The sequence below is a fragment of the Ruditapes philippinarum genome, unplaced genomic scaffold, assembly GCF_026571515.1.
Source record: "Ruditapes philippinarum isolate M1 unplaced genomic scaffold, ASM2657151v2 ctg513_1_1_1_1, whole genome shotgun sequence".
Lineage (NCBI taxonomy): Eukaryota > Metazoa > Mollusca > Bivalvia > Venerida > Veneridae > Ruditapes > Ruditapes philippinarum.
The window spans coordinates 32,671-176,849 of record NW_026859247.1 but is presented as its reverse complement, the minus strand read 5'-3'; the positions used below and the strand labels follow the sequence as shown (position 1 = coordinate 176,849).

Sequence of the window (144,179 nt, the reverse complement as noted above, 5' to 3'; positions counted from 1 at the left end):
AGCATAATACATGTATTGTTTTATTCATAGAGTTAAAAAGATTTAATTTTTTGAGTGGCGGAGTGGCTAAGTGGTTAATGTGTCTGACTAGTAATTATACGCCCGTTTGAAAAACGGGACGTATTATGTCCGGAGCATATATGGAGGGATTTTAATGAAACTTCATAGAAATGTTCACCACTATGAGGAGCAGTGTCGCGCACATGAACCAGGTCTCTAGGTCAAAGGTCAAGGTCACACTTAGAGCTCATTGAAAAATGCTTGTCCGGAGCAAAACTTCCACATGGATTGAGGGATTTCAATATTACTTGGCACAAATGTTCACCATTGTGAGGCGGAGTGTCGCGCGCAAGATTCAGGTCCTTGCGGCCAAGGTCAAGGTCACACATAGAGGTCAAAGTTCAGGTAAAAATATGAAGATGTGTATATGGACCATTTAGTCATCATTTATTGAGGGATTGTAACACAAATGGTCATTATCAAGACTTTGGCTGTGATACATATAATTTAGGTCAATATATACAAGGTCAAGGTCACTAAAGATGATGAAATCGCCCCATTAAAGCAAAAAGGTACCAAGTGACATTTTCATGTTTTCGAGAAAATCGCGTTTAAAGATTTGAAGTTCCATATCAAATCAGGTTTTTACAACATGGCAAAGAAACCTCACATATATTTAGATAATATTTGAATGTACATGCTCAAAAAGTTGGAAAACTTATATATTACTAATTAGTGATAATTAATCAATTAAAGGAAATGGTTCCTTTTTGCACTAATAAATATTTTGACTGACAAATGCAAGAAGGTACACTGGAGCCGCGATATAGCGCTCATGTTGGGGTCCATGATCTCAAGACAGCGCTGTAACGAGTAACTTTTTATAACGCTCATTTTGTAATTATAGCGAAAATATCGCATTACCCCACCCACCGCCGAAACATATAACGCTTGTTAGTGGAATTGATTGTTTACTTACCTTCCAATGGATATCAGTCCAAGCTTTTTTATATATTATTATTAATTATTTTGTAAAGCATTACTGAATATCTTTAATATAAACATGAAATTTACGAATTAAAAATATAAACCACGAATGAATGTTTATAAATTTCCAGTAAAACAGCGGTGTTAACGTGAGTTATGTGTGGTCATGAAAATTGATACCTAGTGGATGGGACTAAATTAATCGTCTTTCCTGCTGTCTCTTGTGAAAAAATCAGTCATCCTCAACAACTTTTTTGCAGATAGATCGAAAGTGCATGCTTTTTAAAATTAATTGTATGCTTGGGTGATTTACTTAAATCGTCGGTGTTTGCATGTCTTAGCTAACAGTTTGATACCTGACTGATCAACAGTTCAAAAAGAACAAAAGAGCGGATTAACGCTTACCTGTGTATGACTTCACACCTTCTTATCATGAGTGACGTAATTATGACTGTTTATTGCACTCGACTGACACATTGAACAAGCGTTATAGTGGATAAGGTGCGGTATTGATATACATGAAAAAAAATTATAATGGGCGAAAAATACGATTTTTTTTTTTGGGAGCCAAGGCATATGAGCGTTCTACTGAGATAAGCGCTATACTGATGAGCGCTATATCGCGGCTCCAGTGTACCATATGAACGCTTGGCCCCTTTTTGCATTATATGATTTTTAACATTTGCTGTCGAATATATCAAAAAAAGGTACCATATGGCAGTTGGCACCTTTTTGTCCCAACAATATTAACAAAAAGCATCATTTGGTAACAATTTTATTCTACAATGATACAAATAAAAATATGAAATTCTTGTGTTTTCAGTTAATGTCTGATACAACTATCACACTGCATGTTTTGAAAGTCTTCCTCTGTGATCAATCTCAATGCCTATGTCAAAATCTCTTACATTGTTAGTAAAAATCAGAATCATTCTCACCCGATTCCATTGTGACATAATCCTTTTCTTTCCTTTATGTTGGTTAAGTGGCATTATAATTATGGAACTCTTTTTGGATAATTTTCTTTGCACACAAAGTAACCAAGTTATTTTTCTTTTGAATAGAAACTGGAGGTTTGGTATCATAATTTCATATATTGTTCACCATTTGTCCACTAATACTTTAGATTCTGTATTCTGAACTTCTATTTCCATAAAATTTCAGCATTAAAGCTCTAATTTACAAATACTGACTTTGGGCTTCCCTTTGGTACCTGTATCCATTCCACTTGTAGCCAGATTACTCCTTGTCCGTCAATGGATGTTTTGAGTCTCGGACACTGTTTTTTAATGAAGTATTTGAAATCAAAAACCTGGTTATATTTCATTGGCACAGCAATGTATGGCCGTGATTTTCTGGCCAGTGATATAAGAGAACACAACTGAATGATATATAATTATACAGGAATTATTTTCTTTGCCCCTTCAAGAGTCAAGTTGTCACTCCATCTGTGAGTGACCCGATACAAGAAATTTGTGATCAATCTTAAACTTGGAACTTGTGATAATATAAAAGAAGAGACGCAGCTATGAATCAATTTCTGTTTTGTCTCCCGTATGAATCTGAAAAATAAATGACTTATTTGACAAAACCAGTTTGGCAAGTAGAAAAGGGCAATTTATTTAAGGGTGTTTTTATTAAGCAGGAAGCTATTTCACATGCCTCTCTTTGCAGTTGGTTTTATCCCATACATGACATACAACATTTTTGTCTCATAAGAAATATACTGTCAAGTTGTGTAGCAACAGAGTTTTCTTGAATAGTAAAGCTCACTCACTTATGAGCAAGGGGTTGTTACAACAGCTTTGAGATCAAAACATGCAACATAAACGCGTGCGTCACCTTTTGCTCCAACTTCATTTTAAATCTTTTCTTCTTGTGAATTTTCTTTCTGTTTTTTGATGTTCAATATATTGTTCCTTGATCGTGCCATCTAGTGTGTCTACTGCCTTCCTATATGTATGTTGCTTAACAGGTTTTATTTCCTTCTATTTACTTTCAATAGTTTACAGTTTCCACATCTTTTTAATGTTTAAGTCATAGTCATGAGATAGGTATTGTTTCTTTCAGTTTTTTTTTCTTGTATAATGAGATTTCATTTTAGGAAATTACTCTTTATGCTGTTTCACCAATTTAACTATATCATAATCTAGTTTATTTGCAGATGTACGCTTCCCTATCATGCTTCTCCTTCCATATAGTTGGCAAGAGTACAGTCAATTACTTTTCTTTTTACGTCCACATTTTTGTGAAGAAGTCATTTATACACTATCATTATCTTCGCACTGTTATCATTCCTCAATTTAAAACAGAAACAATACTCTGGGATTTATTGTTATATTTGATGTCCTTAGCAACATCTAGATTGTATTTTCATTAAAAAGCTAAAAGGTACCAAGCAAACAATTTAATATATAAAATAATCTTAAGGGTCGTAAATTCTTTGTGTGCAGAAAGGGACCATGTGACACATGGTTCCTTTTTGCATTAAAATAAATGCTCAAAACATATATAGTCATACAATGCAAAAAGGTACTATGTGACACTTGGTACCTTTTTGCTCAAACTGATATGCATATGGTACCTTTTTGCATTACTAAATGGGAAAATATTGACATAGTACCTTTTTACATAACCTTATATGTCTGTAAATAAACATGATACTACAGAGATATTTCTACAGATTAAAGATAACATTAAAACATAATGAAAAATGTTAAAAAGTCATTTTTGGCCAAAATGTCGCTTGGTACCTTTTTGCTTTAATGGGGCGAAATATCCAGATTTTGTCCGGAGCATATCTCCTACATGTATGGAGGGATTTTAATGAAACTTCATAGAAATGTTCACCACTATGAAGAGCAGTGTCGCGCACATGAAACAGGTCTGTAGGTCAAAGGTCAAGGTCACACTTAGAGCTCATTGAAAAATGCTTGTCCGGAGCAAAACTTCCACATGTATAGAGGGATTTCAATATTACTTGGCACAAATGTTCACCATTGTGAGGCGGAGTGTCGCGCGCAAGATTCAGGTCCTTGCGGCCAAGGTCAAGGTCACACAAAGAGGTAAAAATTCAGATAAAAATATGAAGATGTGTATATGGACCATTTAGTCATCATTTATTGAGGGATTGTAACACAAATGGTCATTATCAAGACTATGGCTGTGATACATATAATTAATGTCAATATATACAAGGTCAAGGTCACTAAAGATGATGAAATATCAAGATTTTGTCCGGAGCATATCTCCTACACGCATGGAGGGATTTTGATGAAATTTCATAGAAATGTTCACCATTATGAGAAACCATGTCACGCACATTAACTAGGTATCTAGGTCAAAGGTCAAGGTCACACTAAGATAAGCTCGTTGAATAACGATTGTCCGGAGCAAAACTACTACATGCATTAAGGAATTTTAATATAACTTGGCACAAAATTTCAACATTGTGAGGCTGAGTGTCGCGCATAAATTCAGGTCCCTGCAGCCAAGGTCAAGGCCACACATAGAGGTCAAAGTTTAGATAAAAATATGAAGATGTGTATAGGGACGATTTAATCATCATTTATTGAGGGATTGTAACACAAATGGTCATTATCATGACTACGGCTATGACACATGTACTTTAGGTCAATATATGCAAGGTCAAGGTCACTAAAGATGGTGAAATATCCAGATTTTGTCTGGAGCATATCTCCTACATGTATGGAAGGATTTTTATAATACTTTATGGAAATGTTTCACCACCATGATGTGTATTGCTCCATGCATGATCCAGGTCTCCAGGTCAAAGGTCAAGGTCACACTTAGAGCTCATTGAAAAACGCTTGTCCGGAGCAAAACTTCTACATTCATAGGGGGATTTCAATATAACTTGGCACAAATGTTCACCATTGTGAGGCTGAGTGTCGCACGCAAAATTCAGATCCCTGCGACCAAAGTCAAGGTTACACATAGAAGTCCAAGTTCAAATAAAAATTTGAAGATGTGTATAGGGACCATTTAGTCATCATTTATGGATGGATTGTAGCACAAATGGTAACTATCATGACTACAGGTGTGACACATTTAATTTAGGTTAATATTTGCAAGGTCAAGGTCACTGGAGATGATTAAATATCCAGATGTTGTCCGGAGCATATTTTCTACATGCATGGAGGAATTTTAATGTTACTTTATAGAATTGTTCACCACCATGAGACGTAGTGCCCTGCACATGAACCAAGTCTCTAGGTCAAAGGTGAAGGTCACAGTTAGAGCTCATAGCAAAACACTTGTCTGGAGCAAAACTTCTACATGCATAGAGGGATTTCAATATAATTTGGCACAAATGTTCATCATTGTGAGGCTGAGTGCCGTGCATAAAAATTCAGGTCCCTGCGACCAAGGTCAAGGTCACACATCCTGTGCATATCTTCCCTACTGATTTGTTTTAAGGTTCATTTAACAACACAGTGCCAAGGATAAAAACTTGCTTGCTAGATAACACTTATCCATAATGCCCCCATCTCCATCTAAAGCTTTCGTAAACGGGCGTATTTTGTGACTATGGCACCCTTGTTTAAGGATTGCTAACTGCTTGGGTTCAAACCCTGTCAGGGGCAAGCTGTTGTTTCCTTGAGCAAGAAACTTTACTTTCATTCCTTAGTACTGGTTGGTTCCAAGAACAGTTTCAAGAGTGTTTCAATCAGCTTATAGCTTCCAATACAATCAAACTAAAATAAATTAGTATAAACTATTTTTTTTTTCATCATTTATCTCATAGTTTAACGCAAACTCTTGTTTGACTTCACACTATAAAATGCAAATGACTGGGCAATAACATTTTTATAGAGTTTCAAAGTGGCTGGGATATGTGAGGGAGTATTGTTTGATAGCTTGATTTCATGACTGTTCAATGGTGTTGCATTTACACTTGGGTAAGTTTTTTGTGAGCAAGTTGGCATCTCAAAAACTACTGAAGGGAATGGGTGAAAAAAACTTCACATACTTGTTTTCTGACTTTTTAACATGATAGGCACAGGTCCCATAACTCTTACTTACCCTTTTAAAGAGTAATGTCCCTTTTTTAGCTCGACTTTTCTATGAAAAGGGGAGCTATCCTACTCGCCCCGGCGTCGGCGTCGGCGTTGGCGTCACACCTTGGTTAAGTTTTTCGTACCACCCCACTTTATTTCAGAAGTATTACAAGTATGGCTTTGAAACTTACCATACTTGTTCACCATCATAACCTCCATCTACAGACAAGAGTACATAACTCTGTCAAGGTTTTTGACAGAATTATGGCCCTTTTTTGACTTAGAAAGTGTATTGAGCTTGGTTAAGTTTTTTGTACCACCTCACTTTATTTCAAAACCATTGGAGGTATTGCTTTGAAACTGACCATACTTGTTTACCATCACGACCTTCATCAACAGACAAGAGGACATAACTCTGTCAAGGTTTTTGACAGAATTATGCCCCTTTTTGACTTAGAAAATACATTGAATATGGGTAAAATCCACTTATTGCCTTAACCCTTTGAGATATTGCTTTGAAACTTTTAATGCTATTTCACATCATTACCCCCATCTGTACGCAAGAGAAGGTAACTCTGTCAAGGATTTGTTTTAAAAATTAAGGCCTTTTATCGACTTAGAATCTTGGTTAAGTTTTTAGTACCAGTCCACTTTTTGACTGAACTGTTTGAGATATTAATTTGAAAGTTGGAATACTTGTTTACAATCATGATTCCCAAACATGTCCAGGAGAAGGTAATTCTGTCAAAGATTTTATTTGAATTATGGCCCTTAACTGTCAATGTTTTGTATTATAGGCAAGCACTAAAAAACTTAAAAAATCTAAAAAAATTCATTCCTATCCACTTGTTCACTTTACCATAAATTATGTCATATAAACATTGCTGTAATATTCAAGGGTATCAAACAACTAGTTCACTTTAAAAATACAGAGATTCTTGTATTGCCTTTTACTGCAAAAACTTTTTTTATTGGCAAGCAATAAAAAAGTCGAGCGCGCTGTCTTACGGACAGCTCTTGTTACTGTCAAGCACTGAGAATAGTCAAGTGCACTGCCTTTCAGACAGTTCTTGTTAGTCACAGTATTTGCTAAGATTTTCTCATAATTTGCATAATTTTCATGTTTGTTGTTTTTCAGTGTTTCCTTAGTGATAGATTTTAAAAGGAGCGGTGATATGGATGATGAAACAAAAGAATTTGTTTTCCAGCTGTGTAAGAAGAATATGCAGACATTGTATGTATTTAAGAAAGATATTTCATCCTTTATCTTTAAAATAATCTTCACAGTGTCACTATGTGTGAAGTTTTTAAAATCCATAAAAAATTTTTTTTACCATATATACAGGTACAAAAATTTGCTTATTTATAAAATAATAGTGCTCTTAAAGTCATATGCTAAAGTTTTGATTACACAGTAGATTGGTATAGTGTGGTAAGTAGTTGTCAGCATTCTCAGATATGAACTTTAAGCATACTGTATCTGATGATATAAGTCAAGGAGAAGTTAATGACCAGTTTGCCGATTTCTATGGAATTGGTAAATGACAAGATTTATATGTCAGAAAGAACTGGTTTTATAAGGTTGACCAATGAAGGTTTGATAAATTTTTGTATATAAGTATAACGCAGTCTTCATTGGTAAGGCATCAGTGAGTCATTACAGACTTTTTCCAATTGTTCAGAAAAAGTATTCAGTGACATATATAATTAGATGGCCAGAATTATATTATAAAAGCAAGATATGCTGCAAATTAAGCTAAAAAGAAGTGTTTCAATGCTTTAATCTCAAATTGAGCTGCTAATTGAACAATATGTTTATTTTCAAGTCAATTCTGAGTATATTCTTAAATCTTTATCAACTTCTGCAATTTTTATGCCATCCCCACAAACCCTAGCGAGTATGTCCATCCCTCCAAAGTACCGAAAATAGATAAGAGGCCATCTAACTGTGAACAAAAAAAAAAAGAAAAGAACAATAAGGTTCATTCTGTAACAATAGAATACAGGGCTATTGGCCTAAACAATAGAAAATAACAATAAAAATGGCCCCTGGTTGGATGTCTTATTCTTCTTCTGAGGTTTACCTAAACTGGCAACTTTGATAAATCTTATCTTCTGACTATACCAATGGCTTTGTAATTTACACACTTCAATATTGTTGATATGTACATGATCTTGGCAGGTTACATAACTGTGGCTTTCATGGTTTTCCAAGCTAACTAAGAATATGGATATGATTTACCTAATCTGGCAAGTTTGATATATCTATAGCTAGCTATGTCTGTACTAATGGCTTCATAATTTACACGCTTTCTTAGCAGTAAAAAGTTCATAATATTGCAAAGTAACATAACTGTGCTAACCATTTTTCCCAGTTATTTCCTTGTTTATCACTTTGAAAACAAGGGTATGGTTGACCAATTCCAGTAAGTTGGATTTATCTTGAATTTTTCCTAATAGATTCAATTATTCAATGGTATCTTCTATATTTGATAGGTTAATACCCTTGTTGGAGTTAGGGTCATTGATTTGGCTTGTTTTTTTTTCACCTTTGCTCATACAGCCTTTATTTATAAACTGATGTCTTTCATTTTTAATAGGGACATGCCAGGGATGTCCCATTCCTTTGGGTATAGTTAGGGATCATTTTGGTTAAGGTCAATGTCACCGATGTCAAAAGTAGACGATACATGTTTTGTAGGTACAACCTTTATTTATTGACAAATGTATATTATTTATATTTGTACAACTTTTCATGTTAATAATGTCTTAATTATTAGGTAAACTTTGTTAACATGCTATATCATATGCCTTTAATTTCAGATATGAGAAATGTGGTGTACATGGTTGGAAAGACAGAGAAAAGAGGGAAGAAATGTCTGAAGAGAGGGCGTTATACTTGATTGTCAGAAACAAGGATGGGGAACCAGTGGCCTTCGTACATTTTAGATTTGATATGGAATATGATGAAGAAGTTTTATATTGGTATGTTGAATTAGTAATATTCTGCTTATTTAATGGATTTATTTGGTTGTGCTTTATCATGAAATAATTTTTTTTGTTTTGCCTTGAAGTTTGACAATAAATTAATTCGAGGTTATTTAAATCCATGTTGCAAATTTTCAAAAAACTCGCTTTTCACAAATATGACTGGTGGATGTATTTGTGTTCCCCCCCCCCCCCCCCCCCCCCCCCCCCCCCCCCCCCCCCCCCCCCCCCCCCACCCATCATTATCATCGTAAACGTAAAGACAAATTTCTGTTGTAAATGTATAAATTTTACGGATGACAACTAGTAACTGGTTGACATGTGAATATCAAAAGAATGACCGAGTACTGAAGTACTGAAATCGGTACGTATTGCCATCCCTAATAAATTTTGAGAGAAGAAATAGTTTTTGATTCATGTATGCTACTTATTTTAGAATAATACAGAACTGTAAGATTTGAAGTGTTGTATATGTATGAAATAGAAACTTCATAGTCATTGTTTATAGTTGACATTATCGATAAGGTACATTTTACATGCAACGGAATTCTTGCAGAAGGTACCTTACCACATGAAGTTTGTATAAGAGTTCTTTTAGTTTATTGAGTGTATATGGTAGTGTATATATGGTATAAAACTATATTTCAGCTATGAAATTCAGCTCACAGAACCTCTAAGAAGAAAAGGCCTAGGGAAGTTTCTTATGCAGATTCTTGAACTGTTGGCATATAAGTAAGTTTTCTTAACTGGAATACATTTTATACGTTCTTTTTTTACCATGGAAGTCAAATGATTATGGTCTATGACTTCAAAACACTTGTTACTCACTGCTGTGTATTTGAATCCTGATATGGACTTGGGATTCTTTCAAGTGAGGAAGCCATCTTAATCCATCTAGCTTACGGAATGTCAGTGGTTCTACTCGGGTGTCTACACATGTCTTTAATAAAGCACAGATTGTCACCTGAGGTCCTTCACCTGTGAAGCTGGTAAGTCGCTAGGAAAGTCACCATATGACTTTACTGGCAGATGTGCCATAAATTGTTTTATTTTGTAATTAGAGGAGCTTCTTATAAAATTAAAAAAAGAAAACGGATTGGATTTATTTGCAAACATTCTTTGAACAAGAAAGATGAAATGTTTTAAACTTTAAGCCGGTCTAATATTTTTATGAAAGAAAAAAACAAAAATAAACAAACAACAGAACTAATCACAGCATACTGTTGAAGAAAAACTGTTTTTTTATTTGAAGTTCATACATTTACATAAGGTAACTTAATAAAGGAAAGAAATAAAAGTATAATGTCTACAGAACAACTAAATAAAAGTATTTTTAATGTCTATGGAACAACTATATATTTAATTAATGAACTAACTGTATAAATTGAAAATGTTACCATTTTTTATATCTGAACCCAGACTTCCTGAAATAATGTCGGTGCGACGGTGTCATCCAATAAATTTTGATTAGGTCCGACGATTTTTTATTCCATATCGGTCTGACTGTCCGGTTTTTATCCAAGTCACATTTTTACAAAATGGCGTCGCTAAAGGTGCCAAACCTGGGAAAAAAACGAAAATCTACGTCAGAGGAGCGCGCAGAACAGCAGTAAAAGGATGAAAAGAATAGACCGGAGATAACATTTAATGAAAAATGGAAGCAGGACAGTGAATTGTTGGTATACGACACGGAGGAGATGAAAATGCGCTGTATGGACTGTGCCCATTTTTACAGCGAAAAAATTAAAACCAAAAAGTGTCTTAGAAATACAAACACAAGTTTTTCTTTGATTTTGTTTGATTTCATTGGGTCTGACAGATTTCGTTTCGTGTTTTTCAACTTTTGGGAAGTCTGTGATGAATTGGGTATGGATTATGGAAAATCTGTTAATGTTGACAACAAATCACTGCACAAATATGAAGCAAGTTCTATGTAGAGCCCTCAAACAGAGTGACTGGTACTAGCAATGTAAAATGTGATTCTGAAACCATTATTAATGCTGTTACTGAAATCATTCCTGAGGTATTGATTGAAACCATTCGTGAATTCATTAACTGAAACCATTTCTGAAAAATTTTATGAATCCATTCTTGAAGTATTTAGATACCATTTCTGAAGTATTTGATGAAACCATTTGTGCCATGACACGGTTAATGAAACCATTACTGAAATATTTTCTCAATCACATTCTGAATTATTTGCTGAAACCATTCCCAGTGTTAACTAAAACCATTCCTAAAGTATTTAATGAACCATTCCTGAATTGTTTACTGAAGCAAAGAGTGATTATTGAAATCATTTCAGAAATTTTTCTCAGCACCATTTTAAAATTATTTACTAAAGCCTTTAATTTAAAAAAATTTATTTAAAAACTGACATGAAACTTCATCTTTTCCTGAAACTGTTAGCTTTAAAAGAAACTATTATCAAAGACTTTATTGACAGCATTACAAAAGTTTTAATGGAAACCATTTTTGTAGATTTTTATCAAAACAGATGATGCAGCTTTTACTGAAACTATCTGGCTTTAGTTTTTCGTTTTCTTCATGTATAATTGTTTATAAATTGAAGTGTAGTTTTTATGATACATTGATGTAAAGGTTTTAAAAGAAATATAGTTTATCTCTTTTTATTGGCACTCAATTTATTAAGTGATGTCTAGCTTATGGAAGTCTGGTTGTTCTACTCAGGTGCCTGAAATAATGCAAGAAGTGGCAACCACGGTCTGCCACCACCAGACACCCAAGGTCTCCCTCCACCAGAAAAGCCGGAAAGTCCCCTTATGACCTTATGCAGTGTGTATGTGACTTAAAATCCAACAAAAAATCAAAGTGATGTATTTTCAGTTCATGAATAGTTGTAAAGCTGTGTTGATTTTTCCAATTTAACTGTTTTTGTTTTCCTCAGGACAGAGATGACGAAAGTAATGTTGACAGTGTTTAAAGCTAATGATTCTGCTGTAACATTCTTTATGGAGGCACTAAAGTAAGTTAAAACATTTATACGAACATTATATATGCAATGTACGTCTGTAATAAATGAAATGATAATATTATGCCATATGGAAATGTTTAAGAAAATTGTTTTGTCTGAGCTTCCAGTCCAGTATAGGAGAGGGAATGCTTCTGTTCCTTCTGTTGTATGGGGGTTAACAATGATTTTCTATGAAATGACAGCTTGATTAACCTCCAGTTGGTTTTGTAACAATTTAGTGACCATCTGCATTTTGCTGATTTTTGAATGGTTGTAAACAGAGATAAAAAACAAAGAATCCTCCTGTCATGTAATACAAAGGTCATAACTGGTCCTCACTCCTTCATACAGTCCCATTTCTTAGCCCCAGCAGGTGGTTTTAAGCTCTAATATTGCTTTAAGTTTTTAACACCCGAGGTTACTCAAAATTATCTTCCCTGGTTTGGCCCTATATGACATATATTCTGTTGGTGCGCCGTAAACCCAAACAAAACAAACAGTAAATGAACACATGACTAAGATGTTTATGTAATATTAGATATGTATTATTTCAAAGAGACAAATTCTCTTCACAGGTATGAAATTGATGACATCTCACCTGATGATGGAATGTATGAGGAAGAAGCGAGATACTGGATCCTTAGTAAGCCAATCAAGCGTAAAACACCAGCCCAAAACCCGGGAGCCAATGGTCACGGAGTAGACGCTAAACTAAATGGACACGCCCACTCTCATATACATACAGGCAGTTGTTGTCATTGAATCATATATATATAAGTTTACAGGTCATTGAAATGAATTCTTCATGTCTTTACCAGACATGTTTTACTCTTATATAAATTCTGTGTTCACTAAAATTTTGATATGAAAGATTATTACAAAGCCTGTGGTGATTTTCATAGATTGATCCATGGACTGTTGTCATCAAAATGAAAGGAAAAATGAAATTGATGAATTAAATTGAGAGAAAATTCAATTAAGGGACAAAAAATTGCATGATTGAAAAGGACTTTTACAGGAAGAACGCTATTTTTTACATACTTGGTTACAAGAAATTAGTAGGCGTATAGAATTTGAAATTACATTTATGCATAATTGATTGGAAGATTGAAAGAGAACAAAATTCTGAAAGTGAAATTATTTTTGAAAAGCAGGTTAGTGAAAATTTAAGTCAATAGTTAAGAACATAAATGTGCAGAACATTAATGGTATGTTGTGTACCATTCCTATAGAACATGTGAACAAAATGGCATTTATTTATAAAGAATTTTGACATTTATGGAAGTCTTGTAACTTTATTTATTTAAATACTGAACAATTGAAGAAAACTGATTTTGCTCTAGGATAATTCAAATGCTTTGGAATTGAAAACAGTCATTACTCGATAATTTATATATTTTACTTTGTGCATGTTCAGACTGTCATGAAAAAGATAAGAATTTGTTTATTAGTTATTAAAATTATGTATTTATGACTTAATATTTCTTTTGTAATTCATGTAAACTAAGTTTTGTGAAGATATTAGTAAGTGTATGTATTATTTTTGTAAACAAAACAACCTGTGATAATGCACAGATCAGTTGTTATGGAAATATCTCCACCTTTTTTTAAGACAACAACAAACAAACAAAAACATATATATACATATATAAGGTATTTTAAGTGCTTAGGAGAAAAATTATTGGGATAAGATATTCTGTATATTAGATGATAGAAAATGATGCATGACTAACAGTTATTAAGGTGTTTTTGATAGGCAGGAAGTGCATTTAGCTGGATCTCATTTAATCATACAAAAACAAAATTTCAAAAAATGTACTATCTGAATTGTGAACAGAGCATGCTTTGATTAGGCTGCACAAATGTGATGACTGGTTTTGGTCAACACGAATGTGAGGTCTGGTTTTGGTTGGCACAAATGTGACAGCGGTTTTTGGTCTGCCTAAATGTGACGACAGATCTTGGTCTGTATAATGTGACGTCTGATTTTGGTCTGCAGGAATGTGACGTCTGATCTTGGTTTGCACAAATGTGACATCTGGTTTGGTCTACACAAATGCCATAGCTGGTTTTAGTCTGCACAAATGTGACATCTGGTTTTGGTCTACACAAATGTGACGTCTGGTATTTGTCTGCACAAATGTGACGACTGGTTTTGGTCTGCACAAATGTGACGACTGGTTTTGGTCTACACAAATGTGACGTCTGGTTTTTGTCTGCACAAATGTGACGACTGGTTTTTTGGTGTGTACAAATGTGACGTCTGATTTTGGTCTGCAGGAATGTGACGTCTGATCTTGGTTTGCACAAATGTGACGTCTGGTTTGGTCTACACAAATGCCATAGCTGGTTTTAGTCTGCACAAATGTGACATCTGGTTTTGGTCTACACAAATGTGACATCTGGTATTTGTCTGCACAAATGTGACGACTGGTTTTGGTCTGCACAAATGTGACGACTGGTTTTGGTCTACACAAATGTGACGTCTGGTTTTTGTCTGCACAAATGTGACGGCTGATCTTGGTCTGCACAAATGTGACGTCTGATTTGGTCTGCAGGAATGTGACGTCTGATCTTGGTTTGCACAAATGTGACGTCTAGTTTGGTCTACACATATGCCATAGCTGGTTTTAGCCTGCACAAATGTGACATCTGGTTTTTGTCTGCACAAATGTGACGACTGGTTTTGGTCTGCACAAATGTGACGACTGGTTTTGGTCTGCACAAATGTGACGACTGTTTTTGGTCTGCACTAATGTGACGACTGGTTTTGGTCTACACAAATGTGACGTCTGGTTTTTGTCTGCACAAATGTGACGACTGGTTTTGTTCTGCACAAATGTGACGACTGGTTTTTGTCTGCACAAATGTGACGGCTGATCTTGGTCTGCACAAATGTGACGACTGGTTTTGGTCTGCACAAATGTGACGTCCTGGTTTTGGTCTGCACAAATGTGATGACTGGTTTTGGTCTGCACAAATGTGACGTCTGGTTTTGGTCTGCACAAATGTGACGTCTGGTTTTGGCCTGCACAAATGTGACAACTGTTTTTGGTCTGCACAAATGTGGCGACTGGTTTTGGTCTGCACAAATGTGACGGCTGGCCTTGGTCTGCACGAATGACCTGGCTGATCTTGGTGTACCCTGGTGGCATGGATATTTCCATTCGCCACCAGCTGGCTTAGAGTTAAAGTTACACTTGCAAATATCAGAAATGTGCCAAAACTTAAAAAGATTGCTATGTTCCATTTTCTTGGTTAGATGTATGTTATTATGAAACGCAAACAAAAATTTATATATATTACTTAGAATCTCCAGTAGAGTGGCTAAAATATACTTGCTTATGTGTGTAATTATGTTGCTTTATTTAAGGATTATCGATCCTAATGGACAGGTATGCAAGCAGTCAATATTTTCTCAAAACACTCTTTCATTTAATAGATATCATATGTACTGGTATACAAAAACTGACAAAGAGAGTGGTTGTTACAATATTACCTAACATTAGTTAATATTTTTGTTACTGATAAGGTGACTTTTACCAGTTCATTAGGATTTGCAATCCTTAAATATCAGCAGAAAGCAATGTCATTTTGATGATCTCATTGAATGATAATTGTATCTTACAAATAAGTAGGGCTATACTGATAATTTTTTTTATCTTTGTGAATTTTCAATTACTTACAACTTACAAAAATAGTGCAATGCAAGAATGAAATAAAGAAAAAAAACAACTTACTTTGCCTTTGTTTTATTTTAGGTGGCAAGTTTTCAGAAATTGTCACAAGTGACATTGCTAACAAAAAGCTTATCAAAATAATACTCAAGAGAACTCCTAAAGTAACAGTCCTTTTTATTGGGTGATCACAAAGAGTGTTTCTGGTTGGTGATAATTATAATTATACTCAGATGGAGCAAATTTATCACTGCACGTGTGACATGTGATTAGATATGTTCCAACACACCATCAAAATCTTGGCACTTGCTGTGATGTAAGTGTTCGTATTTAGAACATTCATAATTCTGTCACTTGAAGACAATAGCAGCAACAAATAATAAGTCAAAATGAAACTGGATCAAATGTAAAATAATGATTACCTCCCTTCAGCTAATCAAGATTGGTAGTTTCATATTTTTTCCATCGTAGCAAGTGGTTTTTAAAACTGGTTCAAATTGCTGCAATTATCTTTAACCTGTCAAACTAAAAATGTATGCAAATAAAAAAGATCATTTTCATGAAAACAAAAATCGTTCATGTGTGAGAAATAAATTATAACATTACACGAGACATGAACATTAGGTGTTTTTGCATAAACATAGTTATTTGAGCTCGATTGCGAAACAATGTCTTTAAACTTATATTAATCACTTTCGAGTCTGCTTCATGGAGATAATCAGAACTGGTGTCATGAGGAATCATGATCGTGACCAAGTGAGACTCGAACTCACAATCTCTTGGTTTGAGAGGCATACACTTAAAAATGTTGGTCACGGGGATAAACTGAAAAAACATAAACCAATTGTAAAAATAAGGTTTGTCAGAATTGTGTAAAAGTAATCTGCCCTCTAAATGACGTGAATGTGACTAAAAAGCCTACGTTAGCAGCAATGTATCTGAGGTGAGCAAAATAGGGCCATTAGTGATATTTTGTTACTATGCCTCCTTGTGGGCTTGTTGGGTGAAAAAACTGTTGGTAAAATTTTGCCGGAGTTTTCTATCACAACAGCTGAACGTATTCACTTAAAGCTTGAAAGTTCATCATGTAATTTTAAGTAATTAGTGCTAAAATTATTGATTACAGACCAACTTACTGATTTCACCTCTTTCACTTAAAGAAATTCTGCACGACTCTTTGCTTTTCTAAAAAGTACTTTTAGTCATGACTAAAATGCTGATAAATGTTTGACACTGTTAAAAATTGCCATTGTGAACATCATTCTTCAGTCAAAGTATAGTTGAAATCTGAATGTTTGTTAGCCAAGTTTTCAGAAGATAAGATCTAGAAACTAGATTGAAGACAGGTCGTGGATTGGAATATGTCGACTAGCGACCGTAAACAATCTCTTATGTGCGCAACTCTAGCATTCCTCTAGCAATTTTGATCAAATTTTTTCACTAAGTGCCGAAGGGCATATTCTCGGGCGTTTTGCGATTCAAACACTTGGCGGAATAATGGACCTGTGTTTATAAAAAAAAACCCCAGAGAAGTGCACTTCTGTGCGCAACTCCTACATTTCTCAAGGGATTTTTGACCAAACTTTCATGGAAGCTTTGTCATTAAGTGCACTGGCGCATATTATCGGGCGTTTTACGGTTCAAACACTTTCTTTTGACGGTATTATGACCCTTTGTTTATTTAAAAAAAGAAATAGGCCTACAATTCTATTTTAAGGGATTTTTTACCAAACTTTCACAGAAGTTCTATCATCAAGTGACCTAGGGCATATTCTCAGTGTTTTTGATGTACATACATGTACTTTCGGTTGAATTATGGCCTTTAATTAAAAAAAAAAACCACACACACAAAAAAAACAACATGAACAACAAAAAACAACAACCACTCCCCTCCCCCCAGAGAAATACACTGTTGTTCTCAACTCGTACTACATTTCAAGCGATTTTGACAAAACTTTTACCGAAGCTTGCCAAGAAGAGAAGTGCTCTTCTGTGTACAGTGTGCAACCTTTCTTTGATTTGAGAAACTATTGAAGTTACTTGATTGAAATTTTGTTATACAAAATCATTAAAACTGACTAGTATTTGGACAGAATATTTGATTTTTTTTCTGCCAAGCAAGGACTTAAAGTTACGGTCAAAGACCTGTTATAGAGGGAAATCACCTGTCACTGAAAACTGTGGTTTGATTCTGCCCTGTTATTAAAACATAATAAATGATGCACGTATATAGTAAATAATAAACACGTAAATGTTCAAAGCAAACATACTGACCAAGTAACATAATATGCTACTATGAATAGATAATTAAATTTGTTCCTAAGTTTGTTATAATATGCATCTACTTAGATAAATAGCAATACAGATATGTAGTAACATAAAAGACACAAATTAATATTCATGAAATATATTTTTAAAAATTCAAAAGTCCGTAATTCCTCCAAAAATGTTTGAATTGTAAAATGCTGACATTATGTTTAACCAGGGCATTTGACGTCAAAGCTTCTGTGGAACATGAACGTTGAAAACCTGATTTCGTCGCATTGCTTCATGGCTGCTAAGCTTAGTAATTTATGAATGAATTGTCCTTATACATGGACACAACCAGGCGCGTAGCTAGCCTATAAAGAATGTGGATTCAAAATAATCTAGGGGGGTTAGGGGGCATGCCCCCCCACTGAAAATTTTGAAATAAATGGTGCGATTTGGTGCGTTTTGGGGCCTCCGGAGAGCTTTCTTGACCAACGAAAATCCATTTATTTTAGCATAAAAATGGAGATGAATAGCTTTACTTTCGTTTATTTCAACTAGTCTACATTTCACAGCAAGTCTAACTTGCGGCCTTTGCTGGCCGCAAACTCGTTAATGATAATATCAATATCTATTTCCATGTGTCTGTAGACATCCGTTCTGTGAGCATCGTTGATCTCATGTAGTTTTTCAGGCGTCACATGATACTAAACTGCCTCTCTTCTTTAAGAACTCGATGTAAACATTTGTTTACATTTCGAAAATACGGCGCGTGCAAACTTCCGACTTTGAAGAGCTGCAAAGGCCGACAACTTTTCAAAAAAAAAATACTACGGTATGGTGTACGATTTAGGCTATATGATTTATAAAGTATTCAGTGTGGTAATTATCAGATCTGGCGAACGCGGCTGAATTTCAAACCACATTTTTTTTTACTAAATTTTTTTTTTGGTCAAAATAATGTGGATTCAGCTGCGTACTCGCGTATAGGCAGCTACGCGCCTGACAACAATCCCAGAGGAGAGACCGTCAAGCTGATTAGACTTACATTGATCTTGATTCTTAAATAACCTTTACTTTCCAGGTCCAGTTATTAATTAAAAAAAAATGATGTAACTGGCAACATCTTTTATTATTTTACGCATCCCATCCCATCTCAGGAACCAGTAGATTTTGAAATATCAATGCAATATCACAATGCACTGTGTGCTTTAAATTTGATAACTTTGATAGGTAGTTTGACATATTTTAGTCCTTTTTTATTCAATTTGGCTTCAGAAAACCCAATTTTTCTTTTACTTATTTATCTCCCTTCTTTTTTTACCAAACTAATGGTTAGCAGATGATAATTTTCTATTAGCAAGGCAATTATTTGTAATTATTATACATTATCATCTGGTACACAGATGAAACATATTGAAATATAGTCCAGTTCAAATTTTACTTCAGACAACTTAATTTTGAAATTGTTAATAAATTATAATATAAATCACCTTCAGTGATATTCTATTTTCGTTTTTGGAAATTTTTTTAGGGATATTTTTTTTTCTCTTGTTTTTCAACCCCAAAACTTCATTAGGGGTTAAATTGGGGTCATAAAATGCCCGCCGCGTACATTTGTTTAAAGAGGTAGAAGCTCTTTCCCCGCACGCCCTTTTTTAATGTTTGTAAAAATTTTTTTAGTTTTTTCCCCCTTACTTGAATTATTTTACTTTAAAATTTCAACCTAAGGAAAACCCAATGTTTCCCCCCCTTTAAAAATTTGTCTTTTTGCCACTGTTCTGTGAAAAAATCCCCCTTCATAATATCTGATCCCCTTTCAAAATTCCATCTTATTTAGTTTTGCCCATTGTTTTCTCGTTTAGGGCAATGCTTTAGTTGGAGATCATAAACCGCTTTAACGTGTCTCATTTTTTGCAGATTCCATGATAACAGCCATATAAACATATCATTTCACTTTAAATGTTGAATTTTCTCTACTTTATGTGCTTTGTTCACCAAAACAAGTGCAAGGGAAAACATGTTCCCCAAGTCTTCTGTATCTGTAAAGTTAAAAACAAACAGTTCATTACTCGCGGTATGGGCAATGCAATCTTAACTATGATTTTAACAACACAGTAAAATTTACAATGTCTTTCATAAGTGTCCTCAACACTCAATATGGACTCCTGTTGATGTTGAAGCAGGATTTGGTAAAGGTTTATCTTCATCATTGTTAAAAAAAGATATAGAAAGTAGTATTCTTTTAACATATTTATTCCCAGTAAGCACTATGAAAAGTAACAATAAAGTACCAGAATAAAGTCACCAATTTTTTTTCTATGAAGGAATAAAAACCAATTCTTAATCCACCTGGTTGGTAACCTTAGCGAAACAGAACAAAACAGTTTCCACGAAAACGGATAGCAATTAAAGAGTACAATGTATTCTGAAAGGAGCACCTCGTTCTATAAACTCATTACACTATTTCTCTAAAATGACTTATGTAACGAGCTAAAACGTTTGATTTTCCTCTCAAAACGTGATAAGATTCGTGTATAATGATCGGAAACGATACATTACTGATTCGTTTTTAGCTCGACTTTTCTATGAAAAGGGGAGCTATCCTACTCGCCCCGGCGTCGGCGTCGGCGTTGGCGTCGGCGTTGGCGTCACACCTTGGTTAAGTTTTTCGTACCACCCCACTTTATTTCAGAAGTATTACAAGTATGGCTTTGAAACTTACCATACTTGTTCACCATCATAACCTCCATCTACAGACAAGAGTACATAACTCTGTCAAGGTTTTTGACAGAATTATGGCCCTTTTTTGACTTAGAAAGTGTATTGAGCTTGGTTAAGTTTTTTGTACCACCTCACTTTATTTCAAAACCATTGGAGGTATTGCTTTGAAACTGACCATACTTGTTTACCATCACGACCTTCATCAACAGACAAGAGGACATAACTCTGTCAAGGTTTTTGACAGAATTATGCCCCTTTTTGACTTAGAAAATACATTGAATATGGGTAAAATCCACTTATTGCCTTAACCCTTTGAGATATTGCTTTGAAACTTTTAATGCTATTTCACATCATTACCCCCATCTGTACGCAAGAGAAGGTAACTCTGTCAAGGATTTGTTTTAAAAATTAAGGCCTTTTATCGACTTAGAATCTTGGTTAAGTTTTTAGAACCAGTCCACTTTTTGACTGAACTGTTTGAGATATTAATTTGAAAGTTGGAATACTTGTTTACAATCATGATTCCCAAACATGTCCAGGAGAAGGTAATTCTGTCAAAGATTTTATTTGAATTATGGCCCTTAACTGTCAATGTTTTGTATTATAGGCAAGCACTAAAAAACTTAAAAAATCTAAAAAAATTCATTCCTATCCACTTGTTCACTTTACCATAAATTATGTCATATAAACATTGCTGTAATATTCAAGGGTATCAAACAACTAGTTCACTTTAAAAATACAGAGATTCTTGTATTGCCTTTTACTGCAAAAACTTTTTTTATTGGCAAGCAATAAAAAAGTCGAGCGCGCTGTCTTACGGATATTTATTGAGTATTGTACTTATAAACAATTCTTCCATTACATTTGAATCTTCAAAAAGTTATAAAGTTATTTGGGATGGTTCTCTTTATTGTCTGACATTCACATGCTGAGAAAACTGCTAATTACTCAACATTTATTGTTCTATAACTAGAGTATTAAAACAGCGTTTCTTCAGTCGTATGACTGTCGTCGAAAGGAAAGGTTGTTGATTCCAAATAAAGCAGTTCAAGAACGTCGGAAATGGAAAGCTTTCTACGAAGGGTTAACTCGTTCCGCAAATACCAGAAAGATGAAAACAAAAGTTTAAAGGTTCTGACCTCTCCTAGGAGGAAGTCTTTTGAAGTGTCCTTTCTTTTTCCGAGTAAAGGATCATATAAAGATGATAAATCGAAAAGTTGCAGTGAAACAGGCATTTGTACAAATCATGAAGACAAGAGCAGTCGGAAAACATCTGCAAAAGATGGAGATACCATCGAAGATCTTCTAAGGGTACAAAGATTCAGACCTCAGTTGGACTTTATGAGAAAGTTCCTTCGGGAATATTCCAGACGTCAACTTAGTTTACCTTGTGAAATTCCTGCACATTTGACGGAAAGAAATGAAAACGCAGTACAAAATAATTCTAAAATATCCGATGCACCACGTCCATTTGGTAAAGCGTTTTCATGTCCACAGATCGGATTTGACCGGGTCAGCTGTTCTAAGGGAGTGTATCCACCATCGTACTGGCTTACATGTACATACAGGTTTGTGGCAGACAGCAAAATTCTATATATCGTCGTACGACAAACAGGCACTCTTCCAGAAATTAAATTTTCCAAGCTCAGTGCCTCAATAGAGATTGATGAGCAAGGAGGAAAACAAAGCATGGTTCTGGCAAAGTCACAACGAGACAAATCATTTAAATCCCATGAGATCGTTTTCAATGAGCAGGAGTTGGATGATCTGAAAGAGAAAAAGCTATCACTGAAGATGTTTATACACAACACACCGTATAGAAAGAAATGCGTCAGCCTATGGGAAATTGAAATGACTGATGTTTCTGAGAAGGAAAAAATAGGATGCAAAAGATTTGTGTTTGAAATATGAAAATGGACGAACCTAACTGAACAGTGACTTCATGAAATGCAATGACTCATTAGGTTTTATCTTCGATTGACATACATTGCTTCACACTTTCTCCATATCTAACACTAAAGGTTCAGGCAAAGGCATTACGGAAAACAAATCAAGTATATCTTCATACTATTTTATTCTAAAGTGATGTAAGTTACTAGTAAATGTGTTGTAATCGTTTGTGTGATAAATAAATACAGCTTTATATTTACTATTTCTTCTGTTAAGAAGATATGACTTATATTTAGCATAATTTGCCAATTCCCCTTCATTATTTTTAAGAAATCAATAAAATGTGTTTCCCACTTTAAAAAAGCTTTAGATTCGATTTTGTTGAAGCTATATAAAGGAGAAATGCTTACAATCATATTAAGGATACATTTGTAGTTGCCATGTTTTCTTCTACATTTTTTTGTTAGATAAAAGATAAATTTGATAAAAAAAACCAGGTGTGAATGAATTAATTTTTGCTGTTTGTATAGAATGAAAAGAAAATAAAATAAATTATTTTTCTAAAAGTATCTAATGTAATGTTAACAAGACAAATGTGGTTTGTATCCAAATTATATATAACGTTTGTCAGAATAAGTTCTTTATCTGTACATAATAATTACTGCCAGCCAATTAGACATTTAAATCAAAATTAAGAGAAAAAAAAACGAATGAAGCATATAAACTGGTCTTAAATCTATCTATTGTTTGTGTTCTGTAATTAAATATTTCATACTTGACTGTTTTTGAGCGCATGGCAGTATACACTTAATTACTTGCAATTCTGATACTTTCAATTCTGATAAACATACAATCAAATCGTGCAAAGCCAACATGCACTATTCCAGAAGTAAAATTGTCCAAGCTCAGTGCTTCAATCGCATTTTCTGGGTAATTGGTTAAAACCAACCACAAGTAATGACACATATAGTATAACTACAATGTTGTTTTATTGTTAATATACTGGTATAAGTATCAGCTTTACTTCACTTTATATTTCAGCTGGCTTTTCATGTAAATATTTAAATAAATGAAGTTAACTTGAACTTGTTTTTTATCCTTTATTTTGTAACCCTGTTCCTTGTACCAATTCTGTTATAATATCTCCGATTTTCCATTATTGTTCTTGCCAATTCAGTCGATATCATTTTTATCAAGACAATGATGGAAAAACGCAGAGCCCCAAAAAGGAGATATTGCCATCCTGTATCATGTAAATGAATATAGTGGAATGGACAAAACTTGTTTACACCTTCTTTTTAACTACCCCAGATAATTTTGTTGCCATAATTGAATAAGATTAAAGAATATTTACTTTTACATATTGTTTCCGTACTGACGTATATCATCCGTTTTGATATGGAAATGCGAATAGGTTTTCCTGCAAAAAATACTTAACAGAGATGTTACTATGGTCGTCCAGGGCGTACATCGTACATTGACGATACTTTCTCCTTCCGACTACTGATTGAACAATGTCCGAGATCCATTGTTACGGAGAAATCTGGCTAAGGGGCGGACAAGTCGTTCTTGCTAATACCAATACCTTAGCAGAATGAACATTTTCTTGTCCAGATAGAAGAACATTTAGTTGCTCTTTTCCAATACATATGCACAAGAAGAATTAAAAGTTCACTCCGAAACTATAGAAGAATAAGCTGTCATTGACCATACTGGAAAATTAAAATGTACAGAATAAAAAGTACATGTCCACACTAGAAGAATAAATTTACAGACAGAAAAATGAAAGGAATAAATTGTTGAAAATAGCTATTATGCCCAAACAAGAACGCATGGAATATTTTTCTTGCGGTTTTTTATTTCAAACACCATTTATTTGTTTTATTCATCACCCCCAATAGCATATATAACTCCAGAATCCATATTTTGCCAACTATAATCTTTGAACTATAAATATCTTCTGTCAAATATTTATAAGACTTTCAATGAACTTGTTATTTTTTTACTCTAACTTCAATTTTCTAGAAGGTTTTACATTTAATGTTAAATTTATGTTCTCTTGTTCCATATTTCTAGAGTCATCTGCCATGTATACATATTAAAACTGTATACTGTACTGAAACTTCTTTATTTCCAAAGGGTGTACATCAAATACCCCTTATCATTACCTATATCATATGTATTTGACAAGGTTCATAAATCTTGCGTACATGTTTGGTCTGAATAATCTTTCGTTTCGTATCGTTAATTAACAATCCATTAAGCCTCACAAATGCAGCTCTTTAGCTCCACTTTTCGGAGAAAAAATTAGAGGAATTGCCATGGCTCATTCGTCTGCGTCGGCGTCAGCTTCGGCGTTGGTTCAGTGCTTGTTTATGTTCATTAACTTCAATACAAATAAAGCTATAACATTGAAGCTTCGAATTTGGATACACTCTGACGAGTTCTACTTTTTGAGGTCAAAATTGGAATGCGTTTCGAAAGAAAGGATGACACTAAAGTGCGTATTTTGCTAAATTATCTCCCTTTTTATTTTTATACGACTATTTTCATATTTTTCTCAAAATCCATCACAAATATTCACTTTAAACTTGTTGAATATCAATGCAAAATGTTCTGCCATGTACTTTGCTCTCATCTTTCAAGTACTGCAAAAATTGGAACGCGCTGCTCCACGGACAGCTCTTGTTTTTTTTCTTCAAAATTCCAGCTTTTTATTATTTGAGTCTTAAAACATTTCCGAAAAAGTTTCTCATTGATCATTTGCAATGGTAAGATACTACGTCGTCGCGCTCCTGTGTATGCTCCCACTCGTATGGGATACTCCCCCTTTAAAATGTATTTAAATAATAATGCCTCTTATACATGTATGTTTTTTCCTGCTCAATGGGAAATTTTGCTGTCTGTGACTGCTTCATGTATACTTTGATTTAATAACCAGATCATGGTAAGGTCTGTGGAAAAGAAATAACTGTGATTATTGTTTTCTGATTTATTTCATTTTGTTGATATAGATAATAAGACATTTTTAAATTGTCAAAGTTGTCAATAATTGTGATACATGTTTTATGTGCCATCGACTGGGAATATTTTTCTTTTTTTCTTTCTTCTTTTTTATAAAACAAAAACTGACTCTTGAATAGAAATATTTGAAACCAACCTAGAAAAAGTTGTCAATATTTCCCGGTTTATGCTCTGAAAATATGATTTTCAAGAAGGTTTTCAACCTAATTTCTTATAGGTTGTGGGAAAGGTCCGAGTGGGAGCATTGAGAGAAAACTTACTTAAACCGGACAGGCAAAAAATATTACTTTTTGGGAGCATTCAACAGGTGCGCGATGACGAACGTAGTATCCTATTACAGTAATTTGATGTTTTGTGTCACTCTCCTTTGATGAGACAAAAAGTTACTCATATATATTAATAAATGCAAATGTACTTACTTAACGTATCTGTGCGTAAAAATTGATCGATTAGGAGTTGTTGTTTTTTTGTACCGAGTCACTGTCAATTGTTAATTTTTAGACCCCTAGGTAACTGTTTACGGTTCATACAGTGCCACTTGCCGGGTATTATACCGATAAGGAAGATACTGGGAAGTGGTTATCTTTTTTTCTACTTTGGAATGTTCGGAGTATATAAATTCCAAACTAAATGATTGTGTTTTTGTTAATTCTGTATATTTCGATTTATTAATGTTTATTGAATGTTGAAACGCTCGTTCGTCTACTGCAATTACGGAAAAATAGGACTGTTTTGAATTTAAAATACTGAAAATAAACAGGAGGGCAAAGCACAACAGTGACTGGGTTATTGCCTACTTCAAAGATATATACGTATATATCGTTATCAGATTAATCTCTTGAATTGCGCATATCATCTAATGTAAATGTTGTTGTTTTTGAAAATGGTCAGTTTCTCTGTATTACAATATTCTAAGGATTCTGCTGTTTAGAGACATTTTAAATCCCCATATTGAATTTTTACATCTCTCAACAAAAGGACTGTAGGGATATACACTTAATTACTTGCTGATCTTAATTCAAGCAGTGGTGACGAACAAGATTCATTTAGACTGTTATATGCTACCATGCTGGCGGCGTATACGGGTCAAAAAGCAAATCAACCTGTGGTGTAAATTATGATAATCTGTCCGTTAATGCTATTGTTGCGAATAGAGACTGATTAACATCTAAAGCAATTTATCTATGTACCTGATCATTTTTGCTTTACTTCTGATAAGGCAAGTCTGCAGGTAAAAACAGAAAATGTTTATCAATACTCATTAAGGTAGGATTAAAAAGTAAAATTAAGGTAAAATAAATATAAATATGTATTTTTAAAATGAGAAGAAATATAATTATGATTTTTTATCAATGGAGAAAATACCCGGTATTGAAATTGTTGATAACATATCTTAGTGGTAGATTTTCATATATTGGCTTCCCATAATCTGATGTTTCTTTTTGATGGGCAAACCTTGATGTTAAAAGATCAAAGTTCACATGTTTATTTTAGGTGATATAGTTATTATAACTTTTTGGTTCTATGTTTGTTCCTTGTTTAGATATAGGGGTATCTGTAAATTCAAAGAGGTAGATAAACTATGTATAAGATTTTTAAGATATTTGTTTCGATTCCGTTAACACCAAATATGCTTATGGAGAATAAGGGAATACTGATGCATTCCTAAGACGTGGGCACTATTATATTGGTTAAAGGCACATTATGCCTCAGAAACGAATAAATGTTTACTTCTTCAGCAAGGGCAAACATGAATTTCATAATGTTAAAATAATGGTTTAATAGCATGTCATGTGCTTTTTACCTGAAAAAAGTAGCGCTAAATGTGAAATAATCAGTCCAAAAAAGTAGTGAAATATAAACAAAGGCCATACAATATGCTTCATCACTGTAACTGTGTTAAATGCAAAAACGATGGTTCGGGTAATTGGCCAATGAGTAAAATTTTGGAAATAACTTTAATTATAAGTACAGCAAAAATAAAATGCTTTTGAGGAATAAAAACAAAAGCTTTTCTGGAACATAATGTGCCTTTAAAACACTAAAACATGTTTATATTCGATGATTATATAGACCATTGTAATAATGTTAATATCTCTTGTTGGGAAAGTCGAGTTCAATGTTGGATTTTTAGATTTAAGACTTACTAATAACTATATCATGAATTTGTAACTTTTATATTCAAAAGAATGCTATGTGATGAATTTATTCAATTATAAAAGAATGTAGCTTAAAATGCTTTATCAAATTAGATAATCATAGAAATTTAAAATCAACATTAACATATGAAATATAATTAGAAGAAAATACTAATGAAATCATTTGACGCGTTTAAGACTTTGTTCTCACAATCTAAAGGTAGAATTAGATAGAAAATAAAGAGTATCGAAAATGTAAAATGTTTAAGTATTTAAAATGTCACAGAAATCGAATATCATTTCCTTTTATGACGTGTAAAATATTCGTAAGAAATATCTTGACCTTTCTTGATTTAGTTTTATAAAGATATTGATTCTTTATCAAAATTCATCCAAAAAGTTTTTGAAGTTATTCATAATACTCTTGTTACTGTAACTTTTTCATAGGATGCCGATGTTTGTATTTGTATCGTTTGCGCATGTCCTTGTCTTACTTCACGTATTACCTTGTAAACGGTCAAGGGCATGTATGTTTGCTGATTTTGCTAAAAAAAAACAACAGAAAATAACATTAACACTTACAAGTAACTTGTTGTTAAAGAGTGTACGTGCGTTTTCGAGCATTTTAGATATTGCAACCTATAAAGTTAATCCCACAAACTTATGTGAGGAAACTTGCAAAATAAAAACAGTTGAAGTACAAGAAAGTAAAAGAAAAAGCTCCTTACAAGTCTTCAAGTGAGACACAGGTAAAATTTTCATATCTTTGGCCAATATTCTATAAAAGTCTTCGAAAAGAAGACACTAAGCAGTCTAGGGAACAAAAGTTTTCTCCATATAAAGAAATGTTGGTTTCCTAACCTGTCCCGCTTGGGTCAGGTTAGAGCATTTAGATTTCACGCCTTTTTTCACAGTGAATTGTGGATACGTAAAAGAACCTGTCAAATAAGCGACTTAGACATGTTTAAATCTTACAATATCCACAATATCTGTTGTTTTTTTATCTTTTAGGATTTGTCATTGTCAAATGACTTGTTTTAAAACTATTCGTTGATTCTGTCCGCATCTTCATTTTCTTCAACATATGTTGATCTATTTACATTTCAAACTCACATTATGTAGTATTTATACAGACTAATACATGCTATAGCGTAATTTTAGTAAAAATGATAAATTTGATATTGTGTCATTCAATTGCCTGAGTATCTCTTTAACAAATCCAGATAAAATTTGACATTTTGTCATTCATTTGCCTGAGTATCCCTTTAAACAAATCCAGATATTTACTAGACGTGTGTGACCTTTGCATTAACATGTTATAGCTGATGTAAATTTTATTTGTCACATTTTCCGTAAGTATTTCAAATATTCTAAATATTCATAAATACAACAGAAATGTATCATTTGGATATTCTTAAGATTAAATGCTTAAAAAAACTGTTGATAAAGTGATTTAAGTGATTTAGTTAGTATGAAATTTATATAATGAATTATAATATTTTGTTGTAGATAATTTAATTATCTGCTATATAAAATATGTAATATCGGACCATATTTCACACAATTGCCAACAACATCCATTATATAATTAGTTCATGGTATGTTGTTATATCTGATACTAAATACTATCAAAGTAATCATTCATTGTATTATAGACCAGTTATATTAAAATATGAAATGCCCGTAATAATCTACACCCTGTGCAGTATCCTTTAAATAAACGGACATATAAGGCTTATGCAAAACATTCTAATTATAAATATAATATAAAGGCACAATTTCAGACGTACATTAAATGAATAAACTTTTTATATGAACTCTGTTTTTCCCAATTTGGCATTATTGTAAATGTAACTGACTCAAACCCAAAACATTCATTCGATCCTTCAAAAGAAATGCCAACATAAGTCGTGAGCAGGGTGAAAAATAAAGTCAATTTTAAGCGTGGCGTATAAACTTTTATTTTTTTCAATGAATATGGACATAAGGATATATAACTATAACCAGGCTAAAGAAGAAAGCAAAAGAACACGTTAACTTGACAAAAACAAAATTAGAAACATTTACGACATATTCCAAACAACGGCACTGCAGATGAAATATTGAAACATGTGGAAAATAATCACATGATAGAGGGTCAAACGAATTAATAGATAACCTAATGATTATTTTTTATCGATATATCAAATGTTTGTTTTAAAGAAGCAAATCTAATCCAAATAATATTTTCTTTACTGAAACTACATCTCTAGTCAAAGATAAAAGTGTAAGTAAATTGTGCATGAATAAAGTGATATATCATTAAATTAATATAATAATAATAACGGAAAAAAGAAAAAGGTATAGTTGCTATATTCATGTAACTATGTAAGTATTTAGAAACATAAAAATCAATAAATGACGACCATCAATACATAGAAATAACCAAAAATGGCTTAATCGGTACATGTATGGACCATTATTCGCATGCAAAAGTAAAACATAGCAGTTTCTTTGCTTTTTGTCTGAACTTTGAACTCATGATGATGTAAAATAAAGGATTGGTCATACAATTGATCATAAATATTTTTTGTGTAAGAAAAACGGCAGACGATGATCTTGAATCCGTTAAAAGACCATAGATGGAGGCAGTCCAGTTTAAAACCCATGTACTTACATAGACGAGGGTTATAAAGAACATCATTAAGGTTGTACGATTTACCATTTTCCTGCTTCTCTTTTCCTTTGCGTCATCAACAGACGCTAAAATCTGTTTCTGTGGCATTTTGGAGTCATACCGACTCTGCTCACACGCCTCAGCAATGTTCACCATGTTTTTCGAGTAGCTTGGTATCCTGTCATCATTCGTTATCTTAACGTCATTTACACTTCTCTCAGTTGAGTGTACAACCTCAGACGACTGGAAATCAATGGGAAATTCTCTTGAAGATTCCACATCAAATACATTTCCATCTGAGTGGTTACTCAGCCTCCTGTTGCTGGTCGTGGTATTTTTCTTGGTTTTATTTTCCTCTGTGGGATATTTTTCCGCTTTAGTCATAGTTTTGTGATGGCGGTGTAAAATAATTGCAACTTTTGTGTAGCATACTATAACAACCATAAACATTGATATAAAAACCAGACCCATGATCACCGAAAAAACGCTTGCAATTAGCATATAGTTTCCCTCGCGACCACAGGTTTGTGTTGCTGATTCGTAGGACGTGGTAAATATAAAGAACGTACTGTACGATAACCCCGAAACAAGTATTCCAATAGAAAAACGTTTTGCAGTAGTGGATGCTGTCCGAGAGTCTTTGATAGTGTTGCTACTAGTTCTCCGGTACCGATCGTAGGCGGTGGCGCCCAGCAGCAATGTTGTTGTGATGTTCGGAAAACCAATAGAGAAAACATGCAGACGACAAAAAGTTATTGATGACAATAACTTCCAAATGCTCGGTTCGTAATGTAAAACGTAAGATACGGTATTCACAGTGGCTGAATATAAGTCGATGATCGACATGGAGAAGACGAAATAATCAGTACTACTTTTTTCACGAAGTTTTTGAAGCACTGCTAAAACAATGGCATTCCCTGGAATTCCAATAAGTGCTATTAATATCATGCAACTTATAAATGTATAAGAAGTCCATCTTGGTAGTCCATGTACTTTCAGCAAAAACAATGAAGTAATGTTAGCTGCTGTAACATTATCCATTCTCTATTTTATATCAGATCTTTATCAAGCAGCTGCAAAACCACGATAAACGACCGTAACACTCCAACAATTTAGATATAAAGCACTTTCTTGTAGCTAGCTTAATTTGGCCTTTATCGCTCACCTTGTTCAAAGTTATACATCCGCAAAAACCTTTGGCACATTTCGCCCCTTTCCCATGTAGAAAAAATACAATAAATAGTATTCGTAATCCAAATGGACTATGCTACTGAACGAAATTTAATTATTTCTATAACCCTTGAAATAAAATGGACTGTACGAAAAATCCATGTTTTAAGTTATTACTTATAGACATAATGGATACGTAAAACAGAGGACTCGTTCAGGTGAACGTAAAATGCAAATGTTTCTCAGAGAAGATTTACATGAAAATGTAATACATTAATCCGTGTTTTACGTTTAGACAAACTGTCTGAACTAAAGGTCGAATGTTTTATCTACTTAAAGAAGCTTTTATTCAAATTACCTTAATGATGAAATAAGGATTGGATTTCGAAATACGATTAGATGAAACGATAAAAATGCTAAAACTTGGAATAGGAAAGTATCAGCAATTACTTTATTCTGATAATTCAAACATAATCCCATTTGAAAAATTATATATTAAAGCATCAAATAGAGAGACAGAGATAACTTTAAAGACACATTATGCCTCAGAAGTCATTACTTTGTTAAATACTTATATATGTTAGATATCTGTTAATTTGTAGAAATGTTAGATATTTGTTAATTATTTAGAAATGTTAGATATGTGTTAATTATTTAGAAATGTTAGATACAAATGCATGTGTTTGATAATATTTAGTAATGGATTATGAGCATTTTAGATTTTAAACAATTGAAGAAAGTGCTGGTGAATTTGCAGTAATGTGTCGTAAAGGATGCAAAATGCAATATTCCATACAAAATACTACTGTGCTTTTAGTTTTATTTTTTAGCTCGGCGCCGGAAATATCATACATGTATGTCCGAGATCTAAGCGTTCATGCCGGTCCACTCTAGAAGTCACATCGGGGACATTATTTATTTTAATATTAAAATATTAAATCGTTAAGTATGTACGAGTTTCATTATGCCCGTGTGACTGTAAATGGTGAAATCTATATTTATCTCAGGATGGATGATCACGTGACATTTGTTTACGGTAACATTGGGACCCGTTAATGGCCGCACACATGACTTAAAAGGTTTTGTTATTTTTTCATTTTATCTCAACAAAGGCAAATATTGCCGATTTCAATAATACATATTTTCCAAATGTAGCCTTTGTACTTTTCCCGATATGATTACATAAATTTGTGACAGAATATATTACGCATATTTTCATCAAAATATTGCTGCACAGAAAATTTCTGCAAGTATAACGGGAAAAGTAAAAGAGCTATAACAGAAAAATATGCAGCATATTTGCCTGGAACATTGTATGTGTTAATTATTCAAATATTGAAAGGAAAAAATATGGCACGACCAAGTGAAAACGTAAACAAGTAACATTTGTTTCATTATAAGAGTTGACGTATTAGATATAACCGTACACATCCAGTAACGCAGGAATGCAGAAATAATTAAGAAATTAAGCAATAATAACACCGAAATTGAGCAATAATGACACCGAAATTGAGCAATATTAGGCACAATAACTATTAGTCAGCAGTGCGCAAGGTGAAGGTCATATTAAGTTTGTCATTTTTACCCCAGCAGGATAGTTTTTAAAATATGTTTAGATGTCTGCTAGGAAATGCTTCATGACAAATTTCTATAGTTTATGCATTTTATTTTCACTAAAGAAGACTTAATGTGTTTTACTATGTAAATCTATATAAACTAAGTGACTCTATGGGCAAGAACCAATTTTTACCCCAGGGATTTTGTAGAGGTCCACTTTGCAATGATACATGCCAATGTGAAGGCAGTAGGCATTTCTGTTCCAAAAAAGTAGACTTAAATTTCATTTCAAATAAAAGCCCATGTAAACCAAGAGACTTAATAACTTTTGTTAAGGACAACAATGTGATGCTATATGCCAAATATCTAACCTCTGGACTTTTAGAGAAGTATGTTTTAAAGATTTCATTTTTAAAGTCTATTTCACTCCTGTGACCTACTTATGCATCAGAGTTGAACCATTTGTATAACTCTTGTACCGAACCACCTTAGGATTGTTCCTGTGAAGTTTGTCTAAAATCCGTCTTGTGGTGAAGGAGATGTTGTTTAAAGAAATTGTGGACAAGGATGAAAGCACACTGTCATCACAAAAGTTCATCTCTGAGCAATCTATGCCCAGGTGAGCTAGAAAAACAAAACAAAACTTTTCAGTTTGTTAAATGTTGAAATTTTACTGATTTTATTGTATAAATAACTGAAATACCATAGCTCTGCGTGCGGTTTTTAACACTTGTCTATTAATAACCATTTTTATACAATATTCCAAGTTAAAAAGGGGAATAACTCCTAAAATATTGCTTTCAGAATGCCCCTTGCCTAACAATTTTTCCATGTCATGGTAATGAAGTATTCATAGTTTCATCTTGATAATTTTAATAATTTTGAAATTATCCTACTTATCTGGCGATTTTGACAAAATTCTAATCAATCATAATAGCAAAACAGACAAGCTAATAATGTACTAGTATTTCAATCAACTTCAATATATAGATACATAATTCTCAACAACAATTAATTTATCACAGATTACCCCTTCATTTCAATATAAAAACCAAACTTCAGTGATTTGAAAACTATCTAAGAAAGTGATAAACTGAAGCAGTTAGCTAACAAATGAAAGAAGTAACCAACACCATAATTCAGCAGCTTACTAACACATTCAAGAAGTGATTAACTTTAGTAGCTTGCACATGCATTACTGAAGTGATAACCTTCAGGAGGAGTGGTAAACTTTGCATATCTTTCTAACCCAACATAGAAGTGATAAACTTTAGTAGCTTGCTAAAACATTAAGGAAGTGATAAACTTCAGAAGCTCTTTAACTAATTAAAGTGATAAACTTAAGCAGCTTGCTAGCACATTAAGGAAGTGATAAACTTCAGTAGCTTTTTTACATTTTCAAGAAGTCTGATAAACTTCAGTTGCTTGCTTGCACATTAATATGATAAAGTTCAGTAGTAAAGAGTGATAAACATCAGTACCTCGCTAACACGTTAAAGAATTGAAAAACTTCAGTATCTCTCTAACCGATTATAAAAGTGATTAACTTTAGAAGCTCCCTTAAACATTAAGGAAGAGATATACTGTAGTAACTTGCTTGTATGTTAAATAAGTGATAAATTTTAGTAGCTCACTAACACATTAAAGAAGTGATAAACTTCAGTAGCTCACTTACACATTAAAGAAGTGATAAACTTCAGTACCTTGCCAACACATTATAAAAGTGATAAACATGAGTAGCTCGAGAACACATTAAAGAGTGATAAACTTCAGTAACTTGCTAACACATTAAAGAAGTGATAAACTTCCTCTTCATCATACACAGCAACTACAGTGTTACATTCAGTACATTTCACAGGGTGGAATTTATCCTCACTAGTGTCTGTTTCACAATTCTCCTTGTTTTTCTTCCGTTTTCGAGATCTGTTGGAGGCCTTGGGATATTTGAGGAATTCAGTAGTGTCAATTTCACAATTTCTCACAAACATTGCTCGATACTGGTTTTCATAAACATCATGTCTGAAATTTGTTGAAAAATAAGTAAACTTTAAAACAAGCTGAAATGAAAATTACAACATATATGTTGTTTCCGCAAAAGAAAGTTTCAGTTCAAGTTTTTATTACATTTACTTCAGTGATTATTAAAGACACTTTTTAATTACAATGCTTAAGTGTTATAACTTAATTACATTCTGAGTTAGTGTCAGTAATTTGTGCAAAACTATGCAACACAGCAAACACAATTTACCATCAACAATATAAGCAATATTCTCATTGATAACTATTTGCAACTTATGCATAATTTTTCACCATTGACCATTTGCCATTTACAATTGACAAACTAGTCACATATTTCTGATGAAAATCAAGTTAAAACATACAATTCACAATTTGACAGTTTCAAAACCAGCTTTTCTTATCAGTAATTTTGCGAGTAAAAATTACTGGTTGCTTATCTCTCTTTTGAATCATATGTTATATTACCTGTCATGTGGTAGGTTTAACAATTGAGCCGTGTCATGACAAAACCAACATAATGAGTTTGCGACCAGCATGGATCCAGACCAGCCTGCGCATCTGCGCAGTCTGATCAGGATCAATGCTGTTCGCTATCAGTTTCTCTACTTGTTATAGAGTTTGTAAGCAAACAGCATGGATCCTGATCAGACTGCGCTGCTTCGCAGGCTGGTCTGGATCCATGCTGGTTGCAAACCCATTATACTGGTTTTGTCATGACTCGGCTCAATTAATTTTAATACTTTTGGTGTCTAAAGAGATGTTGAATTATAAACTGAGATGAAGCTAAAATCACAAGCTTTTCATTGATGTTATAATAAGTAAAATTGGACAATAAATCGCAATGAACTAACAGTTTAAAAGGGGTAATATTTGTATTGTTTTAGCACTAGAGATATCGATTTTACTCGAAAATAATGGAAACAACTCATGTTTTCACACTCGATATACCTTGGTTATTTACGCAGTTTGTATAGAAACTGTCAACCGGTGTATTTACAATCACAGAGCAAAAAAAATTACCTCCCCTGGCCATCATTTTGAGGGTCATTCCCAATATATTATATCCCTATGGTGAGATAAAAATCTCTCATAATTCTATCATCTTCATGAAAAATTATAAAAATCTTTATCATATTACTGCTATAATAATATTTTCCTTCATACATGTATGCATAAAGAATTCGACAATACACGTATATCAGTTATTTATATTAGTTTTTTTTCCCTTCATTTTTTGTCAATTATATTATATAGAATATTGAGCCCTGAAAATGTCTGCCAATTCTGGCAATGGAGGTAAATATTGTAAGAAGTATCTTACCTTTGACAATCAAAGCATAATGTGGTCATACAGGCTGGACAGTCCAATACTGCATCACTATGTGGCAGAGGTTTCTGTTTCTGTTTAGAGGTAGTATTGTTTTTTGGGAGGTATGACCTCCTCCTTTCTTCAATCCACTTTTCATTGTCATCGTCAATATTTGGGTCATAGAGGAGATCATCATTGCTGAGCTGTTTTTGTTGCTTCTTTTTGTCACCTACAGATAAAACACAGTCAATTCATAATAAAATATCAGATTTTATAAATAAATCATTTGATTGGTACAAGGAATGTTATTTGTTTGAATGATAATAAAACTTCTTGTCTATAATGTGGGTCTCTGCTCATCTGTATTATCATCATTTGTGGATATCAAGATATATCTAATAAATTTTTTATGAAATTAAAAATTCAAATCAGTGTGCGGAGTTTCCACTCATACCAAATTTCAAGCAAAAACTTAACCAAAGTGTGGCAGCCATGCCAATGCGCCATCATGCCCGAACAGTACAGTAGCTCTCCCTTTCCTTTGAATAGTGGAGCTTAACTTGGTGCAATAAGCATCTATTATATAAAATATTAAGTGGGCATATGTTGTATTTTACCTTGCGTGATCATATCCTCTTCATCTGAATCAAAATAAACATCATCGTGAAATCTTGGCTGATCTTTACTCTCACTGTTAGATGTACCTGAGCAACCAGCCTCTGTAACAACAACAGATATAAACTTAAAACATTGATATAGTTTTTAGTACATGTATAATGATTGTACTCTGCTGCAAAAAAATAATTAAATCATTGTAGATTTAAGAGACTCATCACACTGAGTTTAGAAGTAATGGCTGCTGGTTCCTTTTTGTAGATTTGAAATGCTGTAAAACATTCTTTTTCCTATCTATAACTTTATCTATGCAAAAACTTATCCAAAGTGTGGCAGTCATGCATCCACAATATCAATCATTTAAACTTCTGAAGGTATTCTCTTGAAAACATAATACATCTCCAACAGGACTAATATCTATAAACTGACATTATTATCCAAGGTCCATAACTCTAGCATGGATTTTGACAAAATTAATTTCAGTCTATGTGAAAGACCTTTAGTTTGGTTTACTTTTGTCATTCAACATCATTTTTGTTGTTGTTGTATCAAACAATTAAAATTATAAATCAAAGAGCATCAACTTATTTCAAAGAAATGAATCAGCAAATGATTTATAATGCCACACATTGTATTCACCAAGACAAGAATGCAAGAACAGCAGTTGAGAAATAATTTAAGTTCACAGCAGCAGTGACAGTGCTTTCCTCACTTTGTACATGTTATCAACATGGTATTTCTTCTAGCATATCAAACTAGAAATGTGTCATCATGCCACGGATGCCCCCGCATGCAGCCAAAATTTCAGATGGTGCATTAATTATTTTTTTCATTTTAAGTTCAAAGCCCTTAAAACTTTAAAATGTTAACACAAACCATTTTCATACAATGTTCAAGACACTGAAATTATTCAGTCTTAACCTTTTAAAAATAACATATTTCATATTTGTAGCCAAAATAATGGCTAAAAGTACGAGTGCTGAAACTGAAAGTACAAAATTTTTCCAACATTCAGGAAAGATAAGTTTGTCTAAAATCATTGAACCACAACCAAATTCATACTTAAACTGTTTATTCCTAAGATGTATCTATATTATTTTCAAAGTGAAAGGGACATAACTCTGCAAAAAAAAATCATCAAACCATGACCAAATTTCAACTTGACCTGCCCATTCCTTTGACATATCAATATGTCAAATTTAAGTTGAATATGTAACACTGTTGGGTAGATAATGAACAGAAACTGTAAATTTCATATTATTTTCAAAGTGAAAGGGGCATAACTCTGCCAAAAATCATTGAACCATGACCAAATTCCAACTTGGCCTGGGCATTCCAAAAACATATCCATATGTCAAATTTGAGTTGAATGTGTTGTACTGTTGGGGAGATAATAAACGGAAACTGAAAATTTCATATTACTTTCAAAGTGAAAGGGGCATAACTCTGCCAAAAATCATTGAACCATGACCAAATTTGAACATGACCTGCGCATTCTTTTGACGCATCCATATGTCAAGTTTGAGTTGAATGTGTTGTACCGTTGGGGAGATAATGAACGGAAACTGAAAATTTCACATTATTTTCAAAGTAAAAGGGGCAAAACTCTGCCAAAAATCATCGAACCATGACCAAATTCGAACTTGGCCTGTATTTTCTAATGACATATCCATATGTCAAGTTTGAGTTGAATGTGTTGTACCGTTGGGGAGATAATGAACGGAAACTGAAAATTTCATATTATTTTCAAAGTAAAAGGGGCATAACTCTGCCAAAAATCATGGAACCATGACCAAATTCGAACTTGACCTGTATTTTGTCATGGCATATCCATATGTCAAGTTTGAGTTGAATTTGTTGTACCGTTGGGGAGATAATGAACGGAAACTGAAATTTCATATTATTTTCAAAGTAAAAGGGGCATAACTCTGTCAAAAATCATCGAACCATGACCAAATTCGAACTTGACCTGTATTTTGTCATGACATATTCATATGTCAAATTTGAGTTGAATGTGTGCAACCGTTCTTAAGATAATGAACGGAAACTGATGATGACGGAATGACAGAATGACGGAAGGACGGAAGGATGGAAGGACGGAAGGACGGAATGACGGAACAGGGTAACACTATATGCCCCGGCCGTTACATGGCGGGGGCATAAAAAAGTATTAAAGCAGCATGCCTTCAGATTCATGCTAATTTTTAAAAAATTTTGAAAATGTATTTAAAAGTTTAATAAATACTGTATAGTGAACAAAATAAGTAATTTACACATTGCAAACAGCACTTACAATCCACATAAATTACCAAAAAGAGGTCAAAATATAGATAAATACCTTACTGCGTTAGTAACGCAGTAGAATTATAGTGATTGATACTGCAAAATTAGTCATTAAATGCACATAACATGTAAATAATTAATTAAATATTGAATCTTTCTACATTTTATAAGATCTTAAGACATTTTTCTAAAGATTGAATTTCTTGAAATATTTTGGCTCATCTGGAGGACTGCAGCTTTAAGAGATATCAAGTATATTGTATTTTATCAATCTGTCAACTTTGAAAAGTGCCATGCTCAGCAGTTAAACTCAACATACTTGCCAATCCTAAACATTTTTTTTCCCTCATAAGATAGTTCCGATACATGTAGCTTTAACATTTGAATCTTTACAATCAATAACTCTTACATGTGGTATTTTTTCCAGCATACCAAACAAGTATCAATTAAGGGATGTTTTTCCAAAAAGTGCCATGCTCAAAGCTTACCAATCCTTACTTTATTTTTTCTCCATACATTGCACCTATACATGTAGTTTTAACATTTGAATCTTTACAATCAATAACACTTTCATACATGTATTTATAAATGTTTGTAAAATTTATTCATCAGTTTTTATTCATATATTTTTTATAAAAACTGCACCCAAAATAAAAAAAATTGAGAAATAAGGATGATAGCATTTCTGAGGCAAATGTTGCACTGAGTGGCATCTGAGGAACTGCTAATTTTTATTAAATTCCGATTCGATTGAAAAGCCTTCTTCATGTTTAAAAAATAAATATTAAACAATAAACAGGAAGTCTTCAGATGTCACTCAGTGCATCAGACAAAAGCCTGAATCTAAATAAGAACCACCAAAATACTAGTTCAGAATAAGTTTATCAACATGAAAGAATTCAATGATGCTACATATGTACATGTACAAGGGTAACAGTAAACCTTAAACACTTGAGAGTTGAATTATCCACTTACTCTTTAGGATGTCTATACCTGATTATTAGTAAACATCAACAAATTTTTCATACTAAACTTGCCCTACTCTAAATAAAGATCAGTCCATTAACATTTTTGTAAATATCAGAATAAAAAAGAACAAATAATTAAACTGTATGGACATGCAGTCAGCACCATCACAAAAAACAATAGATTTTTAATTTAATTCTGAGTATACATTTGTATTTCTTTATTTTAATATTTTCACGTCATGTTTTCTTGTAAAATGACCCAGAAAATCTAAGACTATGTAAGATGTTTAGTAAGCTTTAGGATCTCAGTGGTGTTCATTTAAGCCTATTAAAGCTACATGTACAATAAAAACAAACTTTTGATCTACCTGAAACTGATCCTCTCCGTCGTTCTATTTCTTTAATTTGTCCATTCAATTCTGCGTTCATCTCTTTTTCAAAATCATCTTCACTGGATGAGTCTCTGGTGACATTTGAATTACGGCGACACATCTTTCTCTTCTGTTCCGGAGTTCCATAAAGAAGGATGTCAATTTCATCATCGGAACTGTTGAAAGTATTTAAGTTTTTTTAATGTGTGTTAGGTTTGGTTATTTATCAAGCTGCTGGAATGAATAGAAACAATATTGGGGCCAACTTTTCGGTGGTCTTCGACGGATTCCAGTTTCAAAGACCGTCAATTTAAGGTGAGGGTCTATTAGGTAGATTATTACACAAATCTGCTGTATTTTGATTCACATAAATGAAATTAACTGAAAAGACTAAATGATAAATTTTCACTGCATAGCAGAGGCCATGCATAACTTTTTCTTATTCCTATAATCAAATTTAAAAAGTTTTTTTTTATCATATCAGCTGAGTGAAATATGTATTGATAAATTGTATTGGTTTAAGAATCTTTTGATCCTAAAGTCATATACATCAGAGGAATTACATTAGAGTGTACTCCCGGGAAACATATTTTTCTTGTAAATAGTGATATTCACATTTCATACTTTGACCTTAATGAAAGTCCTGGGTTCCAGCCCCGGTCAGGCTGCACATTTTTCTCACCGCCCAATGTGGGGCCATGACTGAATTTTATATTATAGCTCAGAGTTTAATTAACATCAATTGCTCTGTAACTCTGTGAAATTCGATGACACATTTAAATATATAGCAGGGGAGTATCATCAGTCATGGTTCAGAACTGTTCACTGTTTAGCATTTTAGGGAAGATGATGTGTAAACGGCGGAATAGCTGTTGGTAGAGCCACGGTACAGTATTCACAGGTTTTTTCTTCCAGGATTTTGGGAACGAACATGACCATTACCCATGGACTTGGGAATTTCAGTGATATTTTGTTAAAATTGGGAAAAAATGCATGACTTAAATTTTGCAGTGATAATTTAAAATGAAAACAAAGAAAAACTGTCTAGGATGGCATCTGCAAACATTTAAACACTATAACAGTGCAGAAGCCCCGATTTTCAAAGTTTTTTAATTTGGTATTCAATATCTTTATTTTATAACTTTTTAATTGGGAATTTTTTCCTGTGTATCGGGAAAATAATACACTATTTTCAATCGGGAATATGACCTAATATTGGCTATAAAATAAGCCAAAAAGAATCCCTGATTCAGAGAGTCCTGGGCGGCAGCACGAAATACCCAAATATACCCAAATATAGCAATATTCATAGTGTCTATTCTAGGATTCGAAAAACTGGGATATATTTATTGAAAAGTGAGAATTTATTTCATTTGTTGATCTTTTCCCTTCTTTCTCTTAGTAAAATTTCCACCATGCCTCAGAAAACATAGGGGGGAATTCTCAAAAATAGGTGTGAATCCCCACATCCCCTTACCTAGAATAGACACTGATATTCATTTTGGTTTGTACAGTGTAAGAAATTAGGATTTGAATCGGCTAGGCAGATTGGAATGTTCACTAGCCCAAAAGAAATTTCACTAGCACGATTCATTTGTTCAAAACAGTTGTCTATATTGCCTCTAAAATACAGTAACCTGGTCGGGTTTGTTACTGTGAAAAGTTGGTAGCCCAAGGAGAATTTAAGTAGTCAGGGACTATGCTAATTTCGAACACTGTTTGTATACAATATTTATTATAATTAGAAAATGAATTAATATTCACAAAATAATATGACTTTGCCGGCTATAACTTTCATTTATTCATTTGGTTGAAATTGGAGGGTCAGATGTTGAAAGAAAAAAAACTTACAAAGTGACATGTGCTTATCTAGGTTCATTAATGAATTGTACAAGTTTGCAATTTAAGATTAAGATATGTTAATATTTGTTGTTTACATTAAAATTTGTAGGGTATAATTTTGTTGAAATTTCATACAAGTTAATTCTTATTATTTTTTTATTTAATAGCTTTAATGGAGTAAACTGTATTTAGGTACATTTAGGTTCAAAACACAATGATAGGAAAGTGTACCCGTCCTGGGCTCAAGTCCCGGTCAGGCGTCACATTTTTCTCACCATGTGACATATAATACATAAAAGAGTTTAACTGTTTCAACAAAGTCAAATATAATGTCAGCTAAAGATACTTCAGCGCACAGGTTTTATAGCACTGCAAGACAACATCAAAATAAAAGCAACATATAAAGATATGGATAATAGAAGCCAGAATTAAATATAATGCAGACATACTGTTTTGTATCCTTAAAAACAATAATTATATGGACGAAAATCATTCTTCCTTCTCATGAGAAACTTGTAATATTCGAAGGTAAATAAATGACAAAAGGTAGTGGTTCGTCTTTTATTATGATTATAGTACGAAAATATCAAGTGCGAATCAATATATATTAAGAATTTGTTTCAAAATCAATTTATATACCTGTCTATCGCTTCTTGGTCGCTTTCATCTTCTAGGTCAAGATAATCAAGATCCCTGTCTGTAATCATTATACTTGTTTATTGCCAATTATATATTTGGAGATTAACGTTATAAAATCGTCATTTTCGTACTCATTGTTGTATATAAATACCGTTCTTACGGAATCTGGAAAAGGTCTAAATACCGTCACTACGGGTCACACAGTTTCGTTACCTATCTCCACAAAAAATAATAGACTCTTCCCGGATCATAGGAATTTTGTATCAGTTATGATGCTATTTTTTTAAAAGAAAATATACACCTTAATTAATAAACCACGACTTTAATTAATTTAATTCAATTTAAGCCATGAATAAACCATGACAAAATACTATCCAGCAAATGCTTATGTAAATCAAAGCACAGAAGGCGTTGAATTTGTTTGGGTCTCAGAATGTCAGAAAGGTGAAGGTTGTGAGATTATAAACCAATTTGTTTTTGTATAGTGCCACCAATGCTTTCCAATGTTTTAACTGTAGTAAATTGGCTATAAGACAAATTGCAACACTGATATTCAATTCAATGTTTATTTGACTTAATCAATTAAAAAAGTTGCCTTAACTAGAATTTGAACTCCAGACCCCTCGATTCCTAAGCGACCGTGCAACCCCCTCGGCCACGGTGGAGTTATATGTTAACAGCCTGAAGAAAACCATATTATTTTGAATTAGGGTTTGTAACTTATTATTTCGTTTAACACAGATGTAAATAATCATGGAGCTTACTATAAGCATGTATATCTATAAGAATAAAACAATATTAGAAATCTTCGACCATTCGGGAACTATTTTTCTTGAAAATTAATTCGCCTGTCATTTGACAATCTTTACGCAGTGATCTCCCCTGAATTTTTCGGCGTTAGTGTACATATAAAGGTAAGTAACCGCTTCAAAAAAGCGGACTACTTTCGGCATTTGCAATTAACAGCATCAGGGTCTGAAATTTCGCTACTATTATTTGTTTGGTCTGACGACCCAAACAAATGTAACCATGCCTGTCTTTAATGTACAACCATGCCTACTTTTCCAGAATTAAAATGAAATAGCATCTACGAAATACATGCCATTTAGACAACGACCACAGAATCCATTTTAGTTTTTAAAGTACATATACGTATAGGTTTTGTTGATGTAGTATCTTAATTAAGTACTACATGTAGGAAAAGACAGTGAAATGATAAAAAAAATAAGAAATTATACCATCAAACTATGTTTTTGTTTAAAATTCATTATATATTATCTTTCCCTCAAATTTAACATTTAACTCAATTAAATGGTGGGCGAGTTATGGTAATTTCCACCTTCAAACTATTTAGATGTGCGGTTGGTTGTGTGTGTGTGTGGGGGGGGGGGGGGGGGGGGGACAGGGTAAAATAAAAGAAATGAGTTTAAGCAAAAAATACCGTTTGAAGTCAAGCTATACACGAACACTTCTATCTTTAATAGAATTTTAGGTGTTTATTAAAAGTTTATTGGTAAGATATATTGCGATATCTGAAAACATATTGGGATATAATATTGCCAGATAAAATATTGCAATTTTGCACACCCATATGCACCGTCATGAAGATGGCCCAAACTAGTATATTTCAGGCGTGGTTTATAATTTGGATGGGTAGGAGTAAATATAAATTGTGTCAGATCACGGATTTATATTACATATATATAAATCCGTGGTCAGATTTAAGGAGCAATGAATGCAAAAAAAAAAATCTTCAACATATCTTTATTTCCCGCCACCATATAATATGACAACGCTTACAGAAATAACTCATTTTCCGAGTTAATAACATACACGAGCTCATACCTTTAAGCTCATGATTTACGAGTACATTTATATCTTTGAATGATGCTGGGAAACTTGTTAACTGCTTGTGTATAAAAAATGAAATATTTGGAATTGTAGTTTTGGCTACACTGAACTTCAATTTGCTGATTTTAAAGTCAACTGTCCCATAATGTGGATAGCGTTTGGGAACTCTCGCATAAGTTTTTTGCATACGAAAAACTTACCTTGAATTCATTTTTCAGATATAAAACGAGTATTGGAAATAAAAAAATATGTCCATCGAGCCCATTCTGTATCAGTTTAGTCCCCTACTTATTTATCAATGTTTTGTTCTGAAAAAGTAACGTTAAGTTATTTCTGTAATGAAAACTTTAAATGTTTTCGAGAATAAATGGGATTTTAAATCCACTCTTGTAAGAATCATATTTCATATATCTTGCGAACAAAAAAAAATAACAACAAAAAAAAACAAGAAAAAACAAACAAAAAATAAAAAAAACAACAACATTTTTCAGATGAATTAGAGTCTTTTAAATAGAATGAACCATTCTATATATTTGAAAGACCCTGGTTGGAACTCACCAATAGATCGTGTAAATTAGATCAACTTCGACACTTTCCGTATCTACTCGATGAGTTTACATCAGTCATATTGAAGCTTACGGGATGGAAAGTGTCGATATATTCCGAATATTTCACGAGTTTACAATGCATATGTATATGTTACATCAATACAAACAAAACTATCTATCTATCTTTAACAATATAAATAATGTAACTAAATTAAGGAGAGGTTAAATAAGATATGATTCTATAATTATCCCTTAATGTCATCAGTTTAAATATATCATTATATTGTACTGAAACTGTGCAAATATCTAAAATATCACTACATCAAGTATATATAATGTAACAAGGATAAACAATGGTTGTCTTAGACGTGTTAACCAATAATAAATTAATTATTTCAACTTTTCTAATCACATAGCTTTAGACAAACTTAGCTAAATTGTATTTTTTTTAATTGTTCGAAAATTCATATAGATATAATTAAAAAATATTTATGTAAGAAGATAAACTGAAGAATGAAAATATAATCAATCATTCGTGTTTATAAGACAGGAACAAGGGACATTTATTATGGACGTTTTAAATAATTTCTGTGGAGATATCAAATTATGGGTAAATATTAAGAACTATTTGATACCGAACCTTTACTCTGTTTTAGTATTTAAAAAATACAATGATCTTAAACTACAATATGTTGCTGTTAACATTTGTTTTTTTTAATTCTTCACATTTGATTCCTTTTATGAAATGTTCGAATATATATTTAATACATATTTATATTTGTAAAGATTTAAAAACAATATCGGGACGTGTACGATAGAATACCGTATAATGAACAAGTATGCCGCAAATCTATCAGTTTTTTTCTCGGCACATTAAACTTTTATCTACCAACGCATAATATCTGAAAGGAGCAAATATATTCTATATTAACCCAGGACAAAGATTCTATCTTACAAGACAGACCAAATGTTAGTCCATGTTTTGAAGACACAGTTCTGGTATGGATTCCGTACGGCTTTCTCTGGATCGTATCGCTCCCTTTCACCGCCTATCTGTTCAGGAAAGAACGGGACCCACCTTTACCATTCCACAAACTGCAAATTATGAAGAAGGTATCTAAATATTATATCGGACAATTACATTTCTTGCAGCTTTTAGATTACTAGAAACATATTACTACTTGGCTGTCACGATTCAGAACTATTTAGGGGAGAAGATGTGTAAGTCGGTAGAGCCGCCGAACGATATTCCGAGGATCCCGGGTTCGAGTCCCGGTCAGGCTGCACATATGCGTCATCCTGTGACAAGGCCATTTATTTCCAGCTAATTAAGCATTTTAGCAAGCTAAGTCTTTATACTTTAAAAGCCCCATTTAATCTTTTTCTTCTGAGAATCCACACTGAGCTGTGTTACATTGTAAGATGTCATCCTATGCATGTCCATGAATGTTTTACAAGTTGTGCTTCATAATAGCTCTGAGCCCGTAGGAAACCGCTGTTTCAGGACGATTGGGCAGGAATGTATTTCACATCCTCTACCCATAAGATGAATTTCTTACGCGTTGCATATCATGTAAAAATATGTATAAATATATGACAATTATATTAAAAAGGTCAAAAACTGTACACCTTAGTTTATCAGATTACAATGATATAAAGGTATGCATATGTATATATAAACCATTGTTATCAGTGTTAAGGGTACGAGTTCGGACTACACATGCACATACCTTTACTTTATGATAGCAGTTGTAGATTTGACAATAAAATCTATCATTGAAACAAAAATAAATAAATAAATAAATGAGTGAGTGAGTGAGTGAGTGAGTGAGTGAGTGAGTGAGATAAAATAAAATAAATGAACGGTCACCACATTTTGAGTTTTAAATGCTAAAATTGACGCCATTATTAACGTGATGTCATACCATTTTTGCACGTTAGTGTGAATATTTAAATGAACATGCGAGTAAAATTCTGTTATGATTTTTTTCAGATGATGACCCTAGCTTTAATCATGCTAGTGATATCTGAGATTCTGTTAAAGAAAGAAACAGGATACAGATGTAATGATGACGTGAACGTTCCGACAGCCGCTTATGTGGCGGTCGTAATTAAAGCAGCCTCGTTTGTATGTATTTTTAGGTCAACTCATTTTTATCATTTTAATTAAAGTAACGCAGATATGTCTCTTTGATTATTGTTATAATTAAGGTTATGTCTGAATATTTGATATGGAAGTACACATGTAGAGTTTTTTACGTTGTGATGTAAAATCAATGACTTATTTCTTAAACTTGAACTTGAGTCAGTATAGAATGAAATACGGAATATTGGGTTGTGTAGATATATTGCGAGACCGACAGTAAATATCATTTTTTACCAAGCTGCGAGTAGCAAAATTCATGACCCCAGAAAGCTTCTACAACATAATTATCATTTTATTATATACCTATACATTTGAAGACAAAAATATATTTTATTTTATAATATGAATATTTCTATAGTTATCTAACAAAAAGAAACGAATAAGCAACAATCACTAAAAACGATCGATTAAGATTAAGTGAAAAACGCATATTTAATTTCTGACGCTGTGTTCTTATTTATATACATGTATGTCCATCTTACTTTCAGCTGTTAATACTGATTGTGGAGGAAGGTATGCGTTTTGTTGGAGTCAAATCTTGTATTATTACATTTACATTCTGGCTTCTTATAGCTGTGTCGGAAGTTATACCAGTTTACTCGTTGATTATTGCCGATGTGAGTTGGTTGTTTTTAAAAAAACAAAATTTCGAATAAAATCAAATTATCTTTTTGTGAAGGGTATTAAATCGTATGTTCTGCTATGTTTTATTTGTTATAGTGAATGCTAATTTAACAATATTTCAATTATTAACATGAATTATCCCCAGAATTCTACACATTAATTATCTAAAAGATTGGCGGAGAAAGGTTTCCACTTAGCACTGATTCGTCGACAAAACTGTAACAGGAAATAAATAAAAAACATATAGATCTACCGAAACAAAAGCAATGAAATGATATTAATCAGTTACAAATAAAATGTTACTCAATTACATTGAGTATAAACATATTGCAAATGCTATACATTTTTTTCTATTAATACGTTGTTTGAAAACTTTCTATGTTTTTTTTTCTCCTGAAAATGATGCACCGAGTTAGACACCAAAACCCATTAAATCTATCATCTCCATATAACGTCGCATGATTGTCGCTTATAATTATGTATTTCTGTTTGGTTGTTATGTTAGACAATTTCTATTATTATTCGAATAAAGGTCATACGGTGACTTGTCTACTTTGCCGCTGCAGACATTAACACATCACATGCATTTCTGGCACAACTGAACACCTTTGTTGAAACACCAGCTTTCTGAAAATTTGAAAATTACTTATGTTTGATCTAGAAAAGAAATGAATTAATATCGCATGGGAATTCGACCTTAAGGTGATACATGATGTCAACTTACTATACCACAAAGTCACTTCAAGTCCAATAATTCGCGTCATCACGTAAAATATGCATATTTATATAAAAACAACAATAGCAAAGGCGGCGACAACAACAAAAACAACAAAGAAATAACCCCAAACCCCCAACCCCACCCCAAAACACCAATAAAAAACCCCAAAACAAACAAAAAACAACAACAACAATAAAAACAATGTTCGTATAAAAGCACAATGATTATTGGTTAACTTACAATAACAACGTTTTATTTCAGAAATGGTGTCCAGCAAGCACGTTAACTTGTGTAAAATTATCTGTTATTTGGGTTCAGTTGGTTCTGCGTTGTTTTGCCGATCAGTATGACAAGGTGGAATTCGATGCGCAGCAAGAGGTAAATAAGTTTAACATGATTTTGAATTGGTTCATTTATCGTTGATATAAATCGAGTATAAAAAGAAAGGTCTATTTAACATGGATACGAGTATTGTAGTCCCTACCGTGGTTTTAAAGCAGCATGCCGTCATATTAATGCTTATTTTCATAAAAAAATTGAAATTATATTTGAAAGTATAATACATGTATTGTGAAGTAACCAAAAGGAAGCATTTTACCAACGTAGATTTCCAAAACAATGTCAAAATATGAAAAAATAGCCCTAACTGTGTTAGTAACGCAGTAGAAATATAGTTATAAATAATGAAAAATCTGTCATTAATCGCATATACCATGAAAATTATAACCTGAATCTTTGCCTAAAATCTTGGTACATTTTTATCAAGTTTGACTTCTTAAGAATATTTTGACTCATCTGGAGGCATGCAGTTTTATCAAGACAGCCAATTACAGTTCAACCTCCTCAGAGTAACGGCCTTTGGGAAACATGGATTTTTGTTTTTGACAGGTGTTTATTTATTGTAAAGTCTCAATAGGGCAAGAATTGACACTGTTGATGTAAAGAGATTATTGCTATATAGTGGGTCAGTCTGCAGAGATTGCATTGTATATATATGTACTCAAATATTATTATTTTTTGTTATTTTCACACGAAAGGGTATTATAGAAGTTTATCATTAAATTAAAATAATTGAAATAATTAAAGTAATTAATCCGTCAATCTTAATTAAGATTCTAAAATTCTAATAAACGATGGATTGTCCAGCCTATTTTAATACGAAAAAATAAAAGTTTAATAAATTCACAAGATATACTTAAAATTTTACAGGAGTGTCCGCTCGAGAATGCTTCATTTATAAACAGGCTTACATATACATGGGTATTTCCGTAAGTTTTGAACTTTTTTGTGACAATAGTTTTAGCTCTGATTTTAGTTTTAAGATTTAAGAACTATCATTTAAGATTTTAGAACAGGGACATTTCGAGATTTTTCCCACCCAATGACAGATAGAAGTAAAAAGATGAATAAATCAATTAAAATAATAAAAATAATACAAATTTGAAATTTATGACATTCACACTAAATGTAATGTATTTTTTCATGGGTATTTTTTAAGCGGTGTCATCTAAATCATCGAACCTACTTTACCTTCAAACTGAAACTGAACGTCTTTACTCCTTGTCACTGAGGTTACTTAGGCAAGTGTTGTGTTCCTAGTTATACATAAACCTTGATTACCGTTATGCCATACTTTAAATTTCGGAATCCGATAATTAACAGACAAAAGGTCATTGAGTATTCAAATGCCTAAGGCCAATATTGCCAAACAAATAATTTATATCAAACAGATTGGTCGTAAAAGCATACAGAAAACCACTGACATCGTCTGGTTTATGGAGACAAACAAAGCGACTACAGAGTCAATATGTCGTTGGTAAATTTTTGAACAACTGGAACAGAGCACATAATCTGTATCGGTAAGGCCTACTACCTTATAACTATCAATGATTCGAACTAGCAATGGCTCTATAAGCGAGAATATCATCATTCGTGTCACTGCAACTTCAAATCATTTGCCACTTAAAGTTCTGGGTTCGAATCGAGCCTATTTTGAATTATTTCATGTCAGGGATCCGATTCTTTAATAATTGCATAACAGTTAGCTTAGTTCAAAATAAAACTCCACTTATATTTTTTAAAAAAGTATTAGAATTTTAGGTAAGCGTATATATACTTTACTGATAAAGATTCATCTTGAATTATTCTTTAAAATGTTTCCTACAAAAAAAATCTGTTAATGTAAAGAAAGACGAAAGAAAACCAAGAACGAAGACTATCGATGGAATCCGAATATGACGAGCCAAATGAAAAGACTCCCATATTGTCTACAACACGAAATAAGAGCATACAAAGAGACGCACTGTATAGATTTGATAATATGAAGCCAAAATGTGGACATGGTCCATCTATATTTTCGGTAATGTGGAGAACACACCGAGGACAGTGGGCAGAGGCAACAACATACAAAATAATTGGAGATGCATTTGATCTGCTACAGCCATTTATATTAAAGTAATGCTTTAATATCTCTATTCTTGTTAGACACATTTACAAAGCAGATATGAAATGATTTAAATGTATTCTTTGAACCAAGTAACTTGGACCAAGTTTAGATATTTTCAGTAGTTTGAGTCGCCTTTATTAAATAACATTTCCCTCACCGCTATGAGGATTTATTATCGCAAGTGGCGTCAAATGAAGCTATAAAGCAAACCTTAAGGTCGGTTGTTCTACTCAGAAGTCCCTTTTGTCTGGGATATAACTCAAGTCGCTGAAAACTCGCCATATGACGTGAATAGTACCATAGCGGCATTAACCTTTAAAAAATTGTAAAATTTGTAAGATTTTGAAATTTATGTTAATCTTTGACTCACGCTTCTTTGCAAAAGAACAAGTGACAATTTCTTTTCTAATAATACGTTTAAACCACTTAATATAATAGATTTTGCAAAATTTGCAATTTGCAAAGTTTGTTTCATTGCTTCAGTTTCATAATTGAAATGATTGAAAGTATGGGATCACCAAATGCTATTGAATACCCCAAATGGATAGGCTTTGCATGCTCACTGGCTCTGTTTGTTGCAAGTATGATGAAGTCTTTCTTCTGGGATTTTGCTCAATACCATCAGATGTCAATTGGGTTAAGGATGAAAACAGCGGTTATAGGTGCCGTTTACCGCAAGGTGAGCACTACCTTGTAGTGTAAATATCTGAAAGTGTTAATTCACTGGGCAAATCGAAGTGTCATTGCTTTGACTTTGCGGTATACGACGAGGTGAGTATCAGGCAGCAGTGCCATTAGTTTAAATAACTGTCTACCGTTTATTACAACTATTGTGGAGTCTTTCTTCTTAAACTTAGCTCAACACTACCAGATATCAACTAAAATATGGTCATCGTATATGGTTATAGGGACCCTGTATCGCAAAAGTGAACATATTTGTATCATGTCGTAGTTTTGAATGATTTGGATGGTGCAGGCGGATGCAGGGTTCGTATATCGCAAAGTCAGTATATTGTATAGTAAACAAAGTGAGAATCAGCTCGAAACGTTAAAGTTTGGAAGAGACATACCGCATGTATATTCATGCATAATTTAAAAAGATATGAAAAAATGTCCGTAATGCTGGTATCTGGTTTTAGTGACAAAGATTTGAGCTCTTGTAGCAATACATCTGCATTGACTACAAAATCGTAGCAAATATCATACAATGGTAGGTATGAGTAAGGGCGATGTGACAATCGTTGAGCATGTTTCAATAAGTAAGTGAAGTTTCATTAAGTATAAGGTTCGTGTGGACATTCAGTAGACGTCATGAGATGAACGATACGACACTAGTTTAACGTGAGTATTATTGTTGTTTTGTGTTGTGTTATTATTGTTCATGCTTAATTGCTTGCTTGCTTCAGTTTCATTATACAAATGATTGAAAACAGAGATACAACAAACTCGAAACATTACCCTAAATGGATCGGCTATGCGTGCTCAGTGGCCTTATTTGCTGCTAGTATGATGAAAACATTCTTTTGGAATTTTGCACGATTCAGTCAGAAGTTCATCGGACAATCCATGAAAGCTGAACTTATCGGTGCAGTTTATAGGAAAGTAAGTTACATCAAGAATGACCAGAATACAAAGTTTCGACTCAATATATTGCATGCTTAAGAATAGTTGATGCTGTTTTATTTATACGGATAAATTAATAACCATCATACTTTGTATTTTGCTTTTCCTTGCGCTTTATGTGTTATTTTAAGAGTTTAAACTTCACAAAGGTTATAGTTTAATTATTTACGGAACTTTTCACGAGCATAGAAATATTCAAAAGACCTTTTGCTTTTTCTTCAGACCTTTTCCCTATCGAATTCGGCCAAAAAATCATCAACCGTTGGCGAGATTGTAAACTTGATGGCTGTAGATTGCCAAAGGATACAAGATTCAATTACTCTGTCGCATCACGTGATCTCGATACCATTCGTAACATCAAGTATGTGTAATGTTTCTCGTTTGATTTGGTAACAAGAAATTTTCAAAATATTAAACACACATTTTGCCTCAAAAACAAATAAATAAACTTTTTTAGAAAAGGCAAACATGAATTTTCTAATGTTTAAATCATGGTTGTAGAGAATGTTAGATGCTTTTTACCTGATGCAAGTAGCGACAAATGTGAGATAATTTGTCAGAAAAAAGCAAAATGTAATCAAGGTTGTATTTTGACTTCCATAAAAAATACTAATTCACTGTAAGTGTACTTAATGCCAGATGAAAATGTTGGTTCAGGCCAGTGACTTTTTGCATACTATAAACGTACACCAAAATTAAAAGGTTTTAGAGAAATAGAAATAAAAACATTTCTGAGACATAGTGGGCCTTAAATTCAATATAATTTCAATTATTTAAGAAGTATTATACTAAGCATTATAAGTTTGCAAAAAATCTTTTTATAATTAGAAATATTTTGTTTGGGTGGTTTTTACGCCAAGTTTAATCCATTTTTTACTTTTATCTTTGCGGTTGATCCACCTAACCGGCCATTCATTTATAACTTACCAGTAATAACCTATGACCGACAATATTTGAATCAACTGTTAGATAAAAATGGCCATAAGAAGTATTCTGTATGTACATCTAGCGGTAGATATCATCTTTTTATTTCAGATGCAATCTAAACTCCATTGACAACATTCCTTAGAAAGTTAATAACTTTATTTGGTAACTGATATCACAAGGACACATGCATACATGTAGTTGATTCTTATATTTTTTCCCCTCAATTTCAGTTGCAATGTTGCAGTTATGGTATTTGATTGGTTTTGCCACATTTAGCGGTATAGGAGTGATAATTGTTATGATTATTTTGAATGGAATTCTGGGAAGACGTCAACAGTGGCTTCAGGGGCTTGTTCTAGGTTACAAAAGTAACCGCATCAAAATTCTTAACGAAATAATAAACGGAATAAAGGTAATTTAATGCTTGTGTTACAATTATATCAAGTAATGAGCGGTGGTCTTACATTTTCGTTTACTTTTAGATTTCTATTGTTTACAAATAAATGACCAAATAAAAGCCTATTGATTGGTATAGATGGAAACATGTGTGCCACTTAAACGGACGATTTTGAAATGACGAAAATGCCCATGATTTTTTTTTCAATATAAGGTCACAAAATAGTCCGAGTGGTGAACGCGTTGGACTAGTAATAAAATGATCGCTAGTCGCATGGGTTCAAACCCCGTCAGGGGCAAGTCGTTGTTTCCTTGAGCAAGATACTTTACAGTCATTGCCTACTACTGGTTGGTTTCAGGGTCGAATTATAACTTAAAGCTTCCTACACAATCGAACTAAAATAAATTCTGTACAAACCAAAATAAGTATTCTAGGAATGATTTAGTTTCACAAGAGTAATAGACAAGACAGACAAGTTTATGAAATTAATCTGTATTTCGTTAAAACAAAATGGGCTTTTAATTTGTGAACAAAAGTGTACGCTTGTTTGTCTGTATCTGCTATATGTTACATGAGTATGTCATCTTTATTAACATTATTAGAGTCAAGGTCCCGACAAGGCCTAACTGTTAATTTACAGCAGTAATCTATGTTGTAAACGTTTAACAACAACTTTTCAATTTTGCAGGTCCTGAAAATGTATACTTGGGAGAGGCCATTCCAGAAAAAAGTTTCAGCGTTACGAAATAAAGAAGTTTATGTTTTGAGGAAGGTAGCAGTTGTGATTGCCGTGGCATTGTTTCTCTCATTCTTCAGTCCGTTTATGGTACATACTCGCAAATCATTATTATTCATTGGATATTTATTTCCGTGGTTTTCGTGGACAGTTTTAACCTCTAATTAAAAATACAACATTATTTGATTTTGTCTGCTGTAAGATATTTTGTTTTCTTTTGCATTTTTCCCCTAAAATGCACAATCTACAGATTAAAAAAACCCACGAAATTATTATTATATTTTTTGACAAAACCACAAATTTCGTACACATGAAATCAAGTGAATTCACATAACATACATTTACAAACTTGTTTTAACGCTTTTCACTAACACTATATTCTTTAAATAAACATACATGTATATAAACTAAGATGTATCGTTGGCAAGGTGGTTAAACCAGCTGACTGAATGATTGCTTTGGGTTTAAAGCTTGTCACGGAGTCGGGACTGTTTCGAGAAAGCTATTCAATGAGCTTTGTTCGGTATTTTTATAATGCACGAAGGGTACCTAAGTCCTTCTTTCATACTAAAAGATGAATGTGGTTACATAACCATTAAAGTGATATTTTACCAAGAACATTTGACTTTCCTGTTGGGAAATGACAGGGTATGGTAAAAAAAGAATTAAGTTCGATTTTAATTTAGACTATAAAGACTTATTTGTAAATTGTATTGGAGTAAAAAATTAAATAATAAAATCTTACAATTTGAAAATCTGCTAATAGAATATTTGCTTCTTTTTGCGACAAATTTTCTATTTACATAAAATATTATTACACGTATAAAAGAAATAGAAAAAATGGTTCTAAACAATTTATATAAAGTAAACCACAGTAAGTTTGTAGTTATATATCAAGTTTTCTGATTATATAGGTAAGTTATGCATTTTATGTGGTGTATACGTTAACAAAGTCCATACATTACCTGGATGCCCGAACAGCTTTTGTTGTCCTGGCTCTTGTCAGTACCATACGTCATCCAGTATCTCTGACGTCAGAACTCATCAATGGATTTGTTCAGGTATCACTGGACTTTTTGTCTTTTATAAATTACATTCACAGTTTAGCGTAACACTTTCATAATAGTGCAGCCGGTTTTAAAACATTTAGATATTATACTATCTTTTAATAGTATGTCTACATCCTTAAAGGCATGGACATCACAATACACTTTCTTGATTTAATTGCTTTTATAACCATGAAATGTTAGGTTTCAATAGTGATACTTTTATAGCATTCAATACGAGCAGAATAAACAGAATGAAACATTTTGCTTTCTTTTCTTTAAAATGGAGACAATTCACATTAATAATAAGTCCTTGTCAGTCTCTATTTTGACAGGCTGTTATGAGTGAATTTAAAATTTCATTGTGCTGTTAGGGGCCAATTGATATAAAAATAATATTAAATTATAATTCTTTTATATTTCACATAATGTAAAAAAAATCTGCGGATTATCCATCAAACCATACATTGTCGGTTGGCTGAAATCTACATTTTATCAAACATATTTTATGTATTTTTCAGGGTTATGTATCACTGAAAAGAATTCAAGAATTTTTATGGAAGGAGGACATGGATACAAGGAATATAGAACATTCGGAAACATCAAGTACACACGGTTGATCCAGTATTTATAATATATAACATATTTTGAATTATTACACCATGTAAATGATACAATTAATGCTTCAAACATAATCACAAATTTACAGTTATATATTGCATTCTGTCATGTTACACCTAATTTCGATTTTTATGTATTGTCTCATTCAAAGTCTAGTTTGACTAAGAGGAAGATTGATAGATAGATGTCAAAATAATGCTAAAATGTGTGGTTTAAAAAAAAAAAGAAAAAAACAGCCGACAAGAAAAACAAATACGAAACAAAAAGTATGTTGCGCATTGTAAGAGAGTAGCAAATAAATGAAAAAGGATGGACTCTTGTTTTTTTCATGTTTTTTTTTTCTATTTACAAAACACAATGTTTATATTTTTCAGAATATGCTGTCAGCATTGAAAATGGTTTATTTACATGGAATAAAGGGTTGATGAATCAAACACTCCGACGGTATTGTTATTTCATTACATGGATTGCAAAATGATTAAGCATAATTATTATGTCATAAAACAACTTAATTTGTACAGAAGAAAAAAACCTGTTTGAGCAAAAGAATTATTTTACATACGTTGACAGATTTATCAGATTGTTTACTGTCTAAAACTTATTTTGTGAAATATAGTCAGTTAATAGGTAAACATTTCAGCCCACATCGTAATATAGCTATATTTTCATGCAATTTAACTTAGAAAAATAAGATAATATATAACAATTTTTTTCATATTGATTTCCTATTATTTAGCAGCTATTTGGTCCGCCATCTTGGATTTCTTAAAATATGATTCCACATGTGTACCCAAATATTTTGAAAACCTCAAATATGTAGCTTTACTGAAAACCTCAAATATGTAGCTATACATTTATGTATCATTTATTGATGAACCTTTTTGTATACAAAAGATCCCTGGGGACTGTACTAAAATACAATGCATGACAGTTCCGTTTTAAATTGTCATTGTAATAAAAGTGAATAAAATCGTAATATGTTCACAATGGCACAGTGACGAAGGTCAAGCCTAGATAAAATAACCTAATATCTACACTATAAATTCAATATTATATGATGACGTACGAAATATTAATATCTATTTCCATTCTCACATATTGACAATATTGTTAAACAATATATGGTCTGTTAAAAGCACTAGAAGACTAACACTATTTTTGCACTAAAATAATCCCTTTTTCATTCGAAAGATTAATCTATTTTTATTTTTTGGCCGTCGCATGATTGGTCTATGTTTGCTCTCAAAAGATTAATCATTTTTCTAAGGAAATATGAAGGATATTTTAATTTAGCAGTTGAATGTCATTTAGAATCTTGTGTTTTAACTTACAGTATTAACCTGAATGTGTCCGAGGGAGAACTAATTGCTGTTGTTGGCCAGGTGGGGAGTGGTAAGACTTCGCTATTATCTGCAATGCTAGGAGAAATGGAGAAGATACATGGTCACGTGACCTTGAAAGTAAAACATTTTAAATGCCTTTCAAAGCCATTCATTCTTTTTTTCGTTTTGATATGTTTACATATGTCATTTATAATGTAAAAATAATACATATTTCTTACATTTGTGATGGAAATAAATCATAAATAGCTCTCATTTGCATGTATTTTATAGCTTATTTCATGTTTTATGGCTAGCCTCTGATGTGTTTAATAATATAAAATGACAACGGTTTCCTATATTCATTTATCACATGACACTATGAAGCCAAAAAAAAAACCCGACATAACTACTAAACATGCGTAATATGAAAAAAAAGTGTATAAGTTATTATAAATTTGAAACCAAAAGACGGTATGTCGTAAATATGCATTCTTGTTCCTTATGATTAGAACAATTTTCTTGATTCAGGGTAAAATAGCATACGTTCCTCAAGAAGCCTGGATCCAGAATCTCACAGTTCGAGATAACATTGTGTTTAGTAACACGTTCGATGAGATAAGATACAACAAGGTGATTACAGGATGTGCTCTCGTATCTGATCTAGATATGTTCCCAGGAGGGGACCAGACTGAAATAGGAGAAAAAGTAAGACTTTTAAGTAATCCAAAAGTGGCTGACTGAATTTTTTCCTCAGGCGAGGCGAAATTTCCTTCCTGACAATAAATCCCGGCCATTAAGTCTAATGGACATTAATTGCCTCTCACTGTTGCTTTAGAAGTTATGTGGGATTTGTAGTCGGTCACTTACGGAGGAAAAAGGTAATTACTGGTAAGTTATCCAGGACAGCCGGATACGTGGATCGACCAAACAAACACAAAAAACGCCAAACTGTATACGTTGTACGTTTACTGTTGTGTATTTAGTTTATACCACTTTCAAATCCATATAAACAATTGTGTTGTATAAAGTTGAAAGAAACCGTTCAATTTTCAGTTCGTGGTGTTTTGTTCTTGAAATATAGAAATTTCTATATCATTTATCAGTATTTCTATCAGATACCATACATAAGTATCCCTTGCTTCTCTAAGAATAAGCGCCGGTTTCTATCGGAATATGAACAAGCTAAAATCATGGACGAGGAGCAGGAAACCAATGAAAAATGTCTCACAGATTTACAACATATTAAAAAAGCTGTGTTTCACGGAACATTATAATTATTCATGTCCAATAGTTTCATATGTTCCGTTGATATAAGTCTGCATTAAATCGACAACAAAGAAAAAAAACTAATGAAAGTTTGATTCCTCAGTGAATAAATTTAAAATACAGCGTTGCTCCATAAAACATTTAAATATATTTATACATTATTTATTAGGGTATAAATTTAAGTGGTGGACAAAAGCAGCGTGTGAGTTTAGCAAGAGCTGTTTATAGTGATGCTGATATTTATTTATTAGACGACCCTTTGAGTGCCGTTGATTCTCACGTAGGCAAACATTTGTTCAACAATGTCATAGGTCAACAAGGACTTCTTAAACGAAGGGTAAGTATTTAATTTTTGACCTTATTATTGCTGATCTAAAATAGCACCATTTTCTTAAAGCCAATTTAATTTAGCATTGCATATTGTTTAGCCATCTAATTCATTACTTTGCACAATCATTTTTGGAAATATTTGAAAATATAAACATTTGAGAGGATGATATTCTTCTTGATCAAATTTTAAATCGAATCATTTGAAATGAAACAAGATTTCAGAACATTTTAATATCATTTGAACGAGTTAAATCTAGTATATTTTAATATTATGTTGCTTTGCTGAAATATTTATTTGTCCATTCTATTTTTTATCATAAAATCTATCACATTTATAAAGTGCACTAATATAATTCATTATTATAAGTACGAAATTTACTAATAAATTACAATAAAAATGTTTAAGGTAATTATATAAATGAATTATTGCAACAAACATATTTGTTTTACAAATCAGACTCGTATATTGGTCACCCACGGTATTCACTGGCTGTCAATGGTTGACAGAATTGTTGTAATAGCCGATGGCCAAATATCAGAAATGGGGACATACCGGGAGTTGATATCAAGAGACGGACCGTTTGCACAGCTTCTGCATACATTGGCACAGGAAGATAGCCCAACCGATGACGAGTCTGATGAAAGTAAGCACTTTATTTGTGAGATTTTATATCAATGGTTTGTTTATTTTCCATAAAAACTGCTCAGATAACTTGATGATCGCTTTGTAAAAGAGGTTATGTTTACTATTGATTAAAAATCTTACTGACTAGAGATTTGATGTGGCCATGAGAATCATTAAAATATGTTACATTCCCATTTTAGATTTTATGATAACTTTGAAATTTTACCTACATAGTAGACAGACACAAAACTCATATACGTTTTTCTTATATATTCTTTTTATACAAACATCTGGTAAATTTGCAACAACATTCTTTTGCATGTTTTTTTTCTTCGAGTATAATTCATCATATGTTTTTCTTTTACCTCTTCTGAATGAGGGGTCGCCTCTAAAAAATTAGGCATCAGAATTGCAGTCACCGTTTGTCCCTGCCTGATGGTAAAAGGCGGCTTTATGGGTTCGAAGGATTTGAGTCTATGCATCTCTTAGATCCAGCAGTTGAGGTGGTTTTGATCCTGTTGTTGCCTTAAGTTAGAAAGACCCGAGGTTAGCCAAAATTATCTTTCCTATTTCTGCGCCATATGACTTAAATTGTGTTTGTGCGCCGTAAAATCAAACAAAACAAACTAACAATAGTTTTCTTCAGATCATATCACAGTGGATAAAGACAATACAGATAAAGTAGAAGAACGTATCAATAGGTAAAAGAATTTTAAATTAATGATATGATTGAAGACCTTTGCACATTTCTGAACATCTTTATAGTAAGACGTTGTTCTAAAGTTGCAAAGTAATAGTAGAAATTTTTCAGTCTATCTTCGTGGGGCGTACGTGGCCGAATGGTTTAGGTCGTTATTATGTCCCTCACCATTGAAGGTATGAATCCCGACAGAGACTCTAGATTCTTTTATGTGCGGAAGCTATCCAGTTAGCTAAGGGAAAGTCGGTGGTTCTACTCAGGTGCTCGATTGAGCCTGAATTTATGCAGGGAAAAACTGAGGTCTTCCTTAACCAGTAAAGCTGTTGGTGCGACGTAAAACCCAACCAAAGAAGTCTATCATCATTGATATTTATCTTTAAAAAATCACCTTTGAAAGCTTATCTTGTGCATATATATAATTTATAACATTGAAAATTATAGCACATTTCTCTTGTAATATCAAAAGAATGTTATTTCAAGAATGAAAATATTTTAATTTTCTATGAAGAGCGTTTATAGAATTATAATTATACGGCTATACAAAGAATAAAGTAGACACATTTTGATAAGTAAAAAGATACACCATGTTCATATCAGAAAACGGACTTTATCATCTGAGAAAGAAAAAGAGTTTGGGATGTCATTTTCTAAGGATCATGGGGATTATTATGATGGAAGTTTGTACGAGAGCAGTGATAAACACCAACTTATTCAAGAGGAAACTTCAAAAAAGGGACATGTAAGTTTTTTTCAAACACAAAAAACTTCTTTTATTAAACTATTATAGGCTTTAGTTTAGATATTTAATATAAAACATTTGTTTGGTGGATCTCTACAAAATGTTCAAATAACAGCCATTTGGTCAAAATTGATCCCGCTTTAGGGGATCTTTGATTTTCTTCCTATGTATATAGTAAAAAAAAGTAGCGACTATAGAATTTTGATACATTGTACATTTTTTTTCTTTTTCGCGTTGAGAAAAATCAAATTTAACGAATTGTTTAGAAATGACAGTAGAATGAATGAAAAAATAGCCAAATTTGCATATGATTTTACATTCTTGTATGTATTCCAATCCTTTGTGATTGATATCTTTCATTTTTAATAAGTGTTTACACATTTTGACCATTTACTTGTAACAGTATCAACCTTGTTGTAAAAGTATCAAGCCTGTTGTAACAGTATCAAGCCTGTTGTAAAAGTATCAAGCCTGTTGTAACAGTATCAAGTCTGTTGTAAAAGTATCAAGCTTGTTGTAAAAGTATCAAGCCTGGTGTAACAGTATCAAGCCTGTTGTAACAGTATCAACCTTGTTGTAAAAGTATCAAGCCTGTTGTAACAGTATCAAGTCTGTTGTAACAGTATCAAGCCTGGTGTAACAGTATCAAGCCTGGTGTAACAGTATCAAGCCTGGTGTAACAGTATCAAGCCTGGTGTAACAGTATCAAGCCTGTTGTAACAGTATCAAGCCTGTTGTAAAAGTATCAAGCCTGGTGTAACAGTATCAACCTTGTTGTAAAAGTATCAAGCCTGTTGTAACAGTATCAAGTCTGTTGTAACAGTATCAAGCCTGGTGTAACAGTATCAAGCCTGGTGTAACAGTATCAAGCCTGGTGTAACAGTATCAAGCCTGGTGTAACAGTATCAAGCCTGTTGTAAAAGTATCAAGCCTGGTGTAACAGTATCAACCTTGTTGTAAAAGTATCAAGCCTGTTGTAACAGTATCAAGTCTGTTGTAACAGTATCAAGCCTGGTGTAACAGTATCAAGCCTGGTGTAAACAGTATCAAGCCTGTTGTAACAGTATCAAGCCTGTTGTAACAGTATCAAGCCTGTTTAAAAGTATACAGTATCAAGCCTGTTGTAAAAGTATCAAGCCTGGTGTAACAGTATCAAGCCTGGTGTAACAGTATCAAGCCTGGTGTAACAGTATCAAGCCTGGTGTAACAGTATCAAGCCTGGTGTAACAGTATCAAGCCTGGTGTAACAGTATCAAGCCTGTTGTAACAGTATCAAGCCTGTTGTAACAGTATCAAGCCTGGTGTAAAGTATCAAGCCTGGTGTAACAGTATCAAGCCTGGTGTAACAGTATCAAGCCTGTTGTAACATATACCTGTTGTAAAGTATCAAGCCTGTTGTAAAAGTATCAAGCCTGGTGTAACAGTATCAAGCCTGTTGTAACAGTATCAAGCCTGTTGTAACAGTATCAACCTTGTTGTAAAAGTATCAAGCCTGGTGTAACAGTATCAAGCCTGGTGTAACAGTATCAAGCCTGTTGTAACAGTATCAAGCCTGTTGTAACAGTATCAACCTTGTTGTAAAAGTATCAAGCCTGGTGTAACAGTATCAAGCCTGGTGTAACAGTATCAACCTTGTTGTAAAAGTATCAAGCCTGTTGTAAAAGTATAAAGCCTGGTGTAACAGTATCAAGCCTGGTGTAAAAGTATCAAGCCGTATCAAGCCTGGTGTAACAGTATCAAGCCTGTTGTAACAGTATCAAGCCTGTTGTAAAAGTATCAAGCCTGTTGTAACAGTATCAAGCCTGTTGTAACAGTATCAACCTTGTTGTAAAAGTATCAAGCCTTGTTGTAACAGTATCAACCTTGTTGTAACAGTATCAAGCCTGTTGTAAAAGTATCAAGCCTGGTGTAACAGTATCAAGCCTGGTGTAACAGTATCAAGCCTGTTGTAAAAGTATCAAGCCTGGTGTAACAGTATCAAGCCTGGTGTAACAGTATCAAGCCTGGTTGTAACAGTATCAAGCCTGTTGTAACAGTATCAAGCCTGTTGTAAAAGTATCAAGCCTGTTGTAACAGTATCAAGCCTGGTGTAACAGTATCAACCTTGTTGTAAAAGTATCAACCTTGTTGTAACAGTATCAACCTTGTTGTAACAGTATCAAGCCTGTTGTAAAAGTATCAAGCCTGGTGTAACAGTATCAAGCCTGGTGTAACAGTATCAAGCCTGTTGTAAAAGTATCAAGCCTGGTGTAACAGTATCAAGCGTTGTGTAACAGTATCAAGTCTGTTGTAACAGTATCAAGCCTGTTGTAAAAGTATCAAGCCTGTTGTAACAGTATCAAGCCTGGTGTAACAGTATCAACCTTGTTGTAAAAGTATCAAGCCTGTTGTAACAGTATCAAGCCTGTTGTAACAGTATCAACCTTGTTGTAAAAGTATCAAGCCTGATGTAACAGTATCAAGCCTGGTGTAACAGTATCAAGCCTGTTGTAAAAGTATCAAGCCTGGTGTAACAGTATCAAGCCTGTTGTAACAGTATCAAGCCTGTTGTAACAGTATCAAGCCTGTTGTAACAGTATCAAGCCTGGTTGTAACAGTATCAAGCCTGTTGTAACTATCAAGCCTGTTGTAAAAGTAACAAGCCTGTTGTAACAGTATCAAGCCTGTTGTAACAGTATCAAGCCTGTTGTAACAGTATTCAAGCCTGTTATAACAAGTATCAAGCCTGGTGTAACAGTATCAAGCCTGGTATAACAGTATCAAGCCTGTTGTAACAGTATCAAGTCTGTTGTAACAGTATCAAGCCTGTTGTAACAGTATCAAGCCTGTTGTAACAGTATCAAGTCTGTTGTAACAGTATCAAGCCTGTTGTAAAAGTATCAAGCCTGTTGTAAAAGTATCAAGCCTGTTGTAACAGTATCAAGCCTGGTGTAACAGTATCAAGCCTGTTGTAACAGTATCAAGCCTGTTGTAAAAGTATCAAGCCTGTTGTAACAGTATCAAGCCTGGTGTAACAGTATCAACCTTGTTGTAACAGTGTCAAGCCTGTTGTAACAGTATCAAGCCTGGTGTTACAGTATCATTGTAAGAATATTGCTCAAATAATGTAGCTTACAGATTTTTAGTTATGAACAACAAAGTGACATAATGCATTGCATTTAGTTGAAAATCCAGACCTTTGTCATTATTAAGACTCCCTATTTTGTGAACAATTATGTATTATAAGAAGATTCTTTTTAGTTACAAGGTAATTCAATTGCTAAACATACAGAAAATAGGGAGTGATTACTCGAAAACAATTAAACAGCAATATTAGCGGTAAACTGCAGATTTTGATTGAGTCCGTTCAAATGAGATATTACTAAAAGCGCACGATCTCTCATGCCCCCTAACCATCAGAAATATGGGAAGTACTCAACTTTAGTTATTCCATTAGTTAAGATTCAAAATGACTTTTGTTATTGTTTTTCAGGTACAGTTTGATGTTTTTAAAAGCTATCTAAAAGCAATGGGGTATTGCTGGACATTTATAGCCGTAATTTTCATGACAATATTTCAAACTATGAGCGTATATTCAAACTATTGGCTCACTTACTGGACGGAAGATGCTTTGCTGAAGAATACTTCCCAAGGACACACTAAAGCATATGAAAATAAATTTGTTTATTATTTGGTCGGCTATACTCTTATTGGCGTTTTGCAAGGTAAACCAGCCGTATGTTGTTTTCTTAAATATCTGATAATAGTATATTTAATACCGTAAATCTACCCTAAAAACTTTGCAAAATCAAGAATGTGTATTCCATTAAGTTATATTGCAGTAAAAACATTTCCCAGGGCAAATATTATCTATGTAAAGCAGCAAGACCCAAAATTCACGCCCAATGTCTTTAATCTTAAATTTGGTTAAATTCTAAATGTCATAAAATGTAAACAACAACATTTCTAATTTACTGTACAATGTTCATATTGCCACAGAGCAAAAGAAGAAAAAAATGAAATAAAGATGACAGCATTTTTTGGACATTAAATGATTCTTGAAAGAATTCTGTAAATATTATTCAGTTTAAATTGACCTTTAACAACGCTAACTGAAAATTGATTTAACAATGGTTCTTAAGAAAAATAAAGTTTATATAAGTTTTTTACATAACATATATTCTGGGGGTGATTTGTTTCAGGTGTTGCTATGCTTCTATTTGGGATTGTGATTTCTATAAGAATGGCTATAGCATCTGGTATCATGCATAAATCTATGTTGTACAGTATTCTACGGTCACCAATGGCTTTCTTTGACACAACACCCGTCGGCAGAATCATGAACAGGTAGAAACAAATATTAAAACTGAAAAAAAAACGGAATTTTTACCCTTTATCCTGCTGATCTTGTGTAATTAATCTATCCAGCAGTCCATTGAAAATAGGGGTTTGTGTATGAAAAAGAAATACGGAAGGGCAACAAAAAGTTAAGAGTCTGGCCTCGTGTTCACTAAGATTTAAGTCGGGATCAAGATCAGGATCAAATTTAAAAACTCAAATATTCCCCATTGTTAAATCCTCAAAGATTTAATATTAAATATCAGTTTGATAAAATTTGAATTGAAATGGCATGCATGAAATTTTATAATAAATTTTATTTGATATTATTTTACAAGATATGGGTATATATATTGCAATGGATCCAAATATTGATCTTGATCCTAAATATGATCCTTATTTCTGATTCTGATTATTTTTGTATTTGTTTTGTTATTTGTCAATTGTATCCCAAATAATGATTGTTTCTTTGCAAATCAGTAACGTTTTACATTTTGTTTATGTATCATTTGAATTAAACAAAATATGATCAATTTTGGTTTCGTAAAGCAATGAAAATAAAATCAGGATCATTTGGTCCAGAATCTGACCTTTTCTTAGTGAATGTACAGATGTGCACCTGGACGCGACAGAGGCTAATTGTTTTCAATTTCTGTAGATTAAGGGATATTTTATTTTGGACACATAATTTGAGTTGTATAATAAGAATAATGATTCATTATCAAATAATGTATGTTTATTTTCATGTACATATGTATATTTGCTTAATCAAAGTGCCCTAATACTATGAGTTAAAATTAATTGATTTGATTACATTTTTAGATGTAAATTAGATCTTTGAAGAAAGTTTACTTTCTCTTTGTCTCAGAAAAATATGAAACCGTGTTATTGACCAAAAGTGTATTTTTTACATATTTGTAACTCTTGTAAGAGTTTTGAGATCAACACATTAATTATCTCCTAACATAAAAGAGTAAACCCAACCACGATATTTGAAATGATGATACTTAAAAATTTATACCACCAAACATTGATTTAAGCAGCACTGAACACAGTAGAACGACGATTTGTTTTGTTATTCACTAAAAAAAGTCATTTTAAGTGATGAAGTATCAGATTATTTTGTATTATAATTTCAGATTTTCTAGTGATATTGACATAATGGACGTGAGAATACCGTATGTGATCAGATGGTTAAACACTCAGATATTTCAGTTAGCTGCCATTCTTATTGTTGTGTCCATAAATACACCTATAATAATGGTCGTCATTGTGCCTGTCACCTTCATATATTATCTGCTATTGGTATGTTACTGATTAACATTTTTAGATTTTCAATATCATTTTATTAAAGAAATCGTTTTTCTTTTAACCATATACTATATCATATTCCACCGTCGGTTACCCATGCTATGTATTCCGTACATACTACATGTAGTATGTACGAATACACATGTATATACCGTGGCTAACCGACGATGATTATCTCCACGAAATGAAAAAGAGAAATAACCTAAAATAATCTAACCAGACACTTCAAGCATTTTCGTAGAAACGTGCTTATTTGCTGTTTAAGTAATGCAATGTGTACTAAATTAGTAACTGATGTATAGTAAGTGCCAAAAGGATATTTACTCTTTTATAATCTACTTACCTTAACATTAAAGGAACTATAACAATTCAAATCACTTGCCCCTTACCGCTGTGGGTTCCCGACAGGGACTTTGGATTCTATCCAGCTAACTTACGGAACGTCGGTGGTTCTAATAAGGTGCCCGTTCGTGCCTGAAATATGCACGGAAGGGCACCTGAGGTCTTCCTCCACCAGTAAAGCTGGGACGTCGCGATATGACCTATACTGTGTCGATGTGACGTAAAACCCAAAAACAAACAAACAAACTATAACAAATCATATTACACTTTTCCTTTCTTGGCCTATGTAATTCATTTGAGTAACCGTTTTTTTTAATTGATCAAATTTAGGACATCTTACATGCACACAAGGTGTGTGTTTAGAAGTGATAAAAGAACTTTTATATCTGGTTGATTTTTATTAAGCCATGAATGTGGTTATTTATGTTCAAATGTTTTTAAAATTAATATCAAGTTAATCTTGGTATCAACTGAAAGTCACATATATAATCCTTAGGAAGAAACCTTTAGTTTTAACATAAATCATTAATTGTCGCCAAGATGTTAAACAAGAATTGTGTGTACATTGGGTTGAACTTTGTTAAAATGAAGATGGTTTTTCATGCTCAAATAAGTTTTGAATTAATAGTCAAAGTTAATCAGGTATCAATTGGAAATCACACACATGTATAAACTGTTATATAATTTTGTTATATAAGGATATATAACAGATGATTCATACTCACACTAGTTTGTTATATAAGGATATATAACAGATGATTCATACTCACACTAGTTTGTTATATGAGGATATATAACAGATGATTCATACTCACACTAGTTTGTTATATAAGTATATATAACAGATGATTCATACTCACACTAGTTTGTTATATAAGGATATATAACAGATGATTCATACTCACACTAGTTTGTTATATAAGGATATATAACAGATGATTCATACTTACACTAGTTTTACTTTATCCTGAAAGCTACCACATACGTCTTCAATCAATATTTTGACCTTTGCAGTGTCTACTTCTAAATGTATGAAAAGTTATTGCTACCTAAATAGATAGAACTATTCTGTCACAGCCAGACTATTTTCATCCTTAATTTATCTTGTTGGAATAAAATGTTTTCATAATTGTACATAAATTCAAAATCAAGTTTAGTGAAACCAAAAATACATATACACAATACCGTAAGACATCTTAAAAAAACATTTAACATTTTTAGCAAATTAGGTCCAAGATGAACATAAAGATGTTTGGTCCATTTAAACAGCTAAATGGTAATTTATTACATTTGTGCATTTTAATCTTTTTCAGCGATTTTATTTACCGACGGTACGGCAGGTGACTCGTCTAGAATCAGTTACAAGATCACCGATATTTAATCATTTTAGTGAAACTATTACCGGTGCTGGTGTTATAAGAGCATATAAATGTACTGATAAATTCATTACAGAACTTGATCGTAGAGTGGACCAAAACGTTAAGTTTATGTTTGCGTCTATATGCTCTGCTAAGTAAGTACAACTTTATTTTTATTAGTCTCTACCATCATTTTCTTTCATCTTCGGTTACAAAGCGGTCATTCCTTTGGTTGCAACGTCATCCACATATTGGCTCAGTTACATCATGACGGCGGACACCTAGTGGTTCAGTTACATCTGCCTGTCAACCCTTGAACGGTGGGTTTAGCATTACTCTGGTCACAGCCAGTTTACCTTTTATAATGAGACTCAGTTCTAGGAAGTGGACTTACAGAGTTTCAATAATTTTTTTTAATAATAATAATAATGATAACTGTTTTAATGATTTTTTTAGTTCCTTTGTTGAAATACCAGAATATACAGAAAAAAAGAGAAATAACAGTGTTCAAGTTTTCTTCTTTGAATGATGCATATTATGTCAGAATTTTAGTAATTTTTTTAAATGATCTCAAGATGATATATTTCAGATGGAATGCAATATGTTTAGAAAGTTTAGGTAACCTTCTGATTTTAACCACTGCCGTGTTTGCGTTTACATCAGACGGATTGAATGGTGCACAAGTCGGTCTGTCCATAACATATGCTTTGCAGGTTCAATTTTTATAATTTTCATATTTATATTTCCCTACTAAATACTTTATTAAGAAAAAGAACTTAACAACAAAAAACAACATATGAATGAATTTTACCATGTCTTCTTGTAGTGACTTCTTGGTATTGTGAAACGGTCACATGCCCGGTTGCATTCAATATCTTTTCTAGGAAGTCTTCTTTCAATAATCTTCTATGCTGTAATGATTAACAATCAACTTAGCGAATCATCACATGTTTTAGCTTCAATTCCTTTAACATAAGAAGACTGTAGGCAAAAGGTCGACTAAATTGCTAATATTAAGCATTTTCTGTAACGGTAATATGCTAACAATAGTAGAAAAAGCGGAACACGATGATGAAAAAAGATAAAAAGACATTGGTAAAAGTTTTCAGGATTGTTTCTGAAGTTCAGGATTTTCAGTGTCTTGAAAGCCTTCTATTTCCTTTGTAAAACTATAAAAAATTCTTAATTTAGGATTATCAGGATTTTTAAAATTTCCAACTTTTACCCATGTATCTAGGTGACATTAAGTCTTTTACGAGGTGCACAACTACTGGGAGAACTTGAGATGAGGGTTATATCTATAGAAAGAGTAAAAGAATATACAGAACTTCAACCAGAGGTATTAGTTCATATAATAATAAGAAACACAATCCAACTTCATTGCGTATGTAATGTTAAACTATAGGAGCATTTATACCAGCAAATATAGTCGTGAATGTGCTAGTACACATACTTTTTACAATATCTTAAATGTTCTGAAGTAAATACTAAATGAAATCTTTATTGAGAATAATAATCCATTTAAAAAAGAACAAAACAAATATATTTTACCATTAAATGAAAAGACATTGATCTTTATTATGGTGTATACATTCTTTGGTTTTAGTCATTGGGATATACAAAATGATATATTCGTACAGTATCACTAAATAATACGATATCTTGTAACCATTTGTTTCAGTCGGCATGGACGATTGAGACCAGTAAACCACATGCTGATTGGCCACAGAATGGTTCAGTTGAGTTTCGGGACTATACAACAAGATATCGGGATGGCCTTGACTTGACCTTGAAAGGAATAAGTTGTCAAATAAGGGCCGGAGAAAAGGTAAAACATATATGAGTATATAAGAAATTTCTCCGTAATATGAAATACTGAGGTAATTGAATATTGATTCTTGAAAATATACATATATACATGTATTTACAATTCAATGAACCATTAGGTAAAGTGTACAATAAATTGTTTGTAGGTAGTTTACTTCTAAAATATTATCTTTACAAAAATTGATCCAAATGATAATTATAATAACACAAAATGTATGTTAATATACAACACTATCTTGATAGATATTTTGTAACACTTAACAGCACAGTATGCAGACCAAAGAAGGTGTAATTAAAAGTTAAATGACATAAATAAAGAACGACCAACAAATTTGGGCACCTTGATTTTGAATTACTTAAACAGCCACGTCCGTCTTTTGATAAATCATTTAACAACTTAATGTAAAGAATCAATTTGAAACAAAACCGCCGTTAGCGATGTTAAATGTTTTCAGTACTCTAACACTTATCAAATTTGATGTGTGCATTGGTATTACTCTTATGACAAATGTTACACATGCTGTTTTCAGATAGGAATTGTTGGTAGAACAGGTGCAGGAAAATCATCACTAGCATTATCGTTGTTTAGATTGATAGAATCAGCTGGCGGATCTATCGTTATAGATGGACACGATATAGCAGATATTGGACTTCATGATCTCAGGGAAAAACTTACAATCTTACCACAAGTATTTACATCTTATTACTTAAAAAGTATTTCTTTAAATTAAAGGCTATTCATATTTCATTTTGAAGTGTATTTTTTATTTTGGTTAGTGTATTGTATTGTAAAGGCCGTATGGTGACTTTTCAGGTTTTTTTGGTGGACAAAGACCTCCGATATCCCTCCTTCCATTGTTTTAGACAAAAACGGGAAAATGAGTAGAATCACCGATGTACCGTAAGGTAGCTGTGTAGTTTACTCACATATAACACTTCCTCCTAAGTCCCTACGCAATTTTGAGGGGCAAATGGTTTGAAGTCAACGACCTAAACCACACAGCCACGAGCACCCTACATTACTATTTGTAATCTCGTGGTATTAAAATTAGACTTACCAGTCACATACCTCAATGACCTATGGGCTCATACTTATTTCATCTATCATTAGTGTTAGGTCTGTGTAGGTGCCCTTCTACACATATAAAATGTAAAGGTAAAGGTCTTGTTTATTATATTGTCGCCCCTACTGAAAGGGCCAGCCATTTCTGACTTATGAAACACCTTTATATACACATATATTTGTCATGATATACGGATGCATGTGTTAGGTCCATGTCCAACAGCATTGCTGTTAAGTCAACAATTATATATATGTATTTAAGTGAGACTCGCCAAAATTCAGTAGTGTTAACAGTGTATTTTAGTAAATATTGGGTTTGATTGAATTAAAGGTTAATAATATAAAATATATATTCTGAAAAGGAAGAGCTATATATTTTAAAACTTATAGTGTCAGTTACACATGTGTAAGCAAACTGTGTTGATATTTTTTGTACAGGATCCCACTTTATTTTCTGGAAGTTTACGAGAAAACATTGATCCGTTTGGAAAATTCGACGATGCTTCTCTTTGGAAAGCTTTAGAATGTGCTCATCTGAAAAGGACTGTACTTAACATGCCGTCACAGCTGGGGTATGAATGTGGGGAGAGTGGAAGTAATCTCAGGTACTTTGGTGTCAGTTGTTTGATATATTTAACAATCCCTAGAAAAAGTTTTATTAAACTCAAATCGTTCAAAGTCAGTCGCATTTGCTGATATCACTGTGCCTTCAGATATCCGGAAAACAAATAGTAAAATCAAAGCAATCAATATATATATATATTTGTTTTTAAAACGGGAAGGGACCAAATAAAAACAGACTGAAGCAAATTAGTTTTACGCTTCCTCCTCAACAGATGACATAATCAAACTTTATTTTTATTTGTCCTTAAATGCATTCACTAGAAATGAAAATTCATATAAGCGGAATGGCACATTTTAGTATTATTCAAGTTAAGCTGATAAAAATAAGTGAAAGTAGTGTCGTCAATATTATTGCTTTATTCATTTGTTGTTGTTTTTTCTTGATTTTGATTTTTTAAATTATTTATGAAAAAGGCACATCTAATGCGTTTTAAATGTTGGCTTTACACTATTTTGCGTCTAGCACGCACTTTGCATAAAAAAACCCAAAATACTGACGAGAGATTATTTATTGTAGAGATTAATCTGTTATTGCGTTTTCAGTGTTGGTCAGAAACAGTTAGTATGTCTTGCACGCACTTTGCTTCATAAAACCAAGATACTGGTACTAGACGAGGCGACAGCAGCCGTTGATCTTGAAACAGATGAACTGATTCAAACAACCATACACAATGAGTTCAGTGATTGTACCATACTGACAATAGCACACCGACTACATACAGTTCTAGATTATGACAGGTTTGTCAATTATGATTAATTAATGGTCAGGAAATATGTACGAACATACTTCATTGAGTAGGCTTATTGTAACCATTTGAAAGTAACATCCCGTCAGCTTGGTTGAAGGACTGAATTATAAATGATGAACGTACGTGATGTTCTAGATTTTAAATATCGTGCTAAAATGTATGTATACATTGGTGGTTTTGTTGCAAAATGTGCCATTCATATGCACTAAAATACAACTTAATTGTTCTTCCATACAAATGTAATACAAGTGACCGAGGGGATATAGTGGAGAATATATTTAGAATTACATAAACAGGACCCGAATGTTATATTTATGTCAGAAAGTCTATATTCTCCCGTATATCCCGTTAGCAAAATGTATTATACACTCCTGCGCACCGCGGTCAAATGTACCACTGGCCGGTCACTTTCTTACTTTTAATTCATCAAGTTGCTAAGGGAGCGTACTTAAATTAACGCAAATTGTTATTGATGATAAGTTCATAAGAAAGTCTAGCACTTTTAGACTAAAGTATATTTTCAAAGAAGTTTTGGGAAAAAGCGCACGTACATTAGATGACGTCAGTCGTTCAACGGCAACTCAAACTGTAAATCAAGTATTATATATTGTACTCTTAGCGGTGTAACTTTTAACATGTTTTGAGGTAATGACATTAGAATCGAGAAATACGATTTTAAAGAACAAAACGCAATAATGTTTTTATGCACACACATAGTAAATTTTCTACAATACACGTTCTTCAATGTATAATATACGTTATCTTCGCGAAATTTATTTGCATTTTATAAATTACTTGAATCAACGTTTAATCAACGCCCATTGATGCTCGAATGACAGACCAGATAGGCCTTCCGCATATCAGTTGCTAGATTTGAAAGGAGTTATTTTAGATGTACTTTAAAGAGTAATTTAAGGTTTCAAAACCCCTGATTAACTTGATATACATGTATATTAGCTGACAAACGTGTGTCTAGCTGTCTGATTAGTCCAGTAGGAAGGGCGATTGGTGCTTGATGTCCAAATCTTATATTTAAATTCGAGTCATTGATGCATGCATCACATGCAGCTCTATAAAGACCCGCCATCACTGTTACATGATTTCTATGATAATTATTTGGTTGAAATTTGAGTGACTTGTGATAAAACAATTCAGAAAAATAGCAAAGAGTTACTGACCATTTCTGATGTAACTGCTGGTCTTAAAAAATTTGCTAAATGGGATATGATCCCAAACGCAACAAAACATAATTCTGCTAAACGGGATATAAACCAAAACCCAACAAAACAGAAATCTTTTAAATGGAATACGAACCTTAATGCAACAAAACAGGAATCTTTTAAATGAAAAACATACCTAAACGTAACAAAACAGAAATCTGTTAAACCAAATATTTTGCTAAATGGGATTTGAGTCACAATTAATTTGTGTCATGTTAGCATCATGTCTTTATCTTTTATATAAACAGTATAATATGTGGGGTTTTTTTTGTATACCAGGGTGATGGTACTAGCTGAAGGAAGAATTGTTGAATTAGAAACTCCTGGAAAACTACTTAAAAATAAAAACAGTGTGTTCTTCAAAATGGCAAAGGATTCAGGACTTGTGAGCTAAATAAAACCAAATTTTCGAAAATTATCCGAAATAATGAACGTTTGTAGGAAGATGTGCCAAATATTTGTTCGTAATTTCACCGGAAAACTTTACTTTCTAAATATATTGGCTTGATTTGTAATATCCAGTTTTAAAGGTTTAATGAATTAAGCAAGGTATTTCGGCAATTTTAAAAAGTATGTATCATAGCAACATATTCACTGTATTTATTGAATGATGTTTTAGCTAGGAAGCGTCTAAATTTCCATATGTTGCGTTTTCTAGAACAATTAAATATTAAGAATCAAAATCGTAATGCAAATTACAATTAAATAATACAAATGTGTTGATATTATATTCCGAAGAACATTTATTATTATGACAAGTCAACATTAAATGGTATTCGATTCATTATCTAATGTAAGTCGGCCTGACTTTTTGTCTCATATTTGATCTCATTCTGGTAAATCTGGAAAAGAAAGATGTTCGAATCAATAATATAATACATGTTTAAGTTGTGTTGATAATTTATAAATGTGTATTTAAATGGTATTTCACTTGTAACTATCATGACTTTTGTTGTTATTGTCGTTATTATTATTATTATTGTTGCTGTTGTTATTATTATTGTATGTTTTACTATTATTTGTGCAAATAAAGATTTAGACTAAGCATTTGTTTTCATGTTTAAATAGAGGATATTGTAAGGGACTGTGAATGTTTATCTCAGGACCTTGTAATGAATATATCAGTTTAAAACAAACTATGTTTTATGACAATTTGAACATCAAACTAGCATAATTTATTGACAAATGAGGTAATACTGTTCAGTCACTGCTTAAAACTTACCTGCCAGGATTCCTTAACTTTACCTGTCAGGATTCCTGAACTTGCCTCAACCATTCATATTTGCTGATTTTATTTGTTTAGATAATTTTCTGGAAAAGGAGGGAATTAAGACCATGATAAAAGACATTCTGAGGCTCTAGGACTATATAAGACACTTTAAGGAGGTTTATACTTCAGGAAATGATTCATTTACTTACTTTGTTTATCCTGGCATCAAAATGGCCGACAAGAGTTGTCTACCTTGATTCAAAACTTTAAATGCTTATATTTTCATAAACATATACAAATACTTACCATTTTACATGTAAGAACAATGAATGTAATCTTTATTTACCTAAGACTTAAGTTAATTTCCAAATATTTAGCTGGCATTGCTGTATTTCATAATAATGTTGATGACCGGTATGACCTCTAAGTTTGTCAGGAGGGAAAATTCAAATTCCTGGCACTTGGAATCTTTTTATATCAATAGTTCATTTTTCTAAGCTATAACCATGATTGTTTTGGTCCAGATATTAAGTGCATCAAGTTAAGCATGTAATTCAAGTGTTTATTGCATATTTTGTTATTTGTTAACTTTGTTAGTTTACATTTTCTAAATTATTCCTGTCAATATGGCTGCCATTTTAAGAAATCCCTGTCTTTCCTGTCAGACTGCCAGGCCAAATGGAATGTTATGATTGGTCAATTGTGACAGTCCTGGCTATTTCAGAGTCTATATAAGTAGCCATGACAGGCTGTTTTCAGTTTGCATTTTGGCTTTAAATCCTGACAGTCGCGAAAACTAGTGACAAGAGCATTTTGTATATTTTCATGGAAACTTCTATTGTTAAACATAGCAAATTAAGTGCTTTTCAGAATTGAACAAAGAAATTGTGGAATTAACTTTTTATCAATAAAAGTTGTTATTTGAGCAGTTTTTGACTTAGCTTACAATATTTGTTTGTTTTGCATGTAAGATTGAAATATAATTTGGATTTAGCTCTATAAAGGATTGGAGCAGTACCTCTAGACGCTTGCAGAAATCATGATCACAAAATAGACAAATATAGTTTTTTTCGCATATTTTTACATTTTTTCTTCATTATCGCACTTAATTCGGTGTGATAAGATGAATTAGACCTGTTTTAGTTCATTCCGTTGGGTAAAAAGGCAAGATTTTAGCATTTTATCATTCAAGCGCCTTGTCCGGTATATACCGGAATACGGTATTTAGTGTGGTGCTCCAATCCTTTTTTTAGTCACAGCCATATAATTTCACTGAGTGAACACCAGATGCCATATTTTCACGAGTGGCGTAGCCACGAGTGAAAATATAATAGCTGGTGTTCACGAATGAAATATATTTAAATCTTATATGTAAAACAAATAAATTTTCTTTTTATTCATGCTTTTTTAAGTGATTTTAAGTACTTTTTACTGATTTTGCCGCGTAACGTCGCGCATTCTCCTTTGTGACGTCATCACATCATGACGTCACATCATTAATTTTGAAATATAGTTCTGTTAAATTTTGTCTAATTTTGTTACATTTCTAATATGATGTATGGTGACATCGACTTTCTTTTCCTAAAGAAGCAAAATTTACGCATGAGAGCATTTATTTCTGCCTGTTATTCCATTTCGTTATGATTTTCTATTCATCCGCATTCAGATATAGTCCGGCTACTGTGAAAATTATATTTTATAAATTTCACTAGTGGTTTATCAGAATATAATCATCTGATATATTACAATAAAACACTGGAAAGCATGAAATAAATATTTGTTGATCCCTTTCCCAGCTGATGTTGTGTTATGATCTAATTCTGCTTTGATATCGGCACTGCCATTCACTTCTTTCTTATGAAGTTTTTAGATCTACACAAGGAAGTGAGCAGACGACAATATAGAGTCTGGACCGAATACCCGGATGTATAGAACGTCCTGTAACTAAAATGTCAGTCTATGCCTGTCTTAATATGGTGGAAGTAAATATTTATGTAAATAGCATGTTTTACTAGCATCGCATATTTCCGTTCTGTGGTGTCAATTGAGTGCTTTGGTATTTTTCTTCGTAATTACTTTATTTACCAGAAAGTGTTATTTACGGGGAGCGCCTGATAATTTCCGATAATTTCTTATTTACGGGAAGCGCCCGATAAACAACAACAAAATAACTACTAACAAAAGATATACTCATAAACAAGATATCAACACCGGCGAAATAAAAGCAGAGCAATGATTTTGAACTGAGTAAAATTTCTTTTGAAAATGATATCTGAAACTCTTATTTGAATAGAAGATAAATATTTATTTTATAATTTGCCATGTGATAACCAGTTACTGATTCACTTTTTGTTCAAGGTAAATGCCCTTCTAGATGTGCCCCAAACAACTAACCTTCTTATTGAGCGGGATTGACCGGATGGTATTGAGGCATCGCGTGATTACTTGTTGCTATGACAATCTCTTTTGTTGCCATTCTCCTTAAACCTTTAAATAAAGGAAACAAGTTCGAATTTATCTTCTACTTATATGTCTTTATTTATAGACAAGTATTCGATGTGTTTTATATACTTCACTTTTAACTGTTATAATATTTATTATACATTTACTAGTATTAAACTTTAAAAAAAACGAAGAAAAAAAAGATGAATATTTCTAGCTTCTTCGCTATGGTTGGTTTTCACATAATAATATTTGCTGATCCCTGTTCTACTTGCACTTCTAATTAGAGGGAGCGACGGAAGGTTACGAAAGCAACACGTGGTCACTATTGACAACAGTTACTGTGAAAACAGGATTGTATTAATTATAAGTTAACTGAAAGGAAAGTCTGTCCACGAAAACAATAAACTGACAGCAAAAACAACCAAATATGAAAATAAACAACAACAACAAACGACATGGATAGATGGATGGACGGACGGACAGCTAGATTATGGACGGAATGAAGCTCGGATGTTCGCCCGGACGGACAGATGGATGGATGGGGTGTGGTTGGGTGGATGTCTTTATTCACTACTTTGACCTTTTTCACGTCAGAGAAGCAAGTTATGATAATGTTATATTTATATAACATAAAACTTCCGAACTGTTCCTTTAATCAAGTATAAAATTCAAACATTCCCATGTAAAGATATTTTATCCTGGTACATTTATTTCTTAAGAATAGTGTTCATCGTACATCGCAGGCTATGGAAAAATAAAAAGTAACGATTTTTCTTTGCCTTGATGTTCGCTTTATTCTTATATTTTGGGTTTGTAATGCATTCATAATGGATATAATTAAGTTAATACATGTATTCATATATAAGACTTGTAGAAAATGCACATGGCCACAAAATACATACATTCAAATAAAATGAAACATCACGTTATCATCAAAGTTTACATTATTTCGTAGCAAAGTGTCAAACAATGATTTAAATACATCTTTGGATTGTATTAAAAATACATGTACGTGAAAAATGAAAGGAAATAAAGAAATATTACCAAGAAGATAACATTTTTATAAGCAGTCATATAATTATTTACAATTTATGTATAAATACAATATATACATCATCATTATAGACAATATTACAAACACGTTTTACATGAATATCACTCGATAACAGATGTTGAAAACGTATCGATTAAACTGTAAGTTATAAAATTACACAAATCTGTTATTTCTTAATATGTAAAATTAATGTGTAAAAGATCGTGTATAAATATTTTTCGCTTGTATGTAACGAGGATTATGAATCGAAATGTTTAACTATATGTACATGGCATAAAGTGAAAAAGTATTTTATTTTCTTAAGTAACTTCGTCATCTTAGAATTACATAACGGAAATACCAAATACTATCATAATATATGTGATAATTTCAGTTCTCGGTTCTCGACTAACAGAAAATATCACACTACTTCGAAGCAACACTTTGCACTGTGTATGAAATTATTTTATGCATGCATGCATTTCATCTGTACATTTTGTATCGATAAACTTCAATATGCAGACAAAAAATATATCATTCAATCTTTAGAACAGGAGGCAAGGTGTGAATACTCTAAGATTGATGCTTTTGCTGTCAATTTAGGAGATTTGAAAGAAGAGAGTGTTTTTCCTGAAATAAGACAGAAAAAGAGCATAATATGCAAGAAAAATATTTTATAACCGGTAACTGTTATAACTGTTTTGATTACGATAAAAGGGCAACTGCTCAAACCGTGCTTTATTTTTCAGAATTAGAAAGCCGATTTCAATAGTTATTATACGGGTATCACTGTTTTTCTTTGTTGAATTTTATTGAATGGACAGTGGGTGTCAAGTGCTGTGTGGCAGCTGTAAAAAGTTGCCCCCTACTTCACTTCAGTATCAACAAGAATAATCAATTACTGATTTCTGAGACATAATGTGCCTTTAAAGTTAGTAAGAGTTAACAACAGTATAGAACCCTTTCAGGTTGCCCGGATATTCAGGATAGGCCATATACTGATGGCAAAGGTTATGTGCTTTAAGTTCCAGCCGGTAGAGGGTTAATAATTGTTTTAAGGATTACTGTATATGGAAGCGTTCTGAGTTTCTTTTGACCTTTGTGATAAAATACAATGAATGAAACTTATTCGAAACGAACAGCTTACTTATATTGACACGCATAATTATTCAATAAGTCGTGACTAATAATAGTGATATAGTACTAATTCTACATATTAAAATATTCACGCACATGAAAACTGAAAACAGTACACATACATAATGATATATACATATTTATAATTACCTCAGAAAACGTTTATATTAAAATAATTGACTTATACATCGTCCTAGTAATTTACCTCTGTTCTTTGATCGACCGAGTGGATATTTATGCCATGAACAATATTGGTGGTGTTCAAAGTTTCCATAATCGTTTTTAATTTATGTTTTTAAAGCTGAAAGAGGAATGTTTGAAAAGATCTGTGGAGAATATCCATTATGGGTAACTATATATATAATATATAAGTATTTGTTATAGTTAAAATATGTATTTAATAATGCCGTCTTTGTGGTATATATCTACATGAATTAAGAGTGCCGCCACCGGAAAAGCATACGGGCGACTCCATCTAGAAGAGTATTACTGGCTTTATTTCGGACGATCGCGCAAAGGTCCAGAGATTCTCCGCCCCAGAAGTACAAACACTACGTGGTTCGTATGAAACTGTTAGAATTATCAAAACAGTAGATGTTATCCGGAACTAAACAAATGTTTTTTTTTTTGTCAAAGCTAAAAAAATGTTACCGTTATAACTTAACTAATGCTCTACTGTTCACAATATATAGTGTCGACATGTTGCGCTCATTTTCGAAGTTTTAACTATTAAAGATTTTTACCCCTAGATTAGCTGGAAAAAAACCCTATCGATTCTTAATTTCGGAGTGATTTTTTTTTCGAATCATATACATTCATTATTTTATTTGGAAAAAAACCCATAAAACTTAATGTTCATTGCCAATAAAACATATATACATTGGCGGTACAATAACAAAATCAAATACGAAGAGAAAATCATCAAATCATGTTAAATAATTCTGTTTAATATTGTTTACAATATAAAAAAGTTGCTATAAATTATTGTAAAATATCAGTATTTAACATAATGTCGACATGAACATTTTAATTATTCTTGCGAAAGTTTGCTTGGTTACATAATTTGCTAGTCTATCAATATATTATGCTAAAATTTATACTTGAAAATACTGATGAATTATATTACAGTCACTTTTGTAATATAGAATTATATGAGGACATATAGAGAAGAAAGGCTTTGTTACGTTTTAAACACTACAAATAATAGGATCTTTAAAAAAAACTCGCAGGCCAAATTATTTACTTCAATAATACGGAATGCAGCTTTCAAAACATAGTTTGTGCATTCCCTTATTCAAATTAAACAAAATCAGAAAGAATTTCCTCAATTTCAAAAATTGTTTGCAATATAAAGATATCTTACTCAAAAATGAGTATATTTATATCAATAACATTACTATATTGTAATTTAAAAGGTGCTTTGAATCCCTTCTTTATTCTTAATAGCTAAATTATGAGCTGATCATCAAGCCTAGATAAAGCAATTCTTTAACTATCATATTTTTCATAAATTTAGGTGTTTTTCTGGCACAAAACTAGATGACAATGACCTTTATTATCATTTGTCAATGACATATATACGAAAGGATAGTATATCTCTTTTCTTGCATATATCAAATTAATGATATTTCGAAAAGAAATTAAGAAAACTAATATATATTCGTTTAGCACTTTTTTCTTATAGCAGCGTATGAATTTAACTTTATTCATAACGGCACAATGACATATGTCGTCATTCAATAGGAAAGGCACATGTACTAATAACGTCATTTAAATTACGCAACTTGTGCAAAAGGTTACTCTAGCACATTTGAAAACAGAAAATAAAATTTCCGTCTTCATGTCTGAAAAATTAGATGGTTAAACTCTATTTATACGTAAACTATGAGAAGTGTTATATATATATGTCTAAAATATGAAATTTACGTGTTTTATTTGTCTAAAGTATGATGTTTGTTATTTATGTCTGAAATATGAGATGTGTTATATCTGTAAGACCCTATTTATATCTGAAATATGTGAGTTGTTTTATATGTCTGAAATATGAAACTCGTTATATTTATCTATAAGATTCGTTGAAATATGTCTGAAATAATACGAGATATGTAAGGTCCTATATATATCTAAAATAGGAGAAGAGTTCCATATATATTTGAAATAAGAAATGATTTATATTTGTTTGAAATATAAGATTTGTTATTTATGTCTGAAATATGACATGAAATACTTATGTCTGAAATATGAAATGTCTCGTTACCTTCCAGGATGCTGACAAAGCACTTCAAGCTAAACCAGAATTTAGTCCCTGTTTTGAAGACACCGTATTAGTATGGATACCATATGGCTACTTATGGATAACTTTAATACCATATCTTCTGTACTTAAAAAAGAGGGACAATGATCCTCCGCTACCATGGACGCCGTTGATCATAACTAAAACGGTAATATATCGTCTACATGACAGTTTACATAACAATGATAAGTTTGACTTTAATTAATACATAATAATAATAATAATAATAATAATAATAATAATAATAATAATAATAATAACAATTACTTATTAAGACAAAACATCAAAGCATCAAAAATAACACGTAGACTCTATAATGCAAAATCCTATTTTAACCAATGGTTTTTGAACATAAAAGAAGACATTACAAGACTAGTAATTATAAAGACTTTAAATATATGATAAAAGATCTGATATAATTATACATGTATGATATTATGATTATATAGCTGACCATGAATATATTAATATCGTACCTGATGAGTTTTAACATTTGGTTAATACTTACCAGTAGCTTAATAGTTTATAAGTTAAAGAATCCATTGGAAGACACGTCCAGTTTCGTTATTTTACGTAACTAAACGTATGGTCAATATTGACCCGTAATTTATCTTTGTTTTCATAGATACTTTCAAAAAGATATGAAGGCAATAAAAACAAAAATGTTCATAAAATGTTTCAGAGTACAGCATTTCACTTATACATGTATATCACATTATCTATGTATTTTAAATTTATTCACGATTCAATACCTTATTACGCAATGAATATCCAATTATGTTAATTTGTTTTTCAGATTTTGACAGTATTTTTGTTTTGTTTGGCAATAACAGACGCTTTGCTAACAAAGGGTAACGGGTACAGGTGCACCAGTGATATGAACATCCCCTCGGGTATCTACTTAGCTGACGGTATAAAAGCCGCAACGTTTGTACGTTAATTTCGTGAAAAAGTTATTCAACCTTAAATTGCAAAAATGTAAACATTAGGCGTTTAACAGTTAAAACTGATTTACTACTAGCTACTTGCTCAAAATTTAAATGATTGGCCACAATGTTGTTTATTAATTTATATCCATTATTGACATCCAGTGACTTCATCTGATTCGTACCACTTGACCGTCCAATATATATATTCTGGTATTGGACGCTGTAGTATCCAATATATCCTGCATTAGATGACTGAAATGCGTATGACCTTACTGAGATATCCATAATTAATAAAAAAAACATATTAGAACGATAATCTTACTGTTAAAATCGTTGTGTCATTAAGAAAACCATTCTGTCGCTTGGCCACATACAGTGAAATATGTTTATTATTTTAACATTCTTATGAAATATAATATATATTATCTATAAAATATCTTTCATCTTAAATACGTGTATGGTTTTTAATTAATTGTTGTATCAATAGTCTCACCAGAGTACATAATTTGATCATCTACTTTTGATTCCCGCAATTGGATAAGGATTTAAAAAGTTATATGACATTTATGATTTTCCAGCTGTCCAAAAATATTCCCATATTGTACTAATAACACAAAAATCTTACCATATTTATTGACTCGATTTATTTCTACTCCTTCGTATTTCTAATGTTAATTGTGGCAAATGGAATAATTGCCATTTCAGGTTAATTTTTGTTCAGGACACCAAGTTGCTTCTTTGAAATAAAATTTATAATGTTCTTCATATACACCTAAACGTTTTATTTAAGATTTTAATTTTGGTACTCGAGCATTACATGCGTATTCTTGGAGTGAAATCGTCCGGAGTCCCTTTTGTTTTCTGGTTACTAGCAACAGTAGCAGCTATTGTTCCAGTATATTCAGTATCGTCTGCAGGGGTAAGTAAACTCCAGTGGTAAATTTAGTTAAATTAAAAAAAGGATATGAAAATAAAATGTATTGAGGCCATTACGAAGGTAATTTTGATTTTGGCATAGTCATGATGCCGAAATCAAAATAAAGTAAAACGAACAGGTAAAACGAACAAGTCTTGACCACCAAAAACATTCGGTTAAGGACCTTTTGCATTTTTTACCCTTGCCAGTGCTTTAATAGCGAAAGTGCAATTGTTAAACTTCAGTTATGTTTCTTAGGTTTTCACATTTTGAAGTTTAAATAATATTAAGTCTATCAGTTGTGTGTATAGTTTTAGGCGGTTTCTGAGGCTAAATGTCTAGGATCCACTGACTTCGTAGTGGTTACAAATTACGCCAGGAACTCAGTTTTTCTACCTGAAAAAAGTAAAACAAAAAAATCGCTTTATAAGTGTTTCTGTAGTTTTTTTGTGCTTTCACCAGTAAAGGTAAACGGTCACTAAGAGTATTGCTTTAGTTTTAAATTTTTTACCCTGCCACAAACTATTCAATAAAGTAATTTTTTCTTTAAAACATTTTGAATATTTGTTTTTCAGGTGTGGTGTTCTAAAAGTACACTCCATTGTATAGAGTTTGGTTTTCTGTGTATACAGGTGATTTTGCGATGTTTCGCCGATCAGTATAAAAACAGGGGGTATCATGGTTTAGACGTAAGTATCATTTGATTTTTTGGCCGTTGGCTGTTTGTTTTCAGCTTGACTTCCGGTAGATGCACGGAGTATTTGCCATCATTTTTCCGGTATTTGCCGGACAGATTATTCTGGCGCTGTGCTATTACTACACATGAAAGAATATCATCCCTCTTAAAATTACATGTGTGTTTGGTTTTGTTTCGTTACAAACCGACGCAGAAAATACACGGAGACAGAAACACTACTGACAATATGTTCTTCCCGGTCTTTATTCCCTATAGTTTGTTTAGACACGACAGCAATATTCTGGTTCGGTTCTGGGCATTGAAAATCCTAGTACAGATTAAAAAGTTGAGCAAAGTGGAATCTATGCTCGTTGCCATTACTTAACATATACATTAACATTAATTGAATAAACCAGGTTACCATTTTTTGGTTTGCACATACCTTTGTTACAAATACCTTCATTTTTCAAACATTTAAGTATTTCAATATTTTTAAATTTACTAAAACCTACAAATCAAAGCACATCGGAATGACAGTCAGACACCAATGATTTTATAGCCTACAGGGATAGTTCGTTGTGATTGGCTGACATAAATTACGTGAAACATTTGTATAATATTTATTTCCGACCTTTTTCATTACAGTCAGATCCATGCCCAGAAGAAAATGCTTCAGTTTTAAACAAAATAACATTTTCCTGGATAACATCGTAAGAAAAATCATAATACATTTAGTAACTTGTAGTCTTTACATCATTTCCTGTTCCGCATGATGACATCATAATTATCGTAGATTACAGAAGAATATAAATGTTATATATACATAGAAAATTCAACTACGATGGCAATGGTTCTACAATGGCTTCTTATACACACACACACACTTATACACAGACAAACCTTTCTAAAGGGACACCTTTGATTTTACATTTAAAAGTATATTCTTATAAAAACAACGATTTACATTTAACGTTATATCTTATAAATAATGGTTATATATCAAAGTAAGTTATGTTAAATAGATATTTCTATGATGTAAAAAGTGACCTCTCATAATTATGTAGTATTTCTTGTTTGAAAATATTAGAATGAAAGGCAAATAATAAATTAGGTATTTGCCGGAATTTCAGTTTGATCGTGAAGGCATATAAACAGACATTGACTAGCAAAGATTTGTGGACGCAGACGAGACGACTTCAGAGCAAGCGAGTGGTCGGACATTTTCTTAGAAACTGGAAATTTACTAAAGATAAACTGAAAGCACTAAAAATGTAAGTTTTACTCTCAGATAATGATTTTATAACAGATTATCTTAATATACATATAGTATATTAGCATCTTTCGTAATAAAGCATGGGCAAGATATTCGAAAAAAACCATCAGGGCAAACAAACCATTTTGGCAGAAGAGAAATAAATCATTATGTCTCTTTTCAACTGTATACACAGTTTGAAAACATAATAGTTCAAGAGTCACGAAAAAAGAATTTTTTCTACACTTTGCATTAATTTTCCTATAAATCATTTTAAGTATCAAGGCACATTATGCCTAGGAAACGAATACATATGTACACTTTAACCTACCCGAGAAAGGGCAAACATGAGTTAAAACTCCAGTAATGGTTTTAAAACATGTTATATGCTTATCACCTGAAAAAGTTGCACTGAATGTGAAACAATTTGACATAAAAGTTGACTTCCATATAAAACATAAAATCACTATAAATGTACTTATTGTAAAAAGCAAAGAAAGCACATGAAGGTACAGGCCAATGTGAGTAACTTTTTGGAAACTAGAACAAAACAACCAAAGTTAAATTTTCTTGATGCATTTTAGAAACTTAATTGGTCTTTAAGAGACACTATCTACATGTTACTTTGTACATGCCATTTTTTTACTTAATATTTCTCGTTTTTTATAGTTCAAGAGCTAAAGATCACGCCCATTCATACAGTCGATACAGTAAGGACTTTGGTTCAGAAAGAACGCCGTTGCTAGGCAACGTTTACAGTGATGACAACGGTACTAATAACGTTTCGTTCGGGACTGTACCAGTAGACGCTGATGGTAGAGAAAATCCTTCCATTTTCAAAGTTGTAATAAAATCATTCGGTTGGATGTGGGTCGAGGCATGCGGATATAAAATAATTGGCGATGCAGTGAATCTCATGCAACCACTTATTTTAAGGTTAACCTCAACATTTCACTTGTTTTCTTTCATTTCTTTCAAAATTTACATTGAAGATTTTGTGCAGGTGAAATAAGGGTCAAATGTATTAGACTTTATTGGTTTGTTTATACTTTTTTCAGTTATGGAAGTGTAATTACAAGTGAAGGTCGTTCCTGCATTTTAATTGATCAATCAATTGTTTTGATAATTCTTTCGTTCCTTTCTTCCATACCCACTCTTCGTTCGTTTCTTCGTTCCTTCCCCCTTTCTCCCTTCCTTCGTTCCTTCCTTTCCTTCCTTCATTCCTTCCTCCCTAAAAAAATCCTTAATTCGTTCGTTCATTCGTTCCAAATTCGTAGCTTCCTTTGGTCTTTCTTTCATAGCTTCCATTTGTTCGGTCCTTTATGTTTTATTCCATTCATTTCTTGTATCAATTTTAATTTTAAAAGTTGACGAGTTAAAGTTCATATACAGTTGATTAAAGTCAGATGTCCCCTCCAGAGATTTTATGGTTTTTTTGGGTTAATATTGTGAAGAAGTAAAGCAGAAGAAAAGATCATAATCAGTGTCTACATTTATCAATTGGGACTTTTCGTCCGAGGGGCCATACTTGTCCTTAACAGCTACTCTTTTGTTTGTTGATTCCACCCACTTCGCGATTCTTGTTGTTTATACTCCTACGCCTCTCCCTACCTCCTCTGTTTTGTTTCATTCGTTTCTTTGTTTAGTAAGATATGATATTATGTTATAACTTGATTACATATTGCAGTGCTATTATCGACGTAATAGAGAAGAAAAATGGCGATGATGCTTTACCTGTTTGGATAGGATTTACGTATGCTGTGGCCCTTTTTGTTACCAGCATGATCAAGTCTCTAGTATGGCAGACATGTCTGCAGAATATGATTGGTCTAGGACTTACAATAAAAACAGCTTTGATTGGTGCAGTCTATCGAAAGGTATTAGCTATTATAAGATTCAGTTTATCATAAGATATAGAATCAAATTAAGGTAGTAACCAACACCCAACCAAACATATTTTATGATACACTATTTATGATTAATTCTTTAATGTAAATATACAAAAGTTGGAGGCCAAAAGTTATAACAACATTATCAAGGGCACTCCTCAAAATAATATGAAATTCTTGAAGGAAGCATGTATATGCTATCACACCTTTGAGAACTTAATTCGACATTGATTACATTTATTTTTTAGCAGTCTAAATGTGCTTAAACATTTCAATCTGTGGATATTTTGTTAATATTTTAATTTCGTTACATTTTGATCAAGGTTCAGCAGACGATTAAAAGCTATTTCTTTACAATTGTCATTCGTATCTGCTACTATTTATATACATGTATATTTATTTTAGGCTTTGACGCTTTCAAATTCTGCCAAGAAATCATCTACTGTTGGAGAAATTGTGAACTTGATGTCAGTAGATTGTCAAAGAGTTCAGGATGCTTTTACATTTTCCCATCATATAGTGTCTCTACCTTTCGTAACGATTGGCAAGTATAGTTATATGATCATAGGAAACTCACTAAACTTTACTATGTACAATGTTAAGACCTTTGAAATCAAGTTGATTGGGAAATTTAAGGTCCGTAGTATCTTGGGTCACCTTAAGAGGATTAAGATATAACTAAAACGCACATTGTGTGCAAAATAGCCTTTGAATAATTAAATTGAATTGACGTTCATATTCTATTATGGCGAGTAAGTTCGATTAAACCGTTGTATGAGCATTATTAAGAATAGCTTAAAGGATACATCAAACAATTCATAATGACCTCGATAAATTTGTACCTGATCTCTTTCATTTAATGTGATTTAGTCTAGTTGATGTGCATGAAAGTATTACATGAAATTATAATTTATGTTATAAAAAGGGGATTTTAAATCAAAAGGCTTAGCTTTAACAACCTTTTGTCAGATTGTTTGGTCGTGATTGGGAAGGTCGGCTTGATACCATGGTGGTTTAATAAGCTGTCTGTGAGTTAAGATTGAACATAACCTTTCACTTTACAGTTGCTATGGTACAACTATGGACGTTTATGGGCGTGGCTATGTTTGGTGGACTAGCGGTTGTATTGTTGGCTATTATAATAAATGGAATTCTGGGAAGACTTCAGCAACGTCTGCAAATACAGATTCTACGTAACAAAAGTAAACGAGTGAAAATTTTGAATGAAGTAATCAATGGTATAAAGGTATTATATTATATACAAATTCATTTCTAATTTAATATTTATTCGCTGCCTACTAGGCGGGTATATCCGTCCAATCAACAGTTCTATGTATACACGACAGATACCCGTATACCTGTCTTAGAATGTGCTGATTATTGTATTATGTGGCAATTTTTTCGACACTTAGTTCATATTTCTGTCATAAATGTGTACAGTAGGTTTGAGAGAGTCTATATACCAAGAAATAAGTATCTACATAAAAATTAGGGATATATAGTACAAATAGTAATTAAGAATCGTTCTTAAAAGAAAGCTCAATATAGTCTCATTTGTTAAACTTAAAAAAGACAATACGCATAAGTCAAAGTTTAAAGTAAAAATTCGACACGGTGCCATTTATGTTTTGCTTATAAAATGACATTTAACTAACGACAGAATGATTTAGTAACCAACCAATACGTGTTTATTATAATTATTTCACATATAGGTATTGATCATTATTATTTTACATTAAGGTTTTCATTATTTTTTATTATTTCACATATAGGTATTGATCATTATTATTTCGCATAAAGGTTTTCATTATTATAATACAGTAGATTTTGATTATTATTATTTCACATAAAGGTTTTCATTATCATTATTTCTCATATAAGAGTTAATTATTATAATTCCACATCTAGGTTTTGAGTATTATTATTTCACATTTAGGTTTTAAAGATGTACACATGGGAGATTCCGTTTCAAAAGAAAGTGACGGCTATACGTGCCGAGGAGTTATCAAGATTGTGGAAATATGCCATGCTGACAGCTGTCGCCATTTTATTTTCAATTCACAGCCCCTTCATGGTAATATTTATATCGTCCTTAAACTTTAAAGCAACTTAAACTTAAAAATAAATTCATTTTATTTTAAAGATATTTTAATTTTAATGTAATTATCTTGTTTGATTTTCGAAAGAGTTACTCATTGGCCATATCATGTCTGATCCTTGTGATTCTTTAGGCAATGAGTACAGTTATAGTGATAAAGTTATAGAGATATAGTAATATGTGTAGAAGTCAATTTACCACTTTGATTACATTTTCATATTTTTAAGCAATTATTCACATTGAGCGCTATTCTTCTGGGGTGATTTTGTAAATCCATAATTAGCATAAATCATAATTACAAAACAATTGTTGTTGTTTCTAGAGAATGACCTTGTCTTTTGTAAGGTTAAATCTGCCCTTTATTCAGTTAAGGGCATAGAGCTTCATCTAGTAAAATATACTTTTAAATTAATAAAATGCAACAATATGTTGTTTTCATAATATTATATTCTATTATCGAACAAGCTGTAACGCAAAATGTCTGTATTATTTAATACACATATACATGTATCTTGTACGTAAACAAAATAAATTGTCGGGAACAAAACATTATGCTGATATTTAAGTAGGTGCTTATCCGTTTAAAAATGATTGAATGCAAGCATAATTAGCTTTAATGAATGTATACAAATACAGATATTTTTGAAGGTTCTTTTTCCTTCAAAATTCAAACAATTGTTTTGTAAATAAGCAGCAGATATATCGATTAATGTACATCATTGTGTAGGAATTTACTTTTTAAAATGCAGAACTAAAAATGTATCCAACTCATATTGCAGCATATAAAAATGTTCACGTATATATGAAATATGAACGCATGATAAGTGAATCATCACTTAGTAAAGTACATTTTGATCTTGTTTTTCAAAATTTGTCTTACATATGAAGGTTAAACAGTTTATGGACATTTGCACTATATCACAATGCCAATAAAAGTCACGTAGACAAAGTAAATAGCCTGGCATTTTTGTGTCTTTCGTTTAAATCGATTTATTTCTTTTTTATACAAAATGGTCGGGTTGTTAATCATATTGTCAAAGTACAGTTTAAACATGATCATTTTTATCAGACGCATAGCAGACGATCTTCTTCTTCTTCTTCTCGTTAACCGCTACAATCTCAGGCCGGTCACATCGATGAAGGTTGCAGTCTTCTGCAGTTCCTCCATTGTGCCGTGTAGTTTCGTTTGTATCCCGGTCTCCACTGGCCACACCGCTCTTCTCTGTTGTTACAGGAGAGGACATCGTTGTAGGAGATGTTCAGCTGTTTGGTTGTCACGGCCACAGGAACACTTAGGAGAGGCAGCTAGTTTTATTTTGTACATATGTGCGTTCAGCCTGTTATGACCTGTGCGGAGCCTAAAGATAATTAATTGCTCCTTCCTGTCCAGGTAGTGGTAGTCATCCATGTTTGACTGGCACCTCATTGCACCTCATGGCTGCTTTGATTGTTGTTGTCTTCTCCTTGTAGCTGATGTGGTTCATGGGCTGATCACCTTCACCTCCTAGCTTTGCCAGTTTTATCAGCCTTTCATTTCCAGGGATGCCGCAATGTGCGGGGATCCACTGGAGTGCTATTTGTCTGGTTTGTGACATGCGAAGATAGCAACATCTGATAGTTCAGGCAGCTGATGGTGTTCTAGGGCCTGTAGTACCGACAGAGCATCCGTTAATATGACGATCTGCGGCAGTCCTCGTGGAGACTCTTCAATCACTTTCAGAGCTGTCATGATGGCTTCATACTCTGCCTTGTAGTTGGTACAGTATTTCCCCGTTGCTACACTAACCTTTATCTACAATTGCAGACGATATCCCTTAATATATATTTCATGTATTTCCGGTTTAACATTATCACCTCGTATGTCTGTTTATTATCTAGGTGAATTATATGTTGGTTTTGGTGTACACGTTGATGCAATCGGTACATTATCTTGATGCCCAGACGGCTTTTGTTGTGCTTTCTTTAGTCAACATTTTGCGTGGACCAATAACCCTTACACCGTTTGTGATCAACGGTGTTATACAAGTACGATTTTAAGTTCTTTAAAATAGAAACAGGGGCAGTATTCCAAAAAATATGCATTTTTGAAAAAATGATCTATAATTCAAGTACGTTAAAGTACCTATGAGACCGTACGTGTGATCATCACGGCACTTTCCCCAACTGTGTTATTTTTACGCCTCCATATTATAATCATACGCGTGCTAAAATTAAGCCACACTGGTTTTTACAATGAATTATTTACAATGCATGGTTTAAAGTTGCAATTTTATTCAACATGTATTTTGATAGTATATTATACAGTGTAAGTTCACATTCATTTCATTTATACAGCAGTTCTGTAATGTCACACATGTTACTATTATTGTCAAAAGAGGATAAAAGTGTCTCAATTTAGACAATTGTATAAATTATACTAAGAAGTACTACGCTAAAGAGAATTCAGTGTATGTCACATTATATATATACATTGAGAGATGTTAATTGTATCATGTATATGGTTTTCTTTTATCTTAATTTTAATTACAATGCTTGTTATTCAAGGGCTATGTATCCCTGACGAGAATTCAAACGTTTTTATGGAAAGAAGATATCAACGAAGACAATATTTCTACTAATGAAGCGGGAGGTATTTAAAGTTTTCAGTTGTCATATATTTAAAAAATGTGTAAGTGGATAGTAGAATTGCTTCGTGTTTAAAAGTACCACATAACACATTCGGTGTAATTATCATTATCATTATATTCATTTTATAATTTATTAGTTTTATTATTATATTATCATAATAATAATAATAATAATAATAATGATAATAATAATAATAATAATAATAATTATAAAATGAATATGATGATAATGATAATTACACCAACTGTGATATGTGGTACTAAATGTACCAGATTCAATGATCGCAAAAGACCAAATAAATTAAACGTTACTTACAAAATAACAACCATATCTTTGAAATATATAAGCACGTACATGCAGCTGTACGTGCAGTTAAGTATAAATTGGTGTCCAATATATGATAAGAAATTCAGAAGAAAACTCTTAGACGAGTATATTTCAAGAAAGCAACGTTGTAGTTGTTAAGGTTGCCTTATTTTCAAGATTGTATAGAGCTTTTTTCTATTTGAGTTGCTTGGTTACCTATAGTTTATATAGATAATTGTTTCGTTTACCTCATTACCGTATTGTACGAGTAATCATATTTATTTTTCAAGAATACAGCATAAATATAGAAAACGGGTCATTTGCGTGGGACAGAAACGATCCAAAACCAACTCTTACAGGGTAATTGTAGTATATTTAAATCTATGCAAGTAATCTTCCATTATAAGTTTGACAAACTTCGTGTAATTTATGCAAAATTTAAAATACATTTACGTATGCAATTAAAAAATTATATGAAATAATATATATGGATGTTCAGCAACATGCAGGTAGATTATTGTTGAGCATAGCTTCAGAGAAACATTTCTAAGCAAATTTGCCGGTATATATATATCAAAGGAAACAATAAAATTTAAGAATCAAACCTAAAAGCAAAGAAGGTCAAAATATATGAAGAAAAATGAATGTTTTACATTTTATTTCAGTATTGATTTGAAACTTCGCGAAGGACAAATTTATGCAGTAGTTGGCCAAGTAGGATGTGGGAAATCGTCATTAATATCTTCCATTCTTGGAGAAATGGAAAAACTAAAAGGAAATGTTAATATAAAGGTAAATATATGAAAAGGTACTTCAAGTCTTTTTATTCATATAGATGACTCTCCTGTATGCGACGTATCGCGAGATTTATTCGTGATATCGTTCTTATCCCCCACCCCCAAAAATGTATGAGAAACAGAAACTGGTCAGTCCGTATTTATAACAAAGTAGATCAGTTTTTTCGGACATGATGTTTAATAAAATACCATATTAAGGTATACATTGGAATCATTTTCTAAACTCTTCCCGAGGCATGCTTGTTGCGGAGAACCAGCCTTAGTACCTTTGATGATTAGTTGATCTGTCGTTAATAACACGTGACGGTGGCGCTTCGAAGGTTTTTTTAAAGTTTTAATATAAATGTCGTTAGCAGCGAAAAAGTAGTTCGGCATCATGACAATACGTTGCCGATGAAGTACAATCCTGGACCGACAGGACGTTCAGGCCCACTTGGGATCAATATGTATAAATAATTCAAATGAAAAAGGACTCTTAAAGTATCAAGTTATTCAATGATGTAATATGTGATGTCATGTACATTGTTTGTGCTAACATACTTTATGTTATTGGGTTTTTTTTCAGGGTAAACTAGCATATGTTCCACAGGAAGCGTGGATTCAAAATTTAACAGTCCGTGATAATATCATCTTTGGTAATGAATGGGACCTTGATAGGTACAACAAAGTTCTGACCGGATGTGCAATGGTGCCTGATCTCGAAATGCTGTCCGGCGGTGATATGACGGAAATAGGTGAAAAGGTAAGCCCTGCACATTAAAGTATACAGATATAGGTGAAAATATTATTCATGCGCATTTTAATTATCTTGAAAAATGAGTTGAACTATATGAAGATACCCGTATATGCTTCCTGTCAAACTTGTTTATTATATTTTTCCTATAACATTCTGTATTTCACAAATTACACAGAAATGACATATTCCATACTGGTAATATGTTCAAAATATGTTTGTTATATTTATAACACAGGGTATAAACATCAGTGGTGGCCAGAAACAACGAGTAAGTTTAGCAAGAGCTGTATATTCGGACGCTATATTTATTTTTTAGTGACCCACTAAGGGGGTTGACTCTCAGTGGAAACATCTTTCAGAACGTCTTTGGGACCCCCAGGGTTCTAAAGGGAAGGGTTTACTTTAATTTTGAGAAAAAAATTTATGCGTACCAAATTTTTAATGGCGGGGAAATTTTTTACAAACATTTGAACGTAATTTTTTGAACTTTATAGTTTGGGACATTAATTTCCCTTTTGAAATTTTGTCGAGTTTTTTCAGGGGTTTCCCCCAAATTTTTTCAAGAATTAACACTTATGAAGTGCGAATTCATATTTGACTATCTTCTTTTATTTATGTAGGTATCATTATATGCTATTTAGTTCTTCTTCTTGCAATACTTTTGTTCGTTTTTTTCCAGACACGTTTCTATGACCATGGAAACATGGTCCCAAAGGTAGAAAAAATTTTTAGTGATACAAAGGATAATAGAAACAGGAGTTGAAGAGTTTAATTTAAAAGGGGATGGTTTTTGCAAATTTCTTGTTCAAACATACTAAAAAATGATGAGGAGTCGGATGCCGATGACACTGATGGTAATTTTCCTGTGTGATTTTTTAGGTTTAATAAATGCTTTTGGAACATCTTCCCTATAAGTCATATGGCGAAGTTTCTGCACTGCGGGCATAGATGGTCAAGCTGCCTTTATGCGCATTACTTTATTAATTGATCGGCCTCAAGTTCAACCACATATATTGAAAGCGGGATTCAAATCCAAGCGATAAAAAGTTAAACATTAATGATAAATAAGTTTGCCACTAAACTGGTATAAGCTGACTGCGGACTGCACACAATTCGTGATTTCATGCAATTTCTATTTCATTGCGTTGTGATACACCATACACTATACTGCAGTTTGTTTTTAAAGATATTGGAGAAAAAAAGAGCTTTATTATTTTTTATTAAATATCTTGTAATTATCTTTTTAAAATAATCCGATGTTCTAAAAATAAGTTTTTATCTGTTACAGTTCACACGGCGAGCATCATTCCTGATGACATAACACCGCCGAAATCTTCTACGAAAAGGTAAAAAGGATTTTCAGCTATAACTAACAAACTTTGATTAACATGAACAACATATTTAAAACATTTTATCTACAAGGCATTACCTTCTTAATTCTATAATCCTTTAGAAATGTCCGAGTTCTAATGAAATACTTAAGTGAGTAAAGTGTGGCTATGAGGTTAATGCTTCGGAATAATAATCTGAAGACTCAAGAGTGCTGACCGTATGGGTTCAAACCCCGTCAGGGGCATGCGAATAACTGTTTGGTACAGGTTAGTTCAAGGATCGGACTCGAAAGTGTGTCTATATGCTTATGCTTTTATAAAAACGATCTAAAAAAAAGTATTATAAGCTAAAAATAATTTTCTTTTTGACTATTAATGTTTCGACCCTTTGTCGCTTTTCCCGCTTTGATACCCCCTTTGTCGGCCCCTATCTCATTTACCACTTATGGCTAAAAAATTTATAGTGTAGTTATACTCCGTGGAAATTGCATGAAGATAACTTATCACCAATTCGTGCTTCAAAATTAATGCTTTTCTGCATTGTTGCGGGATAATTCCTGGTCTTGAACACAAAGTCCATAATGGACTGTAAACCTACATCTGCGAACGTCATATGTAGTTTTGGTTATCAGTGACATATACCACTCAGCCATAGAGCTACCATACAGAGCTATATAAAGGTTAATGTGTGTGATTACATCTGAGTTGCCATTAAGACATATGGACTAAACGGACGAACTGACGAACATGAACATTTCAGAATCTATAAAAAGGTTTATAGGGAGGTGGAATGAAAATTTTGTTATTGCTCTTAAGATTCTAGAAACATTTGAACACTTTTCACGTTTTATTATCTAAACAAATAAGTTGTATATTAGATTGTTACATTAATATTGGTCGCCAATATTCTATGGGCTTATGTTGACAAAATACATATAATAATTACATTTTCTTAAGACTATTTAGAATGTCGTGATAATCGGGACATACATAGAACTTTGTTACAAAATGCCTTATATTTATGATTCAGCCGTTGACAAAAATATCGCCAAATCTTAAGAAATAAATACAGTTGGTTTAAACATAATTATGTATTTAAACTCGATTGCGAAATAAGTTCTTGCAACTTATATTAATCACTTTCGAGTCTTCTTTCTGGAACCAACCAGTACTGGTGTCATATGAAGAAACGTGGTCTTGACCAATGTAATGCTCGACCCCATGATCTCTGGGTTGAACCCATGATCTCTGGGTTGAGGGGCAGACACCTTAACCACTAGGCCACCGTTCCCCTTAAAATAAATACAGTTAATAAGCAATATATTCTTTTGGCTGTTTTTTTTGTGATGTGATAAATGTCGAGGAATATAATATTAATGATATGTTTTTTTCTTAAGTCTCAACAATAGAGTATATAATTATTTTATTGGATAAAATCTATCATTTGCCGTAAATAATTTTGAATGCCGTTTCTAAATCGACGTTGCATTAGCTCTTTTGGCCTTTTAAAGGAAACTATAACAATAAAAGAAATACTTGCACTTGATGACCTTTGTCGCTATCTTAGAGGTTGTTACATAAACATTTTCAGTGCGTACCTAGTTCATTAACGATTATTTAGCTGTACTGTTTGAACTATTGACGTTCATAATTCAACATTTATAACCTTTTTTAGTTTTTTTAACTCGCATAGTAAGCGTTTGATCGGAAACTATAGTATTTATTATGCATGTGCATAATATACATATAGATCTAATATATTTGAAAGATATTAACCCGTATTGTCGCTAATCATTTATCAATTTTGGAATTTTTTCTATCGACATCGGATTCCCATGTTCGAGATTTTTTTACCATTTCAATAATTTGTTTCCGGTAACTGTACACTTGCATCATTACTTTTAATTAAACACTTAAAAATGTATTGCCTAATAGATAATGACGAGGAATATATATTTATATGATATGTATATATATTTCTTGATTCTCCACAATACAGAGTGTATAATTATTTTATTAGATAAAATCTTTCATTTGCCTTAAAAAATAATGAAAGTCATTTCTGAATCGCCATAGCTTTCGTTCTTTTGACATTTTGCAGCGAAGACCGAAAGATAATGGAATCAAAGAAAAAAGATTAAAATTGAATAAATATGTACAAATGTCATATTTATGAGTTAAAATGTACATGTATTTTTGATACTTCTAGTGAGGACTTAATTGACATGTTTTGTTGTTAACATTTAGACGAAGACATAAATCAAGTGAGCGGGAAAAGTCGTTTGGAATGTCGTTTACAAAAGAAGCTGGTTCAAATAAAGACATGAAGAAGAACGATCAGTTGATGAGTCGTCTGGTGCAAGAAGAACAGTCTCAAAAGGGAGCGGTATGTGAAGATACCTTACATTGCCAAAACAGGCGCGCACACGCCCGTGTCTTAAAGCATTGCCGTTTCTGTATCTGGCTGAAATTCTTTTAATTCTGGTATTCTATTAATCCAAGGATACGAAATAAAGCGTTAACATGAACATATCAAACAATGTCAAGGTTAGTAGAGGAGGAACACGTTAATAATTAAGATAAGCTTGATTATAGAGGCTATGAGAAATCCGCGCAGTCTGATCAGGTTCCGTGCTGATCGCTATCAGTTTCACTACTTGTAATAGGGTTTGTAAGCGAACAGCATGGATCCTGATCAGACTGCGCGGATGCGCAGGCTGGTCTTGATACATGCCGGTCGCAAACCCGTAATTTTTGTTTTGTCATGACGCGGCTCATATGTCATTTTTTCTTCAGGTTAAGTTCGCAGTGTTTCAAAAGTACGCCAAATCCATGGGTTATATAGCTCTGATATTTGTAATGGTATTTATGGTGGCGTTCCAGTCTTTAAATGTCTTTTCTAATTACTGGTTAACCTACTGGACAGAAGACGAACTTATGAAGAATGTATCGTTAGGGCATACATCGGAATACGAAAATAGATATGTGTATTATTTGGTATGGTATACCGTTATTGGAGTTATTCAAGGTATATTACTAGTATATGATATTACATAATAAAATCTTATATATGTGATCAGAATTTCTTTTAAAAACGGACCACTTGTGCCCAAGAAACGAACAAATTTCATTTCATTAGAAAAGGCAAACATGAGTTTCTTTATCGTTTGAATTATGGGTTAAGAACATGTTTGATGTTGCTTATTAGCGCTGAATGTGAAATAATTTGCTATAAAAGTAGCAACATGTAAGCAAAGTAGTATTTCGATTTCCATACAAAATTCTAAATAGGTGCAACTGTACTACTAAGTGCCTGAAGCAAATGATGGTCAACGTGATTGGCCAATGACTAACCTTCAATAAAAAATGTGACTGACATATGCAGTGCACTTGATGACCTGTGTCGCTATCTCAGGTTCTAATTTTAAATGTTGATGTCATAGAAACATTTTCAGATCGTGCTTAATTCATTAACAATTATTTAGCTGCACTGTTTGAACTGTGGACATAAATGATTCAACATTATTCAGTCTTTATAACTTACATAGTTGGACTTAATAACGTTTCATCTAGAAACAAATCTTGCTTCACTACAGTTAATTAAGCAACTTCATAATTAAAAAATGAATTGTCGACTATCCCATAATCATTTGCAACATTTTTGTTATTTTGAAACTTGTTTTATAAGCGTTCTAATAAATAATGCCCTTAGTACTTTAAATAAGTTTGTTATAGAAGAACCATTAATGTTTTTTCCTATGTATTATAGAGTCTAGAAAATAAAGCTCAAATTTTATCTTTGTAGGTAAAAACGAACCTTCAAAAATACTGCATAAAGATGAATTAATTAAAAAAAAAGCATTTCATATGTTCCAGGCGGTGCCATCTTTGCATTTGGTGCACTTGCTTTAACAAGGATGGTTAGAGCGTCCGGTATACTACATAACTCTATGTTAGAATGCATTCTTCGTTCACCAATGTCTTTCTTCGACACGACACCAGTGGGTAGAATAATGAACAGGTTTAGTTAAATTATGCTCTCTTTTAGCCCAGTTATGCTCTCTTTAACTACATTATACTCTCTTTTAGTTGTATTATGCTTTTACTTCAGTTATGCTCCCTTTCATTACATTATGCTCTCTTTTAGTTCAGTTATGCTCTCTTTAATTACAATATTCATTCTTATAGTTCAGTTATGCTCTCTGTTAGTTACATTATGCTCTCTTTTAGTTCAGTTATGCTGTCTTTGTTACACTGTGTTCTCTCTTACCTAAATTATGTTTTTTAAGTGAAATTATGTTTGACAAATTGTACAATAGCACTCAATCAATGATATTGTATTTACCATGAATTATAAGAAGTAACAAAAAATAGTTGCATGAATATTTCTATATCATTATATATATTAATACGTAACTGTATATAATCATATTTAATATACTTACTTTGATGATTGTCAATTTCAAAAATATATCTTGAAGATGAATTAAATTGTCACTTTCATTTATCATTATGTTACTATTAACCAGTGGAAATCGTAACATGTGTCATTTTATTAATTCATAATTTTTTAATTTAATTTATTAATTTTGGCTGGTTTAAAAAATATAAACTGCGAAACTGTTTTGTATCTGCCGATGAAAAAGGCTCCGTTTATCAGAATTATTCTAATTTTCCCTTTTTCAGAGGCACACATGTCTTCGAGAAAACTAAATACCTGTATCAGAGAAAACGCAATCAGACAACTTAAAAGCAATGCTGCATTAAAGCAAAAGTTAATATATACTAGGTGGACCTTTAATACATGTGAAGGAAAATTTACATTAAATCTTCATACTAACAAGAATTAACTTTTTCTGTATACTTGTTTCATTATTAATTTTTAAAAAACAATATTTTGTAATTTCAAAACCATTTTTTTGTTTCAGATTTTCCAGTGATATCGATGTCATGGATGATAGACTGCCTCTAAATTTTAGATTATGGAATATCCAGATTTTCAGTACCATTGCAACAATTATCGTCGTGTCCATAAGTACGCCAATCTTCCTGGTTGTCATAGTTCCCGTGACCATCGTATATCTAATGTTATTGGTAAGGTTTAGATATAGATTCTAAAATTATTTTTTTAACATTTAGACAGTTTATCCATTTGTTTTAACCCACAGTCTTCTAAGCGAGATCACAGTAGACTTTGAAAAAAGTATGGTACCAAAAGAGAATGAAAGTTCTCTTGTGTCATGTCAGATATCGATTTATACCAGACGTTATTTTTTCAAAAATGTAAAGAGGTATTTTGGGTAAAATTGTAATTTTAATTATTCACTTTAATCATTTTTAACCACTAGGACTGCATTTCAAATGCATTTCAAATGAATCGCAGTCTTTGTGAATCGAATGCTTCCAAAAATGATTACAATAAAATAATGTAAAAAATCGGTTATGGTTTATTATTCAGCATTTAAAGATTTAATTGCTCGAGCAGCAGTCAAGATATTTTTAATGACGTCAATAAAATTGTTACTTTCCAGATAAACAGTCTTTGTTGCGTTTGTCAATGTAACAAGATAATGATTGAACTAATTGCTTTGTAAATTGATAAAATGTTTTGGCAGAGTACATTTAAGGAAATAATCAGTTTTGCACTGTCTTCATTGATAGAATTCTTGTATATAAAGTAAAAATATAGTCAAAAGACCTAAATGTTTGTAAATTTGTGCGGGGAAAAACTTCACAAAGTCGTCACAAAACCTATTAAACTAAAACTTGAATATCTTGTAGTGGAACGTTTTATTCTGGTATCTTATATTTGCATTATACATCAGAGATACTAAAATATCCTAGACCATTAGAATATATAAATGACGTGTTCAATTTTGAAATGACATAGTATACATCGCCAAATATATCCTTACACAATTTTAATACTGAAAACTAAATACCAATTATTTCAGTTCATTTATTGCTGAATATATTGTAAAAAGAAAGTTTATTCATCATCTGTGACTATTATTGTTTTGCATTTAAACAGAAATTCTTTCTACCGACTGCAAGACAAGTGAAGAGACTTGAGTCTGTCCTTAGGTCTCCAATATATAACCACTTTAGTGAAACCATCACTGGTGTTAGCGTCATCAGAGCCTATAAATGTATGGACAGATTTATCGAAGAGTCTGAAAAAAGAATTGATACAAACATTAAGTTTTTCTTTGCAGCCCTCTCTGCTTCCAGGTAAACTACACGCTTTTTAATATTATTATAAATGTATTTTTGCTTAATATTCTTGATCTTTAGGCTATTAGGTTATACTCCCAAACTTCCAAAAACAATAACTATTATTATTTCCGTTCATCCACAAAATTGTATCTAGTAGTATAATATCTAAGACGTATTTTTGTGGTTGTCTTCATCAAGCATGCATTTATTCAATTGACAGCTTTTCATGATTTTTAAAAACTCCTATTTACTATTTTATTTATCCTATCTAATTTATTGAATAAACATAGTTTAAGACCTGTTTTGCTACATATATTGACAATAAATGTTGTTGTTTTAACACATTTTGTCACTTTGTTTATGACATTAATTTACAGGTGGATTGCAATACGGCTTGAAACTTTAGGAAATATTTTAATTTTGGCGGCTGCAATATTTGCTCTGATATCTACTGGTCTGAACGGGGCACAAGTTGGTCTGTCTATTACGTATGCACTTCAAGTAAGTCACGTTATTATTTCTTATTATCCTACCAGTTATAATTTATAACCCTTAAGAAAATTAAAGGTGACATCTCTCTTTTGATGAAAATAAAATCCTAATTCAGAATATATCCAAAGCTTCATTTCACAATCGAAGCGCTTTTTGTAAGAAAACTTATAAGTGTGAATGAACTTGGCCTGTCCGTACGCACATATCCCTGTACGTGTTTATCTTCTGTTATATTCAATCATATTTCTCTCTACATTCTTTCTGGCATTTCTCCATAGATTACCTTAGTTTCTATGTAGAGAAAATTGAACAATCAAACATTCTCTCATTCTTAATTGTTCATTCAACATGTTCAAAGAGCTTACATCTAATCGCATCTTTATTTTTGAGGAATTGATATAAGTATTGTTTTACCTTCTGAATTTCTTTGTTGTGAAATGATTGTAAATGTTGTTTTATGTACAATAAAATTAAATAAATTAAGTGAAAACTAATCCAGATGTACAGCAATCTTTGTCCACTTTTCTAGCTTTCCTGTTTATTCATATAATATGCTAAATAACACCTGTTCATGTTCATAAAAAAATGAGCCATTTCGAAAATAATTTGCGTAAATAAGTTAGAATTTGATGTTGCTTTTAAATGACAGAGTTCGAATTCGAATCAAACTTATTTTTCTCTATGAAATTTTCATATTGGTTATAACTTATAACATTTTAATCAAAACCAACCAGTTCCCTTAGACATAAAGCATGTATTTATATTTCATCAACATTATCCAGAAACATTTCTAAAGGAGCAAGTGCTGTTATTTTAACGTATCGTTTCAGATCACTATAAGTTTAAATCTTGTAATACAAGCTGTAAGCGAGATGGAAATGAACATTGTTTCTGCTGAAAGGGTAAAGGAGTACACAGAGTTGAGCCCTGAGGTAAACACAACATTGGGTGTTAACTTGAGCATGTGGACAGTTACAGAATCTACCTGTGCTACCGCTGCAGACACAGATCAGTCAGCAAGTCCGTTCCGTGCAAAGTTCTCCGCTTTTCATTCAGAATATATCTTTAATCTTAAGCTTTCCGTAAAAAGGAATAAATGGTCTTGTCCGAATAAAAAATGCCTAGTCAATTTCAGATATTAAGCGTTGTAAGGGTTAAAGTTTGTTTCTGTCATTAATAGCAAAGGGACATATAACTGCAATAGATAGCAACAAGACACTTTCATACATTTTGTGGAGCATCAAACAATGTTTACTGTATGTTGTATAATGTTTTGAATAAAATAATGATAATGATAAAAATAATTACATAAAAGTTGCGGCGATGTAGAATCTGCTAGTTTTCAATTCTACTTTTTGGTTTTCTGTAATGTATTGTTTGCATAAAATTTGTCTGATAATGTAGATTGTAGAGTACACATCAGTTTTAATAACCGATGACGATCTGAACCATTACTTTGATCAATATATGCTTGTATATTAAACAAAAATTGATAGTAGTAATGAGAATTTAAGAATGAATAAATTATAACAGAAACAAATGTGCTAAGTAAGATTTCAAGGTACACAGTCGTCATCGACTAATGTTTCATCAAATATCAACTCAGCTTAGCCAAGTAGACTTGTTTAATTCAATAATATATCAAGAATCACGTGGTTACTTATATAGTTGATGTTTTTGCTTTACCAATTTCATTGTATACAAACGAAGAACGTTTTCTTTTCATCTAAGGCACCTTGGTCAATCAGATCAAGACGTCCGAGTAGAGGCTGGCCTAGAACTGGATCTATAGAGTTCCGTTTGTTTAGAACACGATACAGAGATGGCTTAGAATTAACACTTAAAGGAATCAGTTGTCAAATACGTTCTGGAGAAAAGGTTAGACGTTGTTTGTAATCATACACAGGTCAGGCTTGAAGCAGCATGTCATATTCATGCTTTTTTTCATAAAAAATTTGAACTTGTATGAAAAAAGTAAAATATTGTTAAGTGAGCAAAGAAGGTAATCTTCACATTCTAAACTGCACTAACAACACAGGTGACTTATCAAAAAGAAGTCAAAATATGCAAAAGTAGCCTTTATTGCGAAGAAATATGGTGATAAATATTGCAAAATCGTCCAGTCATCGCACATGCGAACAACAACACATTATTTTGATCTTGAATCTTTCACTTTTCTTAAAATCTCAGTACATGTTTCTGAAGGTCGATTTTCTTGCAATATTATTTGCTCATCTTGACATACATTTTAGGCATTCAGCTCAAAAGCTAGCTTAAAATTGAATATAGAAATAAAAATTCCTCATCTCGTTGACTAATAATTTAACTGATAATGTTATTCAAATTTGACATATAAAAAACTAATAGTTAAAAAAATTAGTTTAGATAATAGTGATAATAATAGTTTATACATTGTTTCATCATAATTGCCGCTTACTTCAAATGTGCTGGAAATCTAAGGCATATAAAATTGTGATGAACCCGCTCCTATATCCTTATTGGATACATTCTTAAAGTCTAAATATTCATGGATCCATGACTCTTAAAATTTACGAATACAGACTCAGTTTTATTGTTTAGATACATACTTATAAATGTAACATAACATATCATTACATGGTTATTTCTATATGTTCATTCCTGATGAATTTTCACATTGAAATCGATAGTACATAGACTGTTTGTCTTCATCATTTAGGTAGGAATAGTTGGAAGAACAGGGGCTGGCAAGTCATCCCTCGCATTGTCATTGTTTAGGTTGATCGAATCAGCAGGTGGTGCTATTATCATTGATGGACAAAACATCGGAGATATAGGGCTTCATGACCTCCGCAGTAAACTCACTATTCTTCCCCAGGTAATGTCCTTCAGTTATATTCATTATTACAATTTGGTTCTATTTCTCAAGAAAAATAGAAGTATGACACACAAACGTGGATATTGTCTCGATTTAAAGATTTGTTTGAAAGTTATAGAATAAAGTCTAATAAAGTCTTTTTACATTATTGTATGTCCTCACTTGAATAGAAGGCATAAATATTTGCCTATTCTCGTCCTACCTGCTACTCCGTTATCCTGCTTACACGCTAGCCTGACAAAGTAGTGCAATATTGGGACATGGTCACATCCATGTGCGATGGACACAGTATGTGTTGATGTTTTTATGAAACTCTGAGGCCTGTTCACAAATTTTAAATACAATGTCTTTTTCTCTAAAAAATTCAAAAGGCGAAGCTCCACGCTTTTGTTACGCCCTCATTTTCAAAATGAGTACACTAAATTTCAGGATCCTGTATTGTTTTCTGGAACACTAAGAGAAAATCTTGACCCATTTGGTAGATACGATGAACACTTGTTATGGGAGGCTTTAAAATGTGCACATTTAAAGGCAGCGGTAGATAATATGTCAGGACAATTGGAATATGAATGTGGCGAAGGAGGAAGCAATCTGAGGTACACTATGCTTTTGTTTGCTAATTTTATCAGGTTTCTCGGGTGATCATTTCACAAAGTCTATCTTAGGCGCTTAGAGAAATTAATGTTATTGTAAAAAATAACGTAGGTGCACAAGGAAGTAATTCTTATTGTCAAAATTTACCAGAATTGCACAAAAATACGTTTTAAGGAAAACCATAGAGGGTTATTTTAAGTGACGTAAAATGTTATTTTAGCATTAATTTTTTACAAATCATATCTTTTTGTTTAATTTGATATTACATGATCTTATACTTTCTATGTTAACTACTGTTTGAAATCTCCGATCTTTACGGAATGAAATTATTCATTTACTATTCATATGAAACCCGATACTTATTTTGTCTTTAAACGTCTTTTAATATTGTTCATTCAGTGTTGGACAAAGACAGCTGGTTTGTCTGGCCAGGACATTGCTTCATAAAACGAAAATTCTAATACTTGATGAGGCCACTGCAGCAGTTGATTTAGAAACTGATGAACTTATTCAGGCAACAATAAGGACCGAGTTTAGTGATTGTACTATACTAACAATAGCCCATAGACTTAATACAGTACTTGATTATGATAGGTAATATTTTAGTTTACTGTTCAAATATTGTGAGTGAAAATAAGATTGTTTTGGTATTATATATAAAAAACGAACGATACGTTAAAACGATTAAAATACAATGTTAACAAAATAAAGACACTACCATTATAATCAGAATTTGGTCGTTAACACTTAAAATATTGAAGCCAATGACCAAAAGGGGTCATGGATATATATAGATAACTACAGTCCGGCATTTAAAAAACAAAATGACATCTATTTGTTAGTTAAAACAGAATTGGTTTATCTCTTATAAAATTCCAATCATTCTTTTCCATATATTTTTTTTCAAAATGCCCCTTTTGCTTTCTATTGCGTCATTCTTAATTATTATAATATATATTTATAAATATATATTTATATTTTTTAATTTAAATGTGCTGAACTAAACTTAAGTTACAGCAGTAGCTTGTTTGATTAACTTGAAGGCCAATTTAATCTTTAAAAATGTTAATATAGCCTTTTCTGTTGTACTGAACGTTTATCTGAACTATATGTTTCTTCCTTTGCGTTTTCTGCCAAATTATTATAGATAAAGTGATATATGTATTTCATGTGGAAGTCAAAACACCATTTTGTTAACATTTTGCATCATTTATCAGAAATTATTTCTGAGGCTTACTGTGGCTGATGGTGTAATATGTTTTGTCTTATCAAACTGTTACTGACCATGTTACGTTCTATTTTTTCCTTGTTTCAGGGTTCTTGTTTTGTCTGAAGGAAAGATACTTGAAATTGATGCCCCGAATAAATTGTTACAGGATCCAAGCAGTGTTTTCTTTAAGATGGCAAAAGATGCTGGATTAGTGTCGTAGAAAACTATATTCTATTAAAGCTGTATTATTGGCGAGTTATTTTGAAACAGGCAAAGTGTTTGAAATGTTACATAGAGTTAACAAGATATTGTCTGAATGAATCCCCCGTGTTAAAAAATACTTTAAATAAAAAGTTGACTACACATGTTTTAAAGCTTATTTTTTGTTAATCCTTCGATTTAACCCCACATCACTTGAGACAAATATTTTAATTTATGCTTAAAGACATAAAATAGTTCATACATGTGAAATGGTTAAGTTTGTATATAGTTAAAATGTCCGATTTTGTCTTTAAACACACAAATAAAAAATCTCATCTTGAACTTTATATACATTCCATAAACAACGAAAGGAGTTTTAAATTACTGACTTTCATATATAATTGAAGGTCATACAATAACAATTAGTTGACATTTTCATCACTTGGTTTATATAAATATTTTTATTCTTCTTTCCCCATTAATGTATTAGTCTGTACTCTAAAAATATGACATGTCCAGTCCTAAAAAAATTGTGTTGGAATGCAGCCATTATCTTATTTCAGCCATTGATTCCACTTTTTTGCAAAATGATTTTAGATAAACAAAATTCAAATTTTAAATCAACACTTAAAAGGTAATATGGCGACTTTCCAAATACACTGGTAGCGGAAGACCTAAGGTGGCCCTCCTCTCCATAATATTATGTACAAGCTGGCACTTGAGTAACCACCGACGTTCCGTTACCAAGTCTTTGTATTGTAATGTCATATTTGATTTTCCATTTTAACTGATTCTCCTCTAAATAGAGTAGTTATAGATGTTAATTTAGGCATCTGATAAATGTATATCTTATGTGAAAACAGTTAATGTCTGTCATAACAATAATAGGTTTGATAATTATGCTTTTGCACCTGCCCTTTCCTGTCGCGGCTTTATTCTCTCAGATTTTCCAGGACATTGTTTTAGGTGACAAAAATCCTTGGAAAATTGCATTTTGTTGTACACTGTAGAAATGGAATGTTCATTCAATGACCCTTACCTCCCTCACCTCAGCCACCATATTTACACTTGGATATACGGCCCGCTACTTCGACATTCGTAATAGATTTGCTTATTTCTCTTGCTCTCCCCCGATCTTTCTTTGACGGGGTGAAATTAACTATTTGAAGAACAGTTTTCTCTCATTTAACAGCTGTGCAATATTTTGTTATTTATTGAATACGAAGATTTGTTATAGCTTCCAACAGAATCGAACTAAAATAAATTTGTATAAACTAACAGTTTTGAATAATATTTACATCTTTCTATTCGTGTGAATATTGGAAAATGTATCAGCATTTCAATACGTTAGCTTCAGTTCATTTTAGTCATTAGGCATAAGTTTTCCGGATTGGCAATTCTGTATTAATGAAAGGTTTGTGTTTTCTATTTTCATAAAATGAAACTACTTATTAAACTTTAAAACATGAATTGGAAATCCTATTGATAATGTTCCCAAAAAATAATATAAATAAAGATATTGATAAATACATTTGAAAATATACTATGCAAAATTCATGGGCACAAAATAAAACAGAGTTTTGCTTAAATTCTAGTTATGTCTTCTGGAAAATACTTGTATCGAATTCTTAGAGATGATGAAGAATCGCTAACTGGACTCTCTGCACGAAATCCCGAAATGACCAATGTCACGGTATCAGCCCATGTAAACGGATTAAAGAAATCCCCGAACATCTCAACATCTGCGTCAAAAAAAGCGTTGAGAGCGTATGCTAACTTTCGTATGGCAGTACAGAACAGTCAAAGGGAACAGCAGAATAACGGACCAGCAGTTAAAGATGAACATTTCACCGCGGTTGAAATAAATAAAGATCAATTAATTATGGATAAAGGTAAAGAGATACAAATATTTGACTTGTCAAGAGATGAAGAGCGTGACAAATACTTAACTGACGGTCAGAAACAGTTTGCAGCAAAGTATGAAGAGGTTCTTATCATGGGTTTTGTTCCAGCAGAATATGTCAAAGTTATTGATGTGAAGGTAATGTCTGATGATGAATTTATACAGTACAGTAACAAAACTGATTTCGAGACGGAATTAATAGCTGGCAATGCATGCCAACTCAATGTAAAGAATCTATAAAAGTATCAGACGCTTTAAACTTTAAAATTGCGTTATTTATAAATTAAAATATAAGCTATTAAAAAAAAAAACATTTTAAACAATTACTCGTATACTACTGCTACACATGTTATATAACTATTTATTATTTAACTTCGAATAACAATAATTATGGTATTGTGGTAAGCCAGCAAGTTCGTTAAAATGAGGAGTAACACAAGATGTCTTTGCAATAGCCTTTTATTTTGATAATTTATGTTACACTATTTATTCGATACAACATGTATATGATTCTTATGGACATAAAGAAAAACCCGTGGTCAATACACTACAAAATTTGAAAAGAAAATCTAGATACTATTGTTGAATATGCAAGACTGAATCAATTTTTTTCTAAAAGTACAAAGTCAACATTTTTTTCTTGCGATTTTCAACGCAATGTAAATACAAATAGCTTCTTCACGATAAATGATGATTATAATAGCATGCTTTAAGCACAATGGTATAAAAGTTCAAAAGTTTTCTGTTGTTTTCTTGTCTCCAGCTAGGTTGTACTTGGAATAGTAATATAAGACGTGCGAATCATCATAAAATATTAGAATATAAGCTACTTCAATGGTACATTATACATGTACGAGTATAGTGATCATGGCAATTTAAACTGCTGATATACGAAATTTTCTTTTATTATTTTTTTTTGTAATTTTGATAACACAAATATATATTTACTTACATACTTGTACAATAGCTGTCATAAAGTAGTACTACAAAGCTAAAGTCATTCAATGCAAACCAAGCCCAAACATTTTTTTATTAAAAATGGATGAAAGATAATGATAATTTTATGCTCTATTAAAATTTTAAATTCCATTGCAATCAAATAAAATTGAGATGTACTTTTCCAAACAGCGAACACTGAATGACAATACGAGTGCGCCGATAATGATATGTAGTTTAGAATTTAACATTCCATCTTCATAAATTTATGCTAAAAATAATTTCCTTTTTTGAGCTTCACTTTCCGAAGAAACAAAATTGTCATGTTACTCTCATCGGCATTGGCGTCGGCGTTGGTTAACCTTTTCGTTTAGGTCCATTTTCTCAGAAACTATAAAAGCTTAGAATACATGTTTATTGTCATTTCAAAAGGGCAGATAACCCAAAAAGAATTTTATGCAAATGTATGCCCCTTTTCGATTTTGATATTTTAGCCCTGGTTAATCTCTTTGAAAAGGTTAATTTTCACACAAATTTACCTCAAAGTTGATGTTCATGTTCACTTTTAAGATATGACACCATTGCAGAAGGGCAGACAATCCTAAAATTCACTTTAGCAAAGTAATTAATTTATTTCTTGTAAGGTCCATTTCTCAAAAGCCGTCAAAGTTTATCACTTTAAACTTGAGTACTTGTTGTTGTTTTTTAAATAAGCATACTTTTCTGAATGCAATGTTACTTCTTTTTTTTTTCTCAGTTATGCTCCCTTTTTTATATTAAGTCTCTTGATTTTGTTTACTAAGGTACATTTTTCAAAAAGTATTAAAGATATTCACTTTAAACTATTACATTTGAAATTCATGTTTACATTGCATATAATCATGAAAGTCATTTTATTTGATTATTTTCTCTTCTTGTACAAAAACTGTCAAAGGCAGTCACTTCAAAATTGTAGTATTTGTTGTCTATCAAGTGGTTGGTTGGGGTAAGCCTGCTAAGCATGATCTGCGGACAGGTCTTGTCACTTTATGTTTTTGTTTCCATTTTCATTTCATTTTAATCTCTTTTTGTCTATTTTATATAATACTTTCTCACTAAGTGTGAAATAAAACATTTAAAATTGATAAGTTGCATTTGTATGGTTTCATATGACACCGTTGTTTTTAGTAGAAATCAAGATTGTGTCTATAAAATTTCCGATAAAAATCTATGAAATAACCACGCTATTGTACATTTACCAGACAAGTGTAGGGCAGATAACTATAACATAATGCTTCCATGTTACCGGTCAGTATTAATCTTTCTTAAATTCGGTCACTAGCGCCATTTCTGTTTTGTATACATTGTGTATTTGCAGTCACTCAGCCCTTTTTAGCTCACCTGTCACAAAGCGACAGGGTGAGCTTTTGTGATCGCTTTTCGTCCGGCGTCCGTCCGTCCGTCCGTCGTCCGTCCGTAAACTTTTGCTTTAAATGACATCTCCTCATAAACCACTGAGCCAATTTCATCCAAACTTCACAGGAATGTTCCTTTGGTGGTCACCTTTAAAACTTGTTCAAAGAATTTAATTCCATGCAGAACTCTGGTTGCCATGGCAACCGAAAGAAAAATCTTTAAATATCTTCTTTTAAACAATCCTAAGAGCTAGAGCTTAGATATTTGGCATGAAACATCTTCTAGTGAGTGTCTACCAAGTTTGTTCAAATAAAAGCCCTGGGGTCAAAATTGGCCCCGCACCGGGGGTCATTGATTTTCCCTATATGCATATAGTAAAAACTTAAAAAATCTTCTTTTAAAGAACCGTAAGAGCTAGAGCTAAGATATTTGGCATGAAACATCTTCTAGTGAATGTCTACCAAGTTTGTTCAAATAAAAGCCCTGGGGTCTAAATTGGCCCGGCCCCAGGGGGTCATTGATTTGCCCTATATGCATATAGTAAAAACTTAAAAAATCTTCTTTTAAAGAACCCAAAGAGCTAGAGCTAAGATATTAAGCATGAAACATCTTCTAGTGAGTGTCTACCAAGTTTGTTCAAATTAAAGCCCTGTGGTCAAAATTGGCCCCGCCCCAGGGGGTCATTGATTTTCCCTATATGCATATAGTAAAAAGTTAAAAAATCTTCTTTTAAAGAACCATAAGAGCTAGAGCTTAGATATTTGGCATGAAACGTCTTCTAGTGAATGTCTACCAAGTTTGTTCAAATAAAAGCCCTGGGGTCAAAATTGACCACGCCCCAGGGGGTCATAGATTTTCCCTATATGCATATAGTAAAAACTTAAAAATTCTTCTTTTAAAGAACCCAAAGAGCTAGAGCTAAGATATTTAGCATGAAACATCTTCTAATGAGTGTCTACCAAGTTTGTTCAAATAAAAGCCCTGGGGTCAAAATTGGCCCGCCCCAAAAACTTAAAAAATCTTCTTTTAAAGAACTCAAAGAGCTAGAGCTAAGATATTTAGCATGAAACATGTTCTAATGGGTGTCTACCAAGTATGTTCAAATAAAAGCCCTGGGGCAAAACTGGCCCCGCCCGGGGGGTCATTGATTTTCCTTATATGTGTATAGCAAAAACTTAAAAAACTTCTTTGAAAAAACCCAAATAGCTAGAGTTTAGATATTAAGCATGAAACATCTTTAAGTAAATATCTACAAAGTTTGTTCAAATAAAAGCCCGAGGGTCAAAACTGGCCCTGCCCCAGGGGTTTCATTGTTTTTAACTATATGTGTATAGTAAAAACTTTAAAAATCTTCTTTTAAAAATCCCAATGAGCTAGAACTTAGATGTTTAGCATGAAACTTCGTCTTATGGGTGTCTACCAAGTCTGTTCAAATAAACAAATAAAAGCCCTTGGGTAAAAATTGGCCTGGGGGTCGGGGGGGGGGTGCCTATATACAGGTGAGCGACCTCAGGGCCATCATGGCCCTCTTGTTTATTCAAACAATAGACTTCCAAACTTGGATCATCAAGCAAATGGACTAATGGTCACTTTATAATAATGAATTCTTCAAAGAAATACTGTTAAGAATTTAACAGCTACAAGCGCATGCATGGACATGTACAAAATTGTCCAACCTCCGAAAATAGCCCAACTCTTTAAAAAGAGCGCTTCTTCGTATTCGGAATGCTACAGTCTTCTAGGTAGTAAATAATAAGTCTTAAAAGCCATATTGGAAAATAACGAACCTTTCAGAAGGAGAAGAAAAAAGGCACGAGTAAAAAAAAAGGCCTAAATCACAGAAATTGAAAATCTTAAGTTAATGGCCATGAATTGATGGCTGATGCTATAACTGTGTTCAATTCATAATAATATTGCTTTTAAAATTCATTATTCTTCTAACCTATAACACGACATGAAATTTATCAAAGTTTTTATCAAGTGTAGCAAATGTGGAACAGCTACAGGTTGTTATGATAAGAGTCCGTTAGGTTAGAGAAAGATTAGATAAAACTCGTGGACTATACATTCAGTGTCTACTTTGACGCAGTAAAAATGGTTATCCTGTTCGTACTAGTCTGTGCATGCTTAGAACAGATCAATGCAAACGGCTTTGAACACTCATCACGTCAAAACAAGCTTGAACCTAAGCAGAATGAACTTTTAGGATCTAGTTCGAAAGAAAATGCTTTGATCAGAACACTTGTTGATCGGTTGGAAGCTGTAGAAAGTCTAACAAAACAGGAGCATGAACGTAATCAGCTGTTGAAGGAGCGCATAATTGAACTTGAAAAAAGGGACAAACAACGCGAGGAAAGGCTATCTGAACTTGAAAAGCGATGCACAATTCCACAGTCAAATTTGAAACAAAAGAAGAATTCGACAGACGTGAATTCAGATGATGCAGTGACTAAGCGAAATGTGGTGAGACCTGGTCATGATGATTTGGACTTGGTCACAGAAATAATCAGTAAACCAAATGAAATGAATTCGCAAGCTCATTTGATGGGAAAAGGACGAAAACGCACATTCGGTAAATCATTATTTATTTTCGATAAGTACAAATGACAAAAATTTAGAGATAGACAATAATTACCATAAATATAAGGTGGGCATGTTATTCAATTGAATTAGTTTATATTACTTTTTAGATCGAATACATTTGGAAAAATGACATTAAATCATATAGAGTCTTGAAAAGTCAAAACATTCATGTATATACCTGGTGTTGGTTGATAAACTGAGATAAGATTTGTTGGCCAATGCGATAGGCAATGATTATGTTCTGATATATCAGACAGCTCAACCTCAAAGTATAACTCTAAACATTGCAAAGTGCTAAAACCGACCTTTATTATTTTTAAAGTGTAAACAAATATTAATACAATACAGTATAAACTCTTTACGTTTAATAATACAAACAAACAAAATAAAACGTCCACCATTTTGTTTTGATATTCAATAGTCATTTAAATATAACGTTTTTAATATTTATCCAAATAAATACTCTGGAATTGAGGTGCTCGTGATTGATTTATTGTACTTGATTCGGATAAAACATAAAAAAACGATCAAAATTTAATTGTAAAATAAATCTATGCCATTTTAAATCTACTACATATAGTTCGTTTAATAAAACAAGGAAATTATTTTTTTTACTAGATTTTGCTTTTATTATAATCTGTTAATAAGATTTTTATTATCTTTTTTAGTTGTTATGATAAGTACTATATATTCTACATGGAAGAAGTTATAGAATGCTTCAAAATCAGATCGAGGCAGTAGTTGCATTCTCCGCCTCTCTTAAAAATCATTACGTCAATACTGGAGTCAATCAAGTCATTATTTTTGAAAACGTCGTCACAAACGTAGGAAATAGCTACAACCCACACGCGGGAGACTTTAGAGCACCTGTGCGCGGCATTTACGTATTTTCAGTATCTTTGATGACATACCATGATACAACTACCGGAGACTATTCTATAAGAAGAAATGGGACCATATCCAATTCTATGTATCTTCGCGGTGTCACTGGATCTCTTACTGTCATTTACGAACTAAATAAAGGGGACGATGTGTCGGTTGTTGGTAGAGAAGCAAAGGCTGAAAGCCTCTGGGGTAATGGATACAGTATTTTTTCTGGGTTCTTATTAAGACAAATCCACCCTGAAACTGAAATTATCGGTTGAAATGTACATTTATTAAAACATTGACATCTATGTATTGCTTCTACAAAAAATAAACATGTATGTTGTCAATGTTTTCCTTTTAGCGATATTCATGCAGCAGGAAGTTAGTGAAAATCTTACATATTACATAAAATGACAGTTACATTATGTAGATCAGAGCCTTTGTTCGAGTCTTGGCAATAAGATATGAAAAACGTCAACAATTTCAAACTGTTCACATTTTATAAATGTACTTTGTATTACATGTATGATATAAATTGTAACAACCGAATTTCCAATAACAGATGATTTTAGGATTTTAATGACATTTTTAAAATTTTTATATGCATGCCCATTTACATTTTTGACAATTGTTCGGAACGTAACCTGCAGAACCATTTTTATATGAAATACTCTTCACACATGAAACTAGTTAGTCAATCAAATTATTCAAGTGACATACGTTATTTCAGACAGTTAAACAAATCTTGTCGGTTATACAGCTCGTTGACGGAATAAAAGAATACGCATGACGTTAACGTTGTCTGTCGTTGCGGGGTTTGAAAAAAGACAATTGTGCTTCCATTTGCGACCAGATTGAATTTTTATTAGCTTTTTACAATTTTCAACTGAAAAAGGAATATATCTAAGGTTATTTTATTAATCAGGAATTTATTCTTACAATACATAAAATTTAGGAGAATCTAAGTCAAAAGAAACTTTTACTTTAAAAAATTTAACATTTGTAAGCCACGGCAAAAACAAATAAAATGTTTCTTTCACTTTAAGATGCGTGTGATTTCTTTTTCGATTTCTGTTCAAGAGCAATAAGTTTAAGTTGCTAGCCGATACACGGCATTTTCCAATAAGAGGAAAAGCTCATGGTAGAGAACATGATACTTATCCTTACCCCATCGAACTTGTATTGTCGTACATCTAACATATTATATATAAAGGGGAATAAATCGGAGAAAAGTAGACATATAAATTATAACTTTAGCCTCCCGTTTTTAAAGAAATCGTTTAAAATATAATATCATTTACTAAATAGGTAACTATGACAAATAAACGTGTTATTTGTAGGCGAATCTTTCCAATCTTTAATACTGGACACAGAGTTTATCGTTTTAATAAAAAATTGACTAAACGATTTCATTCGAGGTAAAATGAACTTTCGATCACACTTTTAAATTAAATTTTCTCTTAATATTGTTGCCAATTAATCCCTTATAAGTAAGAGGTATGGTGTATCAATGAAATAATACGAACTTCCTGAACTAAGCGATTGTTAATTTTGATTCGATAATTTTACAGTTATCGTTAGAAAAAATACTTACTCGTGGATTTTTACAGACAATTATTAATTGTTGATTTATGCGTATACATTCAGGAAGCGACTAGGAATTTCAAGGGTGTCATACCATGCGCGCGCATCCTCAAAAGTTTGATACCGCGAACACTTTTTCAACCGGTATTTTGAATAAAAACGAGTCTTATGAATAATCTGAATCGATTTGAATTCAATTTCTTTTGCAAAGAATATGTCCTTACTTCTAGTTTTAGTATTCCAAATGCCTTGACACAATTCTTCCCTTTCTCGTCAGTATTTCGCGTTGAATGCGATTTTGATTCTGAATACTGCGAACACCCGGCGTTGAAATGTTACAGAAATTGAGAAATTGTCAATCAAACTGAAAGTTTAAGACACATTAATGGATAACATTGGCGAACAAAAAAAATAGACAATTAAAATAAAAACAAATATATATATAATGTTCAAATCCTGTGATGAATTTTGCTTCGTTAAAATGTTTAAAATGTACATCCTCATGAAGGTTTAAGTTTATATATTTTTCATTAAATTTGTTTACTCATTTATGTAACACTCTATACTAACTCTATACTGACAAATATTTTCGTACACTAAAATAAATAAAATAACTAACTGTTTAAAGTCAAATTTATATATCATTTATGAAAATAAAAGTATGCCGATTATGTCGCGTATTCTTCTCAAGATAACATGAAGGACGACATCGGCATGTGACCTATGTATAAAATAAAACTTTATCACACACCCGTGCCGATTTTGCGACTCCGTAAATATGGTATTGCACGGCCGTGCATATATTTTGACGTGACGTCATTAGCGTTATTCAAACATAGTGTAAAGACGCGCTAAATGTTAGCGTTATACTATAGAAGAGTCAATGAAAGATGACTCTTATTTTACCTTAAACGATCTTTAGTTTGGGTATGTGATAAATAGAATATTAAATTCGTGTAACTTCATTACTGAATTTATTGCACTCGTTGAATAAAATAATATTATGCTCGCCAGAGGCTCGCATAATATAATTTTGTTCAACTCGTGCAAAAAATTCAGTATTGAACTTACACTCATTCAATATCCTCTATATCTGGAATGATAGAAAGTTTACAAACTTAAACACAAACACCTTCATTCATTAACGCTGTACAGACGTATGAAGTGTTGTTGACGTGACGTCATAATGCAGCGCCGAACAGCGCGTGCAAAAACCGCTAAACGGCGCGTTGTCGCGCTGTCGTCCTGTATCTAGCAAAGCACGCCAAACGGCGCGTTGTCGTGCAGCACGTTGTTGCGATCTCACCCTGTCGCTTGGCTTATAAGCCAATTCTTCGACAATGTGACATCGCAACAACACGCCGCACGGCAACGCGCCGTTTGGCTTACATTGTTTGCGACAGGACAACAAGATGAAAGTCCGGCAACTCGCCCCGTTTGGCGCTTTGTCCTGTTGTCGCTAGCGCCAACACGACGCACAAAATCGTTCCAAATCAGCCACAATAAAAAAGCCTTTCAACAACGTTAATATTAATAACACTGAAGCGAGAACAAATTTAACACCAACAATCTAACTATAGTTTTCTTGACGTGTAAGAATGGAAAACATCTTGGTTTGGTTTGCTCTGTGTTATACATAAAGCACAATTTGTTGTTCAGATGTTTGTAGGCCTACGGCATCCGTGATTATATAACTGCACATCTAAACACCATACAGGGCTATATTTTAGCACAACCCCCGCCCCTGCCCCCCCCCCCCCCCTGAAATTTATTTTCTCACCTTACTTTACAAAAGATTCTAAACATAAGAGTTCAACAAATTGTTTGCCTATGAGCATAAATGCCTTTATACGATACAAATTTTCCATAGAAACGGATGTTGCATTTCGTTCATGCGCATTCTACGTAGGGCAAAATCAATAAAGAAAGAGTATATTATATCGATATTTAACAACTTCATAAACAACTTGATGTAATGTGAAAGATTAACCATTAGTTTAGAATAGTTTATTTTGATTAATAATTGTTATAGGGGTACGAAGGTTTCCTAGTGTATATTAAAGCACTGAACTCCTTAATAAGAGGTCGTGAATACAAAATTTATGGTTCTATTCTCATTCTCCAAAATAACATTCAAACTTGCGTTCACATGTATGACGCTAAGTAAATGTCAAGTAATAATATTTAGAAGAAAAAAAACACACGCCTATACAAAAATCATTTTTTAAGGACAATCTTGCCGATGTCGATCGTCATTCATGTAGTATAGAGACGAATTCGCGACATAATCGACATTCATTTATATCCTTAAATGAGATATAAATTGAATTAAAAATGCGATGTTCAAAATAATTTATCAGAATTATAAAGTGTTACATGAATGAGTACAAAAATTTGATGAAAAGTATTAAACTTCAATATTTTTGAGAATGTACATTTTAAACATTTCAAGAGAGCAAACTTTATCACAAGATTTGATCCTTATCTTTTATTTTAATTATCTATCTATGTTTTTTTGTTCGCCATGATTTTCAGGTGGAAGAAATGATAGAATGCTTCAACATGAGATCGATGCAGTAGTTGCAGTCTTTTTCACAATTCAAAATCATTACGTCAATACTGGAGTCAATCAATTCATTGTGTTTGAACACGTCGTCACAAACGTCGGAAATGGCTACAACCCACACTTAAGAGCACCTGTGCGTGGCATTTACATATTTTCAATATCTTTGATGACATACTATGATTCAAGTACCGGAGACTATTCTTTAAGAAGATAGGGACTATATCCAATTCTAGTATCTTCGAGGTGAAACGAGATCTCTTACTGTCATTTACGAATTACATAAAGGTGATGATGTGTCGGTTGTTGGTAGAGAAGCAAAGGCTGAAAGCCTCTGGGGCCATGGACTCAGTATTTTTTTCTGGGTTCTTATTGAGACAAACCTTCCCTGAAATCGATATCATTGGTTAAAATGTATATTTAACATTAACATATATGTATTGATTCTACAGCAATAAACATATATGTTACAAATGTTTTCTTTTTAGCATTACCATATTTATATACAAAAAGGCATTTTGTAAAAGTCTTACATATTATATAAAATGACAGTTTCATTATGAAGTCATTATTCCAGAACCTTTTCTTTTTCAAAACTCGGCAATTTCATATCAAAAGTTTCAACAAACTGTTTCCATATTATAAATGTACTCTGTCTTATGAAATAAAGTGTAACATCCAATAACAGGTTAATTTCAGATTAACACTTACGTGGCTGTTGATTCATCAATGAATGCAAAAAATGTGCACTATCTTACAACATATTAATTTCATATACATGTCAATATTCTACCAGTCAATAAATGAAACGATTTTCAAATTAACTTTCTCTATAAAACATATCTGTGTAAACAAGCTATTTCAAAAACAAAATGGACTTCATTTTTTTCTATTTTTCCCTCAAACCACCGTAATAACGTTCCTTAATTTTGATTAAAAAAATTGACACGCTTTAGAACAAGGTGAATAACGTTGAATATGAACATTTGAAATTTCATGCGGTATCTATAAATAAAATACATGTATATGGCCCTGACCACTGAATGGGATCAAGTTACCGTTAGCGAAGGAGAAATCATCATTGATAGGAGCAAAGGCCTGGTTGTCGCAATTCTGGAAGAGGTTACTTCAGACTCTTATAGTGACAATACGCCCAGTCAAGTGTAAATGGTATGTTTACAGGTCAAAGTCAAAATAACTTTAGGTTTTTATTTTTATTGTCTAGTTATTGTCTATAATCATTAATCAATAAACAACGTGACTCACAGCAAAGTTAATTGATATCCTCCGCGGATGTATTGTTAATGTTCAATGGATAAAAAGAGTGGACAGTTTCTTTAGAAAAATATATTCAAGATAATCGTTTCTCTTTTCCAAAACAGGTGTAAAGGAATACATCCATGACAATGTTCATTCCGCACATTTATTTGTTTGCTGTGAACGCCAAACACTCATTTATTTAGATTGTGAAGTACTTTTATACATGCTAATGAGATTGAAAGCTTTGAAGTCTTAAACATCACTTAAGTACTATATGACATAGTCGTGTTTACTTTTCTATTAGAATTCTTATAAATAAATTTCCTCTTTTTTCGGTGATGATCATGACCTGTAGCAACTGGACGTACACATGTTCCTGTTTTAAGTGCTGTTATCCATGATTTGTCAATTTTACTTCTTTTTAACTTAGTTTAATAGTTTATTGTCTCATTCCAAGCATGTCATATATACAATACATCACAATGTTCAATCATATTAAAAAAACATGTTGGACCAATCTCGATAGATTTATAAGAGACATTTAAAAACATGATGATACTGGTAAAATATATTCTATAGCTAAAAACCAATTTACTTTATAACCAGGTTACATGTATATATAACAGACATTTTTGTTTATTCCTTCATGAAAAAACAATATACTTCAAGAAATAATGCCCAGAACATTTGTGACAATACTACTGCAATTTACTTGTTATGTGAGTGAGGCCAATATGTTCATACAAAAGTGTAAGTTTAGTGCAGCATACATGTACCCAGCATTGCTGTATAATTCTCATTATTCAGTAAAAGAGTAATAATGTTCCAAATGAATGCATATATCATGGAGTATAAGGTTGTAACCCAAAAAAACACTTGACTGTGAAAGGTGTGTGACCTAAAATATTTGAATAAGTACATGATTATGCTAAATGTGTAATCCAATAAGTACATGATTAAACATGGTGTGTGACCCAAGGTACAAAATTGAGCATGATGTGGCAATAAGTACATGATTGAACATGGTATGTGTCCCAATAAGTACAAGATTGTACATGATGCATAACCAAATAAGTACACGGTAGAACATGGTGCGTGAATGAACTTATGTATGTTTTTAAGAACTTTAATTTTGAGCAATTAGAAAAAAAAGTCACAAAACCACAGAGTGCTAAATATCAAATAGAAATTATACTTTAATAAAAATTTGCAAATAATTTTAAATTTTTCTTAATCGGCCCTTGTTAAAGTTTCAACTTTCAGTTGATTTTAATATATTTTAAATTTATGTAAAATATGTAGCTGATTTGAAATGAAACTATTTGACTGCACAAACAAAATTCAAGTCTTGGTGAATATACAGTATGTTTCAATGAAGTCAGATAAATTAAGAAAGGAAAAAATTGTGCATATGAAATATTTCGACTCTTTGTCCATTTTTTCTCAACAAGCTTTATTTTTTTCGAATTTATTACCTGTCTTCACCATTTGTACAAATCAGATAGTAGGTCCCTCTTGTCCGCCAACACTTCCGAAAATTATTCAATGACATCTCAATTTATCTGCAACAATAAATATCAATACAGATTATGTTTAAGTGCAAATTTGCAAACACGAGTGCATACACAAAATGTTATTACATTTTTCCATTGAATATATTTGATTATGGAAAGGGAACTTGTATCTGTAATATCTTTCTACCAATGACTGACATTTATCTGACACTCTGTCAATAGCTACTATGCATATGCAATTCTGTCTTTTATCTAACAAATTCGCATAATAGGGGAAATAAATTACAATTAAATAAATGTATAAAATGATAATAGTTGTCTCCCTTTTGAAGATACAATGTATTGTCAAAAGCAAATCTTTCGTTTATCATTTGAATAAAGAAAAAGCCGAACGATTTAATTTTGAGGTAAACTGTACTTTTAAACCTTCTCTAAATAATATGGCCAATCAAACCCTAATAAGTTTGAGGAATGATGCATCAATGAAATTGAAATTGGTTGCAAACTTGACAAAATGGCCACCGAATCATGAATATTTACAACACTCGCACGTTTTTTCTTCAAGTAAGTGGGTTTGTTAGTTATTTAGAAACATTTTAGCATGACCATTACTTAAGGCAATGTTTATGACACACTGTGTTTTAGGTTTCAGCTACCTATTCTGATTTGACGAAGTTATTGAAGATATAAACTCACCATGTACATATTTTGCGATTTTACAGGTAACAATTTGGTCGATATTTCTACTAATTTATTTATATCTTTAGGTTTTGAAATCCTCCAAACAAGGCAAAATATGTTTCTACCTATACTGGTAAATGTTTAATTTCCATGTTTCAAAAAAATGAAGTTTAATACACAAAAATATCTTGCTCAAGCGCAAGGTAGTTGCAAACGTTTACTTAAGCATTCTGGTTGAAAATGTATTCTTATATTTTTTTAGTCAAATATAAAACTGCAAAAGGATCCAAAGAAGCTCAATCTCTGTATTAGTCACATATATTACCTTGACAACTTCGTACAATGAATTGTATTATTTTACTTTTTTATAGCTTTGATATTTATATGGTTGTCAATTGTTATCATTTATTGGTGCGACCACTCCATGTCACAGCTTTTATGCCCTGTCCATTTTTTTGTTCGGGGCCCTTTACTGAGTGCCTTTGCGGTAGTCCAGTGTGACTGGATTTTGTCGGGGGCTGCATTCTCTAACTGTCGCTTTGCATTGTTGATTTTTTGTTGTTATATTTGTCTTGTTTCACAACCACAACACATGTGCGTATTTTTTTAATTGCACGTTTCTCAGTTCATTAATGAGAAAGCGTTATGGAATATAATGGGAAGTTATCAAAATAGATTAACTGAAGTTGCAAGAGGAATAGCATTAAATTAGAGACGAAATGAAAGGAAACTCCATTTGAAAAAGGCGCCATCATAAATAAAACTTTAAAAATGAACATTGCAATGCGAGGACGTTTTCGCGTTACGCGTTCTGATGCTACTCGTGAAAACAGTCATATGTATCAAAATCTGGAAAAGGGTGATCCAATGGGAGCATTAATTAATAAGAACAGAATAAGGGAGCATTAATAACAACAGAATAACATGAACATTGCAGACTCGGCTTAATTTAGTCTGTACATGAGGGATAATGAAAAAGTGCAACATTTCTATCGGTGCATAAATGCAACCAAAATATGCTTGAAGTACAAGTTTGCAACAAAATGCGCTTGAACAACACCTGTTTATAGCAAAGTGCGTGTTATTTAACAAATAACACACATTTATGGATTTTACCAAAGAGCACAATATCTTATAAACACATGTTTCTTTTCATAAAATGATATTGTAAATTCAGAACTCGTTGATAGGGTCAATTTCTTAGAATGCTAGCACATCATGATTTTTAGATTTTCTCAAATCATTGATGACTATAATCGGTGAATTTTTATTTTATCGGCATCTCATATATTATCATTAAAACTACATTGTTATGTCTTTGACACCTGACGGGTAATTCTTACTTTGCCAAACCAATTAAGTAAGTTCTCACGACAAGATTTCATAACTAATAAATTTCTATAATAAATGTCAGGGGGAGGAAGTGTTACACGAAGGATGGAGTTCTTATGATAACTTGTTCAGGAGTTCTTGTGATAACTGTTCACGAAGTTCGTCGGAAAACATCTGTATATACTACAAAAACACTCGTTAAAATGGTATATTTTCAGTCGTTCAAAAAATGAGTTTTTAGGTGCTAAATTAAACTTTTAATGATTAGAGCTTGTCTTACATCTTGTATTATTGTGTCAAAGCCTAATTCACATGCCTATTTTTTATCGCCTCTTGCTTCAAATCTGGTAGTTTTTCAGTAAAATTTCGAAATAACTTGCAATTTCACAAGTTTTGACCTGTTTTATTTCTGGTCTTCATCCTTGCCATAATAATTATCTAATTTATAATGCAAAATTGCAATCATAAAGCACCGGCTAAAAGATTTATAGCCGATTTTTCAAATGTCCAGAAGTTCTTGTGATAACTCTGAAGATGTCACAGAGTTCTTATGCTTGATAAATTTTGTTATTGTCAATGTGTTTCTTGCGCTATATCACAGCACGTTTTGGCGTTTATTATTATTTAATAAGATTGTAAATCATTATGAAATGCAGCACTATCATCCTTTGCACAAAAATGTGGATAAAAAGTTGGTCTTAAGTGTCTGCAAAGGATAAATAGCTGAATGGCTATCATCTACAGTAAAAATTGAACTAGTGGTCACTGATACTAGTATTCAGCACTATAATGGCTTAAACCACAAAACAAGAATGTCTCAAAACGTACACGTTGTTCTCAGTTTCACATGTTTTAAGCAACCACCTTTCTTAAGCAGACAATATATAGGCATGCTTCCCTTACCTAAGGGCTAAGTAATTTGTATCATTTTATACCATAATAAATAAGTATATAACCAGGATAATTTCCACACCTATGTCTTAAAAAAGTACGATACATGATAAACTACTGGTCTCTCGAACAAATTTGAACTGTCCCTCCAGGTTCAAGCGAACTAAGTTTGACTATATATTTTTGTTATCAATTACAGCAAAAGTAGCAGAGTTTCCTCCACTAAGATTACATAGGTGAAATACTCATCAAACATCGACAGAAAAATATACATGAAAATACCATATTTGAGTATTTCAAAGCGCATTTTATCACGTACATAAATGCCCTACTGGTTTCATAGCAGTTCCCGGCACCAAATCGCACTTTTTAACAAATAAAGTAAAAATCTGTCTACCAAAGAGTGCAAACTTTGACAGAACAAAGTTAGGTACCTGTCCAGCATTATCATATTGTAATGTTTTTTTTTGTTTTACATTTTGATGGAATAAAGGCCTGAGATGTAACAACTTTGCTCACATTTATTCAAAATTTCATAGCAGTATTTGGAACCTTTTATATTTTGAATATAATTCAGTACCAATAAGCAATGTTAAGCTGGGTTTTCAAATACACATGTAGATAACTTCCAAAACTTTTCCGTGTCGTCTGCAAATATAGTAGTGATTTACCTATAATGGGATTTCAGTTATTGTGCATGGGCATTCACTAGAATTCCCCAGGTGTTGCTTGTAAGTGTCGCATGTTCTCTAATGTAACTTAAAACAAGGGACAAAACTTTGAAACATATTAATCGCTATTATAACTGCTGCGTTACATAGAAAACAATTGTTTCTCTGACTGATGCAGTAACATAGATGCTTAACTGAGAAAAAATAGTCTGTATGCCTGGATGAAAATGATAAAGGGCCAGAATACTGCTAGGAGCCGGAAACTGCTAGGAAACCAGTATATAAATCCTTTTTCCAGTCTACAAAAAACTGCGTCAAACAAAAATACTAATGAAAAAGAAACGGGGGTAAGAATAATATCTCTTGAACTAAAAATTCACTCAAAAGACCAACATTATATATCCTATTTTTTGCGCAAAGGATGAAGCGTACTACATTTCATAATGATTTACAATCTTATTGAATAATAAAAAACGCTAAAACGTGCCGTGATTTAGCGCAAGAAACACAATGTGAATAACAAAAGTTATCATAAGAACTCTGTGACATCTTCAGAGTTATCACAAGAACTCCGGAACATTTGAAAAATCGGGTATATATTTGTTAGTCGGTGCTTTATGTTTGCAATTTTGCATTATAATTAGATAATTATTATGGCAAGGATGAAGACCAGAAATAAACAGGTCAAAACTTGTGAACTGGCAAATAATTTGGAAATTTTACTGAAAACTACCAGATTTGAAGCAAGAGGCGATTAAAAATGGCATGTGAATTAGGCTTTGACACATAATACAAGATGTAAGACAAGCTTAATCATTAAAGTTTAATTTAGCATCTAAAACTCATTTTTGAACGATGAAAATAACCATTTTTAACGAGTGTTTTTGTAGTATATACAGATGTTTTCCGACGAACTTCGTGACAGTTATCACAAGAACTCCTGAACAAGTTATCATAAGAACTCCATCCTTCGTGTAACACTTCCTCCCCCGTGAATGTGTGCGTGTTTTGTTTACTTTCGTAATTTCCTTTTTTTGTATTATTTGGGTTTATTCTTTCATGCCAGTTATTAACAGTGGTTGAATGGTAGGTTCATAAAATGTGTCAGAATTCCATATAATTATATCGTTCATCCAAGTTGGTAATAGATCTGAAAATTATCGTCTGTATAACAATTATATCAGTTTTACTAGAATGTTGGATTTTAAAATTTCTTATTGTTAGAAAATAATAATAACGTTGCCATTTGTTATTCAAAACCGCTTTAATGCAAACTTGAAATACTTTTTCACTGGCTTAAATTGTATGCATACAGGTATCTTTTGATAATTTTTTATTTTGCTTCATGTAAAATACTAAATATATCTTTAAACTCTTAAATTTCAATTTCTTTTGAAAACAGAATATTTGCTCACATATCTTTTAACAAATTGATATTGAAAGTACTTTAAATACTAAATATAAAGGCCCAAATGTCGTTCGTTTTTCCAGGAATGAACATTAGAAGAAATAATATTGAAACTACATGCACTTTAACTACAATTGAAGGTTATCCATTGTTAGCTCAAATATTGAAACTAGTAGGTCAAGGCGTTTCAGACTTAGATGGCGTTTTATTCGTTCAAAATCAATATAACCTTGAAAATAACGGGTATGCATTTATTTTTAGTACATACAATCCAACATGTCAGTGCTTGAAAAAGGCTAATTACAAAAGCACACATTAGTTTTTGAAATTATTTTTTGTCCAATAGGATTGCAGTATTTCAAAGTTACTTTGGTAATTCGGCAAACTGTTAATCAGTCTAGTAAGTCGACTCTTTATAAAAATAATTAAAAGCCGGTTAAAATTTATTAGTACGTATTTACAAAACTTAATGGGTCACGCGGCTGCGCCGTGCCTGACCCTTTTCATTATGTAAATACGTACTAATAAACTTTAACCTAAACCTGATTGAATTAGTATATAATAAATGCGGGTAGCGGTGGCCATGTGGTTAAATCTGTCTGCCTGTCATCTCAATAATCTTTGGTTCGAGCCAAACTATGTGCATTACTATGTTATTTCCGAATATGACAGGATCATCAAAAATGAAGATAAATCATCAGTATGTTTATGAATATTTTTTAACCATCACCAAAAATATTTGATATATTTTCATAACTTAAATGTGCTTTACCTGCCAAATTTGTTAACGTTATTATGTGTCTTGCCAGACCACTCCCACACCCAACCGCACCCAACCAGATCCCCAAACAAGAAACAAAACAAAACAACAGCAACAACAAAAAACATGGAAAGCAAAAGAAAAAAAGAAGAAAATAAATGAAATAAATAAAGAAAAAACTAAAAAATAAATAAAAACAAACAGACAAAAACTTAAAAAAAAAAAAATAACAAAAAAAAAAAGAACCATACATTATCTGAACAAATTAAATTGAAACTCAAATTTATGCAAGATTTAAAGATATCAATAACCAATACTAAAACTGTCAATGTGCAAAGAAAACAAGTTTAGATTACTTACAAATGGCCTTGAGAAGATCTAAAGATCTAACGCTGTCACAGATAAAGTAGGCGACGGAAAAATTCGGTTATATTAGTTTAGTGGATTGAATTTTCAATTATGACCTTTTTCTGTCTTTGGAAGAACGTTTTTTGTCCTATATCAAACACGCACGCGCACACATACTTGCCAAAACACAAAACACATAAAAACAAGTGAACTCGACGATAAAGTTATTTTAGATATTTCTATAAATAAAAAATGTATTCTTCTTATTTGATAATGATTTAAGATATAAAGATAAGTATAAGTTTGGTGAAAATAAAAGAACTGACATTGAAAATAATGAAGGGTAAAGTTAATTTGATATAATTATACTATTTCAGTATTAAACACAAGAAAATGTTATAATGCTATTCTATTCAACAATGTTTTATAGAATACACGACTATTTGGTATTCTTACAACTGTTTATACATGTATAATAGAAATGTGTTATGGGTTACAATTTTACTATTTTAACAAAGCCATTTTCATAATTTGCACCAACATTTACAAAATAACTTTAGATTGATCATTCCCAGAATATTTTTATCTTTTCGCCGCCTAATTTAGATTTATTCACGACTATATTTTCTGTTCTAGATAAGAATGTATATTCAAAATATAAAAAATAAATATGTGACATTATTTAATTTCATCCCCAACAACTGGGGTAAAATGTAGTAATGCTGACAACCCGAGAAGAAAACTTGAAGAAGAAGAACAAAATACTTTAAATTTTGTATTTGTAAGAAATTTTTTAAACATTTTTTAAAAAAATAAGACTATTAGCAGTAAGGCCCTGTATAAAACGCGTCTCTTAATATGTTATAAAATTGCCTTGAAAAATTTATAAAACTATATTTTTAAAGGTTTTGGAATAATTTTTTTGTTTTTTTTCCCTTTTTAAAACAATATTCAAAGTGTTTTAACAGAACAACTGGGAAACATATTAAACAAATACAATATTCTGTTTAAATTTAATAATTTTTTTCATTAGGTAAATTTAAAATTGTTTTTTTTTTAGTGGGACGGCATTTTGGGCAGTAAAAAATTAAAAACCTTGACCTGAATCTATAAATATGTCAAGGCGCCTTTCATATTAATCAATAAAGAATCAATAAGGTCACAATAACAAGCGTTAATAACATTTATAAAGAAGACCTTAAATAGAGGCATTCACAACAAAGGCAGGCTATCAAATTAGAGTATCATCTGTCAAAAATCAGATTAGTAAAACAAGTCAGCAATATAATGAAACTAGAACTAGAATATTGTCTGTTTTTTGAGAAATATGAAACTAAAACTAAAAAAATTATTGGAAATCGTGCAAGTGGGTAAATGCAAATTCGTCGAATCGCTCTATCATTTTCAGTTTGTTTAAATTTTCTTGTTTAGATATATGCAAATGAAGAGGCAAATTAGTTGTTAACTGCAGAAATGATCGACCTTGACATGTTAAGATACTAGATATTGATTTCAGTCCTTTGTCATTCAATGCTAATAGGACATGGCTTATTGCGTTCTAGCTTATTTTATGTTATGACAAGACCGCAAGGTACAAAGGAATTCTTTAGTAAGTACAATGTTTTAGTTCCTTAAGTTATTAACTTAAGTTATTAAGTTAAACAAAAAAAACGAACCTTGAGTTATGGCTTATCTGTATAATTATGTTATTATAAAGTATTACAGAGTTACTTATAGTTGAAAATGATTTTCCATTGTATTTATAAAATATCGACAATATATAAGTGAAGTCCATATTTAAAATTAGAGCTTATGTTGTATTTCAGATTTTTGTACGGCTCCGAATAGAATAAAATCCAAGATTCATGATTAATCAATCATGTCTGAAAATATTTCAAGATATTGTGAACCATGTATTAATGGACGAAATGTAACAGTTGATGCAAAACAACATTGTACTGATTGTGAAGAATCATACTGCGAGAATTGTTCTGCTGCTCACAAGGCACAAAAGGCAACGAGGAATCATAAGCTGACAGATATTGAGGAGTTTCTTGACAACAATGTGTCACTGTCTAAATATTGTGAACCATGCTTGGAAAACGGAGTGTCAGTCGAAGCAGTAGCAAGGTGTGAGGAATGTATTGAATTTTACTGCGAAAATTGCGCACGAATACATAAATCCCAAAAGGCAACACGGAGTCACGAAATAACCACGCTTGATGTGGAAAACAAGCGTTGTGTGTGCGAGGCATGTAGCTATAATGGAGATGAAGATCGACCGTCCTCGGCCATGTGTGTCACGTGTGATGAAGTACTGTGTTTTGACTGCACAAAGGCTCATAGATCTCAAAAAGCTACCAGGGCGCACCAGATTGAAAATCAGCAAGATACAAGCAAAGCGTCTCCCCGCATAGAAACAGGTCGGACATCCTCGGCAAGAGGGACATACTGTGACCGCTGCAACGAAGACAGCAGACTAACCCCTCTTGATCAGTCATTTTGGTTTTGTTTCAGCTGCAGACAAACCTTATGCGACTCCTGTGCAAACGATCACAAACAATCTGCCGAAGGAAAATCCCATCGTTTAATCTATTCATCGGACACAGGAAATGGTGACGAATCACAAGCAGATAAAGTGTATGTACATGTATAATGACTTCTTACATTTAAACTTCGAATTAGATGTATTTACTATAACACCTTTTTCTTTGTCGAATTTCCTATTTATACTACATTCATTTCAGTGAAACTCCTAAAAGCAGTTCGAGTGAGTCCATCCCTGATGAAATAAGCAATACAGATGCCCCCGAATTATGCGGTTGTTGCGTTTCAAATGAAAATGAAATTCCCACAGGCACTTGTTTAGACTGTAACAAAAAGCTCTGTTCTACATGCGTAGATGAACACATGTTACTAGACGAAACAAACAAACATCGATTGATTTTTAATGATGAAAATCCAGATCATGATTCTATGACGGATGATATAGCAGAATCCAAAATGTAAGTACCAAGAGAGAAGAAAAAGTTCAAATCTAATGTTCAACACTTACATGAAGTATGAATTCACTATTTTTCAAGTATTTGAGTAGTTTTAAGTTATGGAAAACAAATTATTTAAATATTGTTGAAACAGAATGAATCTGGGTTAAACTAGATATCAAAATATATTTTGTTGATTTTTTTTTTCATTTCACGCTTTACAGAAGCTTCGAACCAGAACCAGAAATAACAGGCATTAAACAAGTCAACAATGATATTTGCCAATTATGTCAAGGTTTAGGTACACAGAGTCCGGTTGTTGCATTTTGCTTTGATTGCCTTAAAACGTTGTGTGAAAGCTGTCATAATCAACATATGATAGACGATGTTCAAAAGTTTCACAAGATTATGAGCCGAAACGAAGACAAACAGTCTCCGGAAAAAGAAAACAATGACAAAAACAAGTTAGTTAATTAATTATGATTAAAGCTAACCACATGAACTTAGTGACGTTTTTGTCATTATTGCAATATTTGTACAGTAAGGGCAGGAAAGAAAAAGTTAAAAACTTCTCATGATTAAAAAGAATGAAATTTGAAATAATTTGATTGAAATAAAATTGGGGTTACCATCTCTCTTTTGAGTAAATGCGAAATGCCACTGATTGAAGAAAGATATGTATGTTTTATTAGTATCATTAAAATAAAGTAGATTTATTTTTAAACTCTGCAAAATAGCTATTTGACATTTTCCCTCTAAGTTTTGTAAAAATTGAATCGTCCCGGAGCCGCCTACAAGAGTCATTTTGATAATGTGCATTTTGTAGGCTTGCAATCACCAAACTATCTGGTAGCAATGAATTTAGTGTCGTTTTAATAATATGCAAAATAATCTTTCCTGTACAGAAGTGAGGAGCCGATAAAAGAAGAAGTCAAAGAAGAAATTACTCCAAATGTAAGATGTCATTTTGTAACAATCTAAACATAAGATACATTGCAGGACAAATATATATATTCGGATTTTTAGTTTAAATTGACAATACAGATATCAACTTCACATGTTGTCGGTAAATTCCATTGCAATAAGTTCATCAAAACCACAAAATCAAACCGATCTTTATCAAACAGTACATGACTATTATTAAAGAATTAAGCGCAAATGACGTTTTCAGAAAAATGACATACTTAAGACATGCCCATGCCACTTGCGCTCTGATAATTATACATACAATATTCATTGTTGCTATTAGAACCACTTTGAATTGGTGTGAACAAATTTGATAAAAATTGAAAAGCTTTTAATTTTCATGCAGTTGTCTCATTAATATTTAGAACATATTTGAATTTGCTGTTTTATTTGGCAATTGTTTTATACTTTTTATATCAAGACAAAACCTGGAAAACCAAAACAAGTCGGGGCTCTAAATGTTGACAGTGTAACGATTACATGGAGCGCACCAACAGATACACTAGATTCTAGCTGTTATCAGATAAGGTACAAAGAAAATAAGCATGATGCAAAATGGCAATACTATGACGAAGATAAACCGCAACATACAACATTGACCGTGAGAAATTTAAAATCACATTCCTGCTTTGTCTTCCAAGTAAGACTTGTCAACAACGAGGAAGAAGGCCCTTACAGTGAAGTCAGTGATCCGATCGAAACCCTTCCATCCGCTGCAGAACTAGTCTTCGATTTATCAGAAGAGGTTTTTGCTATTGGAGATCAGCTGAAATTACGTAAATTTAGACTGAATGAAAATTTAGCTGCGAAAAATCATCAACTGAAGACAAGAAAGTTTACATTAGGTATTTTATTCAAAGTAAATCATAGAAACCGTAGAACTTACTCAGAGATACTAAAGAGTACCGGACAGTAAAAGTATTGCATAAAATTCAATTAAAGTTAATCACTTTTTTCTGTCTTGATAAAAAATAGCCCGATTTTTTTTAAATTCCTTCCTTTTGTTATTCTGTATATGGTTTCTTAACAATTATTATTATAACACTTATTTCCTATAAATACAAAAATCTTTATTACAGGCGAAGAAAAGGCGCATCACCAGAAAGAGAAAACGGTGTTACTACTGGGAGCATCAGGGACAGGAAAAACAACATTTGTGAATGGGCTCATCAACTATTTATTTGGAGTGACATTTGCTGACGACTTCAGATTTTCTATCGTAGCAGCAGAGGATAATGAACCATTTGGAAAAGTACCTGTTTCAATGGTATTTAATTTTCAAATTAGAAATTTTTATCAAAAGTAGAATATAATTAAAGAAGTGAAGTAAATTTTAGTGAACATTGCATAGTTTATTGATTTTGAAATGATTAGTCTTCTTTGCGGTGAATAAAGGTATAGTTTTATATGAATCAGAAACACTAAATGTTAATAACGAAACCAACACAAACATATTACATTCTTATATAAACGATGCTTACATTTCCAGGGAGGGTTACCAAAAACAGAATGGATAACATGCTACAATGTTGTCCCGGTAAAAGGCAGTAAAGTCGACTTCAGGCTAACTATAATCGATACACCTGGATTTGGTGATAAAGGCATAGAGAAAGATGCAGAAATAAAAGACCAGTTGAAAGAATTATTCTCTGCAGTTGATGAAAAGGGTGTACTATTTGTTGATGCAGTTTGTATATTCATGAGAGCTTCTGAATCCCGCTTGACAATAACACAAGAGTATATATATACTACAATCACATCGTTATTTCATCGAGATATTCAGGAAAACATATGCTCTATTGTCACATTCTCGGATGGTAAAGCTCCTCCTGTCCTGGCAGCTCTTAAAGAGGCAAACTTGCCGTATGAAACTTATTTTCCCTTCAATACATCAGAAATATTCTCGGACAATATCAAGACATCACAAACAAGTCTTACAAAAGTTTTCTTTGATATGAATGTTTCTAGTTTCGATGCATTCATGCTTAAATTGTCAACAATGAAAACTAAGAGTTTAAGTCAATCAACCGAAGTGATAGAGAAGAGGCGGCAGATAGAAGAAACTGCAGGAATTCTCCTGTCTCAGGTAGAAAAGGGGTTGAATAAAATGGAAGAGTGCAGATCCGAAATTGCAATTCTTGAGAAATTTAAAACGCAAATGACTGATAACAAAGATTTTAGATATAAAAGGAAAAAGCATGTTCAAAACCTTATACCGTTAAGAAAAGGGCTTCATACTACAAATTGTCTTCACTGCAATGTTACTTGTCATGATAACTGCATATATGAAAATGATGAAGATAAGGCAATGTGTACTGCTATGAATGAAAATGGGTATTGCAAGGTATGTGATGATCATTGTTATTGGGACAAACATAAGAATACGCCATTCATTATTGAATGGAAAGAAGTGGAAGAAGAATGCACGTATGACGAAATGATGAATAAATATAAAAAGGCAGAAGCTGAAGTGACATCACACGAAGGAATCGTCAACAAGTTGAAGAAAGAATTGGATGAAGCGGAAAATGACATGCTGAACTTGATGAAGGAGATTGCCGATTGTAGCAATCAGCTAAGCCAGATAGCTCTGAGGGCTAATCCACTTAGTGTTGCAGAGCATATTGATATCATCATTGAAAACGAGAAGTGGGAAAGAAAGCCGGGATTCCAAGACAGAATCAATAATCTAGAAAATCTCAAAAAGAAAATTGCCATTGGAGATGAATTTAAACACTTTCAAAAGAGCAAAGAAGATATTTATAAGTAAATGAAGGTATTTTGTGACCAATATAATCATTATATATTGTCAAGCTTTGAATACAATTATGTTCTTTCTAGCATTTGATAAAATGCCCAATGTAGATATCCCTATGGTGAACAATAATGATAACTTTAATAATATTTACACCTTTATATCTTATTTATACCGTTTTTATTAATGTCTCGTTTTCCATAATATGATATATCGTATCAGTTTTAGAATTGCACAAGAAGATATTGTTAGATTTATTAATAAGTGTACACTTATCCCTTTATTCTGTTAAAATACATATTTGTATTTTATTTTCTGTATTTTCAGGTAGAGCTCTGACAGAACACTCCTGTTTCGTACGATAATCACAGAGAACTAAAAATACTTTCGTTGATTACATGTCATTTGTGGGTCCTTTCTTCCGGAAAACTGAATAGCATTTGAATGGGAAATATAAATATCCCAAGATAACTTATCAAACAACTATTAACGAGGAATCTTCCTCCATGGACATGTATATATGTTTGTATATATAACCTTTCGTTTTGCTTTTCTTTGATTTCTTATATTAATCTACTGATTATATTTATATAGGATATCCATGAAAGTAGAATGTAAGCCATTTACCTGATTGTTTGAATCACAAAACCAGATATAACAGATATAACCATTGGGTAGGCAATGTAATGTTTATAAGACATATCATAATTATAGATGCCGACAGACAGTCAAATGATTAAAACATTATCTTATCAAATGAAGTTAGGCATGTTTTCAAAATAACGAAAAAGGTAACTCTGATCATGACAGTTGGGTCACTTGTGATATTATCTTGATTGAAAATATAGAAGATTCAAATCAGGTAAATCATTAGATCAGGAAATTATTATATTTTATTTAAAAACATCAAGGAACAGTATTAGCCAGGTGAATGCTTTAAATGTTATTTAATTTCCCTGTTTATTTCTTTTATTAGTTGTATTCTCCTAGTTGTATTATCAAAGATTTTAAAAAGCTCGTATTCTATCATCTTTATATCAACAATATCATTGTATGACAGTTTTCATTTCTGTCGTTTACATTTTTTTCAACATAATTGTCATGAATATATTTGTATCATTCATTATAGATAATAATAGCCCGGTCCTTCTTAAAAAAATATCACGGTTTTGTTTGTTGAATTGCTTAATTTTGGACGCGTTTTGCCAACCATGAAATATAGATCTTAGAAGGCGCATTTTCAGAAAGTACTAAATTTGGTATATAACTTGTGCAAGGGGACATTAATGTTAGTCTGTTATAAATTCCCTTATTTTCATACGCAATTGCTCTATACAACATTCACAAACATATTTTTTTTTAAATGATATCAAACACATTTGATAAATGGTAAAATGAATGGTAATTCTGGTCACCTGTCATTTGAAATAAAATGTAATTGTTTTTGAATATTTTTCTTTTTATGAACTATGTATCAAGTTTATATAATATTTCTTTTGTATTTCGTGTTAGATTCATTAGTTTGTAAACGGCGTTTTTATATTTAGCTAATAGTATTATATATTATCAGTATTTTTATGTTGACCATCTTAACGTTTTTCTCTCTTTTTTTCCCATCAATACATATTATTATTAATCATAGTAAGTGGATATAAAATCGAAACGTTTTCTGATGAAAGAGAAACATTGAAATGTTCGACCCGTTGTGTTTACTTTTCACTTCAATAAAGAATATATTAATCAGAAAGCATCATAATTTGTTTGTGTTATATTTATCTAGAACTGATTTTTTTTTAATCAGAAAATTAAATATAAAGATCTCTGAATACAATTGATTTTATGCAATTTATTCAAAATAATATAAATGTGAGGTTTGAAACATTTCAAATAAGAAAGCAACGCCAAAATTAATAAAGCATCAAACTTATGATGGACTTGCGCTTGTTAATGTCAAATTATATTCAACAAGTGGACATTCAAAACTCCTCATATTGATTGAACTGGTTTCGCTCTCAAACTTCATGTGGCCATAAGAAATAAGAAACGGCACGTGACTTCATAATGGAGGCTTCTTAAACTACACCAAAATCGAAAATGTTTTTTTACCAATGAAAAAACAACAACATCCAGAAAATTTTGAACATTTGTTATAGATTGCAATCATCGTACTTTCACTTAATTAACTAAGATTTACAACCTGTTACTTACATAAATGAAAGAATCAGTTCTGATATTTGTCCCATGTAAAACATAAAATATCAACAGTAGAGCCGCCTTCCGCGGACTGAATATACTTCGTCTATTTTGTGTAGCTCAATTTCATTGTATGATCACATTCATATAGGAAGTTATTGTAAACAGAATTATTACCCATCTATATAACAGTAAATCATAGCAAGTTTTATGTGTAGGTAATTTTTTAATATTTCTTAAGATGAATCTGAGCCATACACCGGTATACCGACATATAGTAAAATGGTTGCACGTTCATTATTTTCAAATGTAGCTAAGCAGGGTTTCCAAATAACGGACAGTATCTGGAAAAAGCAATCATGATTATATAGCTGTCTCATGTGTGATATGGGCTTCATTAAAATCATTGAACATTGATTTGAGATCAATTGTGTTAGATACATTGTCATGCTATTTGTTTTTGTTTTATTTAGGAACTTTGACCAATAACTTACCATGTACTTACATAATTGGAAGAATAAACCAATATCAACAAAAGTAATTTGAGTCTTTCGAGTTATGTCGTATGGTTAATTTTTATTGTTGTTATTATTATCATCGGGGGATAGAATTTACAGGAAAAGATCAGTTCACTAGATGGAGCTTTAAAGACAATTGACTGCCATTCATATATGGCCAAGGAATTTGAAGTTTTATTACTTTACTTTGATGAAGTTAGCAACCTAATGTTTGCATGCATGAAATGACTTAATAACTGGTAGCCTGACGTGTTTGTCCTTCAGACTTGAGGTTTTGATGCATCTAGTGATAAATGAAACTTGCCGGTGAATAAGTACATGTGAAAATTGTTTGTCTTTAAATAGCATCGATTTAAATGAACACGTTTGATATGTGTGGCTAAATTGATAATATAGATACTAGTATTATAATTCAATTAAAAGCTGTCAACGGTTGCAGGCTCGGTTTGATTGAGCCTGTTCAGGGTTCAATCTTATATATATCTTCTGTATTTTCACAGTTTATAATATAATATATATATTATTATTATTAAACAATTTGCATACTATTAGTCAAAACAAAAGTAGAAATCAAAACTCATTTCCTGTTTTGAATGTAAATGTTTTTGTTTTTTTTTTCATTTTGTCTTACAGACACAGCTATTTTTCACGTAACCATAAAATCAACAACAACTACTTTTAAATATACAATGCACAATCGCATCTAGTTTTAATGATCACTAAGGGGATCAGCAGAAAGTTTATTTGTTAAGAGACGGTCTGCTTTTACAGCTTAATAAAACCTTTATAACAGCACAGGAGAAAAGACATGTATGTCCCCTGTGTAACCAATATACCAATGATAGGGGATACCCATACTGCTTTTGTGACTCCTTAAAAACGTTTGTGTCGGACTCATAGACCTTTAATCAACTCGTTTATTCAATATTCTCAATTTAATAATGATATCAATCTTTTTAAACACTGCTTTTTATTACATTTCTTTAAATAGCAGAAAACTTAAGAGTATTGCAGTATTTTGTTTGACAAGTTAATCCTTGCATACATTATGTGCTTGTTAACTTTTTACATGTACGATTGACAGCAAACAAAATACTCCATCTGATGCTTCACTTTCCATATATATATATATATATATATATATATATATATATATATATATATATATATATATATATATATATATATATATATATATATATATATATATATATATATATATATATATATATATAAAGAAATGATGATACAAATTATGATGACTATGACCATGATACTCATGATGATGATGATGATGATGATGATGATTATACTAATAATGAAGATGGTGAAGGCATTTAATCATTTTCACTGCACATATTTATACTGAGTACAGTTACACATTATACACAGTACACGTTTGAGCTCATATTTCATATACCCTGTACACTAGTCTCGTGCATTTATTGCCGCTGTAGAAGTCAATTGTGTGTCTATCTCACTAAAATTTTATATATGAGTACATAAGAAGAGTTTTGTGAAAATTGCATATTAGAATTTTTAATTTTGTACAATTAGTACAAAGATACTAAACTTTGGACTTCGGAAATGACTTCTCGCGTCAGCGACTGTGATTTTTACGAAGAATAACACTTTTGTCTTGATACTTGTTAATTTTGCATATCTGGATATATAAAATCAAACCCGTGTCAAATTAGTGTCATATTAAATCGATTTTGTCTTGCCTCTGGCATTTTTTCCATTTTTTGTTTTGACTCAAAACACCATTACTAGTATATTTGTTAAACGGTCCAATAACGTGATAGTTAAACAAATAAATGAATATTTTCTGTAAGATAAATTTTACATTTTCAGCCACAATCAGACAACAGTTTTAGGGTCACAGGGTCAAAACGATTCGGCTGACGGGTTCGACCTTTTAAATCGTCTAACAACACGACACTTCAAGAAAAAGAACATTTTTACCCAGGTACCAGGGTACCAGGTACGTTGCATTGTGTGTGGTGGCAAATGTTTGAAAAACAACATTGCTTGACGTCAACACGCTAATGTCGTTGCAATGACACACAGACTGTGTTTCGCGTGCGCATATCATATAACAGTTTAAAACCTTTGGATCTTACCATCTTAATAATGTACATGTACTTTAATTAGAATCTAAGTTATGGTTACGCCGTATAACAGCGTTACTGCGTCAACGCGGTCGATTTCATTTATGCGGTCGGTGATTTTCAACCTAGTTTTTTGTCCTCTTTTATTAGTTTTTCGGCCGTATGTCGTACTGACGTACTTGTTCTTTTGACGATGTACTTGCAACATTTCTAGAAAGGTTAATTGTTAACGACGAATAAACAACAGAAAACCAAAAATCCTTACAAGTTGTGTGCTTATATAATATAAGGCTAAAACCTCCTTATCAGGAACCACTGGCAAATGCCCGATTGTGAATTGTACTCATGTGTAGGTCATTATCGTGTGTTACTGGTTAGCAGGGCAACATGCGTAGGTCATTATCGTGTTTTACTGGTTAGCAGGGCAACAAAATGAAAACTTTTGAAGCTTATAATGTTTCAAACTATTTAAACATAGCATCAATTTGTACACTTAAACATGAGAATTTAGAAGACTTATATACGGTTATCATGACCGTCTTTCTTTCATTAATCTTGTTTTATGCTCAATTAACATACCCCGCAAAAAAACGGGGAATCTGACTTTAAGCCAAACAAATTCTTTGTAAATTTATATAAGGTGGTAAATTCATGCTAAATACCCCCACCTTGTGCCTTTACCTTTCTTTTTGAACAAAACGGTTATTTCAAAGCCTCCACAGTTACGCCTTAGTAGTGGAACAGCTGAAAGGTAAAAATACGAACTACGATCACCACTTTCACCGCCAAATTACTTTCACAACCACCATTACCAGCACAATCATCATCACCACCTCTATAACCACCTGTTTCATCATCATCATCATCACCACTGTTAATTCTATCAATACCACAATCATCATCACCACCTCTATAACCACCTGTATCATCATCACCACCACTGTTAATTCTATCAATATCACAATCATCATCACCACCTCTATAGCCATCTGTATCATCATCATCACCACTGTTAATTCTATCAATATCACAATCATCATCACCACCTCTATAGCCACCTGTATCATCACCACCACTGTTAATTCTATCAATACCACAATCATCATCACCACCTCTATAGCCATCTGTATCATCATCACCACCACTGTTAATTCTATCAATATCACAATCATCATCACCACCTCTATAGCCATCTGTATCATCATCACCACCACTGTTAATTCTATCATTACCACAATCATCATCACCACCTCTATAGCCATCTGTATCATCATCACCACCACTGTTAATTCTATCAATACCACAATCATCATCACCACCTCTATAACCACCTGTATCATCATCACCACCACTGTTAATTCTATCAATACCACAATCATCATCATCACCACATCTATAGCCATCTGTATCATCATCACCACCACTGTTAATTCTATCAATATCACAATCATCATCACCACCTCTATAACCACCTGTATCATCATCACCACCACTGTTAATTCTATCAATACCACAATCATCATCACCACCTCTATAACCACCTGTATCATCATCACCACCACTGTTAATTCTATCAATATCACAATCATCATCACCACCTCTATAACCACCTGTATCATCATCACCACCACTGTTCATTCTATCAATATCACAATCATCATCACCACCTCTATAGCCATCTGTATCATCATCACCACCACTGTTAATTCTATCAATATCACAATCATCATCACCACCTCTATAACCACCTGTATCATCATCACCACCACTGTTAATTCTATCAATACCACAATCATCATCACCACCTCTATAGCCATCTGTATCATCATCACCACCACTGTTAATTCTATCAATATCACAATCATCATCACCACCTCTATAGCCATCTGTATCATCATCACCACCACTGTTAATTCTATCAATACCACAATCATCATCACCACCTCCAATAGCCATCTGTATCATCATCACCACCACTGTTAATTCTATCAATATCACAATCATCATCACCACCTCTATAACCACCTGATCATCATCACCACCACTGTTCATTCTATCAATATCACAATCATCATCACCACGTCTATAACCACCTGTATCATCATCACCACCACTGTTAATTCTATCAATACCACAATCATCATCACCACCTCTATAACCACCTGTATCATCATCACCACCACTGTTAATTCTATCAATACCACAATTATCATCACCACCTCTATAACCACCTGTATCATCATCACCACCACTGTTAATTCTATCAATACCACAATCATCATCACCACCTCTATAACCACCTGTATCATCATCATCACCACTGTTAATTCTATCAATACCACAATCATCATCACCACCTCTATAACCACCTGTATCATCATCACCACTGTTAATTCTATCAATATCACAATCATCATCACCACCTCTATAACCACCTGTATCATCACCACCACTGTTAATTCTATCAATATCACAATCATCATCACCACCTCTATAACCACCTGTATCATCATCACCACTGTTAATTCTATCAATATCACAATCATCATCACCACCTCTATAACCACCTGTATCATCATCACCACCACTGTTAATACTATCAATACCACAATCATCATCACCACCTCTATAACCACCTGTATCATCATCACCACCACTGTTAATTCTATCAATATCACAATCATCATCACCACCTCTATAGCCATCTGTATCATCATCACCACCACTGTTAATTCTATCAATATCACAATCATCATCACCACCTCTATAGCCATCTGTATCATCATCACCACCACTGTTAATTCTATCAATACCACAATCATCATCACCACCTCTATAACCACCTGTATCATCATCATCACCACTGTTAATTCTATCAATACCACAATCATCACCACCACCTCTATAACCACCTGTATCATCATCACCACTGTTAATTCTATCAATATCACAATCATCATCACCACCTCTATAACCACCTGTATCATCACCACCACTGTTAATTCTATCAATACCACAATCATCATCACCACCTCTATAACCACCTGTATCATCATCACCACCACTGTTAATTCTATCAATATCACAATCATCATCACCACCTCTATAGCCATCTGTATCATCATCACCACCACTGTTATTTTCTATCAATATCACAATCATCATCACCACCTCTATAGCCATCTGTATCATCATCACCACCACTGTTAATTCTATCAATACCACAATCATCATCACCACCTCTATAACCACCTGTATCATCATCACCACCACTGTTAATTCTATCAATACCACAATCATCATCACCACCTCTATAGCCATCTGTATCATCATCACCACCACTGTTAATTCTATCAATATCACAATCATCATCACCACCTCTATAACCACCTGTATCATCATCACCACTGTTAATTCTATCAATATCACAATCATCATCACCACGTCTATAACCACCTGTATCATCATCACCACCACTGTTAATTCTATCAATACCACAATCATCATCACCACCTCTATAACCACCTGTATCATCATCACCACCACTGTTAATACTATCAATACCACAATCATCATCACCACCTCTATAACCACCTGTATCATCCTCACCACCACTGTTAATACTATCAATACCACAATCATCATCACCACCGCCACCTACACCAATCTCACCACCGCCACTATCATCATCATCTTCTTCAAAGACATCTCTATCGTCTTTGTTGAAATATAAGAAGCCTATTTTTTTAATTAGTTTTAGAATGCGTTGAGTTTTGCATCGAAGTGATCGCTTTGTAATTAGGTGATTACAAAATCCAAGCGACATTCATATTTCGTTTGTTTTCTTATTATTTAAAAGAACCTCCCCACCCACCCACTAACACCAGACAACAATGGGAAGTTTACTGCAAATACGTCACTAATGTCATTAATGATTTTTGAGTGTACCAGATTTTGTTAACATTAATGAGCTGTCAGTGATAAGCAAAGGTGGAATAAAATATTTTGCAGACAATACGTAAGCATGGTATGATGAAGGTCCATTGTTTAATTCTAGTGTTAGCCAGTATTCTAGATGACCACGGAATAATCGAGGGTGAAGTACATTTGAATCTTCTTAAAATATATTATG

At 32.4% G+C, this 144,179-nt stretch overlaps 9 protein-coding genes across 12 annotated transcripts in view; 6 read left to right on the top strand and 3 right to left on the bottom strand.

Annotated features, from left to right (window-relative positions):
- The window catches only part of LOC132755780 (N-alpha-acetyltransferase 40-like), a 23,420-nt gene extending 9,971 nt beyond the window's left edge, over nt 1–13,449 (top strand). The window contains exons 5-9 of the mRNA XM_060746699.1: nt 7,147–7,242; nt 8,832–8,993; nt 9,645–9,728; nt 11,905–11,982; nt 12,546–13,449. Coding sequence (XP_060602682.1) covers nt 7,147–7,242; nt 8,832–8,993; nt 9,645–9,728; nt 11,905–11,982; nt 12,546–12,732 — 607 coding nt within the window. The 3' untranslated portion in view covers nt 12,733–13,449. The remainder of the gene's footprint in view (nt 1–7,146; nt 7,243–8,831; nt 8,994–9,644; nt 9,729–11,904; nt 11,983–12,545) is intronic.
- A 16,682-nt stretch (nt 13,450–30,131) lies between these two features.
- Nucleotides 30,132–31,370, bottom strand: LOC132755785 (uncharacterized). Its single transcript, XM_060746703.1, has one exon. The coding sequence runs from the start codon at nt 31,368–31,370 to the stop codon at nt 30,132–30,134; it is 1,239 nt and encodes a 412-aa protein (XP_060602686.1).
- Nucleotides 31,371–33,912: 2,542 nt separating this feature from the next.
- Nucleotides 33,913–100,930, bottom strand: LOC132755779 (E2F-associated phosphoprotein-like). Its single transcript, XM_060746698.1, has 6 exons — nt 100,921–100,930; nt 43,103–43,231; nt 40,619–40,797; nt 37,002–37,103; nt 36,397–36,613; nt 33,913–35,075 (listed from the first exon to the last, which is right to left on the bottom strand). Exons 2-6 carry the CDS (start codon nt 43,168–43,170, stop codon nt 34,826–34,828), a joined length of 816 nt encoding a protein of 271 aa, XP_060602681.1. The 5' UTR covers nt 43,171–43,231; nt 100,921–100,930; the 3' UTR covers nt 33,913–34,825.
- LOC132755778 (multidrug resistance-associated protein 1-like) lies at nt 45,824–75,623 on the top strand. 2 transcript variants are annotated; one of them, XM_060746696.1, is made up of 32 exons: nt 45,824–46,111; nt 46,438–46,614; nt 47,495–47,629; nt 48,136–48,264; nt 49,251–49,367; nt 50,199–50,257; nt 50,720–50,848; nt 51,177–51,443; nt 52,842–53,037; nt 53,281–53,419; nt 54,216–54,397; nt 55,071–55,208; nt 56,033–56,179; nt 56,686–56,770; nt 57,160–57,229; nt 58,119–58,245; nt 58,636–58,812; nt 59,543–59,710; nt 60,161–60,347; nt 60,975–61,029; nt 61,626–61,767; nt 65,240–65,471; nt 65,949–66,093; nt 67,224–67,389; nt 69,051–69,250; nt 69,685–69,808; nt 70,333–70,434; nt 70,777–70,923; nt 71,453–71,611; nt 72,424–72,590; nt 73,153–73,347; nt 74,858–75,623. In XM_060746696.1, exons 1-32 carry the CDS (start codon nt 46,070–46,072, stop codon nt 74,970–74,972), a joined length of 4,620 nt encoding a protein of 1,539 aa, XP_060602679.1. In that variant the 5' UTR covers nt 45,824–46,069; the 3' UTR covers nt 74,973–75,623. The 2 variants fall into 2 exon arrangements, with proteins under 2 accessions (XP_060602679.1, XP_060602680.1); XM_060746697.1 differs by lacking the exon at nt 52,842–53,037 and adding an exon at nt 51,919–52,114.
- LOC132755784 (multidrug resistance-associated protein 1-like) lies at nt 80,184–108,000 on the top strand. Its single transcript, XM_060746702.1, has 33 exons — nt 80,184–80,751; nt 82,668–82,844; nt 83,493–83,627; nt 84,416–84,544; nt 85,117–85,230; nt 85,863–85,927; nt 86,348–86,488; nt 87,139–87,405; nt 88,157–88,346; nt 88,764–88,902; nt 89,423–89,604; nt 90,295–90,432; nt 92,335–92,481; nt 93,001–93,085; nt 93,681–93,750; nt 94,056–94,182; nt 94,753–94,929; nt 95,159–95,221; nt 95,505–95,539; nt 95,704–95,777; nt 96,212–96,269; nt 98,502–98,640; nt 99,051–99,282; nt 100,131–100,275; nt 101,183–101,348; nt 102,286–102,485; nt 102,848–102,971; nt 103,793–103,894; nt 104,694–104,840; nt 105,661–105,819; nt 106,249–106,415; nt 106,813–107,007; nt 107,729–108,000. Exons 1-33 carry the CDS (start codon nt 80,716–80,718, stop codon nt 107,841–107,843), a joined length of 4,440 nt encoding a protein of 1,479 aa, XP_060602685.1. The 5' UTR covers nt 80,184–80,715; the 3' UTR covers nt 107,844–108,000.
- Nucleotides 108,001–109,421: 1,421 nt separating this feature from the next.
- On the top strand, nt 109,422–109,967 carry LOC132755782 (uncharacterized). The gene has a single exon (XM_060746701.1). It carries the CDS (start codon nt 109,422–109,424, stop codon nt 109,965–109,967), a length of 546 nt encoding a protein of 181 aa, XP_060602684.1.
- Nucleotides 109,968–129,953: 19,986 nt separating this feature from the next.
- On the top strand, nt 129,954–136,981 carry LOC132755777 (uncharacterized). 3 transcript variants are annotated; one of them, XM_060746693.1, is made up of 10 exons: nt 129,954–130,030; nt 130,066–130,129; nt 130,347–131,160; nt 131,268–131,525; nt 131,729–131,968; nt 132,410–132,458; nt 132,892–133,315; nt 133,550–133,737; nt 133,960–135,246; nt 135,553–136,981. In XM_060746693.1, exons 3-9 carry the CDS (start codon nt 130,400–130,402, stop codon nt 135,238–135,240), a joined length of 3,201 nt encoding a protein of 1,066 aa, XP_060602676.1. In that variant the 5' UTR covers nt 129,954–130,030; nt 130,066–130,129; nt 130,347–130,399; the 3' UTR covers nt 135,241–135,246; nt 135,553–136,981. The 3 variants fall into 3 exon arrangements, with proteins under 3 accessions (XP_060602676.1, XP_060602678.1, XP_060602675.1); XM_060746695.1 differs by having other exon boundaries at nt 129,960–130,129; nt 133,960–135,236; XM_060746692.1 differs by having other exon boundaries at nt 129,961–130,129.
- Nucleotides 136,982–140,776: 3,795 nt separating this feature from the next.
- Nucleotides 140,777–143,873, bottom strand: LOC132755781 (loricrin-like). The gene is made up of 8 exons (XM_060746700.1): nt 143,411–143,873; nt 143,204–143,368; nt 142,795–143,091; nt 142,058–142,683; nt 141,907–142,003; nt 141,631–141,726; nt 141,214–141,450; nt 140,777–140,967 (listed from the first exon to the last, which is right to left on the bottom strand). Exons 1-8 carry the CDS (start codon nt 143,871–143,873, stop codon nt 140,777–140,779), a joined length of 2,172 nt encoding a protein of 723 aa, XP_060602683.1.
- Nucleotides 143,874–144,079: 206 nt separating this feature from the next.
- Nucleotides 144,080–144,179, top strand: part of LOC132755789 (perlucin-like) — a 5,104-nt gene continuing 5,004 nt past the window's right edge. The window contains exon 1 of the mRNA XM_060746708.1: nt 144,080–144,143. Within this exon, the coding sequence (XP_060602691.1) occupies nt 144,080–144,143 (64 nt within the window). The remainder of the gene's footprint in view (nt 144,144–144,179) is intronic.

Coding starts and splice junctions, on each gene's coding strand:
- LOC132755782 (XM_060746701.1), top strand. CDS start 109,422: ATGTCTTCTGGAAAATACTTGTATCGAATTCTTAGAGATGATGAAGAA.
- LOC132755785 (XM_060746703.1), bottom strand. CDS start 31,370: ATGGATAATGTTACAGCAGCTAACATTACTTCATTGTTTTTGCTGAAA.
- LOC132755778 (XM_060746696.1), top strand. CDS start 46,070: ATGGACGTTTTAAATAATTTCTGTGGAGATATCAAATTATGG. Junction 46,615..47,494: donor AACTGCAAATTATGAAGAAG/GTATCTAAATAT, acceptor GATTTTTTTCAG/ATGATGACCCTAGCTTTAAT. Junction 66,094..67,223: donor GTCGGCAGAATCATGAACAG/GTAGAAACAAAT, acceptor TTATAATTTCAG/ATTTTCTAGTGATATTGACA.
- LOC132755784 (XM_060746702.1), top strand. CDS start 80,716: ATGTTTGAAAAGATCTGTGGAGAATATCCATTATGG. Junction 87,406..88,156: donor ATGCAACCACTTATTTTAAG/GTTAACCTCAAC, acceptor TACATATTGCAG/TGCTATTATCGACGTAATAG. Junction 105,820..106,248: donor AACTCACTATTCTTCCCCAG/GTAATGTCCTTC, acceptor ACTAAATTTCAG/GATCCTGTATTGTTTTCTGG.
- LOC132755777 (XM_060746693.1), top strand. CDS start 130,400: ATGTCTGAAAATATTTCAAGATATTGTGAACCATGTATTAATGGACGA. Junction 132,459..132,891: donor AAGAAGAAATTACTCCAAAT/GTAAGATGTCAT, acceptor TTTTATATCAAG/ACAAAACCTGGAAAACCAAA. Junction 133,738..133,959: donor GAAAAGTACCTGTTTCAATG/GTATTTAATTTT, acceptor TTACATTTCCAG/GGAGGGTTACCAAAAACAGA.
- LOC132755779 (XM_060746698.1), bottom strand. CDS start 43,170: ATGATTACAGACAGGGATCTTGATTATCTTGACCTAGAAGATGAAAGC. Junction 36,614..37,001: donor AGAGGATATGATCACGCAAG/GTAAAATACAAC, acceptor TTTTATCTGTAG/GTGACAAAAAGAAGCAACAA. Junction 35,076..36,396: donor TTATGCTTTGATTGTCAAAG/GTAAGATACTTC, acceptor AACAAATTTCAG/ACATGATGTTTATGAAAACC.
- LOC132755781 (XM_060746700.1), bottom strand. CDS start 143,873: ATGTCGCTTGGATTTTGTAATCACCTAATTACAAAGCGATCACTTCGA. Junction 142,684..142,794: donor TAGAGGTGGTGATGATGATT/GTGATATTGATA, acceptor ATGATGATACAG/GTGGTTATAGAGGTGGTGAT. Junction 140,968..141,213: donor TAGAGGTGGTGATGATGATT/GTGATATTGATA, acceptor ATGATGATACAG/GTGGTTATAGAGGTGGTGAT.